The sequence below is a fragment of the Manduca sexta genome, chromosome 24 (genome assembly GCF_014839805.1).
Source record: "Manduca sexta isolate Smith_Timp_Sample1 chromosome 24, JHU_Msex_v1.0, whole genome shotgun sequence".
Lineage (NCBI taxonomy): Eukaryota > Metazoa > Arthropoda > Insecta > Lepidoptera > Sphingidae > Manduca > Manduca sexta.
Genome location: NC_051138.1, coordinates 13,789,212 through 13,933,390, shown reverse-complemented (window position 1 = coordinate 13,933,390; position 144,179 = coordinate 13,789,212). Strand labels below are relative to the sequence as shown.

The 144,179-nt window shown below is 35.2% G+C and overlaps 2 protein-coding genes across 2 annotated transcripts; one reads left to right on the top strand and one right to left on the bottom strand.

Moving 5' to 3' along the window:
- Positions 1-43,508: 43,508 nt before the first annotated feature.
- Positions 43,509-44,687, top strand: LOC119190452. The gene has a single exon (XM_037442416.1). It carries the CDS (start codon positions 43,509-43,511, stop codon positions 44,685-44,687), a length of 1,179 nt encoding a protein of 392 aa, XP_037298313.1.
- A 6,373-nt stretch (positions 44,688-51,060) lies between these two features.
- LOC115451076 (zwei Ig domain protein zig-8) lies at positions 51,061-109,393 on the bottom strand. The gene is made up of 7 exons (XM_030179271.2): positions 109,166-109,393; positions 72,595-72,693; positions 68,105-68,304; positions 57,256-57,466; positions 55,239-55,366; positions 53,335-53,503; positions 51,061-52,012 (listed from the first exon to the last, which is right to left on the bottom strand). The coding sequence occupies exons 2-7, from the start codon at positions 72,665-72,667 to the stop codon at positions 51,879-51,881; spliced, it is 915 nt and encodes a 304-aa protein (XP_030035131.1). The 5' UTR covers positions 72,668-72,693; positions 109,166-109,393; the 3' UTR covers positions 51,061-51,878.
- Between the last annotated feature and the right edge of the window lie 34,786 nt (positions 109,394-144,179).

Sequence of the window (144,179 nt, the reverse complement as noted above, 5' to 3'; positions counted from 1 at the left end):
CTCTAACCGAATATCGGCCACAGCAGGCAATCTCACCAGAGATCAGCCAAGTACGTAAGACATATTATAGTACCCAAGTGTATGCGCAACACACAGGTGCACTCTCTGTTCCTTCACTCTCATAGTTCGATGAGACGGCAATCCGACATGACCGGAGACAGATCAGGCGCAGGACCAACGGCTTTACGTGCTTTTCGAGGTACAGGGGTATCACACCGCCAACTTCCTGACTCCGAGTTGCGACTGAGTAATTTGTAAGATAGAAAAACCCAGTCACCATTGCTTTCGCTCGATCCGGGATTCAAACCCAGGACCTCAGTGCGGTAGTCGTACTCGTACTCGTTAGAGAGCATGTATGCAGGTATAGAAGGCTAATGGATAGTTTTGCAACTAATTGCTTGAGATATCTGTGGTTTCACGTTAAAAACAATTTGGGGCCTTAGATTGCACTTAACGGTCGCTGATTGCTGCAATTGTGTGTCTGGGGAATTACATTAAAGTGCATTCTAAAGTGATAATTTCGTTGCGTACGGGTTTGGACAAAGACTCAATGGAGTTGATTTTATATTTTATACATAACTTGGAACATTTAATAAAACTATGCCCCTCCGTGAAAATGGTGGCTGCCGAATCTCAGAATCGTTGGGAGAAACTTTAAGGTTATAGCTTAAGGTCCATTTTTCATACATTTTGTTTCACCTTTAATCTGGGTAACTAAACAAGTATTGACAAGTAAAGAATTTAAATTCACGTCTAGTTAGTGATTAGTTCTTGCAGTTGAAAGAAAAACGTAAAAATAATTAATATGCATGGATATTTCGGCCTTTAAAATTTAATATAGGAACGTTTTCAAATTCAACGGTTTCTGAGTTTATTTCAACCTGCGGACAGTTTCACAAACGTCCCTGTTTATAATAAAGGAGTAAGATAGTCATAAATTATCATGTTACCCAAAAAAACAATAAAAATTAACACAAACCACAAACAAACATATTATGATACCTTAACCAGAACATTTCATTTGTTTCGAGCCAACAAAGTTTCACTTTGACATGCCGTGTAAGGGGCGAGTAGGGCTGCCACGCGTTGGGAATGTTAATGATAATACTAATTCAGGGCTACAGGCCTGCTTATTGGATAAACTTTACTCTTCGGAATACTTGAGGGTTTTTTACTTACTTCAATTTCGAAGAATAAAATGAGTTCGAACAGGCTGGCATAATCGCGTCGACTGACGAGGAATAATCTCTTGCCAGTCTACATTCTATCTGAACTCAACTGCACTTATAATCGCGTGCAGAAGAATATGGCGTCTCCGTTCAAAAAGTAATATGAGAATTTTCCTCTTTCGTCAATTAAGTATAGCCTAATTTAAAGATCATAAAATTTGCCATGTTAAGTGCGTCTCTATCTAATCTCACTGGGAAAGCGTGAACTTATAAGCTTATTACAGTGAGGAATCATTTTGAACCGATCAGAGTTTCAGACACATGTCCCTAACTCACCAATTAACAGACTGCAATTCGTGCATTTTAATAAGTTAATTAAAGTTAACTGCGATTACCGGACTCCGGTTCCGTGGACACATTTGATCACAAATTGTTATCTTGGAATCTAGCTCTGGTATGTTTTGCCCATAGTTAACTTTATGCGTTTACTATAAGTTTCATTTAAGCTTGGCGGATTTCAAACTATAACAACGCATGGCAAACACTGTTCTTGTTCTCCAAATTCATTAGTATAATATATAAATTGTATGGTGTAACTTACTTGACCTGATGGCATGGACTTTTGAGACCTAAGTTACCTATTAGGTCTTGATATTCATATATTTGGTAACACACTTATTATAAACTTAACGTAGGTATTTGTATTTAACCGTTGAAGGAACGCAACGATTACCTTCATAAAGCTTAGTAACTATTTTGTCATTCGAACCGACATAAAACAATGCCTGGCGGCAAAATAAACAAAGCGAATAACTACCTAATCATACAAGGAACCTAGCATTTGTAATACCATCAATACGGCGACGTAAATAAGTGTTCTTATAAAAATCGATGAATTCGTTGACTTTCCGATTTGTCCGGATTTTGGCGAACAAAAGCAAAAAAGTTCTGTTTATGACAAAAGCAGTGAACATGAGTGGAACGCGCTATTGTATTTACCAATTGTTAAATCGGTTAAAAAAGCATTTCGATTTTCAACGAAAATCGATTAAAATCGGTGAATTAATAAAGATTAAGTACGCGATGGCCTAGTTGGGAATGAAACAGATTTCCGAGTAAAATCAGCTTCAAAACATAAGGCATACACTTTCGAATGATCGAAGTTACAGTTGCATTTTTGTCAATTATCGGTCGCTTTAATCGTGAAGGAAAACATAATGAGGAAACCTACACGCCTAAGAATCCTCCTTAAGTATTTCGAAAGTATGTGAAGTCTGCAAAGCCACAGTAGGTCAGCGTAGCGATGAAGGCCTAAATCCTTTCAGTAGTGTGACAGTATACAATACAATACAATAACACCATACTTTTTACTAATATTATAAACTCAAAATATGATGACTATGTTGGGATGTTTGTTAAAAATAAACTCTGAAACAGCTGAACGAATTTAGATGAAATTTGACACACGTATAAACCATGACTGGGATTAACACATAAGGTTTGTATCCAGGGAATATACTTCCGGGAAATAATTGAATTTTTTAATATTACTTTTCAAATAGACGGCACTAACGTCGTACAGATGGCCACAGCATTTTAGGCCCTCTAGTAGCGGGAAAGTTATATGACGGGTGCGAAGTCGCGAGTCGCACTTTGTTATTCTATCCTAAAATATATAAAAGCTGAAGATATTGTTTGTGTGTTTGAACGCACTAATCTCAGGAACTGCTAAACTGATTTCGTTATTTTTATCTTTAGTTAATATTCCGCAAGACTTGCGGAATATTAACTAAAGAATTCTGTTTGCCGGAATTGTTCCTCTTGAGAAGTTCTAAAAAAATATTATAAAACAAAGTCTCCCGCCTGTGTCTTCTTGTCTGAACGCGATAAACTTAAAAACTACCGAACAGATTTCGATGAAATTAAATATGGAGATAGCATAAGTCTTTGCAAAGGGCACGGCCTACATTTATCCAGGAAAAAAAGAGCCACGAGTAATAATTATGAATCCCCCCCTAAAGCCGCAGCCATGGCGGCCAATCTTAACGGAGATCAGCCAAAGTACGCAGGATATATTATAGTAAACAAGTGCGTGCGCAATACATAGGTGCAATCTCTGTTCTTTCAATCTCACAGTCCGGTGAGACGGCGATCCAACATGACCGGAGAGGGATTAGGCGCAGGGCCAACAGTTTTACGTGCTTTCCGAGGCCCGGGGTATCACACCGCCAACTTCCTGACTCCGAGCTGCGACTGAGTAATTTTTGAGATGGAAAAACCTAGTCACAATTATTTTTGGCCCGACCCAGGATTCGAACGCAGGACAGTACTTGTACCGTGTACAATTAAAACTACGCCACCTAGACTGTCATATAATCATAATCAATAATTATATAAACAAGGTAGCAATACAGACGCACAGAAAACCCCAAAACGCGGTAGTCTCATATTACTTGCCTGATATAATACCTACTTTCATTGAAATGCATTTAACGCTATTCAGCGATTTGAAACAAATTAGCTTTCATTATACGCATTTTCTTGTGAGACCGGAGATTGAACACCAATTGCCAGTACACATACAAAAGGCATTCGCGGCACGTATCGAGGCTGTTAAACACAAGCACCACGTTTTTATTGTTAACGCTGTACAAACGTGTTATTGTTTTCATTATTTACTTATGTGTTCAGTTTATTTCAATTAGTGTTGTTTATTGTTTCGCTGTTTTTCATTAATTGTTTCTAAATATCTTCGTAAATCAGGTGTTCATAAATATTAATATTGTCATAAATAGTACTATTAAATAAGGGAAGGCATAGAAGAATATGAAAGCTGTTATGCATTACCGTTTTAACTTAAACTACACAGGATCTGATGCGAGAATTCCAATTACTCTCAGCCCTGACAGTCTCTAGGGTTTTCCGAAGAAGCCTTATTGGATGCCCAACAATGCAATGATCATATGAAATGTTAGCTGGCTGTGTTGTTGAGTGTGGGTGTGAGATTTTGAAAACCCCTAAATCTTCTCTTGCCATTTCTACTTTCTACTATTTTCCTTAAAGGCCGGTAGCAGATCTATATTTGCTCTCGGATTGCGTGTGAGAGTGACAGAGAGAGAGAGAGAGAGCGAGAGAATTTAGTGTTAGAGATCGATTTAATCGTTTAAAATAAAAGCTTTAGGTTCTACTATAATTGTGGAGCAAACGTTCGATTCAATATTGAAATTCCAGAATTATCAAAGCCCAAGCAGTTCCAACGTAAGAACAAATTTAATTAAAAATAAGAGTTTTTTTTCTATAACCCCAAATTGATTTGCGTTTGCGAATGTACTTTTTAGTTTTCAATTAATTTTAAATGAATTCAATGATAATTGGGTACCTTTAATGATTCTAGTGTTCGTTTTGGAATGTAACAATTGAAGAAATCTTCTATTCTGCCAACCATTAAGGGAGCATGGTCTTCTCGTACTAGTTGACATTTTGCTAGGACTTCTTTTCACCTAACACCAAATGTAGACAAACCACTTCGTTGTAATTAAATCAATAATAAAGAGCCTCGACCAACATCTTCAGAAGCTCTCAATTGGCCGTTGGGTCGGAGGCCAGATGCAGAAGGCAGTATTGCTGGACACGGCGCGCATTGTGAGAAGATTCTTCACTTTGAATCCCTAACCGCCGGTGGCTTGGGTCGTGAGCTTCGCCATCTGAACGTCATTCCTTTTTTTTAAGAATATATATCTAAAAATGTAAAAAAAGAACATTTAAAGTAAGGAGAATAATAATAATAAATGGGGGCGTGGGCTTAATTGTAAAAGTGTTTAAATACGTTTGATCTTCTGTAATTGCAAGGCTGTATCAGTGTATATATTGGCTGTCTGGTTTCAGGGTATAACATTTTTATCTATTCTATTTATTTTTCTACCTCTGAGTCGTGAATAATGAAAATAAACATAATATTTGAGAAAAAATAAAATCATACAAATATTATCTCAAATTATATTTTTATTATATCTAAAAACCGCTATTCATGACCATTTACAAAATATAATTTTATTTTACTTCAATATAAAATAATTTTGTATTTTAAAATGAACACTTCGTGTGCGGTAATTTTCCTCTATATTTTACGACAAAAATTATTACTTTTATGTTGAATTTATTAAAGCAATTTTTCTTTTCATAACTTTTATAGAATAAAACCAACATATTTTTAATATTATATCTATGACATAGTAGACGTCTGCACTTAAATTATTAAATATTTTGTACGTTCTATTTGCCCAACTGTAAAACAATATCATTTTATATTTAGTATATATGCTAAGGTGATTTGGGCATTTGGAGACGATGGATGATAGGAGACTGACAAGAGAATATATAAGACAAATGTGAACTTTCGAATGTCAGGTATTTGACATTTTTAGTAATGACCAGGTCAAAAGGACCTTGAACCCGGCGGAATACATGAAAAGATAGGTGATGGTGGAAGAAGCGAGAGAAGTATGTCAGAATCGTGCAAAGTGGCAATCCGTAACCTCTGCCTACCCCTGTGGGATTATGCCGTGATACTATGTATGTATGTAAGTATATGTTTTTTTATGCTTTCATAATTAACTTCATCGTGTACATATTCACAAAAACCAAAATTAAATTATAATAAAACGATTGTCACTCACTATTTCTAATCCATTGGCAACATTACACAATCGCATACTCACGCAAAAACATATACTAAACTCAACAAACAGACCGTACATTCACGCAGTACAATATATGAAGCAGGAAGGAGCCGTAGATCAGGGTTGCCACAAGCACGCTGTAGGGCTGCGCAATTACCGCGCGTCTGACTGATGATGATACTCCACGCGGAACAACGCGGCAATCCTTTTTGTGTTAAATGAAAACACGGCAAATGAACAGGGGCCTTACTCTATGCCACGTCATTTTGACAGTGTGTAACAAGCAAACGCACCGCATCGCGTTTAAGATAAGTGGCATACAGAAAACAGATAATTTCACGAAGATGATTCGGTCGGGATATGCTGCATGCCGGCCTGTTTGAACCGGATATACACAGGCTGATCCCGAAACGCGACACACTTGCATGGGCCACTATGACGGGTTTTAACACCTTGTGTACGGTGGTCGCTATCCGGATATGAAATATTTCCTACCACCAGCAAACCTCTAGATTAATAGGTATTGTTTGTTAACCTTAGCAGCCTAAAACCTACATTCGTCAAACTAACTCCGTCATAAATCACAACAGATTTATTATTGATAGCATGCTATATCCACAGGACGCACGACGACCTGAGGCGAGTTCAAATTGTTAACAAAATGATAACATACGACAGGTTGTTTTGCATCCAGTTAAAATGAACCAGTAGTCTGGCACAATTTAGTTTAGAAATGTTATGGAAGTAACGATCGTTCCATTATTCTTGGTTTTGACGTAATTAATAAAAATATTGAAAATTCGTTGATGCCATTTTGCGTCACGCTCTGAGGAATAAAAGGAGATACAATTTGCACGGTAACTTATCTGAATGGTTCCTACGAGAACCTATTTATTAATTTCAATAGGCTAGTTATGTTTAATTTAGTTTATTATTTTGTATACAGCAGAAAATGTTATGAAAAAAAATCTTTTGTCAAATCAGCATCAAAATTGGTTGAAAAATAAAGCAGTTATTTGAATATTTGAAATATTGTTACCGAGCAAAAGTGATGGGGTTATCGCGCTGTCCTTTTCTCATTCACCCAGCGTTATGGCTGGTGGCACTGGGTGACGTCACATGTCACTATTACTGTAATTTGACAGCTTCCTTTCCGCCAAATTTTAAAGCTTTATAACTTATTTATTATTGCGTGGATTCTGAAAATTGTTATTTCGATATATTTTGGAAAAGTTGTCAACTATCCTATTTGTTACTATATTCATCTTTTGTTCAATTTGACTTTTATATATAATATTTTTAATTATTAAGAATGCAAGAAAAAGTAATTTTTTACAGATTCGAACTCGGGACATCAGAGCGGTGGCCGTATCGCGCATGCAATAAGAACTACGCTATCAAAGCATTCCAACTACTTGTCATGTCTGAAATATTCATGTTTCTTACGGCGCTTATTCGCAAGACTCAGCTTGACTGCCAGTGGAGCAAAAACGACCTTTTATATAAAAGCTTATTCTATCTATACCTGCCCGAAGATACGTCGTGTAATTTCCATACGAGGAAAGAGGATAGGGCAATATGCAAGTTGATTTCCGTAGTACGGTGGCTCTTATGTCGTGCGGTGGGCGGAAAAATTATTATGATGGATTATCTTCCGTTAATATGTGCTTTAGGTTGTTAGAATTTTATTGTGGCCTTAGAAGTTTTGATGAACTATCGTAGAGAAGAAGCACACGCCTGAGATCATGTTTTAAATTTAATTAGATAAAATATTGTGTGTGTTCTTTGTGAATTATCGCTTGCTTTAAAGGTGAAAGAAAACATTGTGAGAAAACCTGCATACGTCAGAAATTTTGAGAGTATGTGTAGTCTACTAATCCGCCCTAGGCCAGCGTGGTGGACTAAGGCCTAATCTGTCTCAGTAGTAGAGGAGGCTCGTGCCCAGCAGTGGGACAGTATACACTACAGGGCTGCTATTATTTATTTATTATATATTTAATTAGACCAGAACCCAAAAGACTAGCGGACAGCCTTTAAGACACTGTGCGCTCATTCTCTGTATATCGAACTATCAAGGGCTAAACATTTTACTTTGGATAAGTGAGAAAATGTAAGTAGATCTTGACTTTTCGGACGACCCGCACCTTTGTCCCCCCGTGACTATGAAGTCTGTAAAGTCTTCGAAATGTCGAGAGAAAATTATTATATAAATAATCCGAAAAATAATTTTATTACTACGGCAAGACCAGGTTTGTAGCTTGGCCAGAAATAAAAATTCTTGCCATGTTGAGATAAAATACGGAACTTATTTCTTGTACGGACAACGTGAATGTTAAAACGAAATAGCAAAAGTTGAGCTCCTAAAGCACGTTTTCAATTTGTCTGGTCAGATTATTAAATAATTCGACATGGTGCAGTTCAATTATTTGGGACATAATAAGACTTTTTTATTCAGAAATTCGAATAGTTCTTAAACAAACCCAATTTAAAAGAAATGTATGGTTTGATAACTTAGCCCCGTCATATCGCGGATATTCATAATGGGAAGTGCACACATTACTGTCTGTCTTATCACCTACGACAAGGATCTGAGTTAGAGAAAGAATGTTAGAAGTATAGGTAAAATATTTAAATTAAAAAGCCTTCAAAAATGTAATATAGCCGATTGTAACCTGACCCGTGAAAGGAAAACCGTCACATCTGTCGTTTTAAAAGAAAAATGACAGCCCTAATGTAGCCGTCAACGCTATGCTAAAACATCTTTAGAAATTCCCAAGTCCTTTTTCGCTTAATGTGTGAAAAATGACGCAATAAACCTTTGACGGTGGTAGCTCGGTTGACTCGAATATAGATTTTAAGAAATGGATAACTGCTTCCTAATTTATAATATTTCATCAGAAACATAACATATCACTGTTGAAATTACTTTCTGTCGTAATTATATTTGAGTTAAAGACAATAAAAGTATTACATTTATAAAATTAATTTTGATTAACATTGATCAAGATTTGGGCATTATTAATATAATATTTTTAAAGCTTTCTGATGCTGGTAAACAATTCACAAAACAAATAATTATTATGTTTATTTTTAAGGTATGCAAGACAGAATATAATGCCATCGGTTCTTCTAATAGAGCTTTGACTTGAACTTCTACTTCAACAGGAAGCAACGTCATATAGAAATTTGAATCTATACTTAATATATAGCTGAACAGTTTGTACGTTTGAACGCGTTAATCTTAGGAACTATTTAACTGATATTTATATATTTTTTTCAATAATAAGAAGCTACATTATTTCTGAGTGCTATGGGCTTTATCATGGAAATCTTTTTCATGTGGTCAGGGCCGCAGACACCAGTTTTACTTGAAATTAGTTACTGCATTACACTGTCCCTATTAAAACCCTTCCTACCAATAATTTTACTTACTAAAATTACCCAAAATCACTTCCAAACAACATGATAAAATAAATAGGCAAAGCAGTGTTACCTAGACATACTCTAAAATTACCTAGCATCCGTTTTAACGTTTAGACGGGTTGAAATAACTCGCACTCTTCGCTAAGAGAGGGTTTTACTTGCTTCAAATTAAAGGGTTTCGGGTATTCATTTACCTGAGTGAAAGGTTCTCTAGAGGCTCGTTATATTTTTAATTTTTTGTACAACATTGTCCACGTTTTTCTTTTTGTTTGAGTATGAACGGGCTCGACTACTTTCTGGATCGTTACGATAATGAGTTTTCGGGGGTTTTTAAGGTGAAAGTAATTTTGTTGTCTTATAATAAGTATACCGATCGAGATATAGTGGCGATAGCCTAGTTGGTTATGGAACAGACTGCCGAGACGAAAGTCTACAGGTTCAAATCGCAAGGTCAACCTCACGCAGCTCTGGCGTTTCTTAAAATATGTATTCTGTGTGAATTATCGCTTGCTTTAATGGTGAAGGAAAACATCGTGAGGAAACCTGCATACCTGAGAATTACTCTGTAGGAATTTTGAAGGTGTATGAAGTCTACTAATCCGCATTAAGTCACTAGTGGAATAAGGCCTAATCCCTCTCCCTAGTAGTAGGTCCGTACCCAACAATGGGACATTATGTAATACAGGGCTGATATTATACACTATCGGGTAATATAATAACAATACCAGCTCTGTATTCCTTATAAATTTTATCCCTCATTTGATTAGTCCATAGTTATATACTTAGGTGATTTTAGTTGTTACTTAGAACATTAAAATTAAACTATTTTTCGGATTTTATCGCGACTTTGCAGCCTTCGTGGTCATGGGGGGGGGGGGGGTGTTGTTCATTCGCAAAGTTGAAGTTACAATATCTAGGTACCTACATTTTACAAATATAAAACTCTTTAAATTTGAGCTGTTGGTTGTCCGATCGACGCAAAATGAGCTCATAGTCTTGGAAGTCTGGCAGCCGGTCTTTTAGGTTCTAATTTAATTAAACGTAGAACTGGATCCCAGGCTTGTGCAAGCTTCCAACCATCTTCCCTATTAAAATTAGGATGTTTTTTTTAATTTCAATAGCTTCGCGAATGATTCTAGACAGGAATCAGTGTTCCCAAGGATTTGTGGCCTGTCTACTCGTAGATAATGACTGGAGCGTTCTTCAGTGTTTAAACGTCGGAAGAAAACTAAAACATTAAAATCGCAATAAAATCCGAAAGCCGTTTAATTTAAATGTCTAACATTCGCGTAAACATAAGAAATCATTATGTGCAACTTGTGCGCCTGCGTGATAAATAATGTATTTTTTGTATTGTATACCATTATGTTGTTAGCCATGGGTCCTCTCTGCTTCAGAGGGTTTAAGGTTCCTCCTTGTCGCTGGCCTAGTGCGGGTTGGCATACCTACCCTCGTAATTCTTTGGGGACAATTCAAAAGTATATAAGTTCTGCCACAGTACTTTTTTTACGGTATAATTTTGTGCAGATTTTTTCTTGTTCAGGATCGTCTTTTAAAAATTTGCCTCCAAATTGATAATTGTATTTCGCTATTCCTTACTGGTGATTTAAGTGAAAATTATTCACCTTTATTAATTGATTCATGGTTGTATCCATTCATGTTCACGAACTGCAACAACGACATAAGTTTTATAGGTCCGGACTAAGAATCGAATCCAGGACTCGGTACACGATCAATTCTCTGCCGCTGAACCAAAAAAGAGATCGTTTTTTTTTCATTTGGTCTATAGATGGACTTGGTTGCGCGTCTGCCTACACTACGAGCTGTCGTGTATTTGCGTATGAATATCATGGCTATATTCTTCAGGTATAGCCCACCAGTGGGATAGTCTAAGCGCTGCATTTTATGATTCTCAACATATTATCCACACAATAAACGTACAAGTTGTACAGTTTGAAGTTTACTTCCATTTGCAGAATTCTCATTTAATGTTGTTTACAAGTAATTATATAAACGTTATTGTCCCAATCTTGCGTTCATTACTTCTTTATAATAGGGCTGCCAACATAGAATGAAATTTTAATGTATTTTAGTTGTTATATCTGTATTATTCTATTTTATTTATTGTATACTCAAATGGTGAAAATAAGCATTTTGAGGAGAGCTACATTTCTGACGATTCTTAAAAAAATATTTCACAGGTATGTGTCTATCAACCTGCACTACGCCAGCGTGGTGGACTACGTAGGGTTACCAACTATAATTTTCTATAATTATTATATAGTATTGTACTATATTTTTGGTCTGCGTATAATATACTGTTGAAGTAAGTATATAATACGCAAAACTAATAAACAAATTCTTCAGTTTGAAAATAGGATATCAGATGGACAGCATGTATCCAAACTTTTGTACAAAAAAATAAATATATACTATCTATATTCTTAGCTTTTTTCATAAAATACTATAATTTTTTGAAGTCTACTATATTCGTTATGTGTTTTGAAAAATACTATATTTCACCGAAGAATTGTTGGTAACCCTAAAACTAATGCCTGAACCTTCTTAGTAGTAGAAGAGGCCCGTGCTCATCAGTCAGTAGTATTACACAGTGCTAGTTTATATATTATACTGAGATTTCTTGGATAGAATTTGATATGGATCATACATACGTAATAAATATATTGATGGTAATGTGAAAAGCGGCGATAGCCTAGTTGGGTGTGGAAAGGTCTGCCAAGACGAATGTCCGCAGGTTCAAATCCCAAGGGCACACACCTCTGACTTTTCTAAAAAAATCATGTGTGTATTCTTTGTGAATTTATCGTTCGCTTTAACGGTGAAGGAAAAACATCGTGAGGAAACCTGCACATCCGAGAAGTTCTCTATAGGAATTTCGAAGGTGTGTGAAGTCTACCAATCCGCACTAGGCCAGCGTGGTGGACTGAGGTCTAATCCCTCTCAGTAGTAGAGGAGTCCCGTGCTCAGCAGTGGGCAAGTATATAAATACAGGGCTGATATTATTAATGTGAAAAGCAGACGTCGACAATGGTAGGAACAGGTAAACATATCGCCAGCAATGCTTAGGTCCCACTGTAAAAGTCCTATTTGGTATAATATCGATTTGCAATCATAGCAACTGCGGTCTAATGAACTATTTTAGGGAACGGCATCAGATATTGATCTTAAGCTAAAATATTGAACCTAGACGAAAGAGAATTTGCCTTCAACAAAAGGAACGTTCGGGGATATTCGGGGATATACTAAAATCCGTTTTATATTGCCTGCGTTTTAGACTATAAGCCGTCTAGATACGCCGCGATGAGCTCAGTTTGTTACATTATATTTATATTATTTTATTTTTATTTAAGGTAAGACTTACAGATATACAAACTTAAATACATTAAACTTGTTGAATGATAGCCAATAACAAGCCTTCACTTATAGTAATCATTATAGCTCAAAATGAGTAGACAACTACTGTAACTAATAAGACAATTCGAATTTCGTTTGAATGTTATTGTAAGTAATGCTGAGGAAAAATAATATGAACATAAAATAAAATATTACTATTATTATTGGAGATTACATGAGATTTATTTATGTACATTTGTTTATTAAATAATTATTTTACTCCCGGCTCCGCTCGCAGTAATATTTTTTTAGATTTAAAATCCTGATGAACGATAAAACTTCTTAAAATATTATCCAAATAATTTTAAGTTTGACAACCCTATCCACATAATACAGTGTGTTATAATTATTATTTCACTAGGTACTTCGTTACTGTTAACAATAAACCGCTAATTTCCTGAGAAATGGTGGCAATAGTCCCTAAGGAGTATAATGGTTAGCGTCGACTAGGCTCGCGAGTCGCATTAATTCGCCTGCTATACATTTAGTATGAAACAATGTCCGTTACAAACACGCCGGGCTGAAACATTGCGCATACGGATAAGCAATTCGGTGTGCTTCGACTTTGCTCTAGTCGACACTAGACTTAACAGTGTTCATGTGCCAGCGATTATTGCCTACTGAATATCGTAAAACTTTATTAGTATTGAAGTTCAGTCAGGCAAGTGCGAACCCTAAATGTTTTTGATAGTGCCTTCTCATGTAATCATTATTTATTGGTATTATTGAATTCTTTTAATAGCTTGTATTAGGGTTGCATCGCGTTAAATATTTTAATCACCGTAATTGTAAAGTAATGATCATTAATCATACAGACAGTAATACCTACAGTTATTTTACTAATATAAAGGGGAATGTTTGTGAAGATGTCAAGGGTAGGTTGGGGTAAGTCTGGATCACGTGACAACGCCATTGTTTTAAGATTACTGTTAAACTGTAACAAAACTAATACACATGCTAAAGACTGTATCAAATACATTACAAAATGGCACTTCAGGCTATGTTGTCTATATCAAAAAATGACAGGTTTAGCAAAATTTTGAATCAATGTATCTACCTTGTTTTACTGCCTCGGTGGCGTAGTTGTATTGCATGTCCGGTACAATAGCGCTTTGAGGTCCTGGGTTCGAATCCCGGGTCGGGCAAAGTGATATTTGGGTTTTTCTGCTCAGTATCAGCCCGCGGTCTGGAATTCGTGCCCGATATGGCGATAGGCTCGCCCCCTATCACATCATGGAACGGAACATACTTGGCGAAAAGTGGGTGCCCTAGTTGCGCCTCTGCATACCCCTTCGAGGATAAAATGCGTGATGTTATGTATGTATGTATCTGCCTTGTGATCCGGTCCCCCAACTCACCCTATATGTTTCAAAAAGTTTACACATAAAGTGCTCAATGGATTTTGATAAAAACACACAGATGATGATTCAAGTCCTGGGGTAATATAATATTATCAGTCTATTTTTTGTCATAAAATTGTACACTGAACTATATTTACACGTCACTTACCATTAATTGCAGAGACGTCGCATTGCCAGGACATTATAAAAACAATCAAATAGGTCTATCATTCGAACGTAGTCCCTATATCTAGTAATGTTAATTCTCCATCATAACAAATATCTACACAAATACGTACACATTCGCCCTGAAATATGAAAGAACCCATGAATAAGTACGCACTTAGGGCTCCATCGAATATCGAAATACTCATAACGTCTGACCGCGACCCGAAAATTCCATGAAAGAAAATGTTATTCAAGGAGCATGGCGTGATAAATTATGTAATTTGCATCCCTGGTTTAGTGTTGAGCATTTGTAGATGATTGTTATCGAATGGAGTAAAAAATACTTTTTGAATTTCGACTGTCGCGACAAAACCCTTTTAAGTCATGCCTTATTCAATTAGGATCTTCAATTAAGAGAAACACGATGTTTTGGAAGTTAATATTACAAATCTTTCAGGCACTTATAATGTTTTTTTTATGGCACATGTTTCAAGTGATTCTCGAATTTATCGGATTCAGAAAGAGCGATAACTGCGTAATAAGGTCTTCAGCTTAAATCCCTAATAAAAACATTATTTACGATCAAGTTATTATTGAATAAACTAAAAAGTTAATACCATTCGAAGAAAGGAAGTCAATTTCTCAGGAACCCATTTGAAAAGAAAAACATGACAATCAACACAGATTGCGCAATTCGCATCTCTAGTGCTTCGCTGCGGGCGATCGCAACGTCATCGCAAATAGAGTGGCACTCGAACGCCGGAACGTGCCGGAAAAATACCATACATACCGGTATATTCCCATCTTGCTCGCCGATCGCGATGCCATACGTAATTTCGTTAGAGTTCCATTTTTGAGAACGTTTCCGAGGTGCATCGGTTACGGCTCTGAAATATTGCAGTCGATTTCGATTTATCATTTTCCCGGTTTTTTCAACGTCTACGCTATTTACGAGTAATGGAGTTCGGTTTGTTATTTCTTTCCTATGTTTTCCAATATGGATTTTTACGCGCGGTAATAGAGTTTATTTCGTCTACTTCTAAGATTTATACTCGAAAAAATTGATCGATTTAAATATGAAACCACTCGCATAAATCTAGTCATGATATTCGTATTATTTGTCATCGGTATGGTGTTATTATTCGGTATTGTTGGTAACGAGGCATGAAAAATATTTACCCAAGCAGCTATATGACTACGAGATCGTTGCTTAAATTAAGCTTAAGGTGGTGGTAGGATATGTGTAACCTGCATCCCACGCTATAATATCCACAAATAAAAACACGATTGCTATTTTAGAAACTTTAGAGGACTAATTCTATACCTGTAGTGTCGTGCCGCCTGCATCTAATGGAGTTGTGAATCGTTTGTCACCTCGAGGTGTCAGCACAAAACAAAGAGTTGTTATTCAGGCACGTAACAGATGCTTAAATCCGTATACTCGGGAAAGAATTCTTGCATGATAAATACATTGATCAAATGTTTTTTTAAGCAAATGTAATTTTTTATAATTTTAGAAACTGATTCAAAAAGAAACGAAGAGAAAGAGGATATTATATTTTTAGTCCAACTAGAGTGCAATCGCATTGGACTAAGCGTTATGATTCAAATCCCTCTAATAACGAGGAATTGAGATTTCTCATAATATAACATAACGATAAAAATAAAGACAAAAACTAACAAACGGTCTTGAAACCTATATTCAACATAAATAGGTCATCAAAACACAAACACGAATAAAGTATGTTTCACAGCCATAATTCAGCCACAAACCGCTACAAATAAAAAGATTAATGCTGTACAAGAAATTTTTTAAAGAATGCTCCGAGCAAAACTGAACGCAAGATTATTTGTGATCGCCATAAATTTCTCAAAGCCTAACATTCCTTGGAGTGGCGTTTAACTCGAATCTCTTAAATTGCCTTTTTCCTTTTCTCGGACAATTAAACAAAAGCGCCTTTGAGATGTTTTAAGGATGCCTGTGATTAACGTATGATCTTTGTACTCTAATTGACAATGTAGTTAGATGAAAAAAGTGCCTAATGTTCCTTGTAACGTCTTGAGATTATGGTTAAAAATTGCACAAAAAGGTCTTTCTAATTAAAATAGAATTATATTAGACTCCCGAATATGCGCCGATAGTAATTAAAATATTTATTTGCTGTTTACGTTGTAGGACAGTATTATATATTTTAAGGCTAGATGATTTGTATTCGAGTTTGGTTCGCACGTGCCTTTATTTCTAATCTGCTTAATCTGCTACAATAAACTTGTAAAGGATTCAAGAACGTTATAGCTCAGTTTTTGTGACAATTTTTTTTTTACTAAATCAAACAAAAACCCACAAAGTAGGTATTATTTGAACTGTGGACAGGACAGGACATTACAGTACCATAGGGTAAGTATATTTTCTGGTGACCTTCTTTGGCGGGTGATCGGTTTGCGCCTCTTTGATCCCTGCGCTCTGAACCCATGCATACATTGAATCAACCGGGTCAATACAGCCCATACTACCTGAAGTAGCATTTTTTTTTTTTGTTTCGCGGAGAAAGTCCCTTATTACTACCGCCCAGCCTTCGTGGGGGGCGACTGAGCGGTTATGCTGGGGTAACCGTGCCCTTACGACCCGGCGCGTTGAGCCGCCCGGATTTGATGGTGACCTTCGGGCGACCGCCGGGCCGAGTCCCTAACCTTATATACAACTTAATCTATGCACGGCCTACCAGCTAAAATTCCGCGGTGGCCCTCTTCGGCGCATTAGGGACGGCCGCGGGCTTCCTCTGACGTTGAAGTGTCTAGTCTGCGACCGCAGCCGACCCTGCGCGGTGCCGCCTTGCGGCCCGTCTCCTATGGGAGGGGGGGCTCAGAAGCCCCCGCGCACCGAAGGACGCCCTCGGCGTCTACGGCAGCGTGAGGCTAACTATACACACTGCCGTCCAACCCGTGGGTTAACCGACAAATGTGCAAAGATGCACAGAAATGCACTAGGTCGGACAGCCCCCTGCTGCCCGCTGACGACCCCCTTCGTGGCCCCTATTAGTCGCCTCTTACGACAGGCAGGGGATACCGTGGTGGAATTCTCCAAACGCCCCCATTCCACAGGGCGGACCTGAAGTAGCCTCAGAAGAAATTCATATTGTTCAAATAAAACTAATTTAGCGAATATTTACGCAATTTACAGGACAGTAAAGTTTGAAAAACAATAAAAAAATTGAGATTCAACAAAAATCGGGACAAAATTAAAAAAAACATATCAGACAAAAATTTAACAGTTTTTTTTATTTATTTTTGAACTATGAAGACGTTGACTTAGGGCATATGCTTTTTAATGTGTATAACTAACACTTTGAAACAAAGATAAACTAGACACTCGATAGATACCGCCTTCGGTGACCTCATCGAATGTTACAGGTCTGGAATTGCTCTGTTGCTTTGTTACATCAGTTGCACGACACGGAAATAACACGTCGAATACAATGCGATAAGCAACGGCGAGGGAATTGAGCGACAGTTGGTATCTTGAATATTATGCTGTTCGGATGTATTTGGAGCGTAATAATAACAACATAATATATTTGGCGCCATTCCTCATGGCCATATCCTTGCTGAGAAAGACAAAATGTCTAAATATTTACACCTGGCACACAATGTTACTAAATGGGGATGTGGATTTTATAATTATTGTCCCGAGCCTCGATTACCTCCCGAAGCCATTGTCAGTTGGGTCAGAGGTCAGATGGAGTAGACAGTATTTGTGGACACGGCAGCTGTGAGAAGATTTCTCACTTTGAATCCCTCATCATCGGTGGCATTTGTCTGTGACTCGCCGTCGGAGACCGACTAATTTTATACATGCATTATTATTTTTGAATTGTACATAAAAATGTTAAAAGTAAATTTCAAAATAAAGTGTATTAATATATTGTATATTGAATATAGAAAGTATGCTCCTATCTTATTAATGTAGTAAATGCAAAAATCGTGAAAATGTTTGGCTGTTTGTTTAAGGTTAACCCAGAAATAACTGAACTCATTTGGATAAAATTTAAACATGGAAAGACTATGTCCGGGATCAACACATTCGATTTTTATCCTGGTATTTTGCTCCTCTGGTAAGTAATTAGTCAAATCTTGTATTAGGTGACGCTGACGTTATACAATGTTTTGGGACTTTCGTAAAGGTTATTATGTAAGTTAAAGTATATTTTATGTTAGATAATTGGGTATTTGTGTGTATAAGCTCTTAGAATATATGTCGTTTATTCGATTTTTTACATAATTTGCACAAATAAATAAATAAGTCAATCTTCAATATATCGTGACTTATATACAATTCTGATGGTTTCAAAGTAGCTGTTGAATATCCGCGTAAATTAATAGCTGCCATCTAAATGTGATCTAATCGATATCGTCATCGGATAAAGTGAAAACAACAAACGGATATATCGATTAGGCCAAATATTCCCTAAACAAACTGTTGTGCTTCGAAGTTTAAGTTTAAACTAACATGCTCATTTGTACATCAATTATCTGATCTGATTATAATATAGACTTAAAGAACTTTTGCCATCCGAGCCTGTCTTGAATTTCTAATTCGCAAACTTATTGTAAGTGATGGATGATTTTATTAAATACTGAATTTTAATTAAGACATCGAACCTCGAAACTGGCCGAAATAAATTTTGAAAACGAACAAAAGATAGATTTATAAAATGAAGGAGGTACCTATCTAATATACTAAAATGTTTATATGCCTCATCCACTCATACGTAATATGTTACTAACTCTATGGTCCTGTCCAGTCAGCGTTAGGGTTCTCTGTTTTATTTTCATGTAAAGCATCTATTATTCTTATGGTATGAAAATAGCACGATTATTTACGGTGTAAGTCAAGAATTTTACCCACATCGCAAGAGGATGCCCACATTACCAGTAGATTTAAGGTTGCTTGTACCTCTATTGATGGGAATTTAAATTTATTAATAACAATTCTCAAGTATTATAATAAACAATATACACTCAAAACTGTGCACACACCGAGATAAGGTGAACGTGTGCGTGATGTATCAAAGTTCCAACCGCCATCTTTTTTTTCTTTTGACATGCCAAACTGATTTAACAGATAGTTAATGTAGTAAAGACATTTCGTTCCACTCACGTCGGGCCCTCGAATTTTACTAAGACGACCTAAATACTATTACCAAAAAGTATCTTCGAACACCATGACATTCTCATTACGTAAGGAATATAATGATTTCAACGGTTGCAAAGCTATGGGCCACAAACTGTGGGCGTGCGATTAGTCGGAGCCATAAATCTGCGGATGGAGTGTTGCGAATTGTGATTCAGTTGCTCGCCCTAACTAACTGCCGAAAACCGTTGTTACCAAAGATTAAACTATAAATACTTAACTACTGTAGACGCGATCTTTTCGTTGATGGGGAGTTACCTTACTTTATAATGGATTATCAATGATGTAGTATTAATTCCTTTGTATACACAGTTGGATCATCCGATAGAGTGTTTATTCTCACCTTATTAATATTAATAATGGTTATTTACAACAGTTATTTACAATGGTTATTTACAACAGCATAGAATGCCATTTTTTTTATTTACAAAGTGTTGAAGGCTTTATATATGGTGAAATGGAGAACATACCATTACGGGGAAGCTCATGTGATTTTAAAGTGAAACATTTAAAAACTTTACTTAACCAACGTACGATCTTAATAATTAAAAACAATTTTAAAGCAATCCCGAAAACAAGACAGTGACCTCCAGCATTCATAAACACTCGACGTACCGGCGATGTGCGGGCGACCTTTAAAAAAGCAAAGGATAGAAATATTTTTGGCTCTAATAGCATAAATTCCACTGTTAGGTAAATATAAATCGGCATTCCACATTCGTTTCTACACTATTAATTTCATAATCTTTATCTCTGCGGCTTGACTTCTTATATGTGCTGGCGACCTATAAAGAAGCAAAGGATAAAAATATTTGGCTCTAATAGCATAAATTCCACAGTTAGGTAAATATAAATCGGCATTCCACATTCGCTTCTACACTATTAATTTCATAATCTTTATGTTTGCGGCTTGACTAAGATGACCCCTGGCTCGTTTGCTGCGAGTTTCAAGGGTCCCGTTACGTTTGCAATTTATTTATCGCAAGACGTTACTGAACGTTGCGGTTGTGGAGGATTAAACTTAAATTTAGGACCTCAATTACTGTGATTGTTGCGAAGGCGATTCTTGGACGTTTTATGTTGTTGATATTATCAACCGAGTTAACGGGTTAATGTGTTTGACTGAGAATTAAGTCGCGTTAATCTGTAAACTTTAGTAAAGTTAGATCTTTGGATTAAACGTGGGATGAGAAATTAGGTTTGTATGTGACCTTTAATGAAAAGGTTCTGTTATCAAAATTTTATTATACATATTAGCATGCTCGTGGCTTCGACCCTGTAGAGTTTGGAATGTAATAAATATTATAAAAGAAGCCTAAGTCCTTTCTTGGAGTTTAAGTTTGTTCCGTATAATTCTGTACTAATATATAAAGCTGAAGAATTTGTTTGCTTGTTTGACAGCGCTAATTTCAGTAACTACTGAACTGTTTTTTTTCCCTTATAAAAAGCTACTTTATTCCTGAGTGCTAAATACTTTATTTATCCCGGAAAAGTTTTTTATGCGGGCGGAGTCCCAGACAAAAGCTATATCAGTAATCGGTTTAGTTCACCTATGGAAGTAAAACAGATATACACGCTGAATTACTGTCGGGTACACAGAATGTATGAATGTTTATTGTCATGATTCCGCGAAATTCGATGCTCAATATTAACTTTATATATTTCATTTTGTAAAAATAATTTAAAATTTTGTAATAATATTAAATTATTATTACAAAATGAGCATCTCTTTACTGGTATTTTACTGTTTGATTTGATTATACACTGACGTATAACATGGCCCAGGGCATACAAAACTGCACTCAATGGTGGGGAGTAGGGTCTATCTAGAATATCTACCGACGCGAGATGATTATCCCTCGCCAGTTGACACAATTATTCCCGCCTACATGAAACTGGATAGACACAGGTGATCTCCGAACGCGACACACGTACGTGGGCCGCCGTGGTTTTACACATTGTCTGTGCTCGCTATCTGGGTAACAAATATTCTACCACCAGCAAAACAATGTGTCTACGGCGAAGCTCCACCGCTGTGTAAATAATGTTTAAGCTGAAACAGAAACAGCCGAATTCCGCCCGTAATTTTATACGACAATGGCTGTGTTTACTCAGTTACAATACAATGGTAGCGAGATATCTCGTACGTTCTTTATCACACAGTAATTAGACGAGCAGCCTTTAACCGACTACGGCGATTTAAAGGTTAAAAAAGTTACACTGTATTTACCGCCAGCCACATCAGTAGCTGGGTTAATATTTGAACGTAGATCTTCAAAAATAAATATATATTAGTGACAATCTATTAAGTTTTGAAAATAAAATATCTCATTTGAAATATAAAAATAAAACAGCCCGTGTATGTACAATCCGGTTGCAACACGTCGGTATAATTGTGTCGACTGCCGAGGAGGAATCATCTCTCGTCAGTTGGCATTCTATTGGACCCCATTACTACTTTCGATGCAGTGGGGTCACTTTGAAGTTCCCTTAAATAATCCTGCAGTAGTGGGGTCCGAAATCTGAAGTATATGCCTTTGCTACATTTTACATTCATGGTGTTTATTAAATGAAGTAATAAACAATAAAGATATTATATTTCCAATAACTAAATAGATTGTTCAATAATTTATTAACTAAATTAAATTCATTGGGTATTTGAATATGTTTGATTTTATACATTTTTAATATATAACAGCAATAAGTACAAAAAACCTTTTGTGAAACCTTTTTTCCTTCTGTGACAATAGCATTAAAATTCGATAAGAAATGAGGCAGTAATTCCAAGTTCTAAAATTGCTGCGTGTAGGAGTGGGCGTTAAATGGGGATATCGCTCTATCTCTTTCTTTCGTAGTATCGTAATGCCCGCTGACGTCACATGCCAGTATTTCATCTCTTCGGTTTTATGACACCTAATACCAAATTTCAATGGCTTATAACTTGTGAATTTTTCATCAGATTTCAATGACTTATTTTGTTTTAGAATTTTTAGGACGTACATATATTATAAAAGTTATAAAAAAAATATGTCAAATCCTATTTATAACCTGTACAGATAATGAACAAAGACTAAAAATGAATTACCTTTTTAAGCACGGTCTTTGTATTAAAGGTCTTCATCTTTCAGAAATTACCTCACGAAAATCGAATTGTAGCCCGTTTTTGGACCGGCGAAAGGGCTAATTCGGGTACAGACTCGTGACATAAACAATCGGGGGTGGACAGATATTACTAGCATAATATAATATAGAGAAGCAGGAACGGTAAAAGAGCTTGAAAACACGCAAATTACATTTAATTAAGAAGTTATGTTGATAACGTAAATAAAAAGCTTCTATTTTATGATTAAAGTGGATTAATGACTATGATTTTATACATGAATGCATAGTATCATGCCTCTAACTTATAGCGGTAGGCAAAGAGTATGAATTGCCACTTTCCACGATTCTAGCATAGTTCTCTCGCTTCCTGTACTAAAAATTAATCTTTTCATGCACCCCCGCTAGTTCAGAACACTTTTGACCTGGCCTTTATTAAGAATGTCAGATATCTGCCTACAAAATGTCGATAGAAAATTATAATATAAACCGCAATAAAATAGTTTAATATCGATATCTAAAATGAGCGTAAATATAAATGTAGTGCCTACATTCCTTAGGTCCTAAAACGTGGTAAGATTCCCGGATGATGTATTCAATAACGCGATGCACCTTTATGCCACAAGAATGAAGGAATTCTGTTAAATTATATTAATATTTCCAAAAGACAGCGCACCTCCTGACCCGAATACTCTGAACAAGGCTCAATATCTTTGGTTATCGAATACTTCAGCTGGTTGTTGTTATTAAACACTTCGTTAAATATTGTTTAATGAATGTTTTGTCATTTGATCGATACTTAAAATGATAAAACAGAGAAGAAATAGTGATTAAATTTTACTATTATGATATAGGGTCATATTGACTTTGCATTACTAAATGAAACCACTTACCACATACTTAATATTACCACAATAAATTTACAAAAAATATATATATTTAATAATTTTTTTTACAAAATTTACAAAAAATTGTACTTACCACAATAAAGTAAACTTATAAGGTATACTTATCAAATATACCACATCCTCTTGAAAATAACACTTAACAATTAATTACTCGAACCATAGATGTAAAATAAAAAAGTGTATGTTTAAAACAAATTAAATATCAATAAAAAGTCATTTTTAGTTTACGCGCCCTAATGCCATTACAACTGTGAAAAAAATCATCGTAGCGACAACACTTTCATTGAAAAATACACTTCCGCACAACTTATATTCGCACTAAACTACGATATGAAAAAAACAGACACATAAACCCGGGATTATTGGTGAAAATATTCGTTATACATGGATGATTTTTGGCACAATGTTAGAAGAGGTAAAGACGAGTATAATATGGTTTCATTTACAAACTCTGTATCAAAATATCCTTGTGTAGTCGATGAGTTTTTTATTTTGAACGATCTAATATTGAAAACTAGTGCTATGATTCTGAAATATCATTTTATTACTTCACTACGTCTTGCTCGATGCCTTGCCCGAGTGAGAGTTTTCTGGGATAAAATTCACGCTATATATTTTTCCAAAATAAAAGTAACCTATAACCTTCCCAGGATCTTAAACTAAATTTCATAAAAATGCGCTTAGTAGACTTTGAGGAAATCCATAACATAGACAGACAGAAAAGGGGGTTTGTTTTATAATATGAATAGATATGAAAATCCAGTACCCGAAGTACTTTTCATCCCAGGAATGGACTTCAACGTGAGGTCAGCCGTAGGCGTAACTATTATGTAACTTTAGGCTGTTGTTAACATTAAAAGTTCCACCAGAATACCATTTGAAATATTAACCCATAAACACGAAAGTACGTTTAATAATATGTTATTTCGGTCCTGAATAAATTTCGCTTATATTCTAGTTAAATATGTGGATAGTGTTTCGCGATTGATTAATAAATAATCAATTAATCAATCAAACTTGATTGATTAATAAATGATCAATCCTGATTGACAGGTCGTGAGTTCAGTTCTCACGCAGATAAAACAGGTTTTTAAATTTGGGCATAGTTTTTTTTTTATTGCTTTCAATGACGAGACGAGCTTGCCGTTCGCCTGATAGTAAGCGATACAACCGCCTATAAACAGTAGGAACACCATCCAACAAGTAGTAAGAGTATTGTTTGGTATTTCACTGCTGTCGCCATTCTGGGGCATGAAATGTTAAATCTCAATATGTCCAATATTTACGCTGGCTAGAATGTCCTTCAAACCGGAACACAACAGTGATTACACACTGCTGCTTGGCGGCAGAAATAGACATTGCGGTGGTACCTACCCAGGCGGTCCCTCACACATGAGAGACCTATCACCAATAAGTAGTGAGACGGTTCCTTGTAACTTGTGATATAACAAAAGTTGATTATGTAAGGCATACAATCGTCACAAGGTCCGTTTGTGTGTGATTTACGAAGTTCTATGAAAGTAAACCAGACCTAAACGGTTGTTTTAGAATGACTATGTAAAGGTTACTTCGACCATATACAAAGATCACGAAGTCAACTATGCTCCCAAATAAATGATAATCAGTTAAACACTAACTACATGCTATATCAACTGTTAATTGGTTAACTAGTGTATAAAATGTACTTGAACATTGTGGAATAGGTTCTAACGCGCCGCGAAGTTGTTTCAATAACTTCGTAAACAGCTGCTGTCGGTTTCATAGTAGCGGAAAAAATTTAACGCGTCTTCGCGCTATCATAGTTTTTAATATTATAAATAAACATAAAATAAAACATTACCATTAAACCGAGATTCTACTTTTAATAATTTATGAATTCTGGATTTTTTTCTTAATTTATGAAAATACTCTTTGTGAACATAGATTTTTTTATTAATAATGTAAATACTCTTAACTAAAGTTTCAATCTTAACCACTATAATCTTTACACAAACACCAATTTAACACGGATACTAACTTCGTTACTAGTGAACAACTGGCGAGTGGGAACTTCATAAGTTTTAACGAGATTTTTGAGGTCGGCGATAGAGCTGGGTTGCCAACTGTGTTATTTCAGGACAAATTTCGAACGATTTCTGACCAGCTAGGATAGTATTTAAATGCAAGTATAATTGGTTTTGAAAACGTTCCTAGTAATTTTTAACCTGTCACTCGCCTGTTCCTCTTCTATCCAGATTATATAAACGAATTGTAGAAAAATCTGATTGTATTGACATATTAATGCCTTAAAAAGGAAAGTATCAAACTCGCTTGTCGAAAACAAATCTAGTTTTATATGTAGTCTTTATTTAGAATAGCACTTGAAGCAGTTAATTGTTTATTGTATATGTGCACGCGGTGACAGCCTGTAAGTAAAACAGCACTACAGCAATTACTTATCTTCATGTAACAAATAAATATGCACAGTGTATGTTTTGTATAATATTCTGAAAACTGATACAATACGAATAAAGTTGAAAACTAGTAAGATATTTGTTTTATTTTACAATTTAATGACTGCTGACTGCCTTGGTGGCATAGTATTTCGGTAGGACTGCAGTGCTGAGGTCTTGAGTTCGATCTCCAGGTGGGGCAAAGTGACATTGGTTTTTCTACTCAGTATTAGCTCGGAGTCTGGATTTTGTGACAATATGGCGATAGGCTTGCTCCCTATCATGAGAGGTAAGACACGCGAGGTAAAGTGGGTCCACTAGTTCACCTCCACCTACCCTATTAGAAATAGAGGACGTATGTGTGTGATTAATCCTAAATTATAAAACTTTTTAATTAACTAAAATTATGATACTTTTGAGGTGTAGCTGCACAACGGGCTGAAATCCTCGGTACACCGGGGTTACTCCGAGAAGCCTGTGGAGGTACCAGGAAGATTCTGCGCTTCTGGAAGGAGTTGGGCTGGCTAGACCCCTAGTCGGCATCCCACGAACAACGGCCTGACCTTCTACGGGCTATGTGGGGATAAAGGAGCCCCTCAACATAGAACATAGACACTTTTAAAATTGCAACTCTTATTAGCTCAGTTTTAATAACCTTGTTTTCTACTATTAATCGTTCATAAACTACGCGGAATGTTGTGTAAATTTCAATTTGTCGTGTTTAGCAAAGCGGCGTATCACGTCCGACATGATGTTCCTGCACGATATATTTCATAATCGCATAGACTGTCCACCTCTATTAAATGAAATAGGTATAGCAGTGCCTCGACGTCGCACTCGACACATGTCTACTCAACGTTCCACATTGTCGTACAAATTATAGACAAAATTCCACCCTGGTACGCCTACCATGTACGTATAATAAGAAGTTCTCCGACATCGACTTGTTCTACACATCAAAAAATCAATTCAAAAGACAAGTTAGTATGGTTCTGTCCGAGAACTGAGGTTTCACTTACACTTGCACACATACACACACGCATCTACACGTATACACAAACACACTTTCACACTGTACTTATGAATTTAATATGTGATAATTTAAAAATTTATGTACTTCCACAGATTTATGTTTTATGTTTTTTTCGTTGTATTAATTTGAGGAAATTTGTAATTGGCCATATTTAACCTAATGTAATTAAAAGAAGCATTGTATTTTTTATTAAGATCGCTATAAATTTCCCAAATAAATAAAGTCTGTAAACCAAAATGTATTATTTTCTACTTCAAATTGTTTTCAAAGTTGGCAACCGCGAATAGCAACCCTGAGAGAAGATGCGAATTTCGAATCGTAAATTGACTTACCAAAAGTAAGTCGCGACCTGTCTCCCGGTCTAATCCTGTTGAAGGCTACATTACTCCGGGGATGGTGTCGGGAAGTGGCAAAAGGGCAATATGAATACTTCATTGTAAATTACTTTTATTGTCTTTTCTCATTTAAATTACCGTTATAGTATCAGAATAACGTGTTTCGAATCCAGGGTAGGAGAAACTGTTCTTGATAACAGCTGATAAACATTTTGGGGAAGATGTTTGGAGCAATGTAAAACATAGTTAAAATCTTTTTCTAGTTATACTTGAAAACGAGAATGCAGGCCTGGCTGAACGGTTTGAGGTTTTAAGATTCAAAATCCTCCAAACAAAATTTGTTGCAGGAAAAAGCTGCTATTTTAATACGGGTCGTTCCTTTTCGGACAAACTGATATTTGATTTTCTGTTCCGTATCAGCCAGGAGTCAATTAGTATGTCAGGTAAATGGCAGAGCCTTGCACCTATAACATGAGACAACTTAGCTAAAGAAATCTGGGTATGTTACATCGCTGCCTATCCTTGAAAAAGAGATAAACTATATACTAAGAGATATATAGAAAGAAATAAGTAGAAAGATAGAGAGGAGTTGGAATCGTATGGTAGTTACTGGTAGTATTATTTAACTAAACAACGTGGCGATCGTACGGTCCCAGTTGCTGGAAAAACAACTTTGAGATACTATAAAGACCTCTATAGCATTCTTCTCCGTCACTAGTTCAAATATTTTAATCAAGCCGACATAAATGTGTCAACTGGCAAGGGGTAGTCATCTCTTGTCAGCCCAAACTCCACTCTACTTACTTCCAAGTGGAGAAGATATAGTTTCGCGTGTCTATATAAAAATATTGCAAATTTTATCTGTGATTCCATCCTTATACTTTCTTCGCATATTATTTGCGCAAAATTATATTCGTACATAGCGTGATCTGTGATAAAAATATTTTATTCTTTAGTAATTATATTTAGAATTACAGATCGAAACATTGCTTAATTAATGTACCTACATATATTAATGTAGTTTAGTATGCAGTGATCACTTCTTAAACTCATTGCTCATTGACCTAAAATAACACCAACCATATTTTAATCGAAATGAAGTCTCGATTGCGCGAATTAATTTCTGCTGAAGAAGAAAAAACTTCGGCTACATCCCGACGTGACCGGACACTTAAATGAGTTCCGCTCTCGGAATGGGAGAAAATAATTATTCCTTTCTCTAGTTCATTCAGTATTGCGAAAACTAGTGTATTAATTTTGTGATAGAAATGTAAACAATTAATTATGAGCATATACTTCGGCGTCAAAGGGTTTTGTTGTGTGTAATCGCCCTTGAAGGTGACACCGGCGGGAACCTGCGCATGGTACGCTGAAATCCCCTGGCTTACCGACTTGAGGGGCCAATGGAAAGTGAGGGAGAGATGGCAACTTACTAGCATGGGTGGAGGGGAAACGTTCGCAAACCCTTAGAGGCACCAATGTGAATTTTAATCATGAGTGATTCACACTTAACTGTGTGACTGGGGTCACGACAAACTTCCCCCCGTGCATGGGCGCGTATTTGGTGTGAAGAACGAGTGCACAAGAATAGGGGACCGGACTCATTTTTGTTCTTTATTATTATCAAATATTTACGTTATATAAATTATAACACAGAAAGAATTATTTAAATCCAGTAAAAAATCAACAAGTTATAAGTCTTTCAATTTCGGTAGAAGGGGTAACTAAAAAGAACAGAAAAGAGGCACAATACCCACGTGTGACGTCATCGGCCATTACGACGCGTGCGAATGAAAGGGATGAAGCGATATCCACACTTCACGCCCAATTCGGCACATAGTAATATTTGAAATATGAATAACTGGCTCATTTTTTAACCAATTTTAATGTATTTTCACAAGAGGGTTTCTTTTTCGTATTATTAACCATTACATATAGAATAATGTACAAAATCAAACACAGGACGGTCCCCTATTGCTTTAGGGGGAGCGCCAAAGAGTTAGATGTAACTAGTGCACTTACACTTCTGATAGCTTATATCCGTCACATAGCGTGATAGGGGTTCTTACCTATATTGGACAGGAATTGGTATTTCAAATGTGTACAACCTAGTGAATGTTTATTTCTAATGTATTTCTTTATACTGCTGCATCGGTGGCGTAGTTGTATTGCATGTCCGGTACAATAGCGCTCTGAGGTCCTGGGTTCGAATCCCGGGTCGGGCAAAGTAATATTTGGGTTTTTCTGCTCAGTATCAGCCCGGAGTCTGGAATTTGTGCCCGATATGGCGATAGGCTCGCCCCCTATCACATCATGGGGCGGAACATACTTGGCGAAAAGTGGGTGCCCTAGTTGCGCCTCTGCATACCCCTTCGGGGATAAATGCGTGATGTTATGTATGTATGTATGTATGTATGTATGTATGTATGTATGTATGTATGTATGTATGTATGTTATGTATTTCTTTATACGTGCGCGGTAAAGTGAACCCACTGCATTCAATGGTAAGAGGAGTGGGTTCCAATAAAATGTCGACTAACGAGAGATGATTACCCCTCGGCAGTCAACGCAACTATGGCGGCCTGTTAGAATCAGATATACACAGTCTGATCTCGGAACGCGACACACTTAAGCCACTATAGCGGGTTTTTACACCTTGTGTACGGTGGTCGCCATACGGGTGGATATAAAATATATCCCACCACCAACATAATATGTATTTAGTATAAGTCTTTTGTGTAGATGTTTTGGGTGTAATTCTGGAATTCAAATTTATACGTAGTGCACCATACAGGCTTAGTTACGTTTTAGTGATTTAAAGGAGATTGAACAGGTCATACGTGAATAACTTGAAAAGTAGTTAGAAATTTGTTTACATATCTGGCGCGATGCTATTGATAACACTTTATGGAATGTAACGAACCTTATTCGAACAAGTTAATTTTCACTTTATTCCCCGGTGATTTTGTTTTATTATCTAAAGGCTGGATGGGCAGATTATTCGATTAATAAGTTTGGGTAACTTTGGCCTAGTCACGGAGGCTTGTTCCATTATTGTTTGTCTCTCTCATTGTTAGTTAAATTTGTTTTGAGTGAATGAAACAGCATATTGACCAGATAACAAGTTAGAGTAAGGGTAACTGACGACAGTTTTGTTGGGTGTGGAACGAACTGCCGAGAGGAATGTCTCCAGGTTCAAAACCCAAGGTCACGCATCTCTTACTTCTCTTATCTTATGTGTCTATTTCTTGTGAATTATCGCTTGCTTTAACAGTGAAGGAAAATATTAGAAAATTTTTAAGGGTAGGTATGTGAAGTCTGCCACTCCGTACTAGGCTAGTGTGGTCTACTAACGCCTAAACTCTCTCAGTAGTAGAGGAGGCCCGTGCTAAGCAGTGGGACATATTATAATGCGGGGCTGATATTATTATTATTATTAAAGGTGCCTAATTGTTTAACATTGAGTCAGCTTTGATTTTAATATTTAGGTATCAAAAAATCAGTCAAGTGATTGTGGCTTTTGATTAGTGTAAGAATTTTCAGAATTGGATCTTAACTTTTATCTATTAGATAAAATCTATTCGTTTTTTGCCCCGGTATATCTCAATCTATTTCCAGCTATAAGGTGATCAATGTGTCGCAGCGATGTGAGTCACATCTCTTTTTAAATTCATAACAATATCAAAAAAATCTTCATAAATCTTAGCCAATTCCATCTCACACATAATACGTGACGAAGTAACTATCAATAGACAAGCGCATGTCACATTCGATATGACATACATTTTAATAAAGCGAGAATGTTGGCACGATATTCTTTCAATCTTAGTGCGTGTCATTCGAAATGGAACAAACTTATTATATGATAATGAGAATCTTTGAATTCTGTACCCAACCTTGATATTTTTACTACTGAAATATGACGAGCAAGATATTCAAATGGCGCACAACCACCATAAGTAATAACAATACTGTGTAAAATTTTGAATTAGAAAGCACTGACAAAATTCAAAAATGATTAAAAATCAGTTCATAGATTCTTAAAAAAATAAAACTTTATTTTTAACGTTTACTCGACACCAAGGATCCAAGAAAAAATACTTTAAAAATAAGAGAACTAAAACCTATTTTCGCTGGACTATTTGCATCATTCAACTTTCAGAATATCTTTTTTCTAAAATAAATGAACATGCCCAATTAGACTTTTATTCCGCGGACAAACGTTTGCGCAGACGAAGCTGTGAATATTAGCTATTATATCTTCGTGCGAATGTTATATTCAAAATGAAAGTTATTAATACCTCTGTCTGTGTCAATCCATCAAACCAGCCTTTATGAATAACAATTGAATAGTGATGGTCCAGTGGTCGAAATTCGTCTGCGCAATTCATAATAGCAATATTCTTTCCTGTATATGAATTATGAACTTTAATAATAACAAATTTTACACACTTCTGGTCGCGTAATATTCGTAAAAAGTAGAAAAATATTGTTTCACGTATAATATAGTAAATTATTTTTTAACAGACTTTGAAGAAAAAAGTTCTCTATTCGATACATTTTGTATACCAGCAAAAGGCAAAAAGGAACTTCTTATTCCAAGAAAAGACTGACGCAAACTGAGCTCTGGACTAACACTATATCATAATAAGGAAACAAATTAAACTAAACAAAACTCCTAAATTAAATATTTACAATCGGACACTTTATTATGGAAAATTACATCAGCTTTTATAACATTTCTAGTTCATGATTGCAGATAAAGGAAGTATCTTCCATGAATAATTTATAGGAATGGGTGTTGGTACTTTTATTAGCCAAATTTACTTTTGTATTACTGAAAAGAAACACTCAGAAACTCATTAAGGTGTAACAAAATGATACGATGCAAGTCCAAAATATTTATGCTTCCTGCAAATTTTAACAAATAGTTATACCGATATATATAGCTGAAGAGTTTGTTTGTCTGAACGCTTAATCTCAGGAACTAGTAAACAGATTTTGATTGTTTGCAGTAATGTGGAGCTATATTCCTCCTGCGTGCTATAAGCTAATTTTATCCCGCGAAAACTTATCATGCAGGCGAATACGCAGGAAAATACAATATACATCGCACCACGTAGCGCTGCAAGTCATACAAATAAAAACAAAACTAACCATAAGCAGATTGTTAAGACGCATGTCTCTTCAACATAAGAAAAAATACTGTCCTTCAATACGGGCGCGGCTCATTTCTACTATTGAGTGAAGTCAGACCTTTCACGGTGGTCTAATGACTAGTTGGCTAAAACTAGTACAAATTCTGATCAATAATTATTTTATTTAAATTTAAAACTAAATTTTTTACCATCAAAAGATGATATTTATCCGATGCATTAAATAAAGAATACGTAGCAAATCACCATATTGTTTTTTTTTAGAAAGTTAAATGGCATGCTCTGCAATAGGGGACCGGTCTATGTTAGGTTTCGTACATTATTCTATATTTAATGATTGATCATACGAAAAAGAAGCACTCCTGCGAAAACTGCATAAAAATTGGTTAAAAAATTAGCGAGTTATTCATATTTAAAATATTATAATGTGCAGAAGTGGGCGCGATGTGGGGATATCGCTTCATCTCTTTCTTTTGCACGCGTCGTAATTCCCGATGACGTCACATGTGGGTATTACGTCTCTTTTCTGTTTCTTGTTAATTACCCCTTCCACCGAAATTTAAAGACTTGATTTTTTACCGGATTTTAATAGTTTCTTCTGTGTTATAATTTATATTATGTAAATATTTGATAATAGTAAAGAACAAAAATGAGTCCGGTACCCTATTGACCATTGATAAATAAAGTAAGGGAATAAACAATAATAAATATAGACAATCATTAGAATTACATTCGCAATATTTGAATACCGGCAGCTGCATATAACATTTCCATACATTATTCATAACATATTGTTATACTCGGGACACACTGAGGTTATTTTAAATGCCGAAAACAAGGCTTAATTTTTATTAGGCGGTCATGAAAATGTGACCTCACTGCACCTGATGGTAAGTGGACTGGGGTCCAATGGAATGTGAAGTGACGAGATATGAGCACCCCTCGACAGTCGACACAATTTGTTTGTTGGAAGAAATTAATAACGTATAATTATAATATTAAACTAGCTGACCCGACATACGTTGTCCCATATTAACTATGAATTTGCAGCGCGCATTTTGTCAATAGCTGACAGTTATTTCAACAATTGATAGTTATATAAAATTAATATTTTCGTTAAGTTTTCTTAAATTGTCTAATTTCCCGCGCAAATTTTTTTGTATTTTTGCTCTCATAAGAACCTTCTCGTGACAATAACAAACATAACAAAAAAATAAAATAGTGAAATCGGTCCAGCCGTTCTAGGGTGATGGCGTGACCAAGGGAAATAGGGATTAATTTTTATATAATATATAGATTATATTGTATTGTTAATAATTTGCTTCCGGATTTGACTACGTGGAATGTTTTTACGGCATAAAGTACCGCTATATATTTTACCGGGATAGCAAGAAGCCTATCTCTATACAGGGTCTCAAATTATCTTCATACTAAATGTCATCGAAATCCATTGGGTACTTTGTAAATTTATCACGTACAGACAGGCAGACAGATGCGCCGGGGACATTATTTTATTATATATTTTATAACTTTTAATATGAACAATTCCGTCATACATGATTGTTTGGTAACTTTAACTGTATACGCAGCGTACGCAACGGAAGCTTTCAAAAGAAATAAAACTTACTCGGTTTTGCAACATTTTTCATTACTACTCCACTCCCATTGGTTATGATTTGATGTTATATCTATATATATAAAAATGAATTGCTGTTCGTTAGTCTCGCTAAAACTCGAGAACGGCTGAACGGATTTATCTTATCTTGGTCTTGAATTATTCGTGGAGGTCTAGGGAAGGTTTAAAAGGTGAGAAAAATTCGAATAATTGCCGGGAAAATCCTCAAAACAGCATTTTTCTATTTCCCATACAAACGTTTTCTAAATAAAATGGAGAGTCAATTTGTAATTTATTACCGCTGCATAAAGTTCAAATTCGCGTGCGCGTTGGAGGATCTAATATCACGTTCTGAAACTCAACAAAAGTGAAAGTGAATCGCGAACGCGACAAAATTGCATAGTCTCAAAATACATAGTACATAAATAGTGGTCGGCTTCGAGAAACTCAATTTTAGCTAACTTCAGTTGTTAATATAATATATAACTCAAAGGTGACTGACAGTGATATATCAAGGAACAGCCCAAACCATTGGACGGATCGGGCTAAGACTTTACATGCATAAAGCTACTATGACGTAGGCATCCCCTAAGAAAGGATTTTGATAAATTCTACCCTTAAGGGGATAAAATAGGGGATGAAAGTTTGTATAAATGTTCTTAGATTTTCGACTGATTGAACTGAAATTATAGATTGGGGATAAAATTAGTTTGAACCTATAAGTACCGGGAAAATATGTAGCAAGACTTTTATCAAACAGTGGAATTTTATCCTGGAAAACACCTTCACGCGGGCGAAGCCGCGAGCAAAAGCTAGTCGTCTATAAAATTTCTCGATAAATTTTGTTATCCAACACTAAAAGAATTTTCAATTCCCAATATACTTAAAATTAGCGCAAATAAATAAACACACTACAGCTTTATTTAATAATATAGATTATTATTATTAACCTGTCCAAACCTGTCCAAAATTACCACTTTTAATTAATATGACGGTTGGATTACCTTCTTAAATATTCTCTATTTACCAACAACAATTTTTGTAAAGTGGATTCGAAAACTACATCGATGTAATGGTCAATAACACAAATATTTTTAGGGATAGGCCTCAAAATACTTGACAAAAATAAATGAATATATTTATATATAAGAATATCAGCTCTGTATTATATACTGTCCCACTTCTGGGCACGAACCTCCTCTGCTTCTAAGAGGGAATAGGCCTTAATCCACCACGCTGGCCTAGTGCCGATTGGTAGACTTCACACACCTTTAAAACTCTTATTGAGAACTTCTCAGGTATGCAGGTTTCCACATGGTGTTTGTTTTAACCGTTAAAGTAAACGACAATTCCTAAAGAATACATACAAAATTTAAAAAAGACAAATGTGTAACAACTAGGCCATCGATGTTATTTATACTAATCTTTCCTGGGAGTTGAAGTTTATTCGGTAGAAAACTGTATTAAAATCAGTTTAATACATAGCAATGAAGCCATAACATTCAGAATTTCACATAAATAATATCAATTTATAACAACACTAGTTCACTTAGTGAATTGAGCTCGAGGTGGGACATACAAAGGCATCTACCAATATTTCAGACCTGACGTAAAAAAACATAAAAATCATTTAAATCCATGTGCGGTACAAAAATGTACTATTTCAAGTATATTTTTTGTTTAAACCGCTAAAAGTGGAGCACATTTATCTCGGCTTTTTCATTTTCCTTTTTTATTTCGTACTAAAGCCAAGGGGATCGTTTTATGTCTTTATAAATCATATTGTTAAGTCTCTATAGATTTACGGAACGTTAATTAAAGCTAGATTCAGGAAATGTATAATTTGAATAATATTAGCCAAATAATTTCAGAGTTTGTTACAAACAAAGGTCTTTGTTGATAAAGATTTACAAAATTTAGCTAAAACTAATATGAATTTTATGAATGGAAAGAGGCGGCCCGATCTTTTCTATGAGGAATACAATAAAAGTAGGTATCTATCGAATATCATATATATTCTATAAATGAATTTTTCCTTGCAGACGATATCGATTATGTTTTTAATTGGACTGAAGATAAACTAATTGCCTTCATGGAATTTCTTTACAAGTTACAGCTGTAATGAGGCAATAAATAACAGCTAAGATGACGTTTATGCGAGGTCCCGCCACTGCACTAAGACTTAACTTGTTGGGCTGCTCCGATCGTGAAATAAAATGAATTTCCTTTGAGCTTTGATTCGATGGAAATAACCATAATGTCTTTGTCGAAGAAGGCATATTTATGACCAGGCATTGTATCAAAGATGATTTCCTACAATCGTACGATAAAAGACTTTACGATAAGATACTTTTTACTAATGTATTTCTAAACTGAATATCGCAGGCCTGAGATTTTTTCATACTTATGACCTATAGACGTTTGTTGCTTCTTTGTAAAGTTTTCTGTTAAACTGTGAACAGTGTTGTTGGCTACATGTTTATTAATGCAGTACATGTGTAATATTATCCTTTACTTTTTTAATGTGTAACTGTTTTCTGTTCCATTTGAATAAAATAAAAAATTAAACATAAATATATGGGAATGTTATGTCCTAGCGATAATCTTATTGCTTTCATTCTGATTATTTAATAAAATTTCAAAATTATGTATGACATTAGTCGACGTGTGTAGTCACTGTCGTCTTCCACTTTGAAGAACATTGTAGCCAGTGTAACTACTGGACCTGATAAGATTTAACATCTCATGTCCCAGGTATGTAAATTGTTATTATTAAGATAAAAACGTGCTTTTATTAGTAACGCAATGTCAAAACGACCCTGTGTATGTAGCCTAGCGGTTTTTACAAACATTCATTCCCATTTTTTTTCACTATTGCATAATATAGTTTATGATGGAACACCAGTGATTTTATGTAAAGATACGTTGTCCGAGCTCAATACTTGCAAGACGAAAGTAAGGTAATTGCCAGACTTAACAGCCAATGAGCGTGCGGCACTAACGTTGTTACGTCACTGTCGATGCATATATATCCTTTTCTAACGTTTGCTGCATCTTTTTATTCCTTCTTGAGCTAATTTGTTATTATATGTACAGGTACGTGACTATAGCAAATAGTGCGCCGTTTTTATGTGCCATTTTGTTAGTGTATGACGTGTCTATTTGTAAAACGTCATTGTGTTAATACATAAAAAAAAATTTGGTTTCGGCCAACGTGCGGACTTCTCTGTCCTGTGTGGTGTTTAAACATACATACTAATATATAAATTTATAAAACTCACCCCAATTTCTTGTTCCTTTAAAACATTTGCTTCCGGGACCCCTTTTTATTCCGATTCCGCAATCGTTTTTTCCAATAGTATTGACAGTTCCTTTGATCCCCCACCGCAAAGAGTTTATAATCGAATACATATATATTTATGTGTATTGTGTTATGTATTAATTAATTTGGCCGAATCTGTCCGCGCTTCCAATAATGGACTTAAAAAAATAAACAAGTGATAAAACCTAGTTTAAAAGGTCATTAAAATTAAATCACGTCCGCTACTTTTCGAGTAATTAACGAAACAAATCAAAGTTAGCTAATCTAAGTTGATGGCCTCGTGAACCTTTGAATTAATCTTTGTAATTAGTTTTATTTTGGGCCACATGATGGGCGTACTTGATAACGGTATTTATAGCATTATAAACGAGTTGGTAAGTCACCCGATGGTAATCTCCATTCAGACACCTATAATAAAGCATTATTACGTTACTATCTTTTGCTCGCGGCTTCGCCCGCGTGAAGGAGTTTTCCGCGATATTTTTTTTCCTGACTTACTTGATATGTATTGTAATTGTAGCCTATACGTTATTTTGATGTATAACCAATGTTTGTTGTGTAGTTTTTTCGTAAAAGAGGAACAAACATATATACATACATACATCCATCCTTACACACTTTCGAATTCATAATATTAGTAGGATTACACAGAACCATTATAAATTATAGCCTATGTGTTATTCTAATGTATAACCAATATTACTGTAAAGTTTCATCTATATCCGTTTAGTAGTTCTTTCGTGAAAGAGAAACAAACATACACGCATACAACCTCACAAAGTTTCACACACACAACACACACAAACTGTCGCAGATTGATTGTAGGAGCGTTGTTGAGTTTGCAGTCACGTTGGCTTATTTGATCTACTATAAAAGTGTGTTTATAGTAGTACTATTTTTTATTTCATTCAGAATGTGATATTGATAATGCAAAATTTGCCATTGGCTTAGCGAGCTTCGTTACGAGTATTTACAATTGGTGTTTGTGATGTATTTAATTCCGACGATTGTCAAGACATGAAACTTTTCTAGATTTGAAAAGGTTTTATCAGATGTGTCATAGCACTGTTAGATCCAATATCGTGCCAGGAAAGAGGAGGATGTAGTAAATGTCTGTACATAACTGTCCAGGCACTGAATATGATTAATTCAGTCCAGACTTGCTGAGGTAAACTAAGTCGTGTACCGGCGCGGTATTTAAAAACTTCGTCTTTGCAGACTTTCACGGAGAAAGTTTTAATAAATCCTCAGACTGGCTTACTTAGCAAACACGTTATAATTATGTTTAAAAATGGAACTGAGGCCTTATTCTCTATGACAATGTAAACGCGAAACACGGCCGTGTTACGTTACCTACGTGAAATCAGCGTGGAATAGTATTTTGTATTCCAATTTCTATTGCCTTAAACGCGACGCGTTGTGTCACGCGCTTTGAAAATAACCAGTGGCATAGAGAATAAGGCTCCAAATTAAATATATTATAACAGTTTGAGGAGAGAGAAGGAGAAGGCAATATTTATTTTGGCCTTGACTAACATATTAAAATAGTTTAAAAATATACTGTAGTTGAACCCGTGAAGAGTTTTCGTACTTTACCTGCTTATAAATTAAAGCATTCATTGCAGGCATACATTTTCAGTCTTACTTATAAAAATGTCGCAAAGCTATGTTTAGTTAAAACACAAATTTACTCGATCAGCTGTAAGTCAAAACGCGCCATCTTGCCTCTTAATAAGGTTTCAACTAGGAAACCGGTGATATTTTGACAGCTATTTAAGCAATTTTGAGCACCTCATAACGCTAAAACAAGTTTGTAAATAAGACTGTTATTGTGTAACTTGTCAATACTTACAAAAAAAGGTTGTAAGGGACACCTTGATGACAATTTAGGGTCGGCTTTAGCTGTTTAAGTGCCGCTTGTAGCGACGGATTTTAGGTTTCAGCAAAGGATTATTTGGTGACTTACGCTCTTAACTATTATTGGCGTATTAGCGTGGCTGAATTATTATGTCACGTGCCACTGGTTCTTTACTACTGGTCTTTAAGTGAATTCAAAAGACTGTCTTTTCTATGGCTATTTACTGATGGTGGTTCTCTCATTTGTGAGACTCCGTCTTGCCACCGTAATATCTATTTCTGCAGCCACGCAGCAGAACATAGTCACTTTTATGTTCCGCTTTGAACGACATTGTATTCAGTGTAACTATTTCACATAATAAGACTTAACTCACATCTCAGGATGGCGAGCGCAGTGGAATACTACACAATACTTAATTCAAGGTGTTGCATGGTGTTTCTACTGTTTGTGGGAAGCTGTATCGTTTACCATCAGGCGAACTGCAAGCTCGTCTCGTCATTAAAAGCAATAATATCCATATATTCACTTTTATGCATTATCCTTGCACGCAATAAACAGTAGCAAAACCAAGCAGAAAATTACTTTACTGAACACAACTTTTAATTACAACGCTGTGTATAGCATTGCAATAAGTTCATAGTACCTAGACATTAAATGTTCCGTAATGCTCAGTAATTAGAGTGACTACAATGTCATTTACATCAAAACATAGTAATGCTTTCACAACAGACAATAGCAAGTTATTAAAACAAGATTGCGAGAAATGCTGTTTATTTGTACTTGATACTGTATTGTGTTCATTTCTGGTTAAGGTCACCACTAACTAGCCTAAAACCTAGTTTAACTAACAAATCAGTTTAACGTTAGGACCGTATTGCTTTGTATTCGTAAATTGTTAACATAGATTTATAATGATAACGTAAGGCCGGATGTTTCGTAACCGTTGTTTATAATAATAAACTAATTCTATAATAATTCGCGTGATGGTGGTATGTGTGTGAGAGCGAAACGTATTCAAATTCGCACGCATTTGCCGCCAACTAAATCGACCAATACCGCTGGCCAACGGGAGGCCACACGCCCGCGCCATCCAGCGGATGACGCCAGTAACGAAAGTTTGGTGCATCGATGGCGGCATGTTCCCCGGCGCGCTTCATAATCTAATGCTATAACTGTGAAAGTATAGATGTCCCAGGACCCATAATCCTTACATTGTGTGTACTAACTGTGTGTGGTGTCCTGACAAACGTGACGGAGTGCAGCAACATAACCAAGGCGGGTTCCTGACGTCGTGTGGCAGTGGCAGATGTGAGTACTTGCATGCATTTCCATCGTCACGCGAATATACGTCTATGTCCCTATGTATCATCACGATACATATTTTGGTGCCGAAACCGGGAATAGCGATCATAATTGGTCAGCTATTTCAATCATTTAGTTTGAGTTATTTCGATAAATTTGTCTCAATAGCCGAAACATTACGATAACCCGCCATTACTCGCTTCAATACATAGTTTAATCTAACTTTCCAGTAAAGGCATATGATTGTTTGCATACTTAAAACCTTAAATTTCGTTGTGTTTACAATTGAGTTTCTATAATAACATTCATTTTCATGCGGTTTAGGTAACAAATTATTATTTGTTACGCGCTAACATTAGGTACTTATAGCGGCGCGCATACTTCGTAGTGCCTATTTGTTGTAAATCGCCAACGATACACGTAGTTTATTCTAATAATAATAATTATTATTTGTGTGAGTGGCTATTTCGTTGTTACAGTTAATCATTGTATATTACTTTTCCCGATGCAAACAATTAAATCGTATTTCGAATAATATCCGCCATTTTGCAGTTTAAGTTGCGCCGACGTATATTTGCCGCTTATGTATTTAAATAGTAAATACATAATACTCAAAAGCGTTCTCGTACCATAAGCCGATGTGTTATAATTATATAAGTTAGTGTTAATTGTGATTTTCTCGTCTCGTTACCGTCGATACATCTATTCATTTTTAAATTCGTTGGTGTTTCGTCGCGTTTCGATCCTCTCACATTTTCACCCATTCATAATAATTATTAGCACATACAGACCGGCTTGTACGCAGATTCAATTCGGTATCGGGTTTAATACAAAGGTGTCGTTCATCCGTATTAATTCTAGCGACGTCTATTTATTAAAACATACACAGTTAGGTATCTACCTGAGTCAAAATAAGCGGCAAAGTACATTTATATACTTTCGTTACTGTCGTGTATACATACATACGTAAGCCTTTCGGTCACTCCTACTGTTGTCGTAATAAATACGTTAGTGCTATTTACTTCAATCGTTTTAACTAATTCGTATAGTACTATTTCTCGCGACAAACAAGTTGAGTTGTGACAACTTTTCGTAGATATATAATTATTGTATTATATATTTAATTTTCATTTCATTGCGTAATCATTAGGTATTACATACCTACTTATACGTTCATTCGTTCACTCATTCGCTGTGCCTACTATTCAGACTCGTGCGTTCAGCGTTGTATTATCCGGTGTTGTTTAGGCATATTTATCGCGTATAACGCTTCCATCTGTAACGGGGTAGGCTGTGAGTATAAACTTTTTTAAGTTTAACATTTCGTTTAGTCGATTTAAAAATCGTTTAAGATGTCGTATCGTACGGTACGCGTTTGTAAACCTAAAGGGCGTGTTACTAAGTCGGCAAGTTTAGTTCACCCACATATTCAGGAGTTGCCTGTGCTTCGCCGCAAGCGCACTCTGCCCTTAAATCGTTTAAAGAAACTTCTCGAAGTTGCTAAATTAGCAAAGGATGATGAGTCATCTTTAGATTTGTTTAGTATTCAAATTTCCGCGTTACCGAAATTAATTGAAAGTTTTGAAAGTGCTCATTCGGACATTTTATGTGTTATCGATGATGATGATTCCGAACACGAGGATGAAGTACGTGACGAGTTCGATAATATTCATTTTGAGATTTTGGCAATCCATCGAAAATTATTTCCCGAATCTAATTGTAAACCGTGCGATAAGAAGGCGAATTGTTCATCCGCAGCAGACGTTAAGTTACCTAAAATTAACTTACCATCGTTTTCCGGGGGGAAATAAAAGAGTGGCCAAAATTCTTTGATTTGTTTAATTCGTTGATTCATAACAATGAATCGCTATCAGACACGAAACGTATGCAATATCTCGAAACATGTCTCAGTGGGGATGCATTAGGTGTTATTCGATCTTATCCCATTCAAGGTAAATACTATCGCAGTGCATATGAGGCGCTGGTCGCCAGGTTTCGAGATAAGCGAGAATTAGCTTTTACGTGTTGGAAAGAGATATTAAATATTAATTTGAAATCTCTGTCACCTGTCGAATTTCGGCGTAATTTGGATTTAATAAATGAAAATTTAAACGTATTATCCGGTCTTGACCTTCCTACTCATGAGTGGGACTTCGTTCTGTGTTATTTAGTATTATCGAAATTAGATACCCAGACTCGACGTTCTTTTGAACAAAAGCAAGAGGCTACTGAATTGCCGCAGTATCAAGCGCTGAAAACCTTTTTGTTTAATCGAGCTGATGCTTTAATTCGCGATAACCATTTTTCTTCAAGTAGCCAGGTTAGTCCTGATGTAGGGAAACCTTCAGACAAAGCTAAGCCACTTAAAAGCGTATCGTCGAGTAATTCGAAGTTTCAGAAGAAAACCACAGTATTTCTTGCAAATAACACAGATAATTCCGTATCCAACAAGAAACTCAGTTCATCTTCTTCTCATTCACCTGTAGCGATATCCGTAAAGTGTTCATTTTGTTCGGGTGATCATTCGATAAACAAATGTAATAAATTCGTACAACTTTCAGTCGCGGAACGCAGTAACCATGCGCGCACTCATCGTTGGTGCTTCAATTGTTTAAAACCGTCTCACAGCGTCAAGGATTGTAAATCTTTGTTTAGGTGTTATAAATGTCATAAACGGCATCATTCACTTCTACATGAGGAAGCATCGTCCACTCCTTCAAATGTGGTTCCAGATGGTGAAACACCGAATAATCAGGTTCGCGTGTTGACTAGCATGCGTGAACATTCTTTTGTTTTATTATCCACAGCTGTTGTCCAAATTCGCGATTCATCGGGACATTTTCAATCGTTTCGAGCCTTGATTGATTCTGGTAGTCAAAGTCACTTTATCACCGAGGATGTCGTTCATCGATTGGGTCTCATCAGTAATTCGACGTCGAATAAGGTTAGTGGATTGGGTGATTCATTAGCTCCAGTGTCAGGTATAGTACATCTTGATATTGGGCGAAGCGATAAAGCTCTCTTTACCATCAAAGCCTTGACTTTGCCAAGTATCTGTGGTAAGATGCCATCAATTCGACTTGATAAATCTTCGTGGCATCATATTAAAGCGTTGCAGTTAGCAGACCCAAATTGTCACAAACCTGGTCCAGTCGATCTTCTTATAGGTGCGGAGTGCTTTGCTTCGCTTCTGTTGCCGGGATCAATTAAAGGTGACTCCAATCAACCGTCAGCTCTTAATTCCGTATTCGGTTGGCTGCTGGTCGGGAATGTCGGATACGTAGAGCCTGAAGCATACTCGTTCTTCGTTCATGAGGTGCCACAACTTCATGATGAGTTGAAGAAATTATGGCAGCTGGAGGAATTTAACGTGTTTCCTTCGAAACCTCTCACCGTCGAAGACGAGAGATGCGAGCAAATCTTCAAAGACCTTCAGGTAAGAGATCCTGCTGGTCGATACATTGTATCTTTGCCTTTCAGAAACGAAGAGCACGAGACTACCTTTCCCGGATCTCGTGATACAGCTTTGAGGTGCTTTCATTCAATTGAGAAACGCCTCCTCAAGAACATGGAGTTGTATGAAAAATACTGTGACTTCATGAAGGAATATCTCGATCAGGGTCACATGAGCCTTGTACCGACTGAAGAATTGAGTATCGGAAAATACTTCATTCCTCATCATTTTGTACTCCGTACGGAGAGCAGCACTACTCCTCTTCGTGTTGTATTCAACGCCTCCGCTAAAGATGCGAGAGGACTATCGTTAAATGATGTGTTGCTCGTAGGTCCTAAATTGCAAATGAATATTGTTGAAATTCTTCTAAAATTCCGCGTTCATGCTGTTGTTTTCACCGCAGACATGAAACAAATGTACCGACAAATTCTCATTCGAGCGTCTGATCGTGATTATCAGCGCATCTTCTGGCGATCTAATGTGGACCAACCCGTGCAGGAATATCGTCTTAATACCGTGACCTACGGCGTGTCTTCCGCACCTTTTCTCGCATGCCGTACTGTCAAACAGCTGATTCATGATGAGGGTGGTGACTTTCCACTTACGAGTCAAGTTTTGGGATCCGATGTTTATGTCGATGACATAATAACTGGTTTTAGTAACGTTCGTATGGCTCAAAATGCGAAAACTCAAATAATCGAACTTTTGAAAAGGGACATTTCGAACTCAGAAAATGGGCTAGTAATGTACCTCAGTTACTCTCTGATTTACCACGAGAATATTGCTTAACCGATCCTGTATCCATGGATGTTGACGACAACCCTACTCTCAAGGTATTAGGTCTTAAGTGGGATCCTTGTAATGATTCGTTCCTTTTTTCAGTAACTCCTCAGCATAAGAAATGTTCGAAGCGTAACATTCTTAGCGAGCTTGCACGTATATACGATCCACTTGGCTTCCTGTCGCCATTAATTTTGGTGGCAAAGGTGTTGGTTCAGCGCCTTTGGATCCTTGAGATAGGTTGGGATGAAGACCCTCCCGATAATATAGTCCAGTTTTGGTCTCGATATCTTGAACAATTACCATTGTTAGAATCGTTACAGATTCCCCGTTTGTTTGCTGGACAGGATTGTATTTCTTGGGAGTTACATGGCTTTTCAGACAGTTCGGAAACAGGTTATGGTGGTGTGATTTATTTACGAACCGTGAACGCTGAGGGTAACATTCAGACCTTCTTTGTTTGTTCAAAAGCGCGAGTCGCACCTACAAAATCCACTTCCCTTCCTAGGTTGGAGCTTTGCGCTGCAGTTCTTCTTGCCGACCTGCTGAAATTTGCCATGGATGTTTTCTCATCCCGGTTAACATTTACTGGTGTTTTCGCCTGGTCTGATTCTACCGTTGTACTAGCGTGGCTTCGCTCTCACTCCTCGCGCTGGAAAACTTTCGTTGCGAATCGCGTTAGTCACATTCACGAAGTCATTCCAGACGTTCACTGGTGCCATGTGGATTCCGAAAATAATCCGGCAGATGTAGCTTCTCGTGGTTAGCTGCCATCCGATCTCGTCAACAATAGCTTATGGTGGGCGGGTCCCGCCTGGCTTCGCTTCCCTTCTGAGCAATGGCCACAACTTGAAATTAATCCTAACGAGGACCTCCTTCATTTTGAGGAAAAAGCTTTAAAAACGTTCTTTACCTCCGACGATGCGAAGAATTCTTTTATCGACACTCTTCTCATTCGTTATTCTTCGATTCGAAAAATACAGCGTATCATTTGTTGGTGGTTAAGATTCATTAGATTTTTACGAGATAAAAATATTCGTTGCTCAAATCCTTTTCTCGATCGTGTTGAGCTTCATGCCGCTTTGTTGATCGTCGTAAAGCACAATCAACAATCCTTTTTCGAAAACGAAATACGCCAGTTGCGGGAAGGACAATTATTAACGAAACAGATGCGTAAGTTGAACCCCTTTCTCGATGCGCAGGGAATTCTCAGGGTGGGCGGTCGCCTTGCAAGATCCGGCCTCGAATTCCAGCATAAACACCACTTTACTCCCTCGTAAATCCAGGTTAACTTACCTTGTTATAGAAGCCGTTCATCGTGAAAATTGTCACGCGGGCGTAAATACCACGCAGTATCTTCTTTCGCAACAGTTTTGGGTATTGTCTCCTAAACGTGCCATTCGGCATTGCCTATCCAAATGTGTGTCGTGTTATAAAACGCACCCATCCCCACTGGAACCTTTCATGAGTGATTTGCCTGCAGTTCGTGTAAATCAGGTGAAACCGTTTTCTGTTGTAGGGACCGACTACGGCGGCCCTTTTCGTATTAAAACCGGTAAACATCGAGGTGCGAAAATCACTAAAGCTTACTTATGTTTATTTGTTTGTCTCGCAACTCGCGCAGTTCATCTTGAGGCAGCCTCAGATCTTTCTTCGGATGCTTTCCTCGCTGCTCTGCGTCGGTTTTCCGGGCGACGCGGACGGGTCAGCATAATTCATTCTGATTGCGGGACAAATTACGTTGGTGCTAATGCACAATTAACTGAATATATGCGAAGTGCTGCTCATGCTAATCAAATCGAATTTCGTTTCAATCCGCCCTCAAGTCCCCACTTTGGTGGAGTGTGGGAAATACAGATAAAATCCGTAAAATCGCATTTATATCGTATCGTTGGCGATCAATGTTTAACATTTGAAGAGTTAACAACACTCTTTGTACAAATCGAATCGATGTTAAATTCGCGACCTCTTTGTCCTCTGAGTTCAGATCCTAATGATTTTGCTGTTCTAACACCAGGGCATTTTCTTACTCTTGAGCCGTTAACATCTGTCCCTGATGAAGATGTAACTTCTTTGAACATAAATCGTTTGGGCCGATGGCAACTGATTCAACGTTTTCAGCAGGATTTCTGGAACCGTTGGAAACATGAATATCTTCATTCTCTGACTCAGCGGGCGAAGTGGACTAAGCATTCAAAACCGTTGAGCGTAGGATCAGTAGTTATTGTTAAAGCCGATAATTCGCTTCCGTTACATTGGCCGTTAACTCGGGTTGAAGAGTTACATCCGAGTCCTGATGGCATAGTCCGCATTGCCACGATACGTACTGCTGAAGGCTCTCGTTTCACGAGGCCTTTAGTCAAACTCTGTCCGTTGCCGAATCAAAACGAATAACGTAACTTAACTTAAACCTATAGTTCATAATTTTAAGTTCGTAATCATAATTTTAAGATCATATGCCTTTTAAGTTAGGTTAACTTTTTCTTAAATTTTGGAAAATACATAATGTATTTTGGTGGGCGGAATGTTTCGTAACCGTTGTTTATAATAATAAACTAATTCTATAATAATTCGCGTGATGGTGGTATGTGTGTGAGAGCGAAACGTATTCAAATTCGCACGCATTTGCCGCCAACTAAATCGACCAATACCGCTGGCCAACGGGAGGCCACACGCCCGCGCCATCCAGCGGATGACGCCAGTAACGAAAGTTTGGTGCATCGATGGCGGCATGTTCCCCGGCGCGCTTCATAATTAATGCTATAACTGTGAAAGTATAGATGTCCCAGGACCCATAATCCTTACATTGTGTGTACTAACTGTGTGTGGTGTCCTGACAAACGTGACGGAGTGCAGCAACATAACCAAGGCGGGTTCCTGACGTCGTGTGGCAGTGGCAGATGTGAGTACTTGCATGCATTTCCATCGTCACGCGAATATACGTCTATGTCCCTATGTATCATCACGATACACCGGATTATATGCATTTGCATTTTATATTCATTTCCGGCGGTTATTGCACGTCAGGTTAAATTATGGATTGGTGTATATATTAGACATGTAAGCGATATTAGAACTTAATTTAAGTGAAATAGAAATCAATATGGGGCATTTTGTGCATCTTCCCTGAGGAGTTTTTTAAGTGATCACTTTTAAACAGAAAGCCGTAACATGGCATACGAATTGATTGCAATCGGGGACCTCTTTTTGTACGCGCAAATCGTATGATGCCTTTAATTAAAAAACTAATAATTAATTATTTTTTATGATACAGTCCAGTCTCCAATCAAAACAAAACTACGGAATTTTACTCACTTTTCGCGTGTGATAAATTATTTTGCGCTGCACTGAAAAATATGTGTGTTTATTTTGAAGGACTGTAAATATATATATATATATATATATATATATATATATATATATATATATATATATATATATATATATATATATATATATATATATATTAATATATAGAAGCCAGATTTATAACACGTTTTTTATGAATGTATCTCTGTAAAAATGCAATCTGTTGTCTATGTAAAAATATGTAGAATCATTGAGTCACCATCAGTTGCAATATTAACAGTTATTTTTCCAAATGAGCATCGTTTAATCTATTATTCAATTTAAATACTTTTTTCACATAAAACCTAGTATTATAATCGTGCCAACACATGTGTATTAGTACAGACTAAACGCCGTAGTAATGCTGATCCGTGATATTGTGAGTGGCTCAACGATTTTATTTTTTTGAAATAATATTCAACTTGAATACGCACAAAATTAGTATTTTCTTACATAATATTTTTTACTATTATTAACTTCAAATAAGAGTAAAAATATTTTTATAGTTTTACACACATCATGGTTATTTCATTTTAAGTTAAATAGTACTCGTCCTAGAAGACAGGACAGGCATATTTTACCCTAAAGATAAAGATATATTTATTCTGCAAATATGGATAAATAACGATGACAAAACATGATATTATTCAGAGCAACTATATTTAACCAAAAGTTGGTATGCAAAATTATAATTTCTTCAAGAGTATAACATAAGAAATTTTCAAAGCATTTATGTTACAAGCATGCACTATAAAAAATATCATTGTCAAATTCTAAGTATTATATAAGAAAAAAAAATTTAAAACATATTATGTCAATCACAGTTCATCAACTAAGATTACAAAAGAAAAGTATAAATATCACTTTGGGCTGCTACACAGTTATTATCAATTCCCTTTCATTAAAAACTCCGTTAAATTATAATACATCTTATCCAGTAAAATACTTCCTAACTATTTTTTGATATATTCAAATCTTTTAATACCTTGGGCAGCTTATAAAGCTGCTAAGAATATTAATTGAAAATTCATAGAGCACAGAAAATGTAGCGTTATATGACACTTTCAAGAATTATGTCGGCTTATCATAACCGCGAACAATTGCAACAAGCCAATCGATAGAAGGTAACACGTAATAAACAATGCTTTATATTAAGCTGATCGAGTAAAATTTAAATATTCTCCCAGTACACCCAAACCGTGCATGCGAATAATTCATTTATAAAAAATGTTGAACTTGGAAAACATACGAATTGTTTAGAGTGCATAAAACGCCCACTAATTGGATTAGCCGCGTACGGTAAAACGAAAACCATTGTAGTGAAATGCATGGGTTTTACAATTCTTTTAGTAAATTTTAGTCAAAACACACATACAATTTTTAGCTTCATAATGGTTAGTGCATATGTTGGCATTTTAATTACTTAAATCTAATTTAATATAAAATTATATAATGTCCCACTGCTGGGCACGGGTCACGTCTACTACTGAGAGGGATAAGGCCTTAATCTACCACACTAGCTTATCGTAGAATGGCAGACTCCACACACCCTCAAAATTCTTACAAAGAGCCCTTGGTTTTAAACCTGGCACCTTATTCTCTATCTCGCACGTTATTTTAACAGTGTGTAACAAGCACGTAACACAACGCATCATGTTTAGGACTATAGAAATTTGGCTTACAGAATACCATTCCACGCACATTTCTCGAAGATAACATGACACGGCCGCGTTACGCGTTTACACTATCGTACAGAATAAGGGCCCTGCGGAAATTCGTCTCGGCAGTTCATTCCGCTGCCAACTAGGCTACAGCTGCTTTTTATAAACATACTACGAACTATTGTTGTAGGTTAACCAGAGGTGCAATTAGCGTGCCTTTCGCTATTAACCATCTCATGATGTGATAGGTGGATCCCACTCCGGAAAGTTTTTTGTTATAGAAAATTTAAAGTGCCTATGATTTGACATGAAATTAGAATCCAGAACCTTACAGTTCTCAGACGTAGTATACCGCCGCTAAGTTAATAAATCGATTTAATTTCAAATTTACTAGTTTACGTTGAAAGTATTTTTCGCGGCATTTCTACACTGTAATGAGGAAGATGGAGTTGGCAGTTCTGAAGGGGTTAGTTCTCGACGCCGCTCTTAGTCCAAGTTTCAAGAAAAGGTCTTTTTTATCTTGCAATTTTTGTATCCCTTTAATAAATTGCTCATTGGATTTCTTAGAGTTTCAACACCTGTTTTTTTTATTTTAGATTCTAGTGCTTGCACTAACTGAGTTGAATTTTAATTGCTTTGTTTTTTACATTCTTTTAAGTTTTTTTTATGATAGATTTAGTTTAGTTGTTAATTGTTTACTTGGTTTTATAGTTTACCAGGAGAAATTTATATTTCATGCTTATAGGGAAGCAACTAAATTGTTCTCAAACCTTTTAAAGTTTTTGTATTCAAATATACATAATAATAATAATATCAGCCCTGTATTATATACTTGCCCACTGCTGAGCACGGGCCTCCTCTACTACTGAGAGGGATTAGGCCTTAGTCCACCACGCTGGCCTAGTGCGGATTGGTAGACTTTACACACCTTCGAAATTCCTATAGAGAACTTCTCAGATGTGCAGGTTTCCTCTCCATGTTTTCCTTCACCGTTAAAGCGAACGATAAATTCACAAAGAATACAGACATTTTTTTTTAGAAAACTTAGAGTTATTATTATTATATTATTAATTAATCACAAAAAAATACTAAGTTATTTATTAGCAAAAATATTAATAATAAGATAAAGTTAGCAGACCGTATAATCTCTATGAATATTTAGTTCATTTACTAACTATTCTTTGTGAACTTCATTTAGATGTCATAACTGATTAGAGAATTTTATTTTATAATTTATTCAGGAAAATAACATAAATAAATTAAATTATTTCGATAATAAATTAAACAACCACGTCATTTATAAAACAAAATTTATTCGTTGACAAATATTTACAATTCTTAACTATTTTTAGACATAATTTATTATTATAGTATTTTCGTGACTTCACAAATGTATAAATGTGTTTCGTTCCAACTTAAATCTTGATATGAATTATTTAGGTCGAGTGCACATTACAGATTTGTTATTTTATTAACAGTGCTATTTGTACGCTAATGTATGAAATTATACAGAACATAATATTATTCGTTGAGTAGTCTCCTTTTTGTACTATTCACAACAAAAGTGTAATGAACACTTGGTATGAAAAATGTTTTACATATAAATTATGTTTGTTGCTTAATATTTACAAAGCTAATGTGTTTACGTACAAGACTGCCCCGATGTGGTCAGTGAATCTGTTAAGTAATTGTGGAAAATTTTGGGAACGCACAAAATTGTTCAATTTAAAGAAGATGTAGGATATAAACCTCGTTGTAGTTTCAGATATATACTGAGATAGGAGTTTCTGATACGACATTTTACTTTATGCAGTAAGATTGAAAAACTAACAAAATTAAATATCTCGTTTGAATATGTATTAAAGCTACTAAAGATGTATAGAAATCCATACATCTTTATTACATTACCAATTACCAACAATCACATTAAACATAAAAACGTACATAAAATTTATTTCCAACATAGCATCGACCCTGAAATTCATTGTGTCTTCAAGAATCTGGATCACAAATTTTTACATTAAAAACAATTTATTTATTTATTCAAATTGAATATCAGACTCAAAATAATGTACAGTAATGAATAAAGGACACGATATTTCAATAATTCGAATATTCCAATTTTATTCAAGAACCCTTGATCATTATGTACAATAAAATAATTTACAAGTCCAAGAACGTTTATTGAAGTTCAAGTACCAGATTGGAGATTGTCAAACGTCGTTCTGGTTAGGGCGTACAATATTATTAAACAACACACTATAGATGATGTTTTGTCTAAAGTTGATTTTGCACAGCCCTGCTGCATGGCCGCTGGATGCTCACCTAGAAGAAGGAGTATTTGACATACATTTTAACTTCATACCGCTCCGCATGCCTGAGAAAAAAGGACGGAAAGGCGGATCGACAGACGGATAACAAGGTACTTTAAAGGTTCCTTTTGAGGTACGCAATCCTAAAAAAGATGTCCTTGAACGATTGTACTTGTAAAGAACGTAATATCAGCCAGCAAGAACTACTTTCGCTTGGCGTTTCCTTACTATCATTCGTCATCTTACTAAATATTTCTACAGCATAAAATTTTCACACATTGACTCTTTTTGATCTTTGAGGTAACATAGCATCTCTTGTTACGCTTGCCTGTTTACGCTATTCACAAAATGTTGCGTCTACAGCCTTATAAGAAAGATTTCAATATTTTGAACTGTAAATGGTTTCCTAAGATGTTTATTTGAAACGAAAGACTTACTCTTTGTTAGTGATTCGATCGATTTTATAATTTGAAGAAATTTGAATTTTCTTACCTAGTAAAAAGAGTTGATATTCGTAAAGCACAAGCTCCGAATGCCTTGCAGCAAATTTTCGCGTCGAATAAAGAATTGTATCCTTAAAAGCGATTGCTCTTAAGGAGCTCCGAGGCGGTCAAGCGTCTTGAAACAAGCACGTACATTTTTGCTTGAATCAATATGTTTTATGGTTTACAATGTTTGCTTCAGTCAAGATTCTGCGTACTTTAATATGGTTTGTTGACGGATCGGCTTTATTGTTACAGTTTTCTCAAGTCTGGATTTAGAATAGCTTCAGTTGTGTTCACAATAATAAACACGCACAAAACGCCTTTTATCAAAAATGACAAAAACACGTGTTTACAAAAGAGATTGGTTGACCGAATCGATGTGTTAATACTAATATTTAAAATGCACATTACATAGATTCCGTCAATTAATTATTTCTAGATTAACTCTAACAGCAGTTCGGAATGAAGTTCTCACTAGAGAAGAACAAGCAATAAACTCTGGTCTTTCTCTTTTCAAAATCATTTGTAGTAACGAATCATCGATATACATAAAATTTCCCAATTCATATATTTCTCTAGGTGACGGACGTTTCCTCACTCCAGTTTGAGGTATTCCGTATAGACATTTTTTGCAGGAGATTATTTTGTCAGACCTGTGTATTCAATTACAGCTGTCAATAAACTGACATAGGGGCTTTATAAAAAATATATCTGTGTATAATGTTAGATGGGTTTTGAAACCGCTGACATTTTGACCCACTTACGAGACGATTTTTAACAATTTACCATAATATATATCATCATCTAGCTGAAGGTGAATTGACTGATCCCAGATACTAGATATACTTACCAGATAAAACGTGGACCCTGGTGGATGCTGAGGGAGCGTTGTTAGGTCCACAGGTATAGAGTCCTGCATCAGCCCCTCTGGCCCTTTGGACCAGTAGACGGCTTGTACTCTTCAGACCTTTCTCAGTCACTAATGATATACCGCCTCTGGCTGAATCGAAGTTGATAATCTGGGTAAAAGTAGGAGTAAAATTTATTTTAAATTTATGTTAAAAAGTATGATAAGACACTGTGTCGTTTTATTGCGATTGGTTGAAAGACTAACACGTGACCGATGCAATGGTCTCTCGACCAATCACAAACATCCGCAAACGACATTGAGTTACGACTTTTAAGACTATAATTTTTGAAGGAGATAATCCGTAGTTTCGATATTTCAGATTGTTTTTAGATTTTTTGTACAGCATAACTTATTTATTTACTACTGGAAAACTTTTAAAAGTTCAACCGTTCAACAATTGCGCAACATAAAATATTACAACTACTCTTCATTCTTCGAATTACGTCTAAATTGTAGCACATTTTCCAACACAATTAAAATCGAATTGTTTACTTAACGTTCCGTTTATTACGTAATTACTTCAGACCATGAAATCGATTGACTCACAATTGTCCGTAAACCCGTACACCGAAGACTTGATGCCGTTAATCCTGACATTCCCGGATTTGTCATTTAATTTTGTGATTAGACTAATTTATCAAGTAATTTAACTGTTGCCAAATTGGTGGCTCATTGTGGTTAAGTTTAATTCTGTATTATATAATAGAGATGGTTGGTACGTTATCTATTAAGTATTGTGGAAAATTACATGAACACAGGAATACATTTCGTAGAGTTGAAATTATTAGCTGAAGAATCTTTTGTATCTTATTCACAGTGATTTCTTCAAATAGATGGAAATGATGTCACAGAAAGTCGGGTATCTCCTATCTAAAGAATATTTAAATGTACGGATATTTTATTTTGCAATACTTCTAAATATTTACCTCACTCTATAATATTTTATCTGTATTCTTATCGAATTGAGGTAATAAACATCATTTATTATTATTTTTTTAAACGTGCACTTGATGGTAAGTGAGTGGGTTTGAATAGAATGTCGACTTACGAGACATGATTACCCCTCGACAGTCGACACAATTATGCCGGCCAGGCTGACCCCGGAACGCGATGCACTTACCTGGGCCACTATGGCGAGTTTTAACACCTAGTGCACGGTGGTAGCTAGCCGGGTGGATATAAAATATATCCCACCAGCAGCAAAACTATACTCAATAATTAGTTACTAAGTTTTAAGAAGACCATTTTATAAATTGGATCTTGATCAATATAGGTATGTTAGTAAGTCTATGGTAATTGTTCTTTTCGAAACCTAAACTATGTTCGACAAAAGCGTTTTAAAAGCTTGAATTAGAAAAGTGTAATCGAAAAATCTGAGAATTTTGTTACTCAAGTAGTTCCTGGAATAGAAACCAATTTAATAAATGAATGAAGAAATAAAAATTGACATTCATCTGGCATCCTGATGTCATATAACTTATTTGACGTTCAATAAGAAATCTTAGTTTCATTGATGGAATATTTATGAATCGATAAATTAACCAAGATATTTTAAATGCTGAATATATGTCATAAATTATGCGAATGTCCTATTTTATAACAAATTGAAATAATAGACAGTAAAGAATCCTTCGGAGATGAAAATAGACTTTCCATTAGTTTCATTATTAAACTAGCCAAGCTGCTATTAAATTAGTAGTAAATATACGTTTATGAATTCAACAATAAATCATAAAATCAATGTTAAGAAGGTCCATCTGTTTGAATCTATTAAGTTTCTATTCTTTACGTGCATATATATTCCCCGTTTCGTAATTAGAACTAAGGTCAAATATCAAACATACCTGATCCCCATGGGTCCAAGTTATTGATGTTGGCGGCTCTGGAGTGTGCCGTACTGTGCAAGTCAAGTTAATGGTTGACCCCGCTTGAATAAATAACTCGGGACCGCTGGACACACTTGTTTCAGGCTCTACAAAAGGAAAATATATTATACTACAGGTTATGTAAGGCGAAATCTTTCTATAAAATCGGAGTGAAAGTTATGTTTGTTTTGGAAGCCCTTTATGTGCATTCGGGGAAGGAATATATTATGTAAATTTTATAGTTGTTAGTGTTAAATACTCCTTGTTAAAAACGGTAAAAGAGATATTGTTAAAGTAAGCATATTTTAACGATTTAAAAGGAATTAATAATTTCGCAAAATACAACTTACTTCTTAGTAATAAACTAGATTTTGTTAGTTATGAGATATGTAGCAGAGTAATAACGCCGTTAGAATTTATAAACAGAACAGAGTTTATTTGTTATTAGCTGAGTTTACGCTACATCGTATGTATAACATAACACCATTTTTTGTTCTAGTTATTTTCCATCGCTATGGAAACTACAATGATATTTACAATATCAGCCAGCTAAATTGATATAATACATATAAAACCTTAAACAGCTTTGGCTCGTGGCTTCGCCCGCGTGAAGGATTTTTCCGGAATAAACATCCCGCTTTTTTTTCGGGATAAAAGTAGCCTATAGCCTTTCCAGAGTCTAAAACAATCTCCATTCTCCATACCAAATTTCGTAAAAAACCGTTCAGTAGATTTTGAGAAAATCTGTCACATACAGACTGACACAGAAAAAGGGACTTTGTTTTAATATGTATAGATGTGCCCGTCTGTAAAGTTATTCAATGATTTATCGTTGTGTTGGGAACCTTTATATTAAATGTAAGGCATATATTATATTGACTGCTGTATTGCACGTATGTTAAAAAATATATAGGATCATAATATTAATAATGCCTTCATAAATGAAACCACGTGCTTATCTATACCTCTGCTAACATTGTTCCACAAAACACCCATGAATAATAAATATTTACACCAAAAATCTTAGTTTTATTTTTCTGATTTTTTATCATAATGTAGTTTAGTGCCAATATGGTATGTATCTGTGTGTATTTGACTGAAAGTGTGATGTTGCCGCTGCGACGATTTCTCTTAGAGTAGTAGTAATAACATTATAATGCGTAAATTAAAATTAGATACTTTTTATTGATGTTTATTTTGTTCGAAACTTACACTTTTTTATTTTACGTCTACGGTTCGAGTAACTTATTGTAGTGTTATTTTCAAGAAGATAAGTATGTTGCATTTAATAACGCAATGTCAAAATTACTATATTTTAAATCTATAGAATTACGTTTTTTAAGATACTAGGGTCAAATAAAATGGACCAGCGTTATGTCATATTAATTAATTATATGTGTAACCAACTTGATTTAGCAATAAATAGTAAATTAAACTAGCTGGCGGAGAAATAAAACGCTCGTTAACTTAAATACGAATGCAAATGCAGTAAAAACTCAAGCACTTTTTATCATTACCTTCCACGTAGTTGATGAAGCAGTTGTGTTTTTGTGACATCAATGTTAACAACTTCGCATTAAGTTAATATAATAATATCTACTAGAATGTTATTTTTCTTTAAATTTTTCACATAATATTTTGTACGGATTTTGTTTGTTGTACGGACTTTAAATTCGCTACAACTATAATATGTTTTTAAAATTATTTAAATATATAGTAAATTTATACAGATATATTTAATACCTGAGTCATTTATTAACAGTCAACATTTGGGTGGTGCAGAGATGAGATAATGTTTTTTTTGGAGTCAAACTTACGTGGGTCTGGTTTTAGTATATTATACTATCTTTTGCTAATTATTAATATAACGAAAGTTTATTTGAAGCTAAGGCAGACCTTCAAATTCTGGCCATTATGATGCATTCAATTTATTATTTTTTTTTTATAAGAGCTACACGAAATGGAAGAAGAATATATATTACAAATGCTAACCCACCTACAATGTTGAGGTAGACAGCGTGTCCGATAGGCGGCGTGGTGGAGATCTGACACTCGTACTGGCCGGAGTCGCGGCGCTGCGGGCTGCGTATGCGCAGCGCCCATTCCTCGGAGCGCGGCTTGTGCTGCGCTTCGAACCGCTGGTCCGACGTGTACGTATACCGCCCCACCGTCAGCAGGTGAATGTCGCGGTGACGCACCCATGATACCTGGTAGACACAACAACTAATAATACCAGCTCTGGACTATAATATTTTTATACAGTGTCTGCAAAGTGACTGTATTGCAGCTGATGGTCAGCGGAGTGGTGTCCAGATAGTGTGTTGACTGACGAGACATTTTTATTCCTTGCCCGTCGTCACAATTATGCCGGTCCATTTGAGGCCGGATATACACAGCCTGATACCAGAACATGACACACAGGCAACTAATTTTTACACCTCGTGTTCGGGCTACCTGGGCGGATACAAGTAACTTATCTAAAGCGTCATCCGAGCGAGCCTCCTCTGCTACTGAAAAGTTATTTTTTTATTTATTGACAACTGAAAAGGTTACATACCAATAAATGTATTTGTCATTTTTGAAATGCTATTATAACAATGCGCTATGATCACTTATCGCAATACAGGTATGATATATTGAACTGACAATATTAATTTTCACCTTTGTTAGTTTTATCAATATACTCGTATGCTTTAATTCAAGTCCAAGTCCTTCAACCCATAATACAAACTCAGATGAATTGATTCCGTATGAAATGACGAATTGATTCTGAGTGTTCTATTGCCAAATACAATAAACTTCAATCTCAATTGATTTATATGATAATATCACCTCTTGATATCATTTTGTGAACAATAATCGCCTGTTGAGCAAAGGTTCTATACGTAAAAGGCCAAGGTTACAAATCCGTGTTGCAGTATATATTGCCTATGCTATTAATAGGTTTGATTTCCACCTCGATATTTGTCTTGTGAAAGCAGATATTTGTTTCAGGTTATAAACAGAAAGTAATCGAATGTTTAATGTACACTGTGTAACATTTGAACGCATCATTGTTTCTAATACTGATGGTAGGTCTCTTGGATGCAAGGCGCTGTCTGGGTAGATACACTGCAATGTCTATTTCTACCGCCAAGCAGGAGTACATGCACGGTTGTTTTTTTATATGCACGGTGTAGTGACACTACCGCATCTGATGATAAGTGTAATTGGGTCGAATAGAATATCGACTGACGAGAGATGTCGGTACTCGCCATAATTATGCCGGCCTGTCGGACCCAGTATACACAGGTTGATCCCAGACCGCGACACATTTACGTAAACCGCTATGGCGGGTAAAGACACCTATCGTGGTCGCTATCCGGTTGGATATAAAATATATCCTACCACCAGCAAAACATAAGATTTGCTGACGAACGCAATAGAGTGCTACGACTAACTTTGGAATTCAAAGTTCTGTATGGCGTCGCAACTGTTTATGGGTGGTCGTATCGACTACTAACAGGCGAGCGGTATGCTGGTTCTCTATTGAAGTAGAATAAAAAAATGATAATCTTTAAACGTTACGGTAAACTCACTTTTAAGCTGTACGCTGCAAACATTACGAGATGTTCTTGAATAATTTTGCATATAAACATACTAGAATTCTATGGAAAAGACAAAAACAATATAGCGAACAGTTTGCATGTAATTATTTTTTTTGTTTGCGTTTCTTTCTTTTTGCTTTTTTGTGCAGGGATTATAAAATGTACATACACGTATAAACTTATACCTTTGTAAGTTATTGCAGATTAATCATCGGATTGGATAATATCCAATTCCAAAAATACTGGGTCTCCTCAATTAGGACACAAAGAAAGTTATATTAAAACATAAATTAAATAATTTGTTACGTCTAACCTCTTGGCCGATAAGGCGGTAATAAAGAATTTAAAAAATATAATTATTTAAAAAAAAACTTATTTAAAATTACCATTTATTTAATCATCAGTTTAAAGTTATGTTTTCGTAGTATCAACATATTTACGTAGTAAGAGTAACAAACAAAAAATATTTGAGATGGAATGTTAAGATTGTTTTATTTAACAAAATCCTTTAACACGTTGAACATGGTTTAATTTAAACGTTTTAAATGTTCTTTAAATAATTTATGTTTACATTTTCTTGTTTAAATACTTTAAAGGTTTATTTAGACTTTGATAAGATCAAAATTAATTAATTGTCAAATTTAAAACTGTGATTTATTATACTGTTGATAATAAAAAAAAGAAGTTTTTGATAATATTATGTTTCACTCGTTCGAGTTTGATAATTATAGTAACATGACGACAATTATTCATAGTTATGAATGGCACTGATATTAGAGATCGTAGTAGTGCGTGAGATTTAGTTGCATTACCACGAGTTCTCATTTATTATTCGTAAACAATAATTTTAATGATTAAAAAAATGGTATTTTTTTTAAACTCTGTTACTCATACATAATTTAAATTGATCGGTTCCAAAACGGTGTAAAATACAGTGCTGATATTATAATACAACAAATACTAATTTTAGATAATGTTAAAGCTTTAATAATAATCTGATAACCGGACTTACAATGTCTCAGAGAATACGATAGCAGGAGAGTACCACGCGGTACTTTGTAATAACAAGGTGTGTATGGTGTTACTGTTTACTGACTGTGGTATAGCTTACCATCATCATCCTCGTCTCGTCATTTAGTTGCAAATAATATATAAGCGTGTGTATAACCTGGGACCTTATTGTCTATGCCACACGTAATTTTTACAGTGCGTAACAAGCTCCTAACGCATCGCGTCACGTTCAATACAATAGAAATTGGCATATAGAATACCATTCCACACAAATTTCCCGTAGATAACATGACACGGCCGCGTTACGCGTTTGCAGTGTCATAGAGAATAAGGGCCCAGGGGCTTATATAGACGTTATAAAATGAAAGGGGAATGATATGAATAAAGCTGCGTAGGTAGGGAGAGAGTCAAACGGTGAGGTATAAGCTCAAATTTATTAAAACAAGCGCTATTTATAATAGTATTATAATAAAAAACCTTAATTCAATTGGTTTAAACTTATTATTCTGTTTATATTTTAATCAAATCGGTTTTATACAAGGTACATTTTTGTCTTTTCAATTGAATTACCAATGAATATCGACGGCTGGACGGCTAATTGACTTATGGAAAATTTTTTCGACAAATTGTTATCTCAAAAAATTGATAAATAATGTGATTCTAAATACGTATAAAACTCAATTTCTCAAAAAAACTACTACGTTTTACTCAATTAGCCTGCCAACGGTCGGTATAGTCGAGGCAATTTTCAACTAAGTATTGCTTAGTTACATAAATTGGTTGAAGCGACTGCCATCATAGTAATTGTATGAAACGAAATATTGACAGTCAGTTGGCGCCATTTTTTGTTGTGTCTGCGATAACTAAAGCGCTTACGCGGCTCGCTTTATGCAATAATAATTTAAATATAATTGGAATACAACGTCGTGTAGACGTGGGGATTACACGTGACGACAATAATCCAATAATCCCACAAACCAGATGAAGACAAAAACTCTCATTTCTAGGCAAAAACATTTTAACAGAAAAGTAAACCAACTTTATAAACAAAAAAAAAATATGTTACCTATTATAAGTTCCTAATTTTGAGGTCGATGACATATGGAAATACATTCATAAACAACTTTTTTTTATCATATCTTTAAAACCCCCATTTGCTTATGACTGAAATAAATACAAGTGAAATAATAATTAAAATAAATATTTTTTAAAGATATTTGGTTAAGACGCATGAGTGACGCAAAGATAGCCTGGTTTTGGGCATTGTCCTTTAATTTTAATGCATTCTTTACGTACGTTGTACATTTCAGAGACGTTAAAACTCTAAACAAATTGATTCTCAGTGAAAAGCAAACCCGATTTGTCTGTGGAAGTGTTAAAGACAATTTTATAATTCACTTCTCAACTCGCAACTGAAAATACACGGTACATTCAAACTTCGTCAAATTAGATACAGAAGTTTCAGTTAACACGACCCAAATCAATTAGGGAATTGAAAATCAGTTAAATTGCTTACAATCCCTAAGTCTTAGTTCTTCAGCGGGACTTCCTTTTATTTTCCATCGAAATGTTCCCTTCATTTGCATAGTTTTGCATTAGCAAGATACGTTTCATAACAATGACTTTTGGGAAGGATTTCGTTGTAACTTTCTTTAAAAAGAGAATTTAAAAATGTACTTTTTGACTTTGAATGTTTTTAAATTTATAATCTGACAGAGTTTAATAATAGCTAATTTTGAGTAAAGTATATGGTTCGATAATGTAAAGGGATCCACATAAGTAACAATAATAAAGCCTTTTAATCAACTGTTAATTAATAAATTAAAATTTTAGCGCATTGAAATATTTGTTTCTTGCTTATTTCTGGCAGATCTGTTTGCCGATCGGCAAAGGCGTTCAACTATTTTCATTAGTTTATTATCTTTATATTATTTTCATTATATCTCTTGACCACTCTGTTTCAAATCACACCTACCACTTGCGTTATGTCACCATGGCACTCAATAAGTAGTCGAATAAATTAAAAACTACAAATTGCATATATACTTTTATGTTCTTGTCAACATTTTTTCACATTTTTAATTTGTTTAGGCGTACTTACGTGGCTGACTGTACTTATTCTCGGCGCAACACATTTTTCTCTAAAGTTGTTAGTTTAATTTATACGACTGCATCATCCCCCTCATAATTGTCTTAGAGCCTATGTACATCATTATTATGTCGTTTTATATTAGTGATGATAGCATTGAAAATTTCTCATTAAGGATTAAAATCGACTCAATGGTTTTGGATAAGGATAATGTTAAATAACATCCGTATAGTTCATTTTATAAAGTTACTAACAATGCTCGAATTGAGATTGAAAGAATTGGAATTGGACTTCTCAAAGTTTTAACTATCATCTGAGCATTGATTTTATAGTTCAGACACAAAATCAATTTTCTACGAAGTTGTAGGCGTCGTATAACTAAGAACAGAGGTCTGGTTACGCAATCAAATTTCACTAAGTTGGACAAGTTTTTTGATTTATTGAACAAATGTTTAATTAAACTAGATTTTGACTTCGATTTTCCAATCTGTTGCGGTCAGTTGGTATGATGAATGAATCAGTGGGGGAGGACTGACGGGCGAATGGAAGGTCAAAGTCAAAAACTCTGGTATGTTGACATCCAGAGAGAACATTAAAATTAAACAATTTTTTCGAAAAAAAGTTTAGTTAGCTTCAACCGCGATATTAATCTGACAAGAACATATAATTTTCCTGGAATGGACCCTTACCATGTTGTTAATATTCGTTGTGTAATTACATTGAAGGATGGATTACGAGTCGCCTGTTCAGCTGTGAAGTTAATATGGCCGAAAAGGTGTGAGAGAGATAAAACGATATTACTGTCGACCTTTGTCGCTCTAGAATTCAGATAGATCAACATTATACGTTTGCAAACGCGTAATATGGTTTCTGCACATCACTATAAATCCATAGAATTTGGAACAAAGGTTAAAAGTTTATAAAGAACAGGAAGCAATATTACAAATATTAACATCTTATAACAAAGGCGAGCAACAAATATTAAAATCATTTTCGTTTCAAAACATAAAAAATATCACCTCAAATCTGTTCAAATGTCCGTAATGCGCGTGCAAAAGTTGACAGATACAACATTAAAGACTCTTAGAAGCAAACACGATCTAAGTACTATTAGTCATAGTTAATGTCGTGATAAGTCAGAAAAGTTTGAAGCGGCACTTCGAAATACTCCAGGTTATGAGTCTATAAAAATGTATTTACAAACAGTCGTTTCAGAGTTTGTCATGGCTCACTTTAATACATAATGTCAGGTGGTCTTCGGATATCAAGAAAAAGCTGTAAAACATCAGGTGTTTTGTTGTAGGAACATTTATTTTGGAATTTGCAAAAAAAATATCAACTTGTTTTTTACGCCATGTTTTTGTTTGGTAACATAACTGAGATCAAGTTGCAAGATTGAAAAATGAGTATACAAATTACTTCACTCATTATTGCATGTCACAATGGGATATCAAATGTTAAGTAAATTTGTCATGACCCTCACTAAAGACGGATTTTAATGTTAAATTTAACGGCATTTACCAATGATTTTTATAAAAATGTATAGAAGTCACATAAACAGTTTTCTAGTAGCACACTAAAATTGATCTAATTAGCACAATCGGCCTTAGTATCGCGTTAGCATCGATTAAAGTTTGTCGCCTAACCAATGTTTTATAAAATGTCTTATAAGATATTTGTGAAAATGATGACATGCTTTTTTACTTTCACACGTCATATTGTAGTTTGTTATAATAATAAGTTATTTAACTTACATTAGTATATCGCTACGTTATTATGTCATAACATTTATTACTATAAATTATACAAAAAAGTAAAAATATACTTTACTTTAGCTGCCTTTAGATTACTGATCCCAAAACGCGTTCCATTATACTTCTCTCTAAGGCTCTACTGTAATGGATCGTTTGAACATTCTCCTGTAAAGGTGCTCAATAAGTGCTCAATTCTAACGCGAAACGATTCCTATTAAAAGCTAATCATAAATATAAAGCTGTAGTGGCTGTAACAAGATTTTACGAACCTACATGGAACGAATTTTTGGTATCGAATTTCGCATATAAAATTGTTTTGTGGTCCTGAATTTTTCGCGGGAGTGTTTCGGGTCGTGTTACACTTTTTGGATGATTTTAGTTTCTTTTGTACAACGGAGAAGTTGCGCAGATGCTATTGAATTGTTGCACCAGATATACGAAATAAATGGCGGCAATGAGATGTCAATCTTTTGTTTTACAGTTATTTTAAAAGCATTGCTTTAAATATTATATTTGCCGGTTGCGTCAACTAATTGCTAAATCAATCGCCAGCTGATTATTTAATGATATATCAACACATTCTCTAATTAACTATCGATGAGTAATTAAGGATTATGAACTCTTTTTCTTCCAAGCTTCCTATATGGTGGTGGGGTCAACGTTCCTCGTTTTACTTTTCCACTTCGCTCAATCCAAGATGTCGTTTTTGAAAATTTGACATTCTCTCATATGCCTCAACGCTACATCTTTCCACGCTATTTAATTAATCATTATGAACTGTTGGTAAAAAATCGCGCTAAGAAACATTAGGTTCTGAGACCCAGTATAAGCCATTAGATCAATGAAGGTTATATACGATTTAACACATGATTTTAATTAACTTCGAAGCAAGCGCTTGGAAGCGTTTATTTCACTACATTATATTATGTAAACTTATGTAAATATACTGGCACAATTTAGGAAAAGGGGTGTATTTTGATTTGCGTGAAAGCAATTAATGTAACCAATTAAAATAATCAGAGACGCTTACGTAAAAAAATGTGGTAAACAGCCAGCGTAGAAAAACACGGATAGGAAAACATTTTTTTTTTTTTATTAACAAGTATAGAAAGTTTTTAATCGGGTATTTTTATACGATTAATAATATAGTTAATAAAAAAAAAGAACCACCACTTTTTACATTTCAACAAACCATCACATTACAGAAATACTTTCGCCAATATTTCAGCAACCCGCCGATAGCCGGGAAATGCCTCGATCTGTTTTTTTCTCGACTACGTGTGTTAGCCTGGCAGGCCCGGCTTATAAATACACACCGGTCTTGCGAGTGAGTGCTTTAGGCACTGGGGGCCCTTAAATGACGAAGAGGACGACCCTCTAAAGGGTCACGGCCTCGGCTGAGGACGCTCACTGAGGGAGGATGAGATATCAACGATTATGGGAATCGCGAGAGTTGCGCAAGCGACCCATTAGTGTAACTAGTTTACGTCGGCACACGGGCCGGAATTATCAGAAGGGTCGGGGGGACGGGGGACGCGGCGAGGACGGAGCTGCGGTCGTGTGCAGTGATCTACCTCGGTCTGTCAAACGTTCAGTGTTTTGTAGCAAACACAAATAAGCCTTACCATATTTTTTTATTCTAACAGGTAATTTATTTATTTATTTATTAACCTTGGGACAACAAATAATATGTATTAAATCAACACAAAACAGTTGGTACAATAAATAATAACTGTGTAACCCACAACGTTAACCTCAAATTAGTTTTAAACAAATTTTGTTGATTGATAACTGAAGTGCTAGCAAACTTTATCCAAAGAAACACAAAATCAATTATCTTTGTGTTCTAGTTAAAATTAAAACAAAAAATGGGGATATACAGTCAACTATAAGACGACCGGGTTACAACTGGCATGTCGATGTCGTAATTTGTATCAAAAAAGATTTGTAACAAATTTGCAGAATCCAATCATTTTTTAATTTATGTATTTAGTATAAGTGACAGATACACATAAATTGTTTGAAAAGAACTTTCCTTATAAAAAAATTGTGTAGGTATCGTGGGCAAAAACTCATGCGGGTATTAACATCTAGTAATTTAATTAAGCTTCAAACTATTTCTATCTTTGATTGTCATTTAAAATTGACAATTACACCTATTTCACATCACATGTCCCTCTTGTCTAGATGTAAGCCTGTCAATATAATGCTTTCGAAGCAAACAGATGGTTCGGACCGATAACTCCTCGTCAATCATCACCGCATAAGCTCATGTATCAAGGCTTAACACCTGTATGGTCATTAGCAAGTTGGATATTGTCATTCCCGAGTGAACAGGTGATTGCTTCATGCATACGATATTAATGCCCGTGCTATTATAGTAATTATTATATCCTAATATTTAAACAATAGGGATGGATGATAGTGTAAACGACAAGCTACGTAAAAGTAGTTTATTAAATTAAAAACATACGGTGATATATCACTATAGCGGCAGTCGAATGGACTGCTAAGACGAGAATTGAGAGTTTATACCCAAGCGAGGGATGGATCTTTTCGAAATCATTTGGGTATTCGTTGAATTAAAAAAAGCGAGGAAACTTGCTTTCCTGACATTTGTTTCAGGACTTTGAAGGTATCAGAATTTGCTTATATACATCAGATCAGTGGTGGGTTTCCTTGACTTCTTGTATAGGTTATTCAACTATTAGACACTAAAAATAGGTTTAGACCTGTCATGTTGTAAATTACATATCGCAAGCAGGGGCCTTATTCTCTATCCCGCACGTTATTTTGACAGTGCGTAACAAGCACGTAACACAACGCAGCATGTTTAGGACTATAGAAATTTGGCTTACAGAATATCATTCCACGCACATTTCTCGAAGATAACATGACACGGCCGCGTTACGCGTTTACACTATCATACAGAATAAGGGCCCTGTTGAGAAACAAAGGCGGTTTAAAGGTCTTCAAAACAGTGTTAACTTATGTGGTGTTTTTAGAAATCATATTTATTTATTGAGAACGTATAGAAGGGCTTATTTCTAGGTACACGTAGGTTATTTATACATCGCTTTTAATAAAGGGTCCCAATCACATATTTTATCTATCTTATCTGTCTTCTTGTTTTTTGTTTGGTATATTCCCGGACTCGAATTTCAGATTGAGATTGGGATCGGTTATTGAAATTTTAATCTGAAGTCATATTTTTTGTGTTAAGTTTGTGACGTCTTTGATTTTTATAAATCACTATATTGCTACTGGCAGTGTACGTATTATTTTCATCACTTATTTCCTCAAATGATTTCTTTAAGACATTTCGACAATCACCACTACAAAATGATCTGTAGGTACACGTAACGTAATCACATATTCCAACAATTTTTACCAGAACAAATTCTGGGAATATTTCAACGCACTTTATTACCTTATCCAGAAGGAACTTCAACACTGAAACCATTTACAATAAGTTATTTCGGGTTCAATAGACTGTAGGATGGCAATTCTACTGGCCGTGAGTTCTTCCTATAACCAGATTTTCACTGAAAGTGCCGGAATAAATTGCCACTTCTAACATATGTGCCAGTTTTACGGCTTTGCTCAAATAATCTACAGTCTTTCGATGGCTTAATGTAGAATCTGATAGCTATTTTAATTCAGGAGTAAGTTAGTAGTCTTTGGCATTCCATTAACGTTCTTAGAGTGGCTGTGAGAATTTGTAGTTTTAATAGAAGATTCTACATCAAAATCAGTACATTATAAATTATTATACCGAGATATACAGCGAGGTCCCATTATCTTTGTGATTAAAGTTAACCAGTCACATGACATTGAGTGCGTGTTGAAAAATGAATATGAAAAATAAATACGTTTTACACAAGACAAACATTGTGGTAAGGTCGGAGCCTTGTCCTCCTCTCTCATAATTATATATTAGTAAATTAAATTAAAAGTATATATTTGTAAATTAATTATGTGAACAAAATAAACTACAACTGTGTATAACCAGATCATTACTATGTGCGTGACATACGTTCGAGAATATAATATGCTTATGTTAGAATGATCCAAACCTTAAAAATTATTCGTTTTTATACAACGACGAACGATCCATTCGCCAGGTGGTAAGCAGTGACACGAGGAATCCACTCGCCAGATGGTAATACTATTTTCCTAATATACTTATACTACCAATGCTCGCTAATATTAGCATACCTACTAAGGATTTAGAGTATCTCCATTATCCATTGAATTGCGTTCATCGTTGAAGGTTAGTTGCATTCGGCAACATAAGCAGCCAAAAGTGTACATAATTGTGCTGGTATCTCTCAGCATGTGCATAATTTTCTTTCAGAAGATTCTTCCAGAACCGATGATTTAGTAAGAAAAAAAAGTACTTACCGTTCTGTTCTGAAGATTTTTGACGCGGCACAGCAGTCTGACTGGATGGCCAACAAGTCCTGTGATGTTCCTGGGCGTACTGGGATCGAAGTACGGCGCATCTGGAGAACCGCTCCACTCCTGCAGGAACTCAGCTCTGAACCGACGGGAAGAGATGTCCATTGTGGTGATATCGTGAGGAGATTCCGTTCCTGAGTCCGCTGAAATGGAAACTTCATGAATTGAGGTTTTAAACTATCTGAATGTTTGGAAACTAATAATAATTTACAATTCCACAATATCTATAGTTTCTTTTTAGGCTGGCAGGAAATATACAATTCTTTGATATTTTGTTTCATTATAGACGGTGGGGATCATAAAATTCTAACGTCGAGTGACCCACGTGTTTTAACAAAGAAAACAATAATAAACTGAAACACATTTTTTTTCTTTTGTTTGTAAGCGCTAGTCTTTCGAAGATTAGATTTTGAAATGTCTTTCCTTTAACGGAAGCTTCATTATTCCAGAGTGCGATACATTAATTTAACCTAATTGATAGATTAATTGCTTTTTAACCAGGAAACTATAATTTGAGGTGGTCGAAACCGCAAGCAAAACCTAGAATAATTTACTAACCGACTTGAAAAAAGAAGATTATCCATCCGTCGTGTGTGTGTGTGTTTTGTTTTAATGTTTGTTACCTAAGGACTTGGTTGCTTATGAACTGATTTGGAAAAATATTTTTTGTTCAAAGAATGTACCTTCAGATTAGTCCCATAGGTTTTTTAAATGATGTATACATAGCTACAATGTACCGTAGAGTCGCATGGGTAACTAAACAATAGTTAATGTTCTTTTAAAATTAGCTTCTCATATACCTAATGTAGACTATGCTCCTCTCCATCACTAACCTAAGTTAGTGATGGAGAGGAGCCTAAAGTTTAAATTAGTTTCGGCTGAGTACAAAATTCTCTTCTGTCAGTGCCACCGCAGGGGAACCGAGGACGAGTTAGCGCGCTTTATTTAGACAGGATAAAAATGCTCGCATATAAGTTGCCGCCGTTTTGTGACAAATTTATATTTAAGTTTTTTTTTATTGTGCTTACTTTATCATCACAAATGAACTGGTTCCCTTCCCGCTAATACGGGTATACGATGCGCTGCGCGAATAAATTTTATTCTAGATATTGTTTGCGGATGTATCTTTATGAACGACTTCTCCCGTTACAGGTCCCAATTCCCGCTGCATACTTTTTCGGGATAAAGCCTTCAGGATATTATAAAATAATGCACGCACATCACCGTTAACATGGGATAAGATGAAATCCAATCGATTAAACCTAGAGCGGCATAAAATGAAATTAAAGATAGGAAATAAAAGAGAACATAAATTCCTACTTAAATAACGGCGTACAGCGTGCATTCGCCTACATGTACAATCATAATTTTCAGTCAGGAGAAAAGAAAAAAAAATAGCAATATTAAACAGGTAAACACATGATCGGTTGGTCGTCTTTCAGAAATTACATTACATTAAGATATAGATATACGCTCCATCTCTTTCTTTCACGCGCATCGTAATGCCTGCTGACGTCACATGCAAATATTTCGTCCCTCTTCTGTTTTTTGACACTGACTCTTACTATCGAATTTCAATGGCTTATAAGTTATAGATTTTTTTCATCAGATTTCAATGATTTTCTAAAAGTAAGTTATTATTTATATGATATTTTATAAAAGTTATAAATAAAAATAAGTCAAATATCCTATTCAGTCTATGATTGAGAAATAACAAAAATATATATTTTTTTTATTAATTTATTCATGCTTTATTAGAGTTATTTGGCATAACACACTTAATTTTAATTCACATCAACCTTCCCTATACTTAGCAGTTGAAGAGGTTTTGTATTAAAAGCAAGATGGAATGCGTCTTACGATAACGATACCTACGACAAATCATTAATGTTTAGGTATACGTGCCTCAATTATTAAAACGTATGCAAAAAACGCTTACCCTAAATTTCTTTCAAATTTCATAATTTCCGCATTCAAATACAGCGAGCAAAATGAACAAGAACTTGTGAGGGTACCGTGCAAAAAATATCAACATATTTGGAAAATAAGTCCAATCTCCTTTCTGCGAGATGTTTTATTAACCCCTGGAACGAAAGGCAAGTATAAAAATAGCTGTCCCGGAAAATGTGGGACGTATGGGCACCCCACTTCTGCCCCGTGATTTACGAGTGTACATCATTCGTTTCGGATAAATTGTGTCCGCGTAGATGGCTGCATGACCGCATTTACTATGAAGTTAATACACTGACAGTATTTCTTGCTTTAAATTGTTGAGAAATGTATTTAGTCATAGCTTTTGGCACGTGATATGTTTATATTGGAACCTACTCCACTTACCATCAGATGCAGTGAAGTTACTTGGCCGTGCAAGAAATTAACAAAATCTGATAATTTATATCTTTTCTTACGGTATGTCTCATACATAAAGCTTTTGTCAGATTTTCACTCTTCAGCATTCTTTTAATCTGACCTAATCTCATTCCAACGTGGGTTGGCGTGGTTAGCAACACGTTTATACGCATGCTGCGCGTTAAATAAGGATTACTTTTTACGACTACCCGCCTGCCTAACGCAATCCTTAGGGAACTGAATCCTTGGCAAATCGTCGAAAACACACAATGTTGGCTGACCTAGTATAGTGTATAAGTAAAGAAATTTTCTTTGTTCAACCCTGTTCCCGTTATTTGGGTTCGGGTCTCCTCACTAGTTTGCGCCAGGTTCATCTATCCTGTGTTGTATCATCTGGTACTTTGGGCTTTGGGCTTTCTTGAGGTCTCTTTTTACATTCGACCACCAGGTCGACGACGGGTAGCCTCTACCTCTATCCTTTTCTTGCAGATAAGGCAATTTTAATCTTCTTTACAAGTAAGTAAAGAAATAACTTTTAAAAACATTATTTGCTGCTGTTAAACATTGTAAACACCGAACACGCAATATTTAGTAGCTCAAATCCATCCAATTAATATTATAAAATAGATGTTGCTCGCGGCTTCGCCCGCGTGAGAAGCCTTTCTTGGTACAAAAGTCCTTGAACATCACTGTAGCGATCTATAACGTCATTTATCTAAAACATATGAAAATTATTTTAAACGGGATCATAATACCGGGATAAAAGATAGCCCATGGTATAGAGCATGTCTTGGATTAACGTATAGGCTTGCTTTTGCTTTACCTTTTAGCTGGCACGTAAAGACGTGGCCCAAATTGCATCCAAATTAGTTAACTGTTTTTGCGGTAACTTCTAAGAAACATGTAAACATTCAAGAAAATCCATGCATGTAATATTGGTACGACATGTGTAACATACTTTGTGTAGATGGTTGGATATAAGTAAACGCAGAAACACTGAGCATCGATTTGCATGAAATCTGGGCATGGAGATAGGCCAAGTCTTTGGTTAAAACGTAGGCTATTTCTTATCCCGGTAATTTGCTTCCATAGGAATTTATGAATCTGTTTTTTAATAGATGGCGCTTGCTTAGTTCAGATTTTAGCGACTTTTATAGCAGAAAGGGCTTTTCACATTTATATCGTACAGTCATTTGTGTTTGAAAAGTTCATAGGATTTGAACACCAGCAAATAACTTTCCACGAGCAACATCTGTTTTTGGAATGTTGCAACAATATTTTTGGCCTTAATCTTTATCCGAACAATGGACACATGCTATCCACACTAGCTCGTTTGCAGATCTAAGTACGTGCAGTTCGTTGCACCGTCTCGTCTAGACGGCAGCGCCCACGTCTCATTTGCCTAGTCTCGCAAACACTCTTAGAGCTCTGTTTCAAATTAGGGAATCAGATTAAGATGCAGTTAAATTATAGCTTATATTGTAAACTAAGGTTTAGTCTAGGCCTTGCTTATGTGAAAGAATTTTGTACGTTACCAGCATGAAATTTAGCCTGTCCGCTACACTAGCTTTTATAAAGTATGTACGTTGTATTAATTCTAGAACAGAGGAAATCATTGAAATCTGATGCAAATTCCACAAGTTATAAGTCATTAAAATTTGGTAGTAGGGGTGAGTGTCAAAAAACAGAAAAGAGACGAAACACTTGCATGTGACGTCAGCGGGCATTAAGTTGCGTGCGAAAGAAAGAGATGGAGCGATATTGCCTTTCTATGTCTACTCCTGCACGTTGCAATATTTGAAATACTGCCTTATTAGTTATCGAATTTTAATGCTGTTTTCACAGAAGGATTTCTTTCTTGTTACAATATTGAAATGCATAAAATCAAACTTAGTCAAATACCCTATTTTATGCAACAATTACCGACTAGAATTTCATGTATTCTTTTTACGGGAATAGATAAAAATTAACTTTAACTCATAAACAGAAACAAACGCAAACAACTTAAAATTTAATACGTCACATATTAAAATCAAGCTATAAACCTTACCAATATTCTTAGACGTAACATAACACGTACTTACCGACGAGGAAAAGGAATCCATGTAGAAGAGATATCCATAAAGCGGATTTAGGTCCGCCCGCTGCGTGCCCCATTACTTTCGACGCGCAAGCCTGGGTCACTGAAACGTGTTACACTGTTAATATGGTAACTGCAATAAATTTTTTTGGAAGTTTTTGTCGTGAAACGTTTTAATAATGATAGTTTCTGCGCATAGGTTGATACCAAAGAGCCTCGACCAACATCTTCAGAAGCTCTCAATTGGCCGTTGGGTCGGAGGCCAGATACAGAAGGCAGTATTGCTGGACACGGCGCGCATTGTGAGGAGATTCCTCACTTTGAATCTCTAACCGCCGGTGGCTTGGATTGTGAGCTTCGCCATCGGAGGGTCATTCATTTTTTTATATGCATGTTTTTTTTAAAGAATATATGTGTAAAAATGTAAAAAAGAACATAAAAAATAAAGAGAATAATAATACATTTATTTCAGGGTAATATACACTCAAAGTCTTAGTAAACTACAATACTTATATTAAATGTTAATACATACAGTTACAAATAAACAGGACTCAAAGAACAAGACAAAATATTACAGCGGGCGATTCACCGACCTACCAACTGAGCGTTAGGTTTATGCAACTCAAAATAGCGTCTCAAAAATCGCACGTACAGTCATTGCTTACAAGGGCTCCAATGCTCTTGGGCGCACCCCAAACCCTGCGCATCAATGAAGTCGCTCGCTTTCGCATCATCGCACTAAAATCTTCTATGTGCATACCGGCGAACATTCCCGACGCACTACAAAAACGAGGCAAACCCACAACAATCTGAATGAGTTATTTTATTGGATTCGCAGAGCATTATAAGTTTAAAATCATACTAAAACATATGGGTACCATGAGAATGATATTTACTATCGACAGACTTGTCCATCTCCCACATGTTTTTTTTTTTTGTCTTTATACGTTAACGATAGAAAAGGTGTATACTGTCTTACCTAAATATAAAAAAATATTAGTCTTAGAAAAATAAACTGGTGTATTTATTTAGCTTAATTAGTCAGCTAAGTCATTAAAATTAATTTATTTTCGTCCCCCCGTGACCACGAAGGCTGCAAAGTCTTCGAAACGTCCGGAGAAAACTAAAATATTAAAATCGCGATAAAATCCGATAAATAGTTTAATTTTAATGTCTAAGATTCGCGTAAACGTAAGAAATCATTAGTCAGCTAAGTGTTAATGACCTTGAGTTTGCGTCGGTGCTGGGCGGGGCGACGGGGAAGAGAAACTGCGAAGAATGACCAAACCGGCTCTCTGGTTTATTCTTATATTGATGGTAGGTTTTTTTTATTCCAGAATCTGAAAGATATCACCGCAATGTCTATTTCTGCCGATATTGTGCAAGCGTAGTAACGTTACGGTTTGATAGTTTCAGCCTTCTGCCTATATTATGCAAGCAAACTTGGATATAGGTTTGACGAACAAATTTAATTTGGTTGAACCCGATAACGTTTAAAATGAAACTAGTTTTCAGATTTAATGGTGGTTTTTTAGTTTTTCAGTCCACCTCGTATGTGTAACCGTGAAGGCTGTCTTTGAAACATCGGGATTAAAATAAAACTAGAATAACCGCGATAAAATCCTAAAACTAGTTTTATTTTGATGACATATTGTTGCGGGTAGTCCAAAGAATATTTCGGAAGTGTAATATTTTTTTTTAACTTTGATATTATTATAATTCGTACCGACAGAAAGTTATCTAATATGTCAATTAACACCGTCTTAATTAACTTCGAAGAGGCGAAAATATTATTTCCACTAATTTTTCCTCCAAAATAAAGCCGCCAAATATGCTTCCACGAAAATAAAACTTTTTCGTTTCCACAGCAATGATTTTTTTATATCGCTTTTTGCAATAGTATGTAATATTAAGTGTATTATAGTTAAAAATCATAGGTTATCTCGTCCAGATATAGACGAGACTGCTTCGGTGGCGTAGTTTAGTAGTCGAGCAGTGATATTGGATTTTTCATCTCCACGAGCCCGGAATCTAGAAAATGTGCCCGCTATGGCGATACACGTCCCCTTAACATGGGACGGAAAAAATAGGCGAACATTCGATGCTCTGGTTGCACTTCTACTTACGCCTTCCGAGATATAGGGGTTGTGTGTGGTTTAGGTATATAATAGTCTATTTTAGCAGTGCAAGAATTATTGTGTTTCGGTTTGAATATTATTTCAGGCACTAAACTTGCAGGGTGCGACGTCTTGGGTTAATTAAACTTCACTTGCTAAACGATATTTTTTTTTCTTTTTAATATGACAGTATAGTACAAAACAGTACTATGTATTAATAATAATTTCTATTATTGAATCCCTAACCACTAAGTAGTCGCTCGGGTTTTGAGTGTTGTCATCGGAGGGTATTTAAATTTTTTATTAGCATTGATATTTTTAAGATGAATGAAGATGATAATTTTGCATATTTTTTTTTATATAAATGTAAAAAGTAACATTCGAAATAAAGGGAATTAATATTTATTATTATGCCGTTAACATATAAGAAGCTCTAACAGTCTGAGAGTCACCTGCAAGGATTGCCAACCAATGACAACTGTTGTAATTTTAGGTATCGGTTCCAGATTACTTTAATATCTTGTCATTTCTTTACCTACCTCACTGGGAATTATGAGACATAGGTACTTTCTCCTGGTCAAAGACTTAGTGCAGTGTTGTACATTGTGCAATATTTTATCATCACAGTTAAATTGTGCTATTGATTGTTATGGTGGTGCTATCGCGTTTACCGTTAGCTGAGCTGGGAATCTCGTCCTCATATAAAAATATATTTTATACGCGTTAAAACCATTCCCATATTTGGGGTCGTGACATGCAACTTTTAGAATGGTTTCAGGACGGCTACTTACTGTAGAAATGGCGTCGGGTCGGACCTTTTCAGAAATGTTATTTTAGTTTTCGTATGTCACGTTACGTATCGTAGCGTTTGATCGTATGTATCTTTCATAAAATTTGAACAGTCTCCTTTATTGCTCATGTAGTGGCGTGTATAGGTAGTCGACCCTGTAGAGGAATAGATGGTTATGTTCCTCTATTGGAGGGGTCTTCCCCTGGAGATCTTTTCCAGTCACATATTGAGCCTGACCGGGCGTGGCTCTTCCGACAGTTCTTATTCGGAGTTGGTATATTTACAAATTCTGCTATCGCAAGTCAGAACCGTCTATGGCCATCTAGTATGATTATTGAGTATTATTTCCTAATTTTCAACATACATTTTGCAGTTACGGTGATGTTGAAGAGGTGGCGGTAAATATACTAATTGTACCGCCACACGTATATAATGAAGCCGTCCATTGTTTTGGTTTTGTGTCCCTGGATTGGAAACTGTCTTTGTTACTTAAAATAGCAATGGCAGAGAGCAAGATGAGATCGATATCATGTTTCTAGGAATGGAACAACGAATCTAGTTACTTAAGTAACACCAAATACACTTAAGTATTGCAGCGCCTTATTAAAAAAATATTTTATATATTATTTTCCTTTGCTAAATATGACTTCCTATAAAGTTGATAATTACATTGGCAAGAATGTAGGCCAAATATAGAGCATCAAACATCACTCTAAAATAGAAATACTGAAATAATTTGTAAAGTCCAATTTGTATGTGAATTTATTTGGGGAGGCACTAAGGTAGCAAAATCCACACAGAGTTGCCGGATCTTTTAAGCCAGAAAAAAATCTACTAAACGACTTTGTTTTTGCACTGCGTAATGTATGGAAATGGCGTTCCTTTACAAGATTTTTGTAAAAAAATGTCGCGTTGTTCATGTAAATTATATGCTTTAATTTTTCTAATGAATAATGTATTTGGACAATAAATCGAAACATTGACGCTGAGAGTGTTGGAATTTAATTAAACTTGGAACAAATTAGGAAGATTCTGGCGAAACGTGGGGTTTTATTTAAATCTGCTTCAAGTTCTTTTTGTACGGTAAATAACTCGTGAAAATCTTAAACTTAAAAAAATACAAAAGATACAGGCAATTTCTCCTATCGTGATTATTAATTATTGTTGTAAACATCGGATGTTATTTATTACTAGTGAACCGTCCGACCAAACCTCACCGGACCACTGCTGCGCTAATCTGAAGATTATAACTTTCATTAATCGCCGTCCCGTTCCCTTTCGCCGTTTTAGAGTCCATAAGGAATTATACATTTACACATTCAAGATAACAAGAACGAGGTGCAAGGATAAATTGTTGAGATTTTACAGCCGAAATTGACGGAAAATAATGTTAAGAAAGAGAAAGTAAACTAGGTCTTCGTGGCTCAAATCTACATAGATTTATGTGACCCAATTGAAAGCAGTAGCTCTAAACTGATTTAGTTTTTTTTTCCTAATAACGTATTTAGCATGAACAATATCTATATCGATTTGTTCGGCATGGACGGCAGGATTACTAAAAATGGTTGAATGTTTTCTAACTAACGCATAATCTGAAACTTATAATTGAAATACTTGGCCGTATATATGAACAGAGAAAATTTTAAAATGTAATTTTTTTAAAGGACGTAGCGTTAAAAAAAACACCACTTATGACAAAGAAATTATTCTGGGACAGGGTTTTCGTCATATGCAGGGTGGTCGATATCCAGCCTTGAAGTAAAAAATATACCATCCACCATTAGGAATAAAGCTGCTATCTATATTTAATATCAATTATCTATTCCTCATAATATCATTATTATATCGATTTGAAAGATAGAAGATTAACTCACACGAACAAACGTTAGAGTGGATGACAAAGTATTTTTTCATTACCATCGGTCATCGCCATTTATAATAGATAAAACACACCGGTAAAACTATAAAATTACAAAAATTATAATTCAGTACACGTAATATTTTTAACGACTTACAGGGTAAAGTAATTAGTAATACCAAAATGTACACAAAAGTACTTCCATAGGTGGCAGTCCGTCCGGCAGTAAATGTAAATATGTACGTGTGATAAAAACTCTTTATGGCAAAAGTAAACAAAATTACCCTGCAATATAGGGCACTGTGTTTGTACAAAATGGCCGGGGAAGACGTAAACATAAATTAGAAGAAATAAATTTAAATGTTTTAAATGCAACGTTTATTTTACTTTATGTGAAATGTAATTGAAATGGTATGTTGTTGTCTTGGAGGTATTTCTACTTCACGTATAGTAATTTTTTTTTTGTTTTATATAAGACACACAGAATAGATGATTGCATTCCAAAATTTGTGCCCGAATCATGATTGTTTCAAACGATGTGTTAATATTTAATTGTAATAAATGCAAAGATTAGACGAAACCATCAACTTGAATGCTTTTAATACAATATTACAATTCTAATCTAATAAGTAATGTTTAAAAACAGTATTTGCCGAAAACTTATTATAAACTTTGCTGTGTTGCTATTCATAATAGACATATCGGAATCATCTTAGAGGTAGATAGTTCCTCCCACTCAATCTGGTCATAGCCAAATGCCATGCGTTTCATTGGTAGTGGTAAGCCTCGAGAAATTTCCAATATAGAACATATGTCTTATATTAGATATGTACACTATCAAATCGTAGTTGATTGGTTAAAAAGATAAGTATCATTTATTGTATTGAATCCCATACATTTATTGAAGTTTTCTGCTTAGTCTTAACAAAGTCTGGTATTTGTGCTCGGCATGGCGAAGATTTGCGAGTCGCCTATTAGGTTGAGAGACAGAAGACATATAAAAGTATCCGGGTTGCACTTCTTCGGGAATGAAAGCGGGATGCGTGTTTTTGTATTAAGGTTACAGGGCAATATAGTGCCATATACTTAAAATTTTAGCAACAGACACAGAATTTGTACAGCATGCAGATGAGGAAAAAGAAAGTTTATCATTTTTATTTTATAACGTAGGTTCAAAAATATCTTGTCCCATTTCAAATTTCAGTATACCTACGAATTCTCTAGTTCCATGTGTATGGTGGTGGTAACTAATGTCTTACTTTTAGGTGACCTAGATACTAGTTTGACAACATTCTGATATAAAAATAATGTTTGTGTCTCCTCAAAATACAAATATAATATTAATATAACTAATCTTTAGCAGTTTATGTATATTTTTCACAGCAAATGACACCATTGTGTATGGTAATTGGAGTAGGGTCCAATATAATGTCGACTGACGGGAGATGTTACTCCTCGGTATTCGACATAATTATGCCTGTTGGAACCGGATAAATACAGGCTGATTCCAGAACGCGACACACTTACGTGAGCCACTATGGCGGATTTAACATCGGTGGATGCTAACCGAACAGATATAAAATATATCCCGCCTTTCATTCTAAATATTTTATTGATCTTCAAACCAATAATGCCGCCGGTTTTACTTTGGTTCCGCGTTACAGTACAAGACAAAGAAACGATATTTGCAAGAGAACAAACCGCGCTTTCATTCAATAACGCACAATTTCCATACAACCGCAAGAACATTTTTCCTTACCATAAACGTCACGTGTCAAAGAGAGCGAGATGTTTATTACCGTTGTATCGCATGAGTCGATTGTCGTAAAAGGTTATTCTTTGTCGCAAGGCCTCATTTTATATGGCAACCATTATTTCGAAGCGTTGGGGTTAATTTTGTTGAACCTATTGCTTCGCACGCTTATCTTTTTTTTATTTAGCTGAATAAGAGGACGAGGAATCCGCTCGCTTGGTTGTAACCAACTTGATCCATAAACTCATGCCTTCAATTATAGAATGTGTAGGTAGAGGTCGAACTAGTGTGCACATTTTTAATATGCGTATTCGAATTTCCATCCCATACTATGATAGATGACACAATCAGCTGGAGTCTGGGATACGAGAGACCTACATATTAATAATAGGAATATTACTTGAGGAATGTTATTTTAAGCGACGATAGCCTAGCAAGCGACAATAGCCTAGTTGGGTGTGGAACGGACTGCCAAGACCAATGTCCGCAGGTTCAAATCCCAAGGGCACACACCTCTGACTTTTTTAAAATCATGTGTGTATTCTTTGTGAATTTATCGTTCGCTTTAACGGTGAAGGAAAACATCGTGAGGTAACCTACACATCTGAGAAGTTCTCTACAGGAATTTCGAAGGTGTGTGAAGTCTACCAATCCGCACTAGGCCAGCGTGGTGGACTAAGGCCTTATCCCTCTCAGTAGTAGAGGAGGCCCGTGCTCAGCAATGGGCAAGTATATAATACAGGGCTGGTATTATTATTTATTATTAATGTTATTTTGAAATGGGGCTAATTTACCAAACATAAATATTCAGTAAAATAAAAAGATACCTTAATACAGCGCACGTTATTTTATTTTTGTTTGCGAGCGCTGCCATCGATGCAGCGCCACCTGCTTCACAGTGAATAAATAAACTTATTTATGTTATGTTATGCAACTACGGTTTGCATTCTTGGTATTTTACATGTATGGTAATGACAACTGGTAATGAGTTTATTGTTTAATGCAAACACTTGTGCATACATATCAATAATATTTATTGCTAGTATTTGCTTACGGATCTGCCTGCGTGTAATGTTTTTCCGGGATAAAAGTCCCGCTAAATATTTTCCCCGTTTTTGTTATATTTTCCATTGATGCTCCGCTCTTATTGGTCATAGCGTGATGTTATATAGTCTATAGCCTTCTTCCATAAATGGGCTATACAACACCAAAACAATTTGAATTCCAACTAGTAGTTCTTAAGATAAGCGTGTTTAAACAAACAAATAAACACTTCAGCCGTTAGCAATAAACTTTCATAACTAATACAATGCATAAGTTTTTATATTAATATTTTAATCTCTAGAAATACTGATTCGATTCTCAATATCTGTTTACTAATCGGTAGATTTATAACTATAAGTGTTACAAGATATGTTCCAACACGAGCCGCAAGCGAAGGCTAGTTTATTATTATTTAATGCGAGCATGGCATAGTGCCCCACTTTACCAATAATTGTCCAATAGAATGTCTGACGAGAGATGATTACCCCTCGAAAGTTGACACAATTATGCCGGCCTGTTGGAACCGGATATACACAGGCTGATCCCGGAACGCGACACAGTTACGTGGGCCACTATGACGGGTTTTAACACCTTGTTTACGGTGATCGCTATCCGAGTGGACATAAGTGTTTTAATATATCCTAATACCAGCACCAGTTTATAGGTATATCAAATTATATATTTTAAACTATTATTATATAAAAGTATAAGATCTATTAAATCTAATACTTCTATAAAATATTAAATCCCCGAATAGCAATTTTAGTGCTTACATTGACAAAGTATGGTTTAGAAACTTTCACGTTATCAATCAAATCGGTATATTATCGAGATCTCGGAAATGAAAAGTAAACAAGTTTGAATCTATTCACAAGTCGTTTGTATTGGAATAATCTTTTCGAAGAATCTAGAATGTTTGCAAGCCTTTGCTTTCTATTGGTAATTGGGTTAAGAGTGCTTTTGTTTTTTGTATCGCGATAACTACAATGCTGTTTATAATGTTGGAAAACGTCCCTTGTCGAGGGGCAGGAAGAGACCGTCTGACTTTTTTATACGTACGCGGCCATGTGACACCGCTGCTGATGGTCAGTGGAGTGGGGTCCAATAGATTGTCGACTGATGAGAGATGATTACCCCACGGCAGTCAACACAATTATGCCGGCCGTAGGAACCGGATATATCCAGACTGATTCCGGAACGCGACACACTAACTCGGCCATTATGGCGGGTTTAAATGTACAATGTATTGTAATGTGGTCACTATCCGAGCGGATATAAAGTATATCCTACCTCCATCAAACTTAATTATTAGTTACTAAATGCTGCCGTGGCTTCGCCCAAGTATATGACTCCTAAATAATGTAGCTTACCGGAAAAGGTGCCCTTGAATCTAGGATATAGTCTACTTATGTTCAGCGGGTCCAGCGTTTCCCTGTTACAACAAAGCATTCGGATTTATAAATTTAGTTCTGACTAAATTTATAAATTTAGTTCTGACTGAATTTATAAATCCAAATTTATAAATTTAGTTCCGACTAAATTTATAAATTTAGTTCTGACTAAATTTATAAATCCAAATTTATAAATTTAGTTAGAACTAAATTTATAAATCCGAATCGTAAGCATCTTTGCTTACAGAGTTTGCGACTTATTGGAATCAGCCACTGTGGCTTACAGGTACTTGTGCGATTATTGTTGAACAACCACACTGTCTAGCAGTCAGTTAAAATGTTCTCATTAGATTAGAATCTATATAATAATATTAACTCAACTCGTTAAGTTCGCTTGCTATAATTCCAATAGTATGCAGGTTAAATATATATTTTATGTTATATTTTATTAGACAAAACTGAATGACATTAATGAAAATTTATAAAGTTGTAAAAAACAATTTTTTTTTTCTAACCACAAAGTTTTAGAGGAAACCGCTCAATTCAAATTCTGTATCCTTCAATAAATCGACCTTTAATCACAATTACCTACATTTCCTTATTTCATACAGTCTAATGAATATTTTGGCACAGTCTAAAATAGAAACTCAAGATGTCAGAACTAAAATACAGACGTTGAATGAGACGCCGAGGTAAGAAAAAGTAGGTCACTGCAGATGCTAGTGAAAAACGAGAGAAACTTCTAGTTTTGATGAGATAAAGCCCCCGTGATTTATGATGTACTTTATTGTTGAATGTTGTCGTGCGGAATGAAAGATCGTCTCGACACCGCTGATTGGATGGCTTGGTATCAAGTATTTCATATTTCTTCAAATCATGTTCATTCTTTTGATTCTTTTTTGTTATCGAATCTTGTATTTTATATTGTGTTACTTGTTTTGATTTTTGTTATAACAGTTGTTAAGGAAGTGATTCAACTTATAAGTTATCGGTATTGGCAATGAATTTTGTATTATACTTTTTTGGGACAAAGGCCTCGCTATACGTTTTATCGGGAAGCAAATTTGCCTATAAACTATTCATACAAAATTTCATCGAATACAAACATGGCGGAGGTTTTTCTTAAAAGTTTCTCTGTCATAATTTTTTTCCGAGATAAAAAATAGATAAGAAAACTCATGAGTAATGTAGCTTCTTATCAGTAAAAAAAAGTTAAAATCGATATAGTTGGTCCTAAGAGAAGCGCATTCAGATAAACAAACTCTTCAGCCTTCTATATTAGTATATATGTAATAATATGTAATATTAATACTGTAAGATGTCATAGTACTTCTGGAAAAAGGTATTGCAATTCAACCCTGTTTTTCTCGGATGCTTATTAATTGTTTAGAGCGCTTTAGTAAACCTAGTAATTTTCCTCGAAGTTTCTGGAGACTGTTATGAATGTTACCTCTTGAATCGACAACCATCATTAATTTATAGTTGACGAGACTACGTAAACCTAGTTTCTACCAGTGTTTTACTGTAAACTGATCTACGCTTGAATATAGATAATTATATCAAACTAGAAGCGGCGATAGCCTGGTTGGTTATGGAACGGACTGCCGAGACGAATGTCTGCAGGTTCAAATCCCAAAGGCACACACCTCTGATTTTTCTAAAATGATGTGTGTATTCTAAGTGAATTATCGCTTGCTTTAACGGTAAAGGAAAACATCGTGAGGAAATTATGTAGGTATTACGTGCAACACTATGAGGTCTCTGGTTCAAATCCCGGGTCGAGCGAAGTATTATTGAGTTTTACTGCTCTATATCTGTGCTGATAAGGCGTGATATGTATTTGACTTTCTTAAAAAAATAGGTAGATCTATCTAAATGTTTATATATAATTTCTATGCAATTGTATATGGTGTGGGAGGAATACAAAGTAGTTTTATTTTAATATTTATAATTAACTAGATGACCCGGCAGACGTTGTCCTGTCTAACTATGTATGCACGCGCGCATTCTGTCGATCGCTGACAGTTATGTAAAATTAATATTGTTGTTAAGTTTTCTTAAATTTTCTAATTTTCCGCGCAATTTTTTGAATATTTTCTTTCATAAAAACGTTCTCCTGAGAATAACAAACGCAACAAAAAAACAATAGAGTAATCAGTGCAGCCGTTCACGCGTGATGGCGTGACCAAGGGAAATAGGGATTCATTTTTATATATAAAGATTAAAGTGTGCACCGTTATTAGCTATGCACTTTTGCCATCTCATAGGGAGTTCATAGATCCCTTTCCCATAAAAAAACATGGGGGCGATAAATAATATACTCATTGAAGGCGGTTGGGACTGCCACTTCGGAGTCGATTTTTTTTTCTTATAAAAAGTTATCCAAATTACGAAAAAAGTGGTAATCTATTGGAGCAACGTCCGTAGAGTACCGTGGATGTTACAGACCATCCGATTGTAGATTGTCTAGTTTAGCCGTCGTCTGTTGTTCAGTGTGTGGTCTAGCGTTGTCTAGAAGCAGTATTGGCCTAGAGCGATTGACCAGTCTCAGTTGTTTAGCAGCTACGTCCTATAAAACGGTAGCAGTTGCTAACAGTAGATATCTACCGTAATTGTTAGACAGCTGTAGTGAACAACACAGGCACTAGTCCGCCAATCAGAATTTTATGTCAGTTAATTTTCACTTGGGGATTTGGTTTGTTCTCCAGGATTCATCCATTGCGGCGAGCGTTCCCGATTATCTTACAGGATCCACTTTTCATAACAGATAATGATTCAATTTAAAATCCCTTTTTATTGTGTCGGCTGGCCAATGTACCGCAACATTTCTACCCTTTTTTACTTTCCCGATTTCCTTCAAGTGGATTAAAACAGTTTTATCACTTACACCGGAGCCTGCAACTAAAGTGATTTTTTATCATCTTTGATATATATTATCATCCTTGATTTTGAAATTCTTAACCAAATAGGAGATATTTCGGATGAAAGTGGCCAGTACTATAAAACGCCAATTTCATATATAAGGACTTAATATTTAAATTGATATACCTATATTTGAATGTTAGTACCTCTGTGCTATGTGTACTTAACTATCGCTTTCTTATAATAAGACGAAATCGCTAGTTAAGTAAACAGTAACCGTATTTAATCTCAGTACCCTCAAATTACGTATGAAATTAAATTATACATGGAACAAATTGATTGTAAATACAAATATACTTTCAGATCTAAAGCCTGTTACAGATTACAAATATTAGCTAGCATAGGTTTGGTAATGTATGTTTTTTTAAAAATTATAGATTATTTTCTGTATAACTAGTCAAGCGAGAATTGAGTAACCATCTTTATTTTTAACCGACTTCAAAAAATGAGTCGGTTATCAGTTCGACTTATAAAATGTACGTCGAATTGAAAACCGCTTTTAACGTTTGTTACCTCAGAACTCGGTCATTTATGAGCCGATTTGGAAAATTATATGCACACTTTGAAAATTATATTACGGTATTTAGTGGTTTTTGGAGATGGTCAAATTTTTTGTTAAAAAGTTTTTTAAAGTATTAATTACCGCACCAAATAATATCGCTTACAGTAGAGTTGTTTAAAGTTTAACAGTTTGACGGACGATGTTGATCAGGCTCCCGATATTGAACACCATTGAAACCCCAACAGGGAAATATAACTTCAAGACATTCTGTAAACGATTAAGCCATCCTGACCATTTTGTTTGTAGTTTCTATTTATTGAACTGACTTGTCATAAGAGCAATTCAGTTCCTACAATGAGATCAGTAAACTAATTTTATTCCCCTTAAATGTACCAACAATTAAAAAAAAGACGCAAAACCGTTAGTGGGTAATTTTTTCAAAGAATTCATATGCAGCGCTGGGGTATAAACTTTTTCGGTAGTCGTAAAAGTGTCTACGGAACAGTTGCGAATAATTGCTACGGTTGCGAGTTTTTTTATGGCCACGTCTCCATGCGGTTGTCGTACATTCTGTTTTTTACTTTTTAATAACTCGATTCCCCGCTGTATTTAAGTGAATGCTTTTTCAAGATGAACTGGAAATGTTTGTCAATTTTATTATTTTCCTTTCTTGGTATCCTACTGCTCTTTAAAGTCAAAGTTATGTTTGATAGGTAATAATGTGTGAACTGTTGACTGGACAGATCTAAAAAACTGACCAGGAATCTGGCACAGAAACGATGATGGTTGATTGATTTGTTCCTAACCGAATTTCGGCCACGGCGGCCAATTTCAACGGACATCAGTTATGTACGCAGGATGTACAAGTGTGTGCTCAATATACACAGAAATACCATGCTAAGGTCCATTTTCTTAAATATACACGCACAACATCACGCATTTTATCCCCGAAGGGGTATGCAGAGGCGCAACCATGGCACCCACTTTTCGCCAAGTGTGTTCCGTCCCATGATGTGATAAGGGGCGAGCCTATCGCCATATCGGGCACAAATTCCAGACTCTGGGCTGATACTGAGCAGAAAAACCCAAATATCACTTTGCCCGACCCGGGATTCGAACCCAGGACCTCAGAGCGCTGCCGTACCGCGCATGCAGTACAACTACGCCACCGAGGCAGTCCATTTAGGTATTTTCTTAAATATATCTTATGATACAACAAAGAATTTTATGCCATCAATCATTTTCAGTTTTTATTCGCTACAAAGCCTGGCCTACCCGCGATCCCAGACACGTCTTATTATGACATTTCCATTCCAGTTAAAATTTAATCTTCACAAAATTAATTAGCCTCAAAAATCGTTTGTGTTAATTAAATTTGAAACGGACCTTGAATAAATGTTTAATTTGGCTAACCATTTTGTTTTAGAACCTTGAGACTAGACTAATAGATTTCAAAAAAGTGAAATAAACTCCTGTATTTCCCCCTCAAATGGCTTGAGAGTGTAATTAAAATCTTTCACATCCTACATAATTAGGTTGAAAATTAAAGTTATAAATGACGCTTTCATCTCGGTATTTAAACACTCAATTTAAATTAATGTGGGTTGTGTTTTTCATCTTCTGTACACGTTGACAATGTAATTTTATTTGCTTTTCCTTTTACAATTTATTTTGACAAACAAGAAATGTAGAACAGGGACGAAATACTCCTGAGACGATGTATTTTGTCCTTTGGTTAAGGAAATATATCTGAATTTTCTAAATTACAAAGAAGAATGTCATGAACGAAGCTACATCATATCTGACATTGTCTCATAACTTATAAGAATTTCGAGCATGTGTGCAAGTTTTTCATTACCGCAGGAAGACATTTTACTCATTTGTTGCGCTTGTTGGGCGCTAAGAAATTGTGCAAATTATTCGGCGTCTATCTCGTCGCCAAGGAAGTGTTCTGAAATAATACTAAGACTATTATTTCTACAGTTTTAATAACGCAATAAATAAATACGAAAACGTATTTAATTTAATTAAAATTGACAACCGTTACCTAACAAATTCTTCGTAATAAAAAACTGCTCAAGTTTATGGCATTAGCTAAAGAGTTTGATACCGATATAATAACATCAGCCCTGTATTATACACTTGCCCACTGCTGAGCACGGCCTCCTCTACTACTGAGAGGGATTAGGCCTTAGTCCACCACGCTGACCCAGTGCGGATTGGTAAACTCACACACCTTCGAAACTCTTATAGAGAACTTCTCAGATGTGCAGGTTTCCTCACGATGTTTTCCTTCACCGTTAAATAGAACGATAAATTCACAACGACACACACATGATTTTAGAAAAGTCAGAGGTGTGTGCCCTTGGGATTTGAACCTGCGGACATTCGTCTTGGCAGTCCGTTCCACACCCAACTAGGCTATCGCCGCTTACCGATATACTATTTTTAATACATGTGCGGCAAAGCGGCCCCACTGTACCGTTCTTTTTCTTTGGTTTCGCGGAGGAAGTGCTTATGACTACCGCCCAGCCTTCGTTGTATCTTATCGGTCCCCATGACTTACGACCCGGCGTTGGGCCGCCCAGATTTGATGAGGACTTTCAGGAGACCGCCGGGCTGAGTCCCCATATAAAACGCACGGCATACCAATTAAAACACCGCGGTGGCCGACTGGCCATTAGGGATGGCTACAGGCTTCCTCTGACGAAAGTGTCGTGTCGTCCGCAGCCGCCCCTGCGCGGTACGGCCCGTCTCTTATGGTTGCGCGGGGGCTCAGAAGCCCCGCGTCTGTATCTGTCGCTGCAATTCATCTAAGGCACCGAGCGCGTAGTGGATGTAACCGTCCCAGAGTTGCGAGCAGTATTCGATAACCGCGAATTCGCGATAGAGTTGACCGAGCGTGAAAAAGCGGTGCAGCTAGTTCAGGATTACAACTCTAAGTGTTGTGGCAGATATTACGCCTTCGATGTGATTACTTGGATTCAGATCACAGCGGATATCCACACCGAGGATACGCAGATCATTCCGCAATGAGAGTAAAATACCCTGAAGATTGGTGAAAAAAGAAATAGGGAATCTTTTTCACGTGATCGTACACACTTATAACAATGAATGTTGTCAAGCGGTAACATCAATGGATATGCAGAAGTAACAAGGTAGACGATAACATCGAACCCTGTGGAACTTCGGCATTTACCGTCATAAGCTGCGAAGCGTGCCCATCAAAGAGAAAATCTGCTTCCCTAATTGTTTTGAGCAATATATAACACACTAAAAATAATAATATACAACTTTATTAAATCAACGGTTGTATTTCTTAATCAGATAAAATTACCCTCTAGATTATTGACTATATTGACGACCAAATTGAAATTAAATATTGAGTACAGACGAATAATCACGAATGCGGACGTGTAAAAACTGCTTATTTGAGTGTATTTACTTATCATAATTCATAGTTATATATATTGGCCAAGTTATTTGGCGAATTATTCGCAATTAGTCTAAAAGAGGCGTTAGAGGATTTTTTATCGACAATTGATATTTATCGAATTTTATTCCGATATTTATCGTTCCTCTTAAACGGTCCGATAACCGATAAATTATCGATTATTGAATTGCATGCCCTAATGACTACAGACCATCCCAGTAAAATCCCATTGAATTTTAAAACAAAGCACACCACGAAATAGCTGTCAAAAGCATTTCTTTATAGCATTTTCAGCTAAAAACTTTCCTTCTGTGGACATACCAATGTTCAAAGTGCAGTACTCACTGTAAAATTACGGCTTTGTCAGTGTTTGTTAAGTGCCTCGCGAGGTCGCCTTCCAACAAAACGTGACCACAGAGAATTTTCACCCGCATTCTTGTTGATGCAAATAAATCATTTTCAAATAAATAATGATGTATTGATTCTTTAGATCTCCATCCGCTATACGAACAAATAGTTTTCTATCGAAAGAATAAACGGTGTTTATGGTGGTTAAGTAGTATTTATATATCAATAAACAATTAGCCTCTTCTCATAAACGCGATGATTAACAAAATTACCTTATTTTTATTGTCATTTAAAATTTTACCAAATGGATCTGTACCATTTATCAATTGATAAACTAAATTATTTTTTTATACTAGTAAATTTTTTGCTTTTAAGTGAAATAAAATATATTGTATGATAATCAAAATGACTAATAATTTGAAGATTATTAACAGATATTGGAATATCTTCTGATGCCTATTTATTATTATTTAGACTATTTGCGACTATTGGTGAATAGCTTTTTAAATTGCTATGTATGACGATACGAGCTTGCCGTTCACCTGATGGTAAGCGATACGACCGCCCATAAACAGTAAAAGTACTATCCAACACATTGAATAACAAAGTATTTTTTGGTATTCCATTACGCCCGCCATCATGAGACGTGAGATGTTGAGTAAGTAGTTACACTGGCTACAATGTTCTTCAAACCGGAACACAAGAGTAACACCAGTGCTTAGCGCCATACATAGACATTATGGTGGTACCTATCCAGGTGAGCTCTCACATATGAGAGACCTAGCACCAGTAACTTGGCTGATAAATATGACTATAAGCTATGAGTAACGCATACACCCGAAAAAAATTATACATACTCGTTTTCATAACTATTATAGTATATATAAGGTATAAAATAGCGTAATCTCAATTTTTTTATTCCAACCCATGTATTGTGACATTTTAATTCCTATCACCTACGAAACAAGATTTGTATCTATGTGAACTAGAAATGTGTATATTAGATGTACTTATTAATTAAACTTCTGATAATGAATATTAATTTACGCAAGTTCGCAGACACAAGTCCGTTGACATACAGTAACATACTTCAAACATTCAAACTCTTATGAACTACTAACAACGAGAAGTCAGTACAAACAAGACTAAGAACTGATGAATGTGGTTGATAAGTTCTAGACAGACCATTAAGGACGTTTCCAGCATGACGTGTACACACGTCTTAAACAAACGTAGACGTCCTCTCGTCTTGGAGGATTTGTTCCCGTTGACCTAATTAACATTGGTGGAGGAGGTCAAACTGACGAGTTAGATGTGTACTACAAATATTTGGTACTTAATTAAGATTTCCGAAGCAAAACTATTGGTAGTGTTGTATTACGTGCGCAGTACGATTTTACTAACTAACTACTTTACTAAACTAGCTATGGGTTCGGTTTCCGAGTCGGGTTAGGTTCTTCTGCTCTGTATCAACCAGGAGATTGGAATTTCGCCGGTACATGGCATTACGTTCGCCCATTCCTACATAAGGTACGTAATATCAACGTAAAATGAGAATTTACTGTATAAAATAATAACATTAATAAGTAGCACAGCAAAACTCTACAATTACATAAACAATGTTAAAACACAAACCAACCACTATCCGCAACAAAACATCAATAAAAGGCAATTCCCTATCTAATTCGTATGAGTGAATAGCTCAATCGCTGCTCAAAGAACTTGCTATCACGGAAGACAGTGACGACCGACAATCAGCAACAAATCGCTCCAACACAATCATATCTATTGTCAGTCATTTATACAACAACGTTCGTCCGTGTTGCCTTTTATTCAATTTGTTACATGACGTAATAGGTTAATGCGCAGTTCGTATTGTAACTTGTAAGCCATTGTGTCGATGTTTTGTGATTGAAAGTTGGTATTTCGATGTGTATAGGAATATTATTGATTGTTTAGGCTGTTGATAGGTGCTTATAAATTTTTGGCAAGTTACAGAGTATATATTTTTACGATTTTCATTATGGCATTTTACAATTATTGGGTGTTCGAAATTCGAATATTATTTCGAATCATTGCCAACTGTCGCATACTTAGAAATAAAGAGTATGAATGAATGAATAAAACACTTTATTTTATACACCAAATACAGAAAAATGAGTACAATAATTATTACATCATGAAAATGTGCACCAGTAGGCAGTCTTATCGCTAAAAGTGATCTCTTCCAGACAACCCGATATAATCGTATAAAGAACAACGAGACGTAACTCAAAATGTTTATATTTTCATACTTTGCTAAAAACCGAGATAATCATCATCTATGTTGAAATATATCTGCAGCGCGCATCCTGTCAATCGCTGACAGTTATTTCACACAGCTTGCTATGTAAAATTAATATTGCCGTTAAGTTACCTTAAATTTTCTAATGTTCCGCTCAACTCCCTTAATTTCTTCTTTCATAAGAACCTTCTCTTGGCAATAATAAACACAACAAAAAAAGAATTAGCGAAATTGTTCCATCCGTTTACGCGTGATGCGATGACCAAGGCAAATAGAGATTCATTTTTAAGTATATAGATTTATGACCGTACGTACCTATGTATGAATTTGAATGTAAACGTAAGTTAATTTAGTCCAATCTGTCCGTACTTCCAATATTAAACATTATTAAATATTAAACAATAGTTGTTAGTACCTTGTGATATGAGGAAAGGTATTATTGACGTGCTAAATACGTAAACGTATTGTCACGTATCATTGTCATCGTCACCTGTTCGCAATCGGTTACCGATATCCATTGATGTGACAGTCGATATTGATGTGTCATTAACAGATGTTTGGATATTTGAAAGCATCTAATTCCATATTTTTGTCTAACTATTACTAATAAATTAAAGAATTAATTCATATTACATTACGTCAACTTTTTGATCCAACGGCAGCGCAGCTGTGCATTGGCACGTTTTGGTTTTAATTCCCAAATCAGGTCAGAGTTTTTTGTAGATTTTAAATTTTTTATGATATGAAATCGGTAGGCAACGACTCGGCTGTGCCTCTGGAATTGCCTTAGTTTATGGGCGGTGGACGCTACTTACCATCAGGCGGACAGCTCGCTTGTTACCGTGCTGGAAATAAAAAAAGGATGAAGCAGAGATAATGAGAATGATCAGGCAAATAAAATTGACTTCTAGAGGTGGCGCCTTGCTGGCCCATCACTCTACCAAAGTTATGTTGCGGTTACTGCACAAGTGGTTTACTCTTGGCTTTAGGACCTATATAAATCGCTTCCTGGAGCAAACAAATTGGCCGACTCAACCAAGTGGAATTGTTCATGTAATATTTGAATATGATATCCCAATACCAATCGCATTCAATTTGCCTACGCGTCCTCGGTTGTTCTGATATTTAAATGGTTGTTCATGAACATTCCACACTACATACAGCTTCCTAAAAAAAAAAACTCTTGCAATATAGCAGTCGCATCGCTATCGACTTCACTTTCTTATCATTTTCGGCGTCTGCAGCTTAGTTCGTCGGCCATTTTTATACATTTCAACTTTTTTTAATTCATATAATAAAGAAAAATGAGAACCGTACTAAGTGGCTACTAATTTTGCAAAAATGCGCAGGCGCGACATCAACCAACAATGGTTTAGGCATGCACAAAAAACCCCAACGGGATCTAATATCTCATTTTCTGGCTTCTGAATACTGCAATAAAAATATACTAAGTTTATTCACCAGCGTACCGAACAACAAAGTTTTCACAAAAGAAACAATCTATCAACTCTGAATAGACGATACTTGTAGTTTCAATTTCAATAAGTAGGAAAATAAAGACTCGCTTCACAAGTCTTAGAGCAGATTGCATCGAATGCTCTACGGAATGACTAGTTTATTTATTTTTGATTGAAATACGACCTTTTCCTATTTAATTAGATATTTAGAATTGTATAGTATTATTAATACATTTTTCTTGTTTAGTGTGTTTGGCGACTGATAGATCTTGCGATAATGAGTTTGAATTGATGGATGTTCTATTTGTGATATTGTTTTGCTTACTGTTTATGACGAGTGATTTCTTCCAGGCAATCTTTGTATAGAGTGACAAGAAAATAAAAGTAATTTGCTCATAGTCCCTGGATGTGTTTGAATCTGACCGGATAGCGACCACCATACGCAAGATGTAGAACCCGCCACAGTGGCCCATAAACGTGTGTGGCGTTCTGAGATCAGTTTGTGAATATCCAGTTACAAAGAGACTGGCATAATTGCGTCTACTGGCGAGTGGTACATATTTCTCAGTCACGCTCTATCTATCTAGATCCAACTCCTCTTGTCATCAGCTGCAGAACGGTCACTTCACTCTTGTAAAAACACCTACATTATATTTAAGATATTAAAATATGCACCAATAATAAATAGCTATTAAAAAAAGAAATGTAGTATGTAGAAGAGGCAAGTCGCAGATAAGACAAATATGTAGCCAGAACTTTTGTTTATGTGTTAATTAGCTGACCTGGCGAACTTCGTACCGCCTAACAATCGACATATTGACAATAATATTTATACGATACTAACATCAGTCAATTGTTTTGCCTTCCCGGAACCCCTCCACTAATACTTAAACTTTATGGTATGGTATTAAAGTTCAAATTGACTTTTAAGTATGATTACGAATCTTTTGTATGGGAATATAGAAAAGTGTTGTTTTTAAATTTTTTTTCGGGAAATTTTTAATTTTTCTCCCCGTAAGAACCATCCTCGTACTTTGAGGAATATTATAAAAAAATAATTAGCGAAATCGGTTTAGCTACTCTCGAAAGGACATTGTTCTGTGCCCATACATAATTCGCCCTGGAACCAACAGCAATGGAAAAATGTTTGTAACATTTAGAATCATTAATAAATTCTCATGACATATTATATATAAAACGGACAAGCTGGGATATCGCATCAATCCAAAAAAACGATGAGATTTTGAGGTTATAATTGATAGTAAACATTGAAAGCTTTTCAATGTTCAAGGTAGATTTATAGTCCTATCATTGACGCTTTAAATATGCTTTTAATTGATACAAGTACCTATCTAATATATATAAGCCTTAAAGATTCAGTAATCAGGCTATTTTAAAACTTGATTCATATATTTTATTATAAGTAAAAAGGTACCTAATTATGTAGTTATAGTATTTACATCCTCTAAGAGTACTCTTCAGATTTAATGTATTTTCTATATATACGTACGTCGTACGTATTCCCCGAAGAGACAGACAGAGGCGCACTGTTGAGCATTCACGCTTCATCAGAAGCATGACATATTTTACACACTTTTGGTAGACTCTTAGGGCATGTAGGATTAAATTAAACAAATAAAAAAATATTTTTATTTCATATTATTTATTTCCTCATCACCTACATTGTTTTATAAAATATTATCTGAGTTTTGTGCAGGAGGGTTGTTGTTATGGTATTATTTATCAATTCAGTTTTGCCAATCACAATCACCGAGTTCGGAGTTCCAACATTCTATTACAGAGCACGCAGCTTCTACTGACATTGTTACAGCTGAAGTATGTATAGGCTCTTGAGCCGTGGTCCAACATGCTGTACATATAAGATCAAGGGCTACAACCTGAAAAAAAAACAAACAAACACATTATGCTCAAATTAGAATGGCAATATATTAATATTGTGTCACACGGAAAGCAGATTTATGTATTCAAATCTTCCAGCTGAATTAAATGTAAGAAACCTTCAAGCATATGACACTCATTTTTTAATCAACAATATACTTGCTAGTTTGCTCTTAAGTTGCCACAGCTACATGCTAAAGTGTGTAGTAGGTAGTATACAGACTCTGTTCGCTGTTTCCATGCAGTTATCAAGAACAGGAACTGAGGAGCGAACTAGAAGTTTGGCGGCAGTTAAACTTGTACGATTAAAGAAAAATGTGCTTACCAAACGAGGCGCTGTCCATTGTTGTATACAATGGCGAATCTGCTCGTTCTCCAACACTATGGATCCGCCAGCAGAACCACAATTAATGCAAAAAGCAATTTCCATTTCGTATCCGTTATCAATGCCAGGTAAATTGTTACATCAGTTCACAAAGTCCAGAAATCACAGCCAGTGTATGTTGATATCGTAATCAATCGCACAGAGTCTTTATAATAGCCGAATCGTCAATGATATAGTGAGAGTCAGAGAATTATAATATATTATATGGAAAGTGAGAGTCTAGTTTATTTGTCTCTGATGAGTGAAGTGTGAGTGACATTAAATTGAATTGAAAAAGGAAGTAAGAACTAGGGATACTACTTGACTAGATTCTAGATCGATTATATCGATAATTTATACAAAAATCGATTTTATTCAACATAGGGTTATTTTTATTCGGAAAAATATTTAGCGGGACCCTTATCCCGGAAAATCTTTCACACGGGCGGATCCGATAGTAATTTAATATGGAGAGAGTTTGAGGCCCCCGGATGGAGGGAGAGAGAAGAATGCTACTTTTTATATGTATAATTCATAAATATTTTGTACGACAGAAAAATAAATGTTCGCGTAATATATTATGCTCTGCTATCTGTACGAAGCCAGGGCGGGTCGCTAATATAGAATCTAAATAAACAAAGTAAATCTATGTGAATTAAAAACTAAAAAAAAAACTTTTTTCATAGACGACTTGATCTATAATCAATTTAGTCCTAAAACTAACTACTTATTTATTTGAGACGCATCCATTTCTCGATTAAATATTATTATAATAATTAAAGAACATATCGCCTCACAAATCGAATATATTAAAATGTTTCAATAATTAATTATCGGTAATTAGATTTATCGTTTTTCTCGAACCGGTACATCTCTATACACAATTAGTTGTAAACATGTCGGCGACTTTGACTTTAAGTCGTTACAATACTTTTATATATTCATTTTGGATGTAGCAGCTTGTCCGTTTTATACACATATTTGCAAATAATTTAAATAAATACATAAATAATTATGGCGCTAGTCACACCTTTGTTGGTTCTGGGGCCGTTTTCGACAATGTCCTTTGCGCTTAGCAAGGCATTAAGCGATTCATTTTTATATTATAGATGACAAAGCTATGACAAGTTAAAATTTTATGTCGTATATAAAGTTATAGAGACAATATGTAGTAAATAAGGGACGATGACTGGTTTAAACGTTCGATTGGCGTTCATAAATGAACGGTACATATCCGTAAGCAACGATTATATAATTATCAAGGCACAGTCAAACTTATAAAGTTGTATGAATTGACTAAAACTAGAAAACCAGAATTATTAATCAATGTGAATTTCGAAAAGAAGTTACCTTGTTTGGTAGAATATTATGACATCATATTTTTGTTTGTTTTTTGTCAAGTATGTAACGTCAGCAAATAACACAATATATTTTTTATAATTAAAATCTAGTGACGTAATCTATAATATCTTTCTCTGCTTAGTGAAACTAGACTAACTGTTGAATACAACAAAGCTTAAACCGGTGGCTATAAAAGTATAGAATATCTCAGACAAGTTCTTTATATTATATGTAAACACTAATCTATACATATTATTATAAAACAAAGTCCCCAAAAGCTGTCTGTCTATATGTGCTCGATTTTCTCAAAATCTACTGAACGGATTTTTGTACGCTTTTTACTAAAGGATAGTGCAATTCTTAAGGAAGGTTTGGATGAAATGTGCATTATGGTATTATGTAACTTGACTGAAATATTACGAATTCTGTTGAGGGATCGCGTGATTGTAAAAAGAACTCGTGGGGCGGGATTTATACGGGAAAAACTTTGTAGCTAACTGATTTCTACGCTAGTAAACCCGCGGGCACAGCAAGTAAAGAATATTTGCCATCCATTCCCTTAAGTGGTTAAATCGCATCAAGAATAGGGCTATGCATCTAAATAAAAACAAATTCGGATAATAAATGATTTCCAAAGCATCAAGTTTCGGAAATACATTACACTCATTATGTTTATTCTATTAAATAAAACCTAACCAACAGCAAGTAGAACTTCGTAGTTGTTACTTTTTCGCTAGAGAAACTAGGCACAAGAGACCAAGGGAATTACATTCACAGTCCTAAGCAAATACGGTAGTAATAAAAAGCGGTGGTAAAATCTGGCTGTATGGAAGGTCGAATTGGCTAACTCTCTCTTTCTTACAGTTAAACAGTGTACGAATCGTATAGCAACTGTTTGTTCAGATTGTTAGTAACAAAGTTTTTATTAATTTTGCTTTTTAGTTCTGCGGATATCTAGACCTAGATGGCTTAATTTCGGAGTCGTAAAATCCAAAACTATTTTTTGAAATACATATAGGTGTCTAATATGTAATTAAGGACTAGTAAAAAAATAAAAAAGCGGCGATAGCCTAGTTGGGTGTGGAACGGACTGCCAAGGCGTATGTCCGCAGGTTCAAATCCCAAGGGCACACACCTCTGAATTTTCTAAAATCATGTGTGTATTCTTTGTGAATATATCGTTCGCTTTAACGATGAAGGAAAACATCGTGAGGAAACCTGCACATCTGAGAAGTTCTCTATAGGAATTTCGAAGGTGTGTGAAGTCTACCAATCCGCACTAGGCCAGCGTGGTGGACTAAGGTCTAATCCCTTTCAGTAGTAGAGAAGGCCCGTGCTCAGCAGTGGGCAAGTATATAATACAGGGTTGATATTATTATTATTATTAAAAAAATAATATATTGTTTGTAATAAACAATATGAAAATACCGAAGAATCATTTTTAATTAGGTACCAGGGATTGTTAAATAATTATCCTTGTAGTCATAAACAAAATAAAAATACTGAAATCTGTACTGAAAACTCAATGAGAAACAAATTAATAAAACTGATATAAAATAATATTAAATTAAATCAGTAATAAACGCTATAATCGCAAAAATAAATTCAATTTTAAAACTAAACTAAAACGTTTGATATTCTACTTAGTACAATGCTTTTCAAAAACAAAGTAATCACACAAGCCTCTGAGAAAACTAAATTAAACAGACCAAAGTTTTGATTAAATGTTGATGCATTTGAGAAAAATCGTCGACCGCAGACTTATCGCGTATCGTAAAATTCAACTGTACGATACTGTATTACCGAAAACCGAACTTTAGTGAAAATATGGTGTTGTATTTCCTATGTCGAGTAAAATTGTTGGTGTTGGAGCCTCCGAAATAAACTGTTCCTTATTATAATTGTTCCTCTTTAATTTCGGGAGTCTATTCAAAATATACTTAAATATTTGGTGTTTATTAGGGGTGGAGGTAATAATAACTGACCTGTAAACTTACTTGCGGCCTATGTTACAAAAAAATCATTACTAAGTACTGGGTTTGATATTCTAGAGTCCATCAAGTTGATGACGTTTTATTAATTTCGGTAGCGAAGCAGCATTAGCATTATATACTAGCTTGAAAACTATTAACATGTGTAAAACTAAATGTGACTTTTCTGGGAGACTTCAACAGGCGAAGTCTCGAACTAAAGCTATAGACCAATAAAGCTATGCAGTGTACTAACCGTTCCATTAAAAATGTAGTAAAATTTAATAACAATATAACGAGCTTTCTTGTTGATTTTTAGAATTAAATTGGGGTAACTTTGTATATTTATAGGGATCTAAATGGGAACATGCAAGCAAAATTACATTAACATCTTATGCAGCGGGGAATTGTGTTATGCGACGTTAATGGGTATGTGGGAAGCGCTTCTTGCTAGGATTATTTCAGAATATAGTAATGATAGTTGCTATAGAGAAAATAGACCTTATTTACATTATAAATGGTTCAGCTCGATCAAATTGATACTACCGTGTGACTAAAACTGGTTTATTGTGAATAGTTTCCAAAAAGCCAGAGTTTCTGCATGTATGTTACTTCATATGATGATAAGCAACGTACAAGATTATGTATTAAATGTTCACATATATGTTGGACGTCCACCTACGAGGTCGACACATGACGTCATAAAAGACGCAGGAAGTTGCTGGATGCGGGCCGCTTACAATAATTCGATCTGGAAATCTTTGGGGGAGACTCATGTTCATCAGTGAAAACCAAAAAAATATTTTATTCTTTGCGAATCTTTCTGAATACCTTCACTCTAGAATTCAATTGTCCTCATCGATATTGATCTTGCTGTATAGTTTGACCCCAAAATATTTAAAGCACGATAAATATTTAAACCTAATGTATTCACTAGTACTTCAACATACAAAAGGATAAAGAACCCGTACAATACGGGTCTCAAACTAGAAAATCCGATAATGTGACAAGGGACAGATGGACAGCCAGTAATGGCCAATTTACAAGAGATTTTATTTTGAATAAAGAATTTAAAAAATGGGTATACATTTGCACACTATTTCTAGTAAATATGTTGAGCTAAGTTATCGTAAAATTCCTGTCAATATGTATTGATCACGTTTTTTACGGTTTCGGACCAATTTTAAAAATGGTTTCTATTGCGTTCTTTTTAAATCTACTACCGCATACTAACTACATCTTTCGCATGGTTAGTACAATATGATTTAACCATATTTGAACAATTTCAATGTAATCTGAAAATAATTTCATCTATAATCTATTACGGTTAATTTTATAAATAATGTTGTGTATTAAATAATCATGCATATATGAATTATTATTATAATATCTGCCCCACTGCTCAGGCCTCCATTACTACCAAGAGATTATAGTGTAAATCAAGTATATTGTTTTGTATCGCCCCGAAATCCTCATCAATGTCTCCAACTTACGTGCTGCGTGGAGATTCATTGAACAGTCTATTCAACGTGTAATAACCAATTTTACGCTCATCTTATTGTTCAATCATTGGAACTTCGTGCATTGGGCATGATTGGAATTTTTTGGATTATTAGACGTTTAAATTAGGATTTTTTTATTCTTCGATTATCAACGACTTCTTAGCGAATGGTTCCAAAATAAATAAAATTTATTGATCGACATAAGATATATGATGTATTTATAAAATACATAAAAAATGAAAAATAAATGACCTCAAAAAGGCTACAAAGTTGATTTGTGTATGAGATAAGGGGAAACTTAAGTTTATCAGTGAAGACAAGCATGTATATTCAGCATAATCTATGAAGGGATGGCAACAAAGGGAATGGAGAAAAGGAAAAATATTTTTAAATCATGATGAGCAAAGCTAATTAGCTGATGGTAGGTAATATTTTTTTTTATATACCCGGATAGCGACCACCACAGGGTGTTAAAACTCGCCATGGTGACCCACGTAAGTGAGTCGCGTTCCGGGATCAGCCTGTGCATAACCGGTTTCAACAGGCTGTTATAATTTTGTCGACCTCCGAGAGTAATCGTCTCTCGTCAGGTGACATTCTATAAGACTCCACTCCAATTACCATTAGGTGCAGTGAAGTCAATTTACCACCCACTTATAAACTAATACATCTGTAATAATTACAGGTATTTGCAGTATTTCTAGTGAAATCATCAGAGGAAGCGAGACAACATAATATTTTATTATTATTAAGCAAATCCTAACAACAAGTAATTCCAATTCACCAAATACGTTTCCAATTTCTTTCTAAATTTCTATTAAAATAATTCGTTGCGGATTAAGCTAAAGTTTCCAGCGACGCTAACCTTCACTCAGATCGTAAAATGCGTGCTCTTGATCCAGGCTTATAGACTCACTAGCGGGATGAGATTGACTCACATTATCATATTCTCAATACAAGAGTTACAAGGCGAAATATACAAAGTCAACGAGAAATAAAACTATAAAGCACTATAATAGAATAAAGATCCGGTCGGATATTCCTTTGCAAGCGCAGTCGAGTAACGAAAGTACTGTATTCTGCAGTTTCGTGACTTTAAAAGCATTTGTGAACATAGTTAGCAGTTCTCAGTGGAGGCTCTGTAGCGAAGATATTAATGTAGACTGTAAATCAAAAATGATATCATGATATTATTATCAATTTTACATACATTATCAAAATTTATAATGGAATTATATAACAAATGCCATGAAGTATTGAAAACTGCTACTAATACCAGTAATGAAATAAGAAGACAGAGTGAGAACTGAGAACTTTAGACTATGAATGCAATAAAAGGTACCACGCTGTTTAAATAAATAAATAAAATACTTTATTTACCACGCATGTGGATAAAGTTGTACTTATGATACGTTTAAATAATTTATAAGAATAATTATTATTTTTAAATAACAATTAAAATCACGTATATTATAACTATGGACATTTTAAATTAGGGATAAAATTTATAAGGAATACAAGGTAGGTTAAATTAGAAGCTTAACTGAAGATTATAAAAACTAACGAATATACAAAAACTCACTCTCAAAAACCAATAATATTAATTTATCAATAAGACGAAGAAGTAAACATCTTAAAAGGAAAGTCAGTCATTGTTAACACAGGATGGAATGAAGAATTTTACGAATCTTACTACGTGGTCGATTCCTGTTTTATAATACACGTTTAAAACTCATAAAGTTGAAAGCGAACGCTTTTAATATTATGATAACATTTCCAATATGCTATCAACTTGGCTCCGTTCAGCACATCAATCACTTGTAAACGATTACTAATCGCTAACGTACTATCGGTTGCCAATATTGGCTTATGATGAATGTAATTTGGTATTCCTACTTTATAACGTTTCATATTTTTTTGAATAATGTTAATCCCAGATTCATTATAATTAGTCCTTTCAATTAGGGCAGTGGTAAAAGTAGAAGACGCTTCTGGTCAACTTCTTCGATTGACTTATCTATTGGATATGTCATTCTCATACATTCTTTGTTTTCTATTAGCGTTAACGATTGTAAAGGCGTCTAGGCTACGGATCCTACGCTATTGTAGATTGATGGGGAGTTATCATATAAAAAAAATCATTAAGAACTTAATATAAAATCAGAATAACCACGTTGCCCTTGAGTTGAGGGATCTGAATTTGGTATTCGTCACATTTTCGAAAGTTTCAAAACGAAACCCAAGTAACAAGTCTGCTGCTTTATGATGATTTCCACAACAAGAGTGTCTACTGACCAAACGGGATACAGCGCTGCTTTTCTCATAATAAAATGAATAATTTGTTGCAGCCGTACTAAACCTTTTTTTTAATACGGCCGTCAAAGACATTTTAGTACTGACAGGTGCCACAGCGTAAATTTATTGATCGACGTAAGTATCTTAAAAAGTAGTTCAAATTTATTTTAATAAAAAGTTATTCATAATTAACTAAAAGGTTTTATTCTTACAGGGTACACGCTTCAAGTTATCTTGCGAAACGTTTCTTTAGTGTTCGTAATATTTTGTAGTCGGGTTGGGTACTTTCAAATGCTCAGAATGCCGCATGTTAAATATAGCTAATTTATTATCATATTTATTCTTGTTAATCGAAGTCAATGTGCCTTTACATACGTTTTGAATCTTATAGTCCAGAACATAAGACCAACAATAGTTGTAAGACAAAATAGATCTCGAGATTTTAGTCATTCAAGTCCTAGACATCCCGAATCACTGAAAACAAATATTATTCTAACAGTAAGTTCCCTTGTGTTTGCGCTAGGAATTTTCCTAAGAAGCCACGGAATATATTCGAGGAAATATGTACGGGTAACCGTATACATATTCATAATATATTCAAATATCGTGGTCTTAGATGTTACGATTTAGGGTTAGTGTACTCAAATAAAACTATTTTCTTAAGAGCAACTTATACATATTTTGGAAATACATAGAACTTGGAATGCTAAACGATAAAATTAGATCGACTACTAAGTCAACAGTATAGGTATTATCTATTTATGCAGCATGCAGGATTTATTATATTTTAATTTTGTCGGTCAAGAGTTACTACAATGCCATTCAAATCATCCGAGTATTCTGTACTTCAAAAAAACACTACTGTCTTTTCCATTACATTACTGTCTTTGCGAACATCATAAAGGACTTCTAGTCGGAATTCATGTCAACCATATAAATATATCAGATTACTGATTTGATGTATTTTTGAATCAATATTCAATAATCAAGTTAGATTCGAAAGATTTCTTTAATGGCTTGGACATTATTAACGGAGACAGTTACAATAAATTATAGCTTGAAACGTATCTGGATCGAACAAACATTAAACAGTCAACGTCAAACAGCTTATCAAAATATCTTTAGAAAGATGACCTTCTTACACGTTTCCCTAAAAACAATAAATAAAATAGTTAAGATGTAAATATAAATCTGCATTTTACAAGCATTTTCACAATCGCCTCACTCGAGTTAAGTCTGTAAGCTAGCATTATAAGCGTCCTTATTCATCGCACCCTTAAGTCGAGCAGAAAAGGCTCATGTACCCACTCTTATCATTTTAAACCACTCATGGAGACGCCTTTTGAGCGTCCTCTTCGATCCGAAATTGCTTTGCAAGGTCACTTTGGTTCTAACACTCGGTATGCTAATGCAAATATTGGATCAAATGTGCGGATAAATTATGCAGTACATATTATGTGATAATTGAATGGATTCCGTGATGTGGGATGTATCTTGATTATTATAACACTGTATGATTTATTTAGGATTCAGTGTATATGTGCACTAACTGGTTGCAAACGTGCTCATTCGTGGCGCATTTACCATATTTGGAACATACTCATTATGCCAACTGATCACTTATTGGATGTATAACTTCGCCTCTGATAGTATCGATCAGTACACTTTAATTGCCTTGATTGGGGTGTCATAATCGACCTCTTCAAATTATATTAGTGCCTTCTTGGTATTCCCAGAGTCTCGCTGGTCGGTTAGTTATATCGCTTGAACGTGGAATGAATACATTTGTTCTATTTAGTAAACAAATTATGATTATGGCCAAGGGTACATATTAAATTGTTACTGTAACGACTACTGTGCCTAAAATATTATTATTGCTGCTGTTTTGCCTTTTCTCGTAATACTTTGTTAAAAGAAATGAGTTCTTCTTTCTTTGTCAGTAAATTGATAGTCCAATGACACGTTTTATCTGTATTTATATTGTTTTTGACTCTCAGAAATTAGTGTTTAGAAATGCTCAGGGTTCATGTTTATTTACAAGTAACAAATGGGGAATGATAACATTTTTAATTAATTAATTTAGGTACATCTTTTACTCGCAGCTTTGCCCGCGTGAAAGCCTTGTCTCGGAATGGACGTCTCATTGTTTACTGGCCGAATTAAAAAGAAGCCCATACATTGATCCAGGAATAGATCTGTGTGCCACTTCATTTAAATCTGTTCAACAATTTACAATTTTACTTCTATGAAACTTTTAAACCACTTCAAACACTGCATATATAATGATACATTTATACCGAGATAAGATTTAATTAAATAAAAAATTACAACATTTCAAAATTTATACGTGCCTAAAACAAAAATACCGTTTCTTAATTTTTCTACTCTGAATTCGATTATGTATTTTAAAATTTTTATAATACTTAATTTCGAAGAAATAAATTAAAAACCGAAAATGCTTGACGACGTCACACATACGGTTGAATGAAGTAGTTCCTTTGTCCACGTCACTATTTATCTATCTGTCAATGTCAAATGTCAATATTATAATACGTCACAATTGTGCCTTTGAAAGAGAGATGTAAACAAAAAAACTGTCACTTCACTGCTTTTTATTGCAAAGCAAAGGACGTCATTTGATGCTTACGTCGTTTTAGAATAACATAAAATTCAAAGTGAAAATTATGAATGAAAATATCTAAATTTTGAAAAAAGAAAAAATATGGGTCTCATAATTTTAGATCTAGTTGCATAAAATATAAACATTTGAGTATGTTGAAAAAATGAAATGTTGTTTATTCAGAAGAACGTAAATATTGCATTCATTTTCAGGTCAGGCAACAAAAATTTGTAGATTTTTTTCTCAAATCGCAATCAGTTTTCCCTTGATTAAATAATCAATCTTATCTTTGTTTTATTACTTCTTTTTACATTATAGAACAGATTTATGCTTAGAAAAGTTGAGATGCACTGTCTATGCCTAATCTTTGTGGGATAATAACGTCATACATTCACATGTAACCATCGAATTTTCCATAAATTCCCCGTTTGATATGCGTGAAGGAACATCGATTATTCGCTACACTGACCGATTAGTCGCTCATAAACCTTTAGTCACAACACAGGCCCGGGGCGTATAGACCTAACTTAGTTACACTGGAAAATATTTACCAACACCGTTGAGGTTGAAAAATATTTTTATTGCCACTTAAGTTTATAGAGGCGTTAGGGTTTAACAAACCAGACCAATTTTTATATATAACATTTGAAAAGAGCAGACGGTTCACCTGCTTGTATACATAGTTTTATATTATAAGGCGTCACACAGATGCAGTAAACGCATACGAGTTACGACTTAAAATAACAGCGACAAACTGTCAATATTAATTTGTCAAAAATTCGTCTAGCTGAACATCTGTCGATAGTGGATTTTTTTAGCATTTTAAACCAACTTTCAGTGTCATGATTGTATAAAAACGAAATGTTGACAGTTCGTTGCCGCAATTTTGTATCTTGTGTCTGGTGCAACAGTTAAGGTGCGGCCTTACATGAAATTGCGTTGCAATTTGGCTTTGATTACTGACAAAGTTACGTTGTGGGATTAATTGAATCAAATTAATTATCATTATCCGCGTAAAGCCCTAATTAATTTAATTTACCGCTATAACTCCTAATCTTAACTGATTTAAATGTAACTACAATATTATCATTTATATTCCTGGATATGTGAGATACTCTCGCTATCACAACACGGGACATATATAACAACACGAGTTTATGACTATGTTAAACCAGGTTCCAATCAAAGGTGGTAAGTTACAAACGAGACCAAGGTTGGCGCGTTCAATCCCATACAAACCGAATATAATTTCCTTCTCCTAATCACGTTTGAAGCGCACATCGTATGATATTACTAAGGTAACGTAGTGGGGAACGCTTGATAGTTGATATTGTGTCTTAAGTGTTTGTTTATACGATATAAGATAGCATGTAAGAGGATGGTTTTATCTTAGAGGAGGTGGAAAACTATGCATTTAATGTTTGCTTTGTTTATATTTTATTAAAGTATTGGTGCTTAAGTTAATTTCCATTTTAAGGACAAATACCAATCCATATTTTCTGTACTTATAAATGCGCAAGTAATTGTCTCTCTGTTCGTTACGCGTTCACATCTGAACCACTGAATTGATTTCGTAGAAATTTGGTATGGAGATAGTTTTAATATCCTATGAAGGACATAGAATACTTTTTATCCCGGAAAAGCTTTGACGTTGGTGGAGGCGCGTGCAAAGGCTAGTCCTAAATGAATTACGAGTGTTTTTCTAATAGAAACATTGTCATAACTTCAATAATCAATATTCGCCGTAATACAGTCCCTGGACCAATGAAAATCTATATTAATATTTAAAATACTAGATCTTATTATATGCCATGAAAACATAAATTTAAAAGCAAAGTATTTGATAACTTTTCGGGAGATCTAACTCGTAAATGGACTTTGTCGGACGCTATATATCTGACAAAGTTCTGAACCAACTAAATATTAGATTATACAAAATACAATTATCTTATTATAATATAAAAAATACGAAAGTGTGTGCAAATGTTTGTTAGACGTAAATTAATAAACAGCTGAACGGATTTTAATTAAATTTGGCATACGGGTAGACCATGTCCTAGAGCAACACAAAGCCGAATTTGTATTCCAATAATTTTCTCCCATGAGTATTTATAGAATTATTTAATCTCTTTTAAAGTAGATCGAGATGGCGATATAGAGACTCAAAGAGCCGCTACAGTGTTTTACGAACTTTTGTAGTGGGAAAAGCATTTTTATACGGATGAAGTCGCGAACAACACCATGTGTAATATGAAATGATGTAGTGCTCATAGTTCCGTAAACGTTACAGATCTTTTAAGATTTTAAAGGACTACAGTGTACTTCTCCGAACTAAAAGCACACATTCTAATGCAAAACAGAGTTTATTCGAACGATCCCAAATCCATACAGCAGTTTCGGTGTTTCAATAAACGTTCAAAGATCTTCAAAAGCATTTATTAGTCAAATTAATCGAGATTTATTTCCAAATTATATTTTTTTTGGTAAACAAGTCAATATCCGTTTCATTTCACTATAAACAATAGATAACAAAATAAAGAAGTAATACAATACTTCCAAAATCGCCTTTCATCCATTGTAATAACTTCCAAACTTGAATACCGTCATTAATATCAGTTTTAGAATATCCCAGTATTGGGCACTGGTCTCTTCTGTTACCGCGTGGGTAGGCTTTGGCCACCACGCTGGATTAGTGCGATTTGCCAGATTTCACACGCCTTTGAAATAAGTCTGCAGATTCTCTGCAGGGTTTCATTTACTAACGCAGTGTCAAAGTGATCCTGTATAAATTACTGCTAGGTACGGGCTCCTGTTGTGATTTGTTGATTAGAATACGCACCGAAGTCACATCTCAACAATGTAGGTCACATCGAAATTGATGTTTGTATGGGGGGTAGTCTCCAAGATAAAGACGAAGTTCACAACCTAGTTACTATTCTGCATCTGTCTATATCTAAACAAAATAGCGCTGCTCTGCGTGTCAACTTTTAGGGGCTGCGCAAACGCTGTTTCGTTATTTTGTAAAACATCACTATGAAGCTGACAGTTGATGAAGTTACTAAAACATCTTTTACTGAACACAACAGAATTTATCAGCAACAAGCCGACATCGTATGCGCGATGACTTAAGCATTTAAAAGTCGTATTGCTGTTAATTTAGAAAATAGATTAAGCTAATTCGTACACGCCTCGGCAGCTAATAAATAATGACTATAATTTAATTTGGTTAGTGGAAAATTCCATGGAGTCACGTTTAGTCACTTCATAATTAGTTTTATGACGTTAGCGTTTAGCATTGTTACGATACTGTTGGCTTGATAAACAAAGTACTCATTAATGTAGACCTGTGTAGTGTACTGAATATACGCATACGTACGTGACTTGGTTGAGACTTTTATCATATAGTGTGGGTGTATTATTTATACCAATACAATACACACACACTATATACTAAAATATATTGGAGATACCAGATAGATATATTTTTACATAAAAAGAAATAGATCACAACAAACTTAGTCCAACTAAAGGGAAACTCATTCCTAAGAACGAATTCTAAGCGACTTAATGTGTGTTTGTATTTATTTTATTTTATGTAGGAAAACAAACAGCACAGGTATTTGTAAGAATGCTTTCTCTCTCTCTCTTTCTGTGTGTGCAGGTATTTTTGTATATTGGTATTTTTTTATTGGATTATATTATGTTGTTGACGGGTTAATCACCACGCCTATCCAAAAAAACTTGCACCCCCATACTTATGTCTTCCGAAGCACCGCATTGCGCTCGTCACTTTGAAAAATCAAATTATATTAAATACTTACACTAGCTATTATATATTTAACATCAAAACATAATATGTGCACGCTGATGCGTGACTGCAGGAATAGATAATGACGCAATATTTAACCAGACTCCCGTACGCGTCCCAACCTAATATATAAAAATAACGAAGGCTGTAGGGCGTTTTCCATTTATTACCAACACAATGAAAAACCTCTAAACACTATATCAGACCAGAGTAATAAATACGTAAAAACTAATGATTTTTTCATAAAAACAATCTAGATTTTTTGTAAACTAGTATTGAATTAAATTAAATCAATGTTGATCATAAGCATAATTTGATTAAAAGTATATAAGTTAATGAGTGTATCTTGTTCCTTTTGTTGATAGGGATCATAAAAAAAATCAAAATAAGACTAAATAAAAAAAATAACAACTCAGATTTGATGCAGAACAAAATATTTTTTACGCGCCTTACCAATCAAGTTACGCAGCATTCTAATAAGAAAGCCAAACACCCTTCGACATTCGTAGAAACATTAAAAGCTCATTTATCAAAATAGGTCCCAAGGTCCTGAAGACAATAAGCAAAGGATCAAGAAGGGCGCCCGCCGAGATTATTAGCAGATTATCGGGACTCCAAGAAAATGAATGCCCAAATAAGAAAAATAGAGAGGGACTATGGACCTTTTATCTTTTCTAAAGATATATTCTTACTAAGTAGGTACACAAAGGAAAGCTTTTGTAAACAAGCTCCAATATATCATTATTTATTTATTCATGAGTCTTCGCTGGAAATTCATATCACTCGACCCTCACCATGGCCCTTTATCAATAAAATAACTCTAAATAACAATCGAAACACATTATAAACGCATTCATTTAAAAACTTGACGACATACCTTAAATCACATCACATAAATTTTTTTCCAACAATCCAAACATGAAAAAAGTTTGTGGCACGGTGCGAAGTTGTTCCTGTTAATCAATTACTACTTTATTTTGACGTGAGGGTGTCGGGGCGGTGCGGGGCGGCGGGGGCGACGCGGCAATCGCGGACAGGCGCGGACCGAGCAGAGGCGCGAGCTGATCGCCTGGCGGGCGCCGCGGCGCTGACTGCGGGGAGTCCGACTCGAGTCGCCGCGCCGCTCGACGCGCACGCGCCCGCGTTACAACTCCCATCACCGCAAATTTTTCTCATTGCCCGTTCGAAGTAAATTGCAAAACCGCCGACCGCCCGTTGAAGGTACGAAACGCGGGGGATTCTCAGGCAATGTAATCACCAGAACAACAAGGCGGGATAACGAGGCCCGCCTTTTTCTTATAAACGACTGTAATTCACACTCAACTTAATCTTATAATCGTGGAATTAGCATAAAGTACGAATTTCCCCTAATTAAATTCCTGGTTGGTAGTGGCTGCATAATTTCATAGTTGGGGCAATCGCTTGCAGCCATTGCTGAGTACGGAGGCACATTAATTACTACAAATTCCTTGTTTACATTATAAGAACTCGTTCCTCGCGGGTGTAATTAATAATGTTGTCATTAGGTTGCCGGGTCACGGAATAAACGGCGTTCGTGAAACTAAGGTTGTTTTTTGAATAAATGTTTGCAAATATGCACCAGTTGGTGACTTCAATTAATTTCGTAAAGTGACGCGTGTAGACCGCCGTAGCGTTTATAAACCGCTATCCTTTTATCTAGATTAGACATGCCCTTTGTACTGGCTGCTGTGGGGTTTGTGGCGACTGTTCCTTTCTGATTAGTTCAGTTTACGCATTGTTACCGTTTCATACTTCTCCTTTTATATTATGGCTTCCACCGTTTACTTATCGGTGATTTTTCTAATGGCGAGTAATAAAAGCAAGTACAAAAAGAGACAAAAAAATAGTTCGCCATTTTGCTTCATACTCCTTACTAATTTTCTGTTTTTGAGGTTATAAATGAAGTTTTTAAAGTGTATTTTTAACGTGAGTATTTCTAAATTTATAGGTAAAACGTTTCTGAAAATTCGTCCAGGCGTTATGTGACGCACCAACGAATTAACTTAAGTTTTATTCTACATAATATAGATAAATACTAAAATGTTCAAATTAACTTTTTATTCATGCTCAAAGTTAATGTGTATTTTGTGTGGATATGTTATTGCAAAAGTTTATCCAACTGCTATAACAGCTATGTTGATCGTTTAAAACAGAGACTAGTTTGAAATGTTACTAAAATGATATATAGCATTCAATACAACTGTTAAGTAAAAATCACAAGCTTTATCCGACTCTTTGATTCAATACGATTTTTTGCTGGTTGTAGGATATATTTTATGTCCGCCCGGATAGCAACCACCGTACACAAGGTTTCAAAACCCTCCATAGCTACCCACATAAGTGTTTTGCGTTCCAAGATCAGCCTGTAATACAGTTCCAACAGACATAATTATGTGAACTACCGAAGGGTAATCATCTTTCATCAGTCTACAATCACTCTACTTCCCATCAGGTGCAGTGGAATAGCTTTGGCATGCCTGTATAAGAAAAGACTCCAAAGCTAAATGAGATTTTTCAAAGGTTAATGTAGGGAACAATACGCTTGCCTGATGATAACCATCAAGAATGCACATACAAATTAACGGATGACACCGCAATGCGCTGTCACTCTGAGAATACGAAATATGTAGTATCATTACGTCCTGTAATTAACCTAGCTACACGATTTTCATATTGAAACAATAGGAGGTGTAATCTCACATAGGAATATATGTATGACAGACAAAATTATGTTATAAAATTGCGAGTGTATATTCTCATTTGTTGACCAGGGAACGATTTGCAAGTTAGCTGAAAATAGATAAATGTTTAAAAGAAAGAAAATCCTTCCTTCTCTTTTTCTACACCCGATATAACTGCAGTTTGAAACGAAATTGTCCATTAGTGAACTGGATTGCAAAGAAAAACGAGAATATATTATCCTCACAAAATTTAATATGTTCACGAAGTATTTCGGTGATTTTGAAACATGAGTTGAAAAGTGTCTGACGAATGCTTTCATCATTTCTTTGTTGAGAAATTTACATCACATTACTTCAACTTTTGAAAAAATATGTATAGAAAAATAAATTGAAATAAAAACGAATGGAAATATTGTTGTTAAAAACATACTGCAATGTGATTCGCATGAATAATATTCAACAATATGTTGACAATATCATTGTGTGATCGGTGGCGTCATTCCCAATATGCATTTTGTACCTACGTCTCACTATAAGAAGGCAATAATTACACTCAATACAATACTTTATGCCTTCTGTGTTTAAGTCGATATAAGAAACGTGACAATGAGCTATTACTTTTGAGACAGTGGTACTATTCCAGTTCTGGTCTATTCATACAGAGAAATAATTAAAAATCACAACTGCACCGATTAACCTATTACATTGAAAAAAGCTATTAATAAAGTTATTTTTAATAGCCTGTTATGCAAACAGCGCTAATGTTCCGGCAACGTAACGCTCATAAAAGAGTGATAAAAATGAGGCCGCATCGCAAGCATTTTAATACTCGCTATCATGAATAGTACAAATATTTTAGGAGCGGAAGTTCGTCACGTAGGAGCACCCCTCGGGGTTCGGGAAATACCTTCGCGTCCTCGTCTCCGATATGAAATGCTCCTGACAATGATGCTAGAAACAATTACAGATGTTTTTTTGTATAAACGATGACTACAAAAATTAGTGTCAGTCGTCTGAACAGCGAAATGTATGATTGAGTTGACTTTTTAAATTTCAATGTGATTTAAAAAAATCAGGTTAGTCAAATTGTAAGGAGGTGTAATAGACTGCCTCGGTGGCGTAGTTGTACTGCATGCGCGGTACGGCAGCGCTTTGCGGTCCTGGGTTCGAATCCCGGGTCGGGCAAAAGTGATATTTGGGTTTTTCTGCTCAGTATCAGCCCGGAGTCTGGAATTTGTGCCCGATATGGCGATAGGCTCGCCTCCTATCACATCATGGGACGGAACACACTTGGCGAAAAGTGGGTGCCCTGGTTGCGCCTCTGCATACCCCTTCGGGGATAAAATGCGTGATGTTGTGTGTGTGTGTGCAATAGAGTAGGTGAAGAAGAATTATTGAGGAATGGAGAATCGATTGAGCCATCGGAAGTATTAAATTAGTAATAGTAGCAATACAATACAAGCAATGCGCAAAGTCTGTTCATATATTAGATTTTATAAATGTAATTGTATCTGCACGAGCTTTTCCCACTCTGGCAGTATGTTCGAGATCTTTACCGGCAATTAAACCTAATAATATGATTGTATTTCTGTATTTTCGCTGTTACGAAATATAGTACATGCCTAAATTCTTAGCGCATCTAGGTTCTCTAAACCAACGTCATTTCACGTATTACGTCTCATTGTCACGAAATACATTTATAGGTGGGATTTTAACGGTGTCACCACTTTCGGCAAGGGCTGTTCACCCATCACGATCGATATTGTTCCGCCAGGGACTTTTAAAGTGATGCGTTTTTTCCTGTTTGTCACTTGAATCTTTTCGTATAAATGGTTATTATGCGATGTCTACGTAAAACTTAAGTTCGAATTGAATACATTATTGTATCATTAGTATATTGTTAAAAACAAACAGCTGCACAGCACGCCTTTATTCCAAGAGATTAGGCAGATTTGCAATCCAGGCATCGACTTTTCGCCAAGTGTGTTCTGTTCAATCATGAGATTGGGGCGGGCATTTCGCCATATCGGACGCGAATTTTAGACCTCTGAGCAGACAAATCCTATATTACTTTGGCCGACCTAGGACTTGAACACGTGTTACCTATAAGCGGTGTAGTACCCTGCACGCAACACACCTACGCCTCCGATGTCTGGATATAAAAATAAAATAATAACCTGTCTAACCAACATGATTAGCATCGTTATGATACAAGAATGTGTTTATTGTTCTAGTCTCTTCATTTTACGCCCATTTCATTCAGTTTCGTCCTCCCAAATATCTTCTTAGAAATTAGTCGACACTATAGAATATAGTATGTAGTCTACAGCAGTCTCTCGTGTTGAATTTATTTCTCTATTCTGACATTCTATAAATAAAACTAGTTTTCAGATTTTATCGCAGTTTTGATATTATAATTTTCTTCCGGCGTTTCGAAGACTTTGCAGGCTTGTTAGTCACGGGGGTACTGAGGTGTTGGTCACCCGAAAAGTCAGTTACAATGTCTACAGGGTCTATATTTTACAATTATACATTTATTTTTAAAACTAGTTTTCGTTCGATGCCTAACGTTCGAGTAAACATAAAATATCATTATTCTAAGATTCTTCTAATTAATTTTTTTCCATATCTATACCGTAGCCAGTACCCTTAAATCTTGTAGATACTTTAATTATCTACTAGCTTTTGCTCGCGGCTTCGCCCGCGTGACGAAGTATTCCGGCATACTTTTTTTCCGACTTACTTGATATCAATCATTATATTATAACCAAATTACAGTAAATCATTATAAATTGTAGTCTCTGTGTTATTCTAATGTATAATCAATATTAATATAAATTTTTAGTAGTTTTTTCTTAAAAGAGGAACAAACTTGCATACATGCATACATACATACATACGTACTTACATCCATTCATCCATCCTCACAAATTTTCGCATTTATAATATCTGTAGGATATTTTAAATTTACTTTGATTTAACGATAACCTAAAACAACTAACCTAACAATACGATTTTTCATGGCCATTCTATTTGTAATTTGTATGCCAATGAACGAGACTTTAATAATAGTTTTTGCCATGCATTTTAAATCACATTTTATCGAGACAAGGAGGAAAGGCAAGTTTGTTGCAGATCACTGTGAGCTGTACTCCAGAATTTCAGAGCTTAAAGCGCTTGCAACTTCGCTCAAACTGACGAGTTAAAGCAACTCTTAATTAGTTCTACTTTTAGTAATGCCGTTTGGATACATTGTAAAATAACTACGTATACACTAATGTGGTTTAAAGTTAAACATTCTTGAAATTTTACTAAGTTTTTATGAACTGACTGCCTCGTTGACATGTTCTATTACGGTACGACTGTAGCGCCGAGGTTTCGGGTTCGATCTCTGGGTGGGACAGTCATATTTCGTATTTCAAATCGGTATCAGCCTGGAGTCTGGAATGTATGGTCGATATAGCGATAGGCTCGCCCGTTATCACATCATGGGATGCAATACATATAGCGGAAAGTGGGTCCAACAGTTCAATCTTTACCTACGCATCGATAAAAGGGATGTGTGTGTGTTTGTGAAAGCTATCACCAGTTTTGCTATGTACAATAAATTACAAATACGTAGTTGATGCTGGCAAAATTATTTCCCTTAATTCTAATAAGTGGACTACAAACTTCCATAATCCATTCCTATTTTTTTCGTTCCACTTCTAATTAAGTATTTAAGACACATATAAATTATGTAATATCTAATTCCATATGCGTTTTTAAGTTTTGAACTACACATAAACAGTATTCCAATCTTTGTCCAAATTCTATAATCTTGATCATGGAATAAATTCTGTAGTCGATCCCCTGTTTTTCCATCCCTCTTTCATCTTTCGAAACCTGCGTTCATATCCTTAATCAAGGCGTGTTATGTTTAATCCTAATTTAAAATTTAAATCAGGTTAGTAATAATTAATTGTTGATCCTCACACTAATTATTAATGAAGAATAAGGTTTGTTTTTCATTGTCATTAGTGTAGTTAAGTTAGCCTACGTGGAATGAATTATAATTTATGATAAAATATGATCATATAATAGACTAGTAAATAAAAAATACTTATAAAACATGCTATTTAAATGATTGTGTTACTAAGTAACAGGAAAGACACTAAAATACAGGAAATTAAATAGTTTGCAAAAAATGACGTTCTTCGAAGTACTACGCTGGTGGTAGGATATATTTTATATCCGCCCGGATAGCCACTCCCGTACACAAGGTGTTAAAACCCGCCATAGTGGCCCACATAAGTATGTCGCGATCCGGGATCAGCCTGTGTATATCTGGTTCCAACAGGCCGGCATAATTGTATCGACTGCCGTGGGGTAATCATTTCTCGTCAGTCGATATTCTATTGGACCCCATTCCACTTACCATCAGGGGCATTGGGGATATTATGCCGTGTACATATAAGAAAAAAGTTAAAGAAATTTCTGGCTGGTCAATGCAATATTTTTTCACGACCATTATCAGACGAAGAATTAAGACCTAAAGTTGTTAATTCAAAAAGTTTATAATTAATCGTTTCTTTTTGTCATATTTTTCTTTAGAATTCCCTTTGATCTATTTAAGAACGTAAATTGCTTTTATTTCTACCAAAATAGAGGTTGCTTTAAGTTTCAACTGAGCATTGAACTGTCTTATATTAAAATATCTTATTGTCTGTCGGTTTATTTCTTGTGCGAAACATCTGTAGAAGTCGATGACTGTTTCATTGTGAGCAATAAATAGTAAAACTAATTTACTGTTTAAAGTAAGCACTGTGTCTTTTGTGTTAAAAAATTGTTTCAATCCAAATTCATAGAAACCTTTTGTATTTCCATTGTACATGGTGGTGTACTGGTGGTAGGTCCCTCATATGTAAGAGTCCGCCTAGAAAGGTACCACCGCAGCGTCTATATCTGCGACCAAGCAGTAGTGTGTAGTCACTATTTTGTTCCAATTTGAAGGTAACTGTAACCAGTGTAACTACTGGACATAATAAGACTTAACATCTAAAGTCTTAAGATGGCGACTGGCGAGCGCAATGGAATACCAAACAATACTTTGTAACTCAAATTGTTGGATTGTGTTTCTACTGTTTATGGGCAGTCTTATCGCTTATCATCAAGTGAACGGCAAGCTAGTCTCGTATTTAAAAGTGGTCGAAATTCGAACATAATTACTTTTTGAATTTTACGTCTAAGGTGGAAAAATAAATGTTTCTTTTTTATTGGTAACATTAAAATTCATTTTTACCAAACAAAACAAAAAATAACGATCTACAAACAAAGGAGAATAGAGTATTTTACTGTATCATCTCTATTTATATTTATTCATACTTGTTTTTGTGGCTACGTTCATGTTCTTGTTTTGCAACGACGTATAACTAGCGTTTAACACTCTGTAATATATATACTGTCCCTCTGCGGGGCACGTACCTCCTCGACTACTGAGAGAAATTAAATTTTAATCCACCACACTGGCCTTGTGCGTAATGGTAGGCTTCACACATCCGCAAAATTCCTATAGAGAACTTATCAGATATGCAGGTTTCCTCACAATATTTTCCTTCACCGTTAAAAGCAAGCTATGATTTACAAAGAATACGTGACAAAACTTTAGAAAAGTTAAAGGTGCGTGTCCTTAGGTTTCGAACCTGCGAACATCCGTCTCGGCTGCCTGTTTCACTCCCAACTAGGCTATAGCCGCTTCCACATGAAGAGCTGATGTCTTCATCATCGAGGGCCTTATTATTATTTAATAATAAATAATAATATCAGCCCTGTATTATATACTTGCCCACTGCTGAGCACGGGCCTCCTCTACTACTGAGAGGGATTAGGCCTTAGTCCACCACGCTGGCCTAGTGCGGATTGGTAGACTTCACACACCTTCGAAATTCCTATAGGGAACTTCTCAGATGTGCAGGTTTCCTCACGATGTTTTCCTTCACCGTTAAAGCGAACGATAAATTCACAAAGAATACACACATGATTTTTTTAAAAAGTCAGAGGTGTGTGCCCTTGGGATTTGAACCTGCGGACATTCGTCTCGGCATTATTATTTGCTGATATGAATATTAAAATTATTAGTACCTTACTTGGGCATTGACACTGGAATGATTGCGTCAAGACTATCTGCCACTAAAACACCCAAAAGAAATACTCATCACGCCATTCTATCCGAAGGGATAGGCAGTGGTACAACCAAGGCATCCATTTTTTGTCAAGGGTTTTTGTTTTTTCATACGATAAGAGGCGAGTTTATCGCCGTATCGGGACCAAATGCCAGACTCCGGGCTGATACTGAGCAGAAAACCCAATAACATCATATAACAAATCAAACATAATTTATTTTTCGACTAATTTCCATCCCAAACAAACCTACGCACAAAATCTAGTTCATAATAATATGATAGTTTAATTTCATAATAAAATTTCTGGAATTTGTAATAAGGTGACGATGATTATATCGCGGGGTTCGAGGACAAACGAGGGTCTTATTTATGAAGGTCCCTACACCATCTAATAAAATACCCAAATCTGTAAATACTTTGCGACAGTAAATTTCATCAGATTAATCTTTTATCTAGAGAATTAATACTAGACCTTCTACCTATTAGCCTTTTGTTTTACTAAACGTTTATAGTTTATTATAATATACATGAGGTTTCAAAGCGTATTATACTTTTCAAATATGGTGAAGGGTGTACAAGTGCAGTAAAGTTGATAGCAGAAGTAATACGAGTAAAGTAGTAAAAGTGCAAATTTCTCGTCACGACAGTATTCAATCAATACAGTGAACTACACAGTTAACACATACACATAAGTTAGAAGGAGAGAGTGAGAGCAGAAGTCAAGATAGCGAAGTAAAGATTATAATGCAAAGAAGTAAGTGCAGATTTCTAAAGCGATAGAACTAAGAGTTAACAATTAAGCGGCACACGTGTAACGTCTAGCGATACCGTTATCACTCGTCGCTAGCTATTATGCGTGTACGCATACAGCGGTCAACCAAGGACGGACCTAAACTGACGTCATACGCCAGGTAGTTGATGCGAACAATAGAGTGTCAATCGTTTAAACTATAAAAATAAGATCGGATTATGTATTAAAATCTTTTTTTATATTATTTTGTATTTCTCTGTATGTTATTTTTTTATCACTTTTTCTTTATTGTAGTCTTATTTAAGATAGTTTGTGTATAATATTTTGCTGTTATTTTTATTTGTGTACTATATTAATATAAGTGGAGACATATGTCACCTACAAAAGTATAATCTTTATATTAAAGCAAAGTAAATTTCGAGAGTCATGAAAGGATATGGTTTATAAAACTGTGCTGTGGAGGACGAGGCTACCTATTTTTTTTTTTTAGGGAATAGCTTACCTGACTCTATTTTTTAAATTTATTATTCCTTCCTAACCGAATTTCGGCCACGGCGGCCAATCTCAACGGAGATCAGCCAAGTACGCAGGACATACATATGGTGCACAAGTGTGTGCGCAATACACAGGTGCACTCTCTGTTGCTTTACTCTCATAATCCGGTGAGGCAATCCGACATGACCGGAGATAGACGAGGCGTAGGCCCAACGGCTTTACGTGCTTTCCGAGGCACGAGGTTATCACACCGCCAACTTTCTGACTCCGAGCTACGACTGAGTATTTTTTTGAGATGGAAAATCTTAGTCACAATTATTTTGTCCTGACCCGGGATTCGAACCCAGGACCTCAGCACGGTAGTTGTACTCGTACGTGTACAAGGCCGTCAGCCTGCCTGTCGACCGTTACTGATTCAGTGCCCAATAGTCAAATCAAGGCGATGGCAGAATAACATGCTAATAGACTTATCCACGGTGCAGTTATCTTAATGGTCGTTTCAATTGCGCTCTAAAATTACGGTTTAAATTATGTGATTTCCTGAATTCAAGTGACTCGGAGTAATAAATGTTCGATAAAGATCAATGTAGTTCGGAACATTTGAGAGTAAAGGAATTTTGTCGAACGAAATTGAACATTGTTAAATCTGTTTTGAAATTTTTTGTAAACATAAAGTTCCTTATAAATAGCTTAATTTTTAAAGATTTTTTTTGGAATTTCTGAGGTTTAAATTAAATATATCAATTGAATTAAAACTATGTTACAGATTTTATCACAGTTTTTATATGATTATTTTTTCCCGACTTTTCGAAGACTTTGTGACCACGAAGGCTTTTATGGTCACGGGTCCATATTTCAATGTCTAACATTCGCGTAAACATAAGAAATCATTATAAAATTTACCAAGTAATAAGTGTTTAAAACATGCTCATTCTGATTTTCAAATTAAAATAATAAGAACTTTGTAGGATCTCAAATGTATTAGGTATCACAAAATTACAACATGAAAAAAAAAACTTGACAACATCACTTAAACTATATTTAATAATAAGTGTGTATTTGTTTACATTAATGTCAAAATGCACGAATACTTATGAAGATTTATATGAGATTAACTTGTTTTATTTATCTTCTCATGTGCATTTAGAATACGAACTAAAGAACTCATTCGTTTTTATGTTTTAAGAGCCTTCGTCGCAGAAGTTTTGAATTTATGCCATAATAAAACTAAATTGTTTTCTTTAATTTGCATATTCCATCTTTGTTTTCGTCATCTAATATCGTTGGATAAAAAAAGATTATGTTTTAAAATTATTACCAGCGGTATGCCCAAATGGACTTAACATCTTTAGGCGATACATTTTCAAACAAAATGTCTACTATTACCAGCTGCATGCCCAAATAGACTTAACCCTTTTAGGTGATGAATCACAAACAATATCTCAATGTACATTTTGTATAGTAAATAATCAAATTGTGTGCCAAATTGCATATTCCTGAGGTGTTGGTTACATTTATCCTGGTACGGAAAAATGTTATCGTAATTCACATAATATTCTACGTGAAGTTTAACTATATTTTAAATTTAAACAAACTTTAAATATATCTGATAATAATCAATTTAATTGTAATGTTTAGATCCAGCGAGGTGTATCTGTGATATTTTCCTTTAAGGAGTTATTGTGATGGTTGTGTAAAAAAAAATTATAAGCCTCCAAGTACCCACTTGACGTGGTGACAAATGGAGTTGGGTCTCGGAAAGTATCGATTGGGGAGACATGAATATCCCTCGCCAACCGACACAATTATGCTGGCCTGTTTGACGTAGGATATACACCGGTGGGTTCCGGACCGTGACACACTTACGAGGTCACTATATCCCGTTTTACAACTTGCTTACGATGGTTGGTACTCGGGAGAATACAAACATCCTACCACCAACAGCTTCCCCAAAATTGTCACTATAAATATTTAATACTGGTCCAATATGGGATGGTGAGATGGCTCGATATTGGCAAGGTATACCACCTGCAGATGCAATTTTAGTCCACAACATGGAATTTGAGGAAAATAGTTCTTAAAAGACTGAATATCTACCAACCCAATATGAACCAGGGACAATTTAATTGGAAATTATAATGTAGTTTATCCTTGGCATAACCGAATTATTACATTGAATTATTTCTCGAGATAACGTAGTGTTCATGAAATAATTATTGCAATTAATAATTGTTTAAAGTAGCGGCTAGATAATTATCAAGCTATTATTTTGTTACTCCTAATATTGTGTTTTATCAGGGCCATTATTCGTAGGCCATTTAATATCGACGGTTGAAAGACCTATTGACTTATCGATATTTTTTCCTTTTTTTTAACTATGTTAAAAAAACATAGAAATAAATGGCGATTTTAAATATGTATGCAACTTAGTGTCGTCAAAATGCCACTTAAGTCAATTACACTTTCAAACGTCGATATAATTGCTTACGTAAACATTTATATTTGATTACAATTATTGGAAATATTGTGACGTAGACTTGTAAGAAAAATTCAACAGTGGTCGTCGATAAAATGTGGATGATAGCGGGAATAGACGCACATCATGTAGGAGTATTGCTACGAAATAATTTATTGTAATCCAATAAAAGCATTTTGATGACGTCCACAATTGTAATATGATCAAGCGGTCTAGAAGCCGCGTTGGATAAGAGAATTGTTAGATTTCACATCCAGCTACGAATACCATTAAAAATCATTAACTAAGCTGAATTAGCCGAGCCGATAGCCTATTTGGTTGTGTAACGGACTGCCGAGACGAATGTCCGCAGGTTCAAATGCCGAATGCACATACCTCTGAATTTACAAAAAATATGTGTGTATTATTTCTGAATTATCGCTTGCTTTATTGGCTAAGGAAAACATCGCGAAGAAACCTGCATACTAGATAAGTTCTGTGTAGGAATTTCGAGGGCGTATAAAGTCTACCAATCCGCACTAGGCCAGCGTGGTAGACTAAGGCCTTATCCCTCTCAGTAGCAGACGAGGTCCGTGCCCAACAGTGGGACAGTATATAATACAGGGCTTATATTATTATTATAAGCAGAGTTAATCTGATAAGCAATAAACCTGACTCCTGCTTCGTAAGCTGAGTTGATTATAAGGTACTTAATCCAATCGTTTCTTGCTCCAAAGCCAAATATTTTATTCTGGATTAATATATTAAATGTGTTCAACGTAATTAAATTATGTCAAGTCGATACCGTGTGTATTTTCAATCCTGAAATTTCTCGGAAGCAATGCCATCTTCTGTCAAATTAGGTAAAATGATGTCGACATAAAGTAGGCCGAGGAGACAACGCGTTGAATATTAAAGATGTTTCATTTTATAATGCTTACGGAAATGAAATTGAATAAGTAATTCGAGTTTTCACACTCCCGTTTTATATTCACGATAAACGTAATGAACGTTACGGAAATTTTGTAAAAAACACGCTGTAAACATTGGAACATTGGAATTAAACAGAGATATTGAAGAAAATAGTAGACCGAAACTGGTGGAAAATAAAATACTTCATATAATTTATTATATGTCAAAAATTTTACCAAGTTTTGGACTAAAAAATGTGTGTGATGGTCGTAATTTATATCTGGTACTATAATATATTGGTGACCTATCATATCATGAACTAGAAGTTTAATAGTTACATCTCTATCTACATAATTTTTCAGCTTCTTCAGGACTTCTTAAATTTACAAAGAAACTATTTAAACTGTGACACGAATTCACTGTTTGTCAATGAAATCGTACTAATGTTATAAATGCGAAGGTTTGTGAGGATGTATGTATGTATATAATATGTTGTTCAATTGTTCAAAATAATTGTTTCACTGTTCTTCTTTCAAGAAAAACCTACTGCACGGTTTTTGATGAAACATTACGGTAATATTGGCTATACATCAGAATAACACATAGGCTACAATTTATAATGATTTTGTGTAATTTGGTTCAAAAAGTCGGAAAAAATTGCTATCTTGGCGTAGGCTGCGTAAACCTTGGAGTTAGACAAAGATGATGTAGGATTGTTTGTCTTAAATAGTTCTAAATAAAAGTCCGGGAAAGCATATAGCTACCTTTTGTGTGGAAGCCATTATGACGAAAATAGTGAGCCATAAATATAATTAAATTGGATACTATTTTACAATTCACATTTTATCAAACGCTTATCAAAATAAATACATTTATCGCTTCAAATATTTAATGTAGATAAACTTTGTCATTTTTTATTTAGTTTGTATGTTATCGATTTTCTCAAAATCTACTGGACGGATTTTTATAAAGTTTCGTATGGAGATAGTTGGCCTTGGAAAAGTCATAGGCTACTTTCTATCTCGGGAAAATATATAGCGGGACTTTTATCCCGGAGAACTCCTTTAGGCAGGCGAAACCGCAAGCAAAAGTTAGTCTAATATAAATAAACAATTTATTTATTTATTTATTATACACAGGAACATCAACAGTTTACACATACAATTAATATTAGTTCAGTTTTCTTAGTATAGTATTGTTCTTATGTGCTTACCAAATAAAGATGTACCAACATTCACAAATACACTTATTACGAACAGACATAATAGTATGACACTGAAAATTTCTGCTTATGTAATCAAGGTAATATGGTTAACAAATTTAAAAATTAATATAAACTATAAAAGAAACAACATATATAAGCAATTCAAGAACTTGGTTAGCATAAAGCAATAAACATACCAAATACCATTTCAATAACAAATTTATCAAGGTTTCATTTGTTATACGTGCTGGACAAAGTGGCCCCACCGCTCCTGATGGTAAGTGTGGTAAGTGGAGTTTGGTCTAATAGAATGTCTACTAACGAGAGATGATTACCCCTCGGCAGTCGACACAATTATGCCGGATTGTTGGAACCGAATGTACACAGGCTGATCCCGGAACGCGACACACTTACGTGGGCCACTATTGTGGGGATTAACACCTTGTGTACGGTGGTCGCTATCCGGACGGATTTAAAATATATCCTTACACCAGAAAATTATGTGATGAATGATTTTAAAATTTTCTTGCATTTGATATAGATATTTTGTATAATAATATATGCGTGGTTAGTTCCAAAATAGATTTATGTTGTGTTCGTTTTTTTACTAATTGCAAAGTCAAGTAACACTTCACTTAATGATACGTGTAGTCCAAAAACTACGCTGTCCAAGAGTAACATAAGCATTCCTGCAGTCGCCATTGTAACGTTGTCTTGCGAAAACATTTTGCTAATTGGAACTGTCACTAGAACATGACAATTATCTATAATATAAAAATGAATCGCTGAATTTCTTGCTAAGCGAAAATCTCGAGAGCAGCTGAACCGCTAATTCTTTTTATAATATTCCTTGGAGTACGAGAATGGTTCTTACCATTTGGTAAACAATAATTATTTTCTATAACTAGTACAAAATAATCGTGCCAATACCGCATTGAATGGGAGTAATGTGGCGGGACGGTAACAATTAGCAAAATCTCTATGTCATCATTCGTAAAAGCATTAATTTGTTTGAGTAATCTCTTTATTTTCAAATTAAACTAATTAATTTATATTGATTGGTGACTATCGTTTTAAACGCTCAATGTCATTAATTTTCCAACCAATCACTGTATTATTAAAAACAAAACTTCCATCCATTCGATAATTCTTCCCTCTAAAAATTCTTCCTAAAAATGTTCCCCAAAAATTCCAAGGTTTTGTAAAAGGAAAGCAAATTCACTAATCTATTTACCACTGGTTAGAGTACGGCACGTTAGCTCAGCGAAACTCTATGAATGTGTAAGCAGGCGTCATGCCCCCGGGGCTTATTAAATTTCGTCGGATAATAATAGCTCTTAATTTTTGGAGCGTAATATTTGAAAAAATAACACGACAAAACATTTCATGTTCCAAATGCACCATTTGAGTCTAGGCCAAGGAAAACAGGCGCGCGACATAGTTTGCTTTGCTTCATTGTCCATCTGACCTTAATTTGACATTTTTGTCGCTCGCCTGCTGAGTCGGGTGGCGACGCACGGAACAGTTTTTGAAGCGGTACTGTTAATAAAAACAATATTTTTTTTAGTATTGACAAGAGTAGGTAGTTTGTATAGCAGGAAGCAATTGAGAAATAAAAATGTCAATTTATCAAATTAAACGATGACACATCCCGCATATATTATAATTCTCAAATTAAAAAAGTTATTTCTGTTGTCGATGTAATGTTACTCACAAATGCCGTGCCATCCCACCCAAACACTTACTAAACACGAATTTTAATAACATAACTTAAATCATACCAAAATTCTTGTAGATGTAAATTAGACATAGTGAAATTCCGCGGATAATCCAAGATTTTATTACCGCACCAATTCATGCACAATACTCACCCATGTGTTTCTATTGTGTTCTACGCGACAATAGCTTGCAGGCTCGCCAGACACCTGACGGGTGTCGGGTGTCGGATCTCGCGTGACGACGGAGATTATTGGCACTGTAAATCAACCAGATTGGACGCAACCACCAACCAATATATCACTTTGAAACGAAAATTTCGTAGAGCGTATCGTAGTTATAGCTTCTATTGTTAATTTTTTAGACACCTCATGTGAAACAGCCTCTTAGGGATAGAACGAAATTGTTTTACGTATTTTGATAGATTTCAATATATTTTTAAGGTAATAAAAACACATTATTTACAAATATAAATTTGTAGGTAGGTTAGTATGCAAGTATAACATATTACATAATATATTATATATGGCAGATGGACAAAACAGGGCTTTGTATAGCAGGCTCGTTGACTTGTGTAAGATAAGGATGGAAGATACAATAATTTTATTTCAATAATTTTTATACCGCCTGTGCTTCATTTTAGATTTGGAATCAATATTATCTGGCCAGACGCCGGGACGACTTACACAAGAGGGCAGGTAGCGACTGGATGCATAAAGCAGCAGACCGGGCTCTGTGACGTACCTTGGAAGAGGCATATGTCCAGCAGGGGACTGCAACGGGCTGATGATTATGATAATTATTATAACTTGCCAAATTATTTACGCAATTTTCCTTTTCATAGTCAAATCGCGGCTAAAATGACAGCCCTTAAGTCACAGATATTTCTCCTGTTTAATAAAATGTTAAACCTTGTTTGCGCGCCCTTCACAGGCCCTCTACGGTTATTTTGAATGAAATTATGTCGAGTTTGCATGATAATATCATTGGTGCCATAATTTTTGTTTTTTTCGCAATATAAGAGCGCAATTTCCTATGCATTTCGAACAAAAAATGTTTGTTTCCTTTCAGTTAATTAGTTTTGCATATTTTGATTCTAATACCTACATATTTTTTTAATATTGTCACACGTAGAAATACATAAATCTATGTAGCCTACATTCTCGCAAATACCGAGTACCAACCTATTTTATATTATATTTAGAAATCAGTATCGTTTTAAATCATCTTTTCTTTTGGCAGAAATAAAAATATCCAAGTGAATTTTACTTTACAACATGCTATTCTGCTACAGACTTGACTTACTACAGAGTCATTTCCTTGAAAGCGTAGTCGTAATACAACCGCGGTACGAGTACGACTTGGTCCTAGGTTCGAATCTTGGTTCGGGCCACAAATAAACGAGAGTAGGTTTTCCCATCTTAAAAGTCTCAGTCACAGCGGAGTGAGGAAATTGGCGGTGTGATATACCGTGCCTCGGAAAGCACATAAAGACGTTGGCCCTGCGCCTGATCTCTCTCCGGTCATGTCGGATTGTGAGAGTTCAGACTATGAGAGTGAAGGAGCAGAGATTGCACCTATGGTAAATTTTATTTCGTTAACGTCTTAAGTCTGTGAATATATGAATTCCTTCTACGCGACTTTCAGCCACGGTGGCCAATTTCAACGGAGATCAGCCAGGTATGAAGGAAATATTATAGTGCGCATGTATGTGCGTAATACACACGATGCAATTTAACAAAATACAATTTACCTATCATAATTAACGCTTACGTGAATAATTCTAAGCTATTCTGTCTTGTCTATAATATTTAAATTTAGTTGTAGTGAGAAACGGCGTAGTTGCCGTTTCCGGGGCTTAATGAGAAACCGCTGCCTGTCACTGAGCGAATCCACGTCTATGAAGCACGTACTTATTACGTATCTTGCAGGCGAAGTAAAAGCGATACTCTACTTAATTCGGTATTTGTCCATATTTTAGTATAACTCAATATTAAATAATATTATATAAATCATTACCGACAATTAGAAAATAGTAGATACTAAACGAGGAAATAATTCATGCTTCAAATGAATAATAAATCGCAGTAGGTAAAAGTTGCTATCTCCTTCACACGCCCGCATTATAATAGCAGCGACGTCACACCTTGTTGCTTCATAATATATGTAATTTCAAGTACGCCTGCCATTACGTTTGAGTCTTTCAAATGGATTTAAAAGTGTTTAAAACATAATTTTTATTATTCTAACTTTTCTATCAAAAAATATTTATCCATTATCTTTTACAGTCATATACATATCACTAAAGGAGTAGGTAGACGTGCAACCAGGACACCAACTTTTCAACATCTGCGTCCCATGACGTGATAGGATTCGAGATTATCGCCATATCGGGCTCAAATTCCAACCTCCGGGCTGATACTGAGTAGAAAAACCCAATATAATATTTACAGTTAGTTTAATCCAAATAAAATATAATATTAGTGTGGATGGTGCAATAGCGATTTGCGGACGATTAGCAAGCGATGACGCGGCAATTTCTCCGCAATAAGACCGGCGATCTCTTTGTACCGCGAGACGTCTCGATACGAGAAGCTAAGTGTGGTATTAAGTTTACTTTAAATAGAAATGTTTCTTATCTCTTTGAGTTCGTGAAACTGCTCTATTTCTAAAGGATTCATTTGTGTTTATTCAAATTGAAAGCAATGTTTTTAAACTTTGGTTTGGCTGGAAATGTTTGCAATGTTCTCTTACTGTTGATTATATTTGAGGCTTATGTCGTCAGGATGTAGAGTTATGAGTAAGACCGTGGTAAAAATATTCGTAGTCATCAAAATAAATCCTTTTTATTAGTTTTACTTCAACCTTTGAAGAGTTTCAATCTAAGTCAATAAAAGTTATTTGCGTATTACTTAATGCTTTGAAAAATATAATTTAATATTGCATGGGACTGTAGGTCTGAATCTTGAACATAACTGTTCGAAGGCAAAATTAGAGAGTTTATGTCCTCCAAAACCTTAAAGACGGTAATCCTTTGTCACCTATCAAAGTTCTCACCTGCATTCCATTTAATATAACAGAAACAAGGATATATTAGTCGGGACACGCTTAATTTGTTTTGTTAATCTAATTTGTTCCGTACAGCGTGTCGCGCCAATGGATTACCCACTTGATGAATGAATACGGTCCGTTTTGGCATTAGTGATATTAATCTCGCAGTAGAGCGCATTTCTTGCGTTTGTGATAGATTGTTCTCAAAATGTGTTTTATTTTTTTTGTATTGAGCATGAATGGTTTCTTTGTGTTTTTGCCGTTTTTGTATCTTTATATCTTCTTTCTGCTTGTATGCTACTCTAAATTAAATTTATTAGTGCAAAGTACGTACACGCCAAAATAGCCCCAATGCATTGAATGGAAAAGCTAAGTGGGGTCACGATAGATGAGAGATGACTATCACTCGACAGTCAATAAAAATCTAATATCAATTTGCCCGACCCGAGATGCCAACCGGGGACCTTAGAACCGTGGCATACCGCGAACCCAATACAACTACGCCTCCGAGACAGTAAATTAATAAATGTAAAACGCTCTTTTTACAGTAAACATTATATTAGCAAAATAATTACAGAATACAATTTTAGACATTCTTTTGACAACGTCCAGCCAGAGAGAATAATAATAGAATAGTCGCCGCATGACATATCTTCTCTTCTGCCAGCCTGCCCGCGCAGCCGAATACTTCCGGAAACGCCCGATGTCATCGGCTAGGATAGCGGCGCGTAACATCGGCCATCCTGCAAAGTGAATACCAAAGGTATTCACAAAAATAAATTTGAGAAAGCAGAACTGAATCGGATATTTATATTTTAAACATTTTTACCAGTAAATCACTAACTATTTCTGATCGATTAACCCTTTAATAAACCAATCAAGTCTTGCGTATCCACAATATCCAACAACTTATCCATTTTGCAATTCACTTTCACGCTATATGTGTATATAATTTATTTTTCGTTAGTACCTAAACCCCGTTTCCTTACTTCATTCCTAGCAACCAAAGACCTTCATTCTATTTATCCAAGTTTACATACAGTTAATGCTAAATACTAGTAGCAATCATAGAATGCTGATACCAAACTTAAGTTTAAAAAAACACCCAGAACAATTAGACCTTTCAAAGCAAAACCTCCAATTAGTAAGACAGCAGCAAATGAAAAAGAATGAGAAGCACAACTAAAGAACTCCATAGAAGTCGCAAAGAAAGTTAACACACAAGATAATATAACACACAATAAGGACTTATCAGCACACGATTCATACATATAAATAAGCATACGCAACATAAACCAACTCAATCAAATCAATTAATCAAATGGTTTACGAGTAACACAGCATAAAGGCAAGAAGCGTTAGAAAAGTCATAACTGAAATTAATAAAATATTTAAAACTAACATGCGGAAGATTGCCATGCTTCCAGATTATAAACACAGAAAAAAATGCATTCAAACGAACAGAGGCATTAAGAAAAAAGACGGGAAAATACAGACAGCGAAAAGAGATTAGACCCCCAGCATAAAGGATACGGCATAATAACGGCATAATAGAAACCACAATACGAGAGTTTTTATCAAAGCTACTAAATTCATCCAAGAATTATACACATGCAGAAATACTACAGAAACAACAGATCCGACCATTAAAGAACCGGTACCGGAGACAATCTCTGAAAGATAAAAGTAGTCAAATAAATCTCCAGGTGCAGAGAACATCAGCAATGAACTTCTCATCGAGAACAGGGACATTATTAACACCTACACTCACATAATTATTGACTGAGGTCTTAAGAATGAATTAATTTCAAGTCAGTGGACAACAATTACTATTATACGACTACACAAGAAGATTGAATAAATCATTTTTTTATTACTAACTCTTCTAACCTAATCGATAACATAAAATGTACAGACTCCAAATTAAGAACGGATACATTAGCAACAGAACTGGGTGCACGACTTCGAGAAGTGAACTCTACATGCAATAAAAGTAAATTAGGAAACAAGTTACATTGTGTTTGAATTAGTAATAACGAATTAGTTGAAGTCACAAATTAGGGACAGAATTTATTATTCCAAGTTTCTTAATCTGAGGTACTTTACCGCTAAAATACAAATTTCTTGAAGCATATTATTATGGACTGATACATTCGCCACAAAGGCAAGTGATGACTATAATTGATTCGCCGTATTGGCAAGTTGAAAGTCACTCTGTTATGGAGACGGTTGCCAGACCGAGAATCAGCAAAATTAAGTTTCATTAGCAAAACAGAGTTATCAATGTCAACGTTAACCCATTTTTTTGTAATATAAAAAAAATGATATCTGCCATCTCGCGTCTTTATTCAAGAAAACTGATTTTAAATTGAGCAAGTCTAGATTCGTAGCTTTGTAAACTGTAGCAGTGGTTATTCACGTGTGAAAAAATGATACATAAACTGCTTCTGGGCTCTCTCCCCAATCTCTGAATATGTTCGATGAATGACGGACTCCAGAGAGCATAGCAACATTCAAGATCAAATCGGACGAAACAACTAAAAAGACGACAGAGATCTCGGGATCTTCAAAACTTTCGTTTGTTATAACAGAAAATCAATTGAAAGCGCAGCCTACCCCGTAACTATGAATCGAATAGTCAGTTAAGCCACGCGTGTCAAGACACTTCCTAAATGGGGATATTATTTAAAATATAAGAAACGCTAAGAAGACTATAAATCTTAACAGTGTGAATAAATAACTATAGGTCTACAATTCGATGTCAAATATCTATAAAGTCCTCGCTAAAGTGATTCTATATCGCAGGCATAACCAAGATACTGGACCAGATTCAACTAAGAGAACCAGCAGGCTTAACCGTTACCCCAGTGTTTATAAAAAAACTGTCACTGGCGATCAAAGCCAATGTGGAGACATGTGATTTACAATTACACTACTCAAGTACAGCGTTAGCTACACGTGTATGTTCCGCTTATATAAACAACCAGCACAGAGAGAACATGGCCAACATGGAATAAAAAACAACTACAGCAATTTTCATATGCATTACACAATGTTTGGAAACTCATCAGAACCAGAAGATTTGTACATAGTTTTCGGTAATGTCAATTTTACATTCCGTAAATTGGGCTCCGTAAATAGTATCGATACTGAAGCACACATCCGTCGCTACTTCTACCGAATATGTTTCAACTTTTTTTTTTTTATTATTATAACACTACTTGTAATTTCTCGCCATATAATTACATATATACTAAATGACAATAACTGAACTCTAACATACTTTTTTTTAACTATTTGATTAAAACATCAGCTTCTAATGACCCACTAAAATCAGAAGACATCCATCCATCTCTGAAGTATCATCATGACATGAATTCCTTGTGCATGTCTGCTCGACAAAACCACGGTTAAAATATTTCTACAACTCAACAGGTTAACAGAAAATAACTTATCATAAGCAGTATAATAGATGTCAGTCGTAAGGTTTTATCTGATATTTTACTTTTTTTTTTCATAATGTTATTACCAACAATAAACCACCACCACCAACATGGTACACTTCAAAATTGCAAGAACACTCAAAGACAAATACAAATGTTTTTGCAATCTCAGATTACCATTCCCACTGTTTATCAAAAAATTGAGCGAAGGTTAACCAACCAAGCTTAGTGTTACAGCTAGTATGGCAACACAATCCAGTATACCATTTCAGAGTCACCATATTGTACCCTTATTGATTCGCAGCAATATTGCTCACATATTGTACCTTATTAGTATACTTAGAGAGCATTAATTGTTCAGAGCCATTGCGTAAGTGCTATATAAGAATACAAAACATTTCAATTAATAAGCCAGTGCTTTTCAATTTATCCATAGTCTAAGTACAGACAGAATAGTTTTTTTTTCATCATGCTCCAAACCAGATCAGTGAGCGTATCTGGAACAGAAGATATGTATGTTATATTATATTATTATATTACATTTCTAAACAACAACGTTTGCTCTGTCTTATTTTCTTTACTCTGTTTTCCTAAATTGCATTTATAAATCAATACAGTTGACTGGATTTTGGAACCTCGTATACCACAAATCACATAATATTGTACTCCTGCCGTATATTGTAGCTTAATCTCTTTATGTCAGACTGTAAGCTTTCCATGTAAGATTAATAAATTCACAGATATTATATATAGTTTATAATTAAATATAAACACAAAACCAGAAACAGAAATAGAAAAACAGAAAAGAAATTAAGTAAAACAGAATTAATGAAGCAGATCAGTAAAATAAGGCAGTCAAATCAGACTGAGTATGTTCTGACGTAGTGTTACCAGGTGTCTCGATGTGCGCGGAATATCCCGGTTATCAGAGTTCTGGAGACGCGTCCCAATTTGCGACTGATTGGGACATTAAATGACCCGAAAATCAATAAATTTATCAAAAGACATTATTATCAAAAAAATAAACAACACATCACATCACATCACTAGCCCTGTAGGTATAGTTTAATTTTGTTCTGTTGTTTAGAGACGCGACTGTACCGTGATCTATGATTCAATGTTAAAACAGAAATTGCAATTAATACCAACATTAGCATGACTTGCAGTAATTTTTTTTTTTTTTGTGTTTCGACCTTCAACCTGGATCCCGATTTGTTTTACCTGTTGCCCGATTTTAAACAAATAGGACCTAGTAACGCTAATCAGAATGTTCATGGCTACAGACAGAATATGATCAGAAGGCTCATGACCACAGACAGAATATGATCAGAATGCTCATGGCTACAGAAAAATATGATCAGAATGCTCATGACTACATACAGAATATGATCAGAATACTCATGGTTACAGACAGAATATGATCAGAATGCTCGTGGCTGCAGATAGAATACTATCAAAAGGGTCACGGCCACAGACAGATCAGATTAAATAAAATAAACAGTTACGCACGTTCGCATTGTCAGCCTGAAGTGTTGCGCCACCGATTTGACTTCACATGACTCCAGTCATTCCTGTCTCCAATGATTTAGTTTCTAAGAAAACACCCTCGCCAGTGAGCCAAGCAGCAGGCATAACGAAGTTTTTGTTATGAATGTCGTGAATCGTAGTAATGTACAGACATCAATTCCATATGCATTCCCAACATATTTACTTCAACAGACGTAGACGTTGCCATGGTAACTAAAATCTGAGAATCTGGTAATTTTAATTTTGGCATTCAATGATTCATCACAGATTTATTCCGATAGTTCTCTTCACATTCGAATTCAATGTAACTTCAAATTATCATTTGTATAATCCCACTTCTGAATGTAAAACGCTCTTTTTACAGTAAACATTATATTAGCAAAATAATTACAGAATACAATTTTAGACATTCTTTTGACAACGTCCAGCCAGAGAGAATAATAATAGAATAGTCGCCGCATGACATATCTTCTCTTCTGCCAGCCTGCCCGCGCAGCCGAATACTTCCGGAAACGCCCGATGTCATCGGCTAGGATAGCGGCGCGTAACATAAATTTAAACACCTTCGTGCACAATATTTAATTTTCAGAGTGAACAGCAGCTTTAAATATTCTTTTGTTTAGTAAAAGAGTATTTTTACTTTCGAAACATGTACTTCAAGTGTTCGTGCAAGTCTTTCGTTGCTAAAGTCCAACGCGAGTATCCTCTAAACTCTAAATAAAGTTAGTATTTAGTTCTTAAAGACTTCAGTGTTTGTCGAGCCGGACAGCGAATGAGCTACATCGCCTGCGTTATATAAATACTGTAGTCATTATCTTTCTGGCCTTAAGACTCATTTTAAATTAACTCTGTCGCTGGTAGCCTAAGATACAGGCTATGCGTAGTTAGGTACCCCTGGAAATTCTCATATCACGGATCTCATAGTTTTATATTAATTTATTTTAAGTAGAATTAAGTCTCTGTAAGTTTGTTTTTTCAATAAACGATTTCAATTATTGGATATTTATTTTAAGGCTAATTTCTATTAAAAACTAATGGTGGATGGTTGCTTTTATGTTTTTTTTCCTCAATAGGGTCACTTTATTGCCAGTCCGTCTATCAAATCCTTTTTCATAGGAACGCCTGGAGTTATCAAATTCAAATATATAAAAAAAATATTTGGTTTTACGGTTTCTTGCAGCATCAAAAAATTAAACTTGTAAGTCCACGCGATCAAGAAATATGACCGTTTATGTGTATATGTTTATTAGAAGATAATCAAAACATAGGGTACATTTCGTTAACGTAGAATCATGAAATCTGGCAAGAAACAATGCATACACATGTAAAGGAAAAAAATTAAAACGGTGAAAATGTTTTTTATTTAAAAAGAACTTTACTTAGATACCTTATCTAAAAGTTTTTACGGAAATCATCGGTGCGGGAGTCCAGTTTTTTTATATAACTCTGGAATAGTATCACTGTCTCGCAAAAATCAATATGATCTCAGAGTTTGCCTTTGTTTCCTTCGGTGAGATTCTATTATTGCGTGTTTTTATGAATTTTGTAAGTTAATGTAAAAGGTGAAACGTTTATTAAAAACAAGGTATTGCTCACGACTTCATCTGTGTGAAAACTTCCCGCTACAATATCCTTAAACCACCGCAGCGATCCACAGAGCTATCTGTTAAACATCATCACATGTAATGAAATTAATAATACCTATGTTAACAGATTACCGGATTAAAAATACTTATATGTAAATTCAGGACATCTATCCGTGTCCTTTCAAAAGTTTCTTCTTCTTCAGGTACCTCTCCACTACTGAACCTTGGCAGTCAGTTCCATGAAACTTTCCTTGTTCATTGTTCGACCGTTTTTATTCCAGTCTACTCCCATATATTGCGTCGCCACGACTTCCTTCTCCTTCCTACACGTATATTCGTAAGAATAAGATATGAAGTGAATGACGTCTCAACCGAATTGCTCGTTTAATGATAGCTCCATGACCACCCATAAACATGATATATGTAACACGGGTGTCTGAAATATATATATATATATAATTTAACCAACAAGAAGAGTTTCCTGTAGGCAATGGCTTGGCGGTGGCCCTAGCATTACTTTAGTCCGTGAGCAGACCGCTTGCTGGTACCTTCTAAGGCAATAAAAAAACGAAACACGTTAGATTCAGGCTGCTTTTAATAGATGGGTCTGAAAATCTTAAAGGGAAGCCTATGTTCAGCAGTGGAGTTCATTTGATAATGATGCAAGAAAGCCTAAAACTATTCATAGGTTTACAAGAACCACAATTAAATTAAAGTGGGTTTAAAGAATTTTATTCTCAAAAAAGACAATACAAGTCGCTTACATGAGAATGCTTGCTAATTACTTAGGAGTAGATACAATATTGATCGGTATTCGCACAAAGATGCTCTTCCAACACAATCATCGAATTATACGTATTGAAAACATCAGTATTTGTTTATAACATATTGAGCAATTAAATTAATTTGAACATCAAAGGGTGGGTTTTAATCTTTGGTCAATTTTGGGCACTTCCGTGAATATTTAGAATGAACGGAAAATATAAATGTAAGCAACTTACGTTGGGAGTTTAAATAAAGGCAGTTAAACATAATACTTGAATAAGTTGAGTAAATAAAGAAGATATTTCTCGTAGAGACAGAATAGCTGAGATAGATTTTGTTTCGTTCGATCCGAACAATTTTGTTTAAAGAATTTCTTAGACATTTCCATGAGTTTAAATTCAAAACTGACTAAAAATGCACGTCAGAATACATTACAACAAAAAAACCGGACAAGTACGAGTTCGACTCGTGCACCGAGGTTCCGTATAAATTCACTTTTTTTGTTATTAAAGTTTTTTTAAGATTTTTTAAATTTTCATGATTCTGGGTTAACAGGACGTACTCTACGTGTTTTGTTTATCTTGTAAAATCATAAAAAATGCGATATAACCGGTCATATATTTTGATCGCGTCGACTTACAAATTTTTTCACTGCTGAAAGAGGCTGTAAACACGAGTATTTAGTATAGATTTCAACTTGTTACCTTTACAATCGTTGAGAAAAAAGTTTTTGACTAACAGGCGGGCAACAAACTGATTCTAAAAGGGTTCCTTTTGAGGCGCGGTTAACGGAACCCTAGACATATATTTAGAAATTTACATTGCTCATGAGTTTGTGATGGAGAAATTAATTATAATTTATAATTTTTATTATAAATAGATCTACTCATGATTGATAAAAAAATCATGAATGTAATTGTTCATTTATTTAATAAATAGGTCTTTATAGCTCCAGACTAGAATGGGTGTCCAAAATACCACTACGTACATCCGGATTGGGATACAAACTCGGACTAAATTATGTATTAGTTGCTTCGTTTAAACTTATTGGGGGGAAAAGAATGACTTAATTGTATGTTAAATAATGTTTTTGTTGTTTGCGGCTTTGCTTGAGTGAAAAAAATTTACTGCTACAAGTCCCAAAAACACTGAAGGAATCCATAGCATCATCGATGCCAGCGTTATCTATTTTAGAATCTGATAAAAATATTCTATAATTTCCTATGAAGGCAAATTGAATCCCTCCTAGCCGAATTTCGGCCACGGCGGCCAATCTCAACGGAAATCAGCCAGGTACGCAGGAGATATTATAGTGCACAAGTGGGCGCAGTACACAGGTGCACTCTCTGTTCCTTCACTCTCATAGTTCGGTGAGACGGCAATCCGACATGACCGGAGAGAGATCAGGCGCAGGACCAACGGCTTTACGTGCTTTCCGAGGCACGGGGGTATCACATCGCCAATTTACTGACTCCGAGCTGCGATTGAGTAATTTTTAAAATGGAAAAATCCAGTCACAATTATTTTGGCCCGACCCGGGATTCGAACCCAGGACCTCAGCGTGGCAGAAGTACTTGTACCGTGTACACTTATAACTACGCCACCGAGGCAGTCATGAAGGCAAATTACTGTGATAAAAAGTAACGCATGTACAACATGTTCTATGCGCATGAACATTTTTATGCAAATCTGTTCAGCTGTTTTGCGTTTACTCGCAATAAACTTCGAAATATTATCAAGCTTTCGCTTTTATATTATTAGTCAAATTAAAGTGAATTAATTAAATATCAAGTTCTATAATAAAGTATCAAGTATTTATGGGCTATCAAAAGTTCGACGTTAGCCAATTCTGCAGTTTAAATGATGTTTGTTTACCGCGACCTTTTTGGAACCATCGAAATTTTATCCCTTAGAGTTTTAATTTTCAAAACAATTTTATGCTATATTGGCCCTTACTCAGGCAAGGGACACATATATTATGTTATGTTATAGATGTTAATACATAAAATTGTCTTCGGCCAACGTGCGGACTTCTCGATCCTGTGTGGTCTTATACATACATACTAATATATAACTATATAAACTCACCCCAATTTCCTTTTTATTCTTAAGACTTGTGCTCCCGGGATCCATAGTAGTTTTTTCTTCAATAATAGTAATGTCATTCTTCTTTTTTAATAATATTTATATTGACACTTTCTTTTTTACCCCCACCGAAAAGAGTTTATATTCGAATACATAATATAGACATTTATGTGTGTTGTGTTATGTGTAAATTAATTTGGCCGAATCTGTCCGCGTTTCGAATAATGAACTAATAAAATTAAACATATTATACACTGCTAATATTCTGTCTGAAATATTTGTTTTGAAATACAACATGGGTATCAATGTATTGACATTGTATTTACAGTAAACATAATATTAGCAAAATAATAACAGAATAGAATTTAAGACATTTTTTGACAACGTCCAACCAGAGTGAATAATAGAATAGTAGCCGCGTGAAATATCTTCTATTCTGCCAGCCTGACCGCGCAGCCGAATACTTCCGGAAACTCCCGATGTCATTGACTAGGATAGCGGTGGGTAACAGTATTTTTAAATTCTATCTACAGCTATTTGGCTCCTTTTTTAAAGCCCTTTTTGAGACTTAGGTTATATTATCGAACATATCGACGGTTAAAAGGCTAATTGACTTAAGCAACATTTTTTATCGATTTTTTTTAACTAAGTTAAGAAAACATAAAAAATGTGCTGATTATAAAAAATAATGAAATTTAGCGTCGCAAAAAAATGTCGCTTTAGTCAATTAGCTTTTCAACTGTTGATATGATTTAAAACAAAGGTGCTAGTTTTGTTATATTATTATAACAATAGCTTGGTAGTGGCAATTGGTCCATAGGGTTTTGACTCACTGAATGTCCGCATAAAGATAAAAATTATATATGAACATAAATTGGCATATAGAATTATAAGTACAAATACAATATTCCATTTCTTCGTGTTGACATTAGATGGTACATTGATATTGAACTGATACTAGTTTAGACATTAATAGATCAGATATTGTGCCTTAAAATCGTCATAAACCGCAAATACTTTTTTTTTATTTATTGCTTTGCATGACGACACGAGCTTGCCGTTCGCCTGGTAAGCGATACGACCGCCGATAAACAGTAAAAACACTATCCAACATCGTGAATTACAAAATTTTGTTTGGTATTCCGTTGCGCTCGCCATCCGTGATTCGGGATGTCCTTCAAACCAAAACGCAAGTTACTAAACACTGCTTCTTGGCGACAGGAATAGACATAGCGGTAGTACCTACCCAGGTGGACTCCCATATCTGAGAGACCTACCTAGTAAATCCACCAGTAATACTCGTAATACGAAAATGAAATAAACAAAATGTTCAAAACGAAACTACTTCAATCTACACGTAAACGAAACCGCTCTACATGACTAAAACATTTCAGAATTGAAATGTACACGTTTTATGGAAATAAAAAACTGAATACCCATTTTAATACCTTTCCCGTTTGTTTCATTACTTAAGAGCATGAAAGTCTCTACCTTCGGTTTCGCGATAACCACGCTTAAGTTACGGGACAGCATTTTTCAAATACAACCTGCCTCTTTTCGCTGTGTAGCAAAACGTTACTGGTGTTCGTGGAAAGGTTTTCTGCGGAATTGATGTTGCTTCCTGAAATAGGACACTTGCTCGTGGCTCCACTTGTGAAAGTTTCTTTTGTTTGAAATTGTTTTCCATCCGAAATTTCAATATTCGAAATATTTTTCCTTGTGTATACAAGTATACAAGGAAAAATATTTCGAATATTGTTTGTATAGTATGTATTTTTGTCGAACACCATTTAAATACTGTTCATGATCGCATGTAACTAATAAATATTTACACAAAAAATTTATATACTCAAAAAATCGTATTTTTTTAATATAAAGCTTTTATTTAATTCCTCTTAAAGAAAAAGTAAAGTAAATTATGTAAAGTTAATATTTATAGAGAATATTTTCACCACGAAGACCGGTTTTATTTTTCAGAGTATTTGTTCACGTTTTAGTTTAGTGTGAATATGGCGTACGCGTGAGTGTATTTCTGATTGAAAATGTGATATTGCCACTACGGCGATGACATTAGCGCGCGTAAAATTAAAATTACTTTTAATTGATATTTATTTTGTTCCAAACTTACACTGTTTTATTTTACATCTACGGTTCGAGTAACTTGTTGTAAAGTGGTATTTTCTTTAATGAGAAAGTGGTATTATTATGTTCTCATAGCAATATATAAATTATGTTCCGTAATGTTAATCTTTGCAGTTTCTTCTAAAGATAAATGACGTCCACCCGATTACTACATTAATTTCAGATAAGACGTTAAGGTCTTATCTCAAAATTTACAGTAATAACACTCACTACAATGTCTTTAAATCGTAACAGCAGTGTTATCATTACATCATTCCCCTTTATTTTAAAGGTCTTTTTTACATTTTTATATATATATATATATATATATATATATATATATATATATATATATATATATATATATATATATATATATATATATATATATATATATGATATTCTTTAATAAAAAACAATGTATATAAAAATATAAAAAAATGAATGACACTCCGATGGCGAAGCTCAAGACGCAAGCCACCGGCGGTTAGGGATTCAAACTGAGGAATCTCCTTACAATGCACACTGTTTCCACCAATACTGCCTCCAAGATCTGGCCTGTAGCCCAACGGCCAATTGAGAGCTTTTGAAGATGTTGGTCAAGGCTCTTTGGTATGAACTCATGCACATAAACGACAATCGAGATAATAATTGTCATAATTATAACAATATTATTATTAACATAACTTGTTTGTTATATTATCGGCTTAATTTTTATCAATACGCAAAGATATGCACTATAAAGGCCAATATATGCAAATATTTATCCGGACGGTTAGATGTGGAGTCCTAAGGGCACGGCCACAGCTAAGCGCGGCGCGGCGTGCGACGCGATTTGCGATGGTATGCCACAGCTCGAATAGTTGCGACCGCAGTGACGTAAGCGGCGGGCGTGTTTAAAATAAAAAAAATGGCGCTCTCAAAAGTGGCCGGCATGTCTATCAAGTATTGCTAATAAATTGTTCAATATACATTATGAATTCACTACGAACGCGCGATGAAAACAAAATATTTAGTTTCGGTTGCCGATGCCGCCGCGCGCGCCGCTCTGAGCTGTGGCCAGGGCGGTACCTCTAGTACATATGTTTCATTAGCTCATCGCGTCGCCCATCGCCATCCTGATTCGCTCGGTGCTCACCGCGCCGCAAATCGCGTCGTAATTCGCGCCGGTAGTTGTGGTATACTTCATACAATTCCCTACATTTGTTTTCGCCGCTTGTCGCTTGCTGCGTCGTAATTCGCATCGCAGTTCGCGTCGCGAGTAGCTGTGGCCAGACGGTAGGCCTACCGGTGTTTGAATTGATGCTAGGCGCTAAAAAAAAGCAATTGAAACTAAACTGTCGTCGAGCAACTCAAAAATCACAAATAATACTTTCTTTGTGCTATTGATACTTTCAGTCGAAACGATCAAGGATTGTCACGTACGTTACAAATTGTAACCAATTTTCAAACGATTTCAATTTTATAGTACACTAACTTTAGCCCGCGGTTTGGATAGAATGAAAATCAATCTGTGGAACAAATCCGATCACAATAAATCTTATTTTTATTTCAGGGAAATTGTAGTTTACAATATTTCAATTTTCTTATATACATACACACAAACAACTTTTTCAATGTTTTTGCGATTTAAATTTCGCGTTGAGAGTACAAGAAATTATTTCCATATTTTACCACAACATTTCGAGGATTTTTATTTTCGTGGTCAGACTATACATGATGTAGATATAATTTGGCTTCGATTCTACGACCGAAAGGCGGTCTGACATTAATCCCCACGGAAGATCTAATCCTGTGCAAATGATGTTACAAAAATACATACTAAAAGAAATATGAAAACAAAAATAGACCCCTAGAACCAATTTAAAGTCCATATGCTGGCACCAAAACAGATACTCAAAAAGTTTCCAGTAAAAAGTATCATACCAATCATTAAAACAGACAACCACTTTCAAACGTGCATTTGGCTGATTTAAACCGAACTGGCGAAATTGCTGTTATTAACAGACATTTAAGGGTCAGTTTTCATCGTCAGCAATGCCCGCGATAGTGTCGCTGTGGTAATAATATATCGTAATCCTCAAATCTCGTCTACCCGCTATTCGGTGCAGCCAGCCATTTGTTACGGCCGACATTATCATTGTCCACCACTGGCCTCATATTCGGACGTCATTTGTCAGCCCGTATAGTCGGCCCGTTGACTGTTCCAGTGATGGACACACTGGGGTTTTGTTTGGCGAATTTTTAGTACTATGACACGTTATATTACTGTTATTTTTTTTTATTTACCACGGCGATGGTTTTATTTAACAGTAAAGTAAAATGTTGTGTTGGCGAACACGAGACATTGTGTATCTCCAATGTAGATTTGTTTAACAGTTTGTCTATTTTATAAACTCTGCTATCATGATTGTTAATAGCAACATAACATTGAACATGTGTCAGCTTCATAAGATTATAAACGGTAAAACTAATTGTAACCATATACTCGAACGTTTCAGCCTTTCAGTTCCGCGAAATCACCCACGAACTCCAACTCGCAACATTCTTTATACTCCATTTTCTAAAACTAACTTGGGTCTTCAATCGCCCTGTACTAGAATCTGCAACCAGTACAATCAGATTTTAATAGATTGTAAGGAATTAGACGTGTTCCATGACTCTTACCCGATCTTTAAACGCAAGATTTACGAATTACTTTCATAACCCTCATAATTACATGGTTTATCTCATATTATTTTTTATTTTTTTGTCATAGAAGTTAAGTTTTTGTTTTTGTTTTTTTATATTGTATCTGTAGTTTAAAAAATTGTTCATTATTATTAATATTATGTGTACCGTATTGAGGCCCCATAAAAATATGCTACTCGCTGAGTACTGTGGCGAATGTTATGTACGCCGTACTTGTTGTACATATCAGTGACTATAATTATTGTTTAAAACTAGTGTAACTATGTGTAACTGTTATTATATGTACAATGTGGCAGTGCTAATAAATAAATAAATAATATCAGGAGATCGGTCGTCATCAACATGACTGGTTTTTTAAATGAGAGTTCGGCAACTATTGCTGGCTGTATATTATTATATTTATACATATTTATATGCATATATTATATGTAATTGTTTATATATGCATACATGCGAGTATGCTGTCTTTAATTTGGTACATTTTATAATTCTGTCATAAATTTGTTTTACTATTTCTCTTATTATGTATTTTCTCTCTCTTTTTATTTTGCACCTGTCTTCGTATGGGTGACTGAGAGAGTATACCACGTGCACCAGATGTTAAAATAAATAAATAATATTTAAAAAAAAAGCAGGACTCTTCGTGACTAGAATTTGTATTATCTAAGGGGATAAGCTCGTTCCCATCACACCATAATTTGTGATGGATAACGCACTGATTTATGTAAACATATCAACATGATCTGCCTGAAACTGTATTCTCGAGGAGTTGTTATCGGGCAAGCAGCCCGTTATACAAGAAAGCCAAATCCTTTCTGCAATATCTTGAAAAGTTGTGTTGAGATCTCACAAGTAGGATAAGTGCAGATGGAACAAAACATATTTATTTAAATCGAACACTCAAAATTCATAAGAAACAATTCCCGTTTCAAAAACTATCATGAAACATTTTCACAAGGTTTAAAATACCGATACCGAATTCCACTGTATTTGTAGATTTATGAATATAAAAATTCCGATTCATGTGGAACTTGGAATATCATAATTTTACTTAAACATTTGGAAGACAGGTCACGAAGTTTCGAAGAATTCTAAGTGAAAGCTAGGAAAGTTAAGCGTCGGTAGAATTTATCTGAAAATAAAAATGTGTTTCATAAAGTCGTACGCTTTTAGTATAATCAAAGTTGTATATCATATTAACTTTGACAGAAATTTAAAAAACATTAATCATCATAACAATAATTGTAACTGTGAATATAGATATGGCGTTTATTAAGTATGGTTTGCAATTTCACATTTATTTTTAACGTCCTTATTTCTGTTTCCGATGTTAATATGCCTAGTATTTTTAAAAGTACATATGCGTGTCCTTACCAAAATTCCGTGAAGACCGACAAAAACCCTTTCACCACCATCCTGGCCTTAGCTATGATTGATTCCTTCCTAAACGAATTTCGGCTATGGCGGCTAATCTACGCGGCGATTAGCCAAGTACATAAGACATATTATAGTGCACAAGTGTGTGCAATACACAAGCACTCTATATTCCTTCACTCTCATATTTTGATGAGATGGGTATCCGGCATGACCGGAGAGTTATCAAGTGCAGGACCAACGGCTTTACATGCTTTCCGGAGCACGGAAGTATCACACCGCCAAATTCCCGACAGCGAGCTACGACTAAGTATTTTTTTAAGATGGAAAAACCCAGTCTAATTTATTTTGGCCTGACCCGGGATTCGAACCCAGGACCTCAGCGCGGTAGTTATATTCGTACCGTGTATTACAACTATGCCACTGAGGCAGTCAAAGCTATCTATGTAATTGGGGTAAGAAAAAATATGTATTAATTAAAATAAAATTAGTAACTTAAAAGTCCTAAATACAAATGCTGACCACTTACATGTTACATTACCTCTGTTCGTTCTTTAGGGCAGTGTGTGGCGCGTCGTGTTTGATATGACGATACATCTACACATTTATCACACAATGAAACACAGTTATGGACGTGGAAACACGAGCCAATACAATTATTGGCCGCTGTTATCCAAATGTCAATAGGCGAAGGTTTGTTGGCTATAAATTAACATATTGATGCATTTATTACTCAGTGATTTGTGTTACTGCCAACTGGCTGATGCGGATTATTCGTTACGATGTAAATTAATGGAATATTTTGCTGATGGGATGGTATTTAAAGTTTTGTGAAATTGGATATTATAATAA

Coding starts and splice junctions, on each gene's coding strand:
- LOC119190452 (XM_037442416.1), top strand. CDS start 43,509: ATGCCATCAATTCGACTTGATAAATCTTCGTGGCATCATATTAAAGCG.
- LOC115451076 (XM_030179271.2), bottom strand. CDS start 72,667: ATGGGGCACGCAGCGGGCGGACCTAAATCCGCTTTATGGATATCTCTT. Junction 68,305..72,594: donor TGGATTCCTTTTCCTCGTCG/GTAAGTACGTGT, acceptor TTTCCATTTCAG/CGGACTCAGGAACGGAATCT. Junction 52,013..53,334: donor CAGGGTCCACGTTTTATCTG/GTAAGTATATCT, acceptor TCCTTCTTCTAG/GTGAGCATCCAGCGGCCATG.